We start from the raw sequence: 111,122 nt of genomic DNA, 5'->3' as shown, positions 1-111,122 counted from the left end.
ATACAACGTATATCTAGCACCAGAACAGAATTAAATTAGAAATTGCTAACAGAAAGATATCTGAAGAGTCACCAAACATTTGGAAATTAATGGCTCCTAAATGTGCCATGGGGTAAAGAGGAGGTAACAGTGAAAATCTGAAAATATTTTGAACTGAATGAATATATAAAAATTTGTGGGATGCAGCTAAAGCAGCACGGAATTTTATTAATAATTATCCCAATAAATTCAGCAACTTAGTTGAAATAGAAAAAGTCCTTGAAAGGTACAAACTACCCAAGGTCACTCAAGAAGAAAGAGAAAACCTGAATAGCCCTATTAAACGATTTGTAGCTGACAACCTTCCCACAAAAAAAAGTACAGGCCAGATGGCACAAGTGAATTCTACCAAACATTTATGGAAGACATAGTAACAACTGTACACCAATTCTTCTAGGAATAAACATTTTCCAACTTATTTTACGAGTCAACATTACCCACATACCAAAGCCAGACAAAGACATCACAAGAAAAGAAAATCATAGATCAATAACTTTATGAACATAGATACAAAAATTCTTTTAAAAAATAGCAAATTGAAACTTCTAATCTATAAAAGATGGTAATGCATCGTGCCCAAGTAGGATTTATCCTAGAAATGCAAGGTTGCCGTAGCATTCAAAATCAATGTATTTCATCATATTAACATACTAAAAAAGAAAAACCATATCTTTATAATGTAGAAAAAGCATTTGAAGAAATTCAACACATTCATGATTTAAAACTCTCAATTAATTAGGAATTAAAGGAATCATCCTTAATCTAATAAAGGGCATTTATGGAAGAACATATATCTGACATCATATTTTATGGTGAAATAAAGAGCGGTTTCCTCCTAAGACTGGGAACAAGGCAAAGATGTCTAATCACCACTTGTAGTCAACATTGTCCCAGATGTTTAGCCTGTGCAACAAGGCAATAAAAAGAAAAGACCCCCACCCTCCGCACACCTCATGCTGCCGTCCCAGTGTTACCAAATCAGGTCTGGATGCTTGCTGCTCAGAAATCAATACTCAAGAGAGACAAATGTTGGTAGAAAGGAAAGTTGCTTTTAATCAGAATGCTGGGGAGATGGTGGACTCCCCAAAAACCACCTCCCAAGATTCTGCTCAGCCATGAGAAGTTCTTAAAGGGAAAAGGTAAGTAATCTCAGTTAATCCTTGAGATAGGAGGTCAGAGGCATCGCCATCCCCCACTGCATGCAGGCTTGTCATGCAGGCTTGTTGACTTCTTGTGATCTTTCTTTCAATACTGTCTTGTTCACACAGTTCGTTCGCAAGATTACTGAAGGGGAAGCTAGGGAAGAGATCGGGTCATCTGTTAATTACTTATTCTTCATTTCTACTTCTTTGATCTATGGAAAGAACCAACAGATTAGGCAAGGTATTATATGATCAAAAGATTTGAAAGTGTGCTAGGGTCAGAGATGAGTAGAGCATGGGGGCACCTGGTTTAAGGTTAGTGACAAGATAAAAGGGGCCTCCGGCAGAGAGCTCTTTCCTGCAAAGTGCTTTTTCCTGCCAAAAGCTGCTTACAAATCCCCACTTGTCAGAACATCATTCCATTTTTATTGGATTATGGTCGAAGGTCTGTCTTCTGTAACTTCATGCTGACATAGGGCACCATATCCTTAGAGTGGAAGATGTCGACGTGGGTTCTGTAGTATCTCTTTGCTGACAATTGTAGTTGCTCATTTACATATATGGGCAGAACAAGCTACAATTATTTTGATGCCCACAAAGATATAGATTATTATGAGCAACAGTGTTAATCCCGTTCTCTTAAGGCCAAGTTCTTGAAATTGTGCTAGCCATAGATCTAGTACTTTTTTATAAACAAGAGGCAGGGGATATGGAGGGGCCTTTGTACTTGGCAGGGGGTGGGGGTGGGAGTGGGGGTGGGTGCAGGGTTCTGCTCAGTTCCACCAGTGCGTGCTGAGCACCGGCAGGAGCTAGGTGAAGTTCTGGGCAAGCAGACAGTTAAGGGCCATGGCCTTGCTGGCTCCAAAAGAGGCACAGAGACCTAGACACAGGACGGGAGAATGCATGTGTCAGTGGAGACAGAGATTGGAGTTATGCAGCTGTAAGCCAAGGAACACCAAGGATGGAGAGCCACCACCAGAAGCTGAGAGAAAGGCATGGAAGAGATTCTCCCCGAGAGCCTTCAGAGACTGCATGGCCCTGCTGACATCTTGATTTCAGACTTCTAGCCACCAGAACTGGAAGAATAATTCCTATTATTTTAAGCCACCCAGTTCGTGGTACTTTGTTACTGCAGCCCTGGGAAACGAATATACAGACCTTCAAAAGTGGCCCTGAGACAACTGACTTTTCCATTTGCAAAAAAAAATGAAAGTAGATCACTAATTTATACCATTAAAAAAAAAATTCCAGACAGATTTAAAAATATAAACATGAAAAGCAGAACTTCAGTGTTTTGGAAGAATATCTTTGTAACCTCAGTCTAGAAAAGAATTTCTTAAACAAAGAGCAAAAAGACCTAAGAAAAGATTGTTATATTTGCCTCAAAACTTAAAACTTCTATACAGTATAATATAGCATAAATAAAATTAAAAGATAAGCCACAGTCTAGGAGAAAGTATTTGTAACCTAATGTAGTCAACAAATAAATATACAAGTTATATAAACAAATCCTGGAAATGAAAGAACAGATGATCCAATTAAATACATATATATCTCCAAGCTCATGGTATTGTTGCCTATATTTCAATTATCTGAATGCTGCAGCATATGTTATTTTTCTATCTCTAAAATATAGAGACTCTTTTGAAAAACATAATTATAATACCGGAGAAACTAATAACCCCTGAATATCATGAAATATCTGTGGTCGTAGATACCACAGTCAACAGATGCCACAGCCAATGGTGGATACATAAACCTAGACATGTGATAAAATTGCACAGAACTAAATATACCTACACATAAGTGAGTACAAATAAAACTGAGAAATTCTGAACTAACTGGTGGATTATATCAATAATGTCATTATCCTGGCTGATATTTGTACTATATTTTTACAAGATGTTACCACTGGGGGAAACTGGGTACAGGGTACATGAGGTCTCTCTGTATTACTTCTTACAACTACATCTTACAATCTACCATTTTCTCAATAAAAATTTCAGTTAAAACAGAAAATTACACAGGTATTAAGTATGGGACAACTTATACATTTCATATTCATATTAAAATTATGAAATAAAAACTTTGAGTTATTAAGCAAATATATATATATACTTCCTACTACAATGCTGCATTCCAATAAGCAAACGTATCATGAAAAGTTGCTCTACATAGCATACTTATACATATTCTGCAAAAGAAAAGGCCTCCTTTTTAAACTTTTTTTGACACTAACATCTTCAAAATATTAATAAAGTTATCAAATATTAATTATTTGCTACTCAATGAAATGTCACTTCTAGGCAAAAGATTTCTCATATATATTGGGTCCCCCACCTCAGCCCCAGGTTGTTTCTGCTATGCAATGAGTCCAACAAGAGGGTGAAGGTTTCAGGATGTTGACAGGGGTTTCTTCTTAGTACTGTTTCTCTGCTGTTTACTGAAATTGAGATGCTGGTGAAAGGTTCCATTACACCTGTAGTGTTTCTCCCTAGTGTGTTCTCTGATGTGTTGTGAGGAATGACTCTGATAGAAGGTTTTCCCACATTGGTTACATTCATGGGGTCTCTCCCCTGTATGGGTTCTCTGATGTACTGTGAGGGATGACTTATGGTAGAAAGTTTTTCCACACTCATTACATTTATAAGGCTTCTCTCCTGTGTGTGTTCTCTGATATTCCCTCAGTTTCGACTTCACAGAGAAGGATTTTCCACATTTGTGACATCCCTAGGTTTTCTCTCCTGTGTGAGTCCTCTGGTGATTAATGAAGTTTGGCTTCTGGGAGAAAGTTTTCCCACATTCCTTACATTCATAGGGTTTCTCCCCACTATGTATTCCCTTATGTACTGTGAGAGCTGACCTAGCACTGAAGGCTTTCTGACATTCATTACACTCATAGGGTTTCTCCCCTCTGTGTGTTCGCTGATGTACACGGGGATTTGACTTCTCACAGAAATTTTTTCCACATTCATTACATTCATAGGGTTTCTCCCCTGTGTGTGTTCTCTGATGTACTGTGAGGCCTGACCTATACCCAAAGGTTTTCCCACATTTGGTGCACTCATAGTGTTTCTCCCCTCTGTGTATCCTCTGATGTAGGATGAGAGATGACTTATGGCTGAAGGTTTTCCCACATTCACTACATTCATAGAGTTTTTCTCTTATATCTGTTTTCTGATATGTAGGAAGCTTTGGCTTCTTGTAAAATGCAGTAGCACACTGATTAATTTTATAGACTTCTTTCCCTATATGTGTTTCTTGATGCTGAATGAAATTTGGCTTCTTGCAGAATACTTCCCAATCTTCAAAACAGTTAAAGGTTTCCTCTCCTTTATAAATTCGCTGAAGGAGTGACTTCTTTCTGAAACTATTCACTTTCAATACACTCATAGTATCTCTTCCCCATGATAACTCCATGGTGCTTACTTAAAGTTGACTTCTCACCAACAGACCACCTCCCACAGTCATTCAATTCATAGTGATTCTCCCTTGTATGAGTTCCCTGATGAACAGTGAATGTTGGTCTATCAGAAAAGGCTTTGACATGTTCATTACATCCATAGGGCTTCTCCCATGAGCTTGCTCTCTTATGGGTAATGAAAGTTGCCCCCTCATTGAAGGCTTTCCCACATTCATTATATTCAGAAGAAAGCTTCAGAATTTGAGTATCTTGATGCTGAAATATGTCATTTTGACTAATGGCTTTTCCAGTTCTATCATATTCTAAAGATTTCTCTCTAGAATGAGAATTCCTGTGCTTTGTACAGAGGAGTAATTTCCCATGTGTATTAAACTCATCAAGCTGCCTTACAAAGGAGTGTCTATTACTAATGATTAATTCTGAAAGAGAATCCAAATTCATTCCATATGAGTCATATTTACCAGGTATTTTTCTTGATAAAATAGAGTTTGTATCCAGAGAAAATGTTTTTCCTAATACACTATTTCTCTCTTCAGTCGGTGTTTTGTTGTTGACAAAATCAACTTTCCACCAATGCTGGACTTCCTTTTCCTGGCTCTTCTCCATCAGGTCAACTATGCAGAAGTATAGAAATGAAAATAATTTACCATAGTTTATACATGTTAATATATTTCTTATGAAGAGAAGACATATTCATATGTCTTATTCTAGCCCAGTCATTTGCTATGAAAGTAATCTCAAGGGCATACTGCCTCACTCCTCTAGGTTTGAAAAATAAATAACTTGCAGTAGTGAAAAATGGGGAATCTGGCAACAAAACGCAATAATTTGACACTTCAAAAATGTTTATTGTGGTGATCATTTTGCAATATATACAAATATCAACTCACTACATTGTACACCTGACACTAAAATGTTGTATGCCAATTACACCTCAATTTTTTTAAAATGTGACATTCAAAAATAGATAGAGAATTTGAAATAAACACAAACAATAAATTTAAAATGTTTGAATGACTGCTTAATCTTGGGGTGGGGAACTACACAGGTAATAGAATCAGCCCAACAACTCAACAAATATTAAGTAGAATCACAAGGAAAATTAATAGACAATGATAGTAAGGGGAGATATCAAAGGAACAATTAGACTTGGAACAATTAAATCAGGGCCTAGTCGTTATCGAAGCAAGAGCCTCACTAATATACATGCTTACAACCTCATCCTCCTCTTTTCTATTCCACATAACACCACCAAATTAAATTTCAGAAAGTACTCATTTTCATTAGAGTTAAAAGGAAAACTGTATTGCCTAGGCTATACTTGCATTCTCATGGGGATTCACAATGAATAGTAGTGCCTAAATGAAGTATACATTTAGGCTATTCTTACAACAGGATCAGAGGCACATCTTTATTCATCTAGCATATCATCACCTAAAACTTACAGTCTGGGGACTTCCCTGGTGGCGTAGTGGGTACGAATCTGCCCGCCAATGCAGGGGACAGAAGTTTGAGCCCAGGTCCAGGAAGATCCCACGTGCTGCGGAGCAACTAAGCCCGTGTGCCACAACTACTGACCCTACGCCTTAGAGCCTGCAAGCCACAACTACTGAAGCCTGCGTGCCACAACTACTGAAGCCCACGCGCCTAGAGCCTGTGCTCCGCAACAAGAGAAGCCACCGCAATGAGAAGGCTGTGTGCCGCAACGAAGAGTAGCCCCCACTCACCGCACCGAGAGAAAGCCCGCGTGCAGCAACGAAGACCCAACGCAGCCAAAGATAAATTAAATAAATAAATAAAATTTATTTTAAAAAAAACAAAACTTACAGTCAGAATTTCACTTATACAATTATCCACTGTTATTAGAGTCTAGAGTGCTTCTCCCTATCTCTTTACACTCATCTTCTGATTTGTCTAATAATTATGGAAAGTCTTATGTGAATTTTCTGCCCTTTGCAATTAAAGGCATAAAATAAAAATTCTAAATTCTCAACTATATTCAATGAAAGCTAAAGAAAGAAAGAAACAACAAATAAGGGGGACTTCCCTGGCGGCGCAGCGGTTAAGAATCCACCTGCCAATGCAGGGGACACGGGTTTGATCCCTCGTCCAGGAAGATCCCACGTGCCACGGAGCAGCTAAGCCCGTGCGCCACAACTACTGAGCCTGCACTCTAGAGCCCGTGAGCCACAACTACTGAGCCCACGAGCCACAACTACTGAAGCCTGCATGCCTAGAGCCTGTGCTCTGCAACAAGAGAAGCCCGCGCACCGCAATCAAGAGTAGCCCCTGCTAGCTGAGACTAGAGAAAGCCCACACGAAGCAGCGAAGACCCAACGCAGCCAAAAAAATAAATAAATAAATAATTTAAAAGAAAAGAAACAACAAATAAGGTCTCCAGACTTCTTTCATCCCTTCATTACAGTTGATGCAATACTTCAGAGAACTCAATAAGAAAACTGAAGGATGATATAATGGTGAGGATTTACTTCACTATTGCATTATCCTTCCAAGAAATTCCATCATCTATTTTCTTATATTTTAGTGTATTTTAGCACTATTGGACATAACTGATGAGTAATGTTGGAATAATTGCTAGGGGGATGAAGTAGCAAAACATTTCAAAATACATTAAAATAAGATCACAACAATCCCATATTTCTTAGATTTATAAATGTGACCAAGTCACCCATGTGGAAACTGCAAGATAAAATGAGTTTTATTCCATTTAAAAATATAAGTAAATTTTCTCTTTGTTCATTCAAGTTAAAATTTTATTTTAATTTATAAGAAATTATGAAAGTCATAAAACAACAACCCTTGCAAATAATTAGAACTGCTTCAAAAAGAAATTCAAAAACAAAAATTGGGTGGTGCAGTGGTTAAGAATCTGCCTGCCAATGCAGGGGACACGGGTTCGAGCCCTGGTCTGGGAAGATCCCACATGTCGCGGAGCAGCTGGGCCCGTGAGCCACAATTACTGAGCCTGCGTATCTGGAGCCTGTGCTCCGCAACAAGAGAGGCCGCGATAGTGAGAGGCCCACGCACCGTGATGAAGAGTGGCCCCCACTTGTCACAACTAGAGAAAGCCCTCGCACAGAAACGAAGACCCAGCACAGCCATAAATCAATCAATCAATCAATCAATCAATAAAATTAAAAAAAAAAAAATTGGGTACACTGGATCCCTGATGGTATACCAAGGGTTAATATTCTATTTTGTTTAATATTTGAAGTATATCACTATTCCTTCCTACATTCCAATAATGGAATACAGTCCATTATTTCTTTTTATATTTCATATGTACTTTTCAAACACCATATACCTATATTTGTAAAAAATCCAAATTGACAATATCTGTCTTTTAACAAGAGGGTTTAGTCCTTTTGAATGTATTGTAATTACTAAAATATCTAGGATGGTTTCCTTCATTTCACTTACAGTTTCCACTTATTCTAATTTTTACTTGCTTTTCCCCGCTCTTTCATTGTTCTTTTTTGGTCTGATCTAATATATATATATTTTTTCTTTTCTATTTTCTTCCCTTAAGAAGTTTAGAAGTTATACATTACTTTCTTCTAGCATTTACTCATTAAATTTTACCATTCATATTTAACTCAACAACACGTCTAAAAAATAAAAGGATTTTAGAACACCAGTCTGGTCAACTGATAAATTATTTACATGCTATTGTTTTTCAATATTTTATTTTTGTTGTTTTTATACTCAACAGAATAAACATTGCTACTACAGATCTTCCTTGCCTTACAATGAGGTTACGTCCCCATAAACCTATTGTAACTTGGCAATATCAAAAGTCGAAAATGCATATAATACCCCTAATCTACTGAACATCATAGCTTAGAATAGCCTATCTTAAACGTGCCCAGAACATTTACATTAGCCTAGAGTTGGGCAAAATCATCTAATGCAAAGCCTATTTTATAATAGTGTTGAATATCTCATGCAGTTCACTGAATACTGTACTAACAGTTGTATGGGTACAGGATGGTTGTAAGGTTGTTTACCCTCGTGGTCATGTGGCTGACTGGGAGCTACGGCTCACTGCCGCTACCCAGCATCACAAGAGAGTATCCTACCACACATCGCTGGCCCAGGGAAAAGATCAAAATTCAAAGTACAATTTCCAGTGAATGGGTATTGCTTTTGCACCAGTGAAGTCAAAAAATCATGAGTTGAATCACTGTAATGTGGGGATCATCTGTATTTTTTACAGATAATATTTGTATAAACTTACCCATATCTTTACTTGTTTCCTCCCAGAACTGCTTCTCCTCAAGTTCCCCTGTCTGAGTTAAAGGTACTACCAGGTGTCTAGTGCCTCAGGAAAAAAAACCTTTCAGTTTTTCTCTTGATTATTCTTTTTCTTGTACCCATAATCCAATCTAACAGGAAATCCTGTTTTGGCTACAACTTCAAAATACATCAAGAACCCAATCATGTCACTTTACTTTCTATTTCCAAGCCGGTATAAGGCACCACAATCCCTCACATGGAGAACTGCTAACTGCTCTCCTTGACTTTACTCATCCCTCCTCCCCACCCCCTCTGTCAACATTTCCACTGTAGAGCAGCCAGGGGTATACATGAAGCAAATCAGAACATGTGCTCCTTTGCTCAAAACCTTCCAATGACTCCATCTCAATTAGAATTAAGGAGCTTTCGGGACTTGCCTAGTGGTCCAGTGGTAAAGAATCCGCCTTCCGATGCAGGGGATGCGGGTTCAATCCCTGGTCAGGGAACTAAGATCCCACATGCCGCGGGGCAACATGCCACAACGTGCCCGCGTGCCACAACTACTGAGCTCATGAGCCTGAACTAGAGCCTGCGTGCTGCAAACTACAGAGCCCATGCACTCTGGAACCTGCGTGCCACAACTACAGAGCCCACGCGTCCTGGAGCCTGCAAGCCACAACTAGAGAAGAGAAAACCCGCTGCCACAACTAGAGAGAGGCCTGTGCACAACAACAAAGAGCCCACACACCACAATGAAAGATCCCACGTGCCTCAACAAAGATCCTGCATGCCACAACTACGACCTGATGCAGCAAAAAATAAATTAAATAAATAAATAAATAATAAATAAATCTTAAAAAAAAAAAGAATTAAGGAGCTTTCGATAGCCAGTAAAGCCAAATAACCTGGCACCAACTACCTCTCTGACATCATCTCTAACTCTCTGATCTCTATTCATCCTGGCAAACGCTATCCTGTTCTGCAGACACTAAACACTCCGGCCTCAAGTTCATGGCACAGGGTATACCATCTGGCTGGAATATTCAAAATCCACTGGCCTCCTCCATTCAGATCTGTGTTAATTATAATATTGACCTTAAAGAGGCTCCTTCCTGATCACTTTCATAAACAGCACCACATTTCATTCTCTTTTGCCACTAAAATGCAGTCATTATATTGTTAGCAGTTGCAACCCCAGCACACAGACAAACCTGGCATATGGTAGATGTCAAATTAATACTTAGTGAATTAATACATAATATATGATTAAAAGATGACAAATGAAATTGATGTAGAAAGAATAACAAATATCTAAAATGAGAGAGGCAAGGATTGGATTTTTGGAAGAAAACCCAAAAAGAAACCATTTAGCTCTTATCCGCCAGGGTGATATATGCATCTGAGGCATGAAGGCCAATTATTCTTGGTCACTTCCAAAGTTCTATTAACTCTAAAAAAAATTTCCTAAAAAATCTCAAACATGCCAAAATCTGAACTAACTCCCTGGGATCCAGTTTCTCCCAAGTTACAGTAACGTCTATGCTCACTAACTCACCTGGGTGGCTCTGACTTTGGGAGTCTTCCTCTAACATCCATGGCTCTTCTCCTTGCTCCAATTTGAAAATCACCTCTGGTTTGGTAACACAATACCCTGTGAATGGAAAATGACACAGGACTTGGACCAGGTGCCCTGAGATTCAGGACCTTTAAAGGAGGACAAAGTTAGCCTGCATGAAAGTAAATCCACTGGAACATTTCACTGGGGAAGAGAACACAAGTGTTCTCTGTAGTGCCCGAAAGGGATCACCTTTGACTCCTGAATTTCAAATCTATAAATTATTAATCTCTACAAAGAAACCACCTATATCAGCAGCTAAAAAGGAAACAAATATTGTTTGGAGTTACAAATTATACAATCCCTACCCACTGAGATGAGGTGGCTATAGTTCTCCAGCATCACGTCCCTGTACAGGGTCCTCTGAGCAGGGTCCAGGTGCTGCCACTCCTCCTGGGTGAAGCCCATAGTCACATCCTCAAATGACACTGGCCCCTGAAACAGCACATCTGTGTTCAATCTACAGTGACCAGAACTGGAGAGCATGCAATATGTTGGGGATCTAACACCTGGTCATGTTCACAATTCATAGTTGAAGAGAAAACGCAATGTAGGATCCCTTCTGTCAGTACTATATGTTGTGGGAAAATGAGGAATCATGGTATAAGGACTTGCCAGTGTATTAATTTCTTAATTCATACAAAAAGTATAGGAGTTCCTGCCAGTGTTCCAGGAACTGTCCCAATTTCTGGGAATACAAAGAAAAATAAAAGATTAATCCTGCTCTCAAGGAGTTTATAATCAGGTCAGAAAACATATTTAAACATAAATATCTGCAACAAATTTTATAGAAGCAATGCTAAAAAGTCTCTGAAAGGTAAATGGGTAGTTGCAAAGGGGGAAGAAACGTTAAGTTGTATTTTGTATTATCAGGTTGAGTTTTATTGAGGAGTAAAGTATTAAGTCTTGACACATGAATCACATATTCTTTATAAATATGGGCCAACGACATAAAAAAGGCATGGAAGCATTAAAAAAATACTTGATAAGTTAATGGAACTATACAGTAGGAGAAAAGGGTTTGAGATGTATTAAGATAAAGCCTCACAGACATAATTAAGAGCAAGATTATAAGCAAGATTACAAGTAATTGTGGATATGTCCTCCAGCCTAAGGGTTTCAAAACATTTGATCATTTACCCCTTAATTAAAGTTTGAGCACTCATCCAGCATGGCTATTTATATCTTTATATGTACATGAAATCTCATTCTTATTTTTAAAACACAAATATCTGAACATCGATACGCTAATAATTCCTTCCCACATTCCAATAGCTTTTCTTGGGTACTCCCTGGGGCAGTGTTCTCAAAGTGTGGTCCATAAGTCAACAACATCAGCATCAGCTGGGAACTTGTTAGAAATGCAAAATTCTCGAGCCCCATTCCAGCCCCTATCCAGACACTTGGATAGCCAGTGTCCAAGATGGTCATCACCTCCTCCCCCAGTGCCCTTGTACAATCCTCTCCCACATTAAATAGGGCTGACCTTTGTAACCAATAGAATGTTGCAGAAATAACAGAGTATGACCAATGAGGCCAAGTCACAGACGAACACTGGTGCTTCCACTTTGTTCCTTCATGGATCACTTTCTCTGGGTAAAGCCAGCTGCCATCTCATGAGGACACTCAAGCAGCCCTATGGAGAAGTCTACATGGGGAGGAAATGAGGCCTCCTGCCAAACATCAATACTAATTTGCTAGCCATGTGAGTGAGCCATCACAGAAGCAAATCCTCCAGCCCCATTCAAGCCTTCAGATGGCTGCAGCCTCATGAGACCCCTACATGAGACAATAAATGTTTCTTGTTGCCTTTAAGCTGCTAAATATTGGGGTGCTTTCTTATGCAGCATTAGATTAAGGCATCTACAGAAACAGATACTCTGGGCGTGGGACTTAGCGAACAGTGTTTTAATAAGCCCTCCAGGTATGAGACACCAAAGCTGAAAAACTAGTGATCTAGGGAAGTCAAAAACAAGGACACTAAAGGAATTTGAAGGCTCTGGCGCCTACAGCTACAACAAACATTAAACACAGCCCAACTCCTAGCCAGAGTAACACATATCCTCACACTAAAAATTTATTTACCTTAGTTCTATTACCAGATACAGGTCCAGCTCTCAAAAAACAATTGCAAGACATACCAAAAAGTAATAAAAAACACACGGAGAAGAGACAAAGTAATAATCAGAACCAGACTCAGATACAACACAAATGTTGGAATTATCAGACAGGGAGTTTAAAATAACTATAATTAACATGTTAAAGAGTTGAATGGAAAAAATTAGACAACATTCAACTATAAATGAGTCATATAAGCAGAGAAATAGAAATTCTAGAAAAAAATCAAAAGTAAATGCTCAAAGTCAAAACCACAGTAATAGAAACAAGGAATGCCTCTGATGGACTCATCATACAACAAGCCAAGGAAAGAACCTGTGAACTTGAAAAGAGGTCAACAAAAACTTCACAGACTGAAATGTGAAAAGAAAAAGAATGAAAAAAACAGAACATCCAAGAACTGTGGCACAACATTAAAAGGCATAATATATGCATAATTAGAATACCAGAAGAAGAAGGAACAGAGCAGAAGAAATATCTGAAGTAGTAATAACCAAACATTCCAAAATTAATGACAAATCCAGGAAACTCAGAGAATACCAGGCAAGATAAATGCCCCCAAAACCACATCTCATCCTGTCATACTCAAACTGCAGAAAACCAAATATAAAAGATCTTGAAAAAAGCAAAGAAGCGGTGGGGGTGGTGTTGCGCCCCAGGGGTTGGTGGAATGTGAACCTTACCTACAAAGGAACAACGATAAGAATTACAACCGACTTCTCAGAATCCATGCAAGCAAGGAGAGAATGGAGTGAAATATCTAAAGTGTTGAAGGAAGAAAACCACCAACACAGAATTAATGAAAAGACACACTGAGGCATACATTTATATAATTCTGAATGACAAGGATAAAACTCTTAAGAGCTTCTAGATGAAAGAACAGCTGACTCACAAAGGAAAGAAAAGCATCCTAGCTTCGGACTTCTCCTCTGCAGTGGTGAAAGCAAAAAGACAATGAGATTATGAGAAAAGAATTTCAATCCAGGAATATTATACGTAAATAAATTGTCTTTCATGTGACAGGCCCAAAACCAGATGTGTTCAAATGAGCAGGGCCCTGAGGAATAAATCACCCCTGTAATCTCTGCAGAGAAAACACTAAGGAGGTACTAATGAGCTGCCAAGCAAGTCTCAAGCAAGGGGAAGGAGTGAGAAACAATAGAGCTTGTTACTGAAACATGGTTACAGCTAGATGGATAATATTAACATGATTTTAAATGTATAACATAATATTAAAGAAGACCTCCTAAAACAGAAGAGACTCTCCATAAGAACAGAGCCAGTAATATACTGATAAATTATTAAAATGGAGCCTGGGTGTGGGGAGGAGTAATGGGTGGATTAAAACTTTCGAAGGTCATCTAAGAGGGGCTGGAGGAAGAGGAGTAGCAATCACTACACCATGGAGCAGCAGAAGAGCAACAAAGTAATCTGATATGTTAGTAGATATGGCTCAGTTATAATATTTAGGTGTGGGTTGGTAGCTATGAGAACTGAAAATCAGAAAACGACCAAATTAACAGAGAAGAAAAATGAAACAATGACAAATTTGAATATACCAGAAAAAGTAAAGATTCTAAAGAAGTATAATTAATAGTATAAATTATGATATATATTGCATTATGTTATACTCAAAAATAATATGTAGTAAACTAAGACAGATATATAAAACCAAATATACGAATTATCACAGAAAATGGGAATGGATATATTTCTTATGCAAGACTAACATGCCATATTAGTCTTTAAAAAAAACCCCAAATGTTGCCATTTGTTGTTTACAAAAAATAAACCTAAAACAAAGTGATAAAGAATGGTTAAAAAAAAAGGAATGGACAAAATACTACAAGAAAAAGCAAATAAAAGGGAAGCAAGCATGGTCTTATTTATATCAGATTAAGGAGAATTTGCAGCCTTAAACTTCAATGGGGCAAAGGCAGATACCATGTAATGATAAATGGTAAAAATTAATCAAGGTTTAAGTCAAATCTGTATATATCCAAATAGATAAAAGAAAAACTGCTACAGTTACAAGATAATTTGGTTAAAGAAAACAAACCACAATCACGGTAAGAGGCAATATATCTCTATCAACAAGAAAGGACTATCAAATGGAGTTTGTTAAATTCACGTGCTCAGGTAATTACTAATGATAGTTAAAATTCAGTTATTTAGAAAAATGTCTTTCATAGAATATTTTAAATACATACTATCTCATACTCAGGACAAACCTATAACATAGATACTATTTTTCCCATTTAACAGATAAGAAAATTGAGGCAGAAAGAGGTTACCCAACTTCCCAAGGTCACCTTAAATTGGAACTAGGTCATCTGAAAATAAAGCACCACTTATAATCGTTATGTTATGCTGTGCTTTCAGAGACAATATTGCTAAACCCTACAAATCAGAGGTTTTACAAGCTACTTTGTCTGATTATGACCTATAAAACCAAAATTTTTAAAACTCACTAAAAAGTCATTAACTCATAAAATAAGACATTCTCCAAATTAAAAACTTTAGATCAAAGACAAGTAACCGGGGTCTTCCCTGGTGGCGCAGTGGTTGAGAATCTGCCTGCCAATGCAGGGGACACGGGTTCGAGCCCTGGTCTGGGAAGATCCCACATGCTGGGGAGCAACTAGGCCCGTGAGCCACAACTACTGAGCCTGCGTGTCTGGAGCCTGTGCTCCGCAACAAGAGAGGCCACGATAGTGAGAGGCCCGCGCACCGCGATGAAGAGTGGCCCCCGCTCGCCACAACTAGAGAAAGCCCTTGCACAGAAACAAAGACCCAACACAGCCATAAATAAATAAATTAATTAATTAATAAAAATTAAAAAAAAAAAAAAAAGAAAAGTAACCAACATCCAAATTACTACTGTCCTAGAAAGAAACAAAGGGGGAAATTCATTACATGAAAACTTAAGACCTAAAACTAAAGCCGTCACAGAGAAAAATTGTCTTTATTTTTTAAATAAAGACTGAAAATAATTATGAACTTTATGTTTAGCTAAAAGAAATATGAAAAATAAAAAACAGATCAAAAAAGCATGAAAAAATAAGGATAAAATCTTAAGTGAATAAAATTAAAATAAAGCCAAAATAAATGAAGAAGACTAAATTAAACCCAAAGCTTTTTTTTTCAGTATGTCCCATACATAAAATGGGCAAAATTGGTGGGGGTCGGGGGAAGAAAACTAACATAAAACTTTAAGACAATTTAATTTAGCAAACAATTTTTTTGGTTGTTGTGCTTAAAAATTTTTACAGGAGGGGGAGGAAATATACCAGATATAATGTTTTTAATTCAAAAGGGGAAAAAGGTATGTTCAAAATAAAAACTGTAAAGGGATATTACTTTTTATTACAAAGCTCCTCTAATCAAAAGAAAAATACATCAGTGACAAGAAAAAGTCCCAGAATTGAGTCAAATATATGTACAGTGCCTACTTGTAAAAAAAAAAAATTACACCTCACACTATATAAAAATATGTATTTGAATGAATAAGTATAAAACACAAAACAAAAGACGAGGAAGCACCCAAGTAATAACATATTAAGTCTGTTACAAAAAAGTAGAAAATCTTAGATTGGATTAAAAAGATTGAGCTACATGGTGCTTACAAAGGAGACACCTAAAACAAAACGGCACATAAAAGTTCATTCATTCATTCATTTACTTAGCGACTTTTCAATACTTATTATGCACTTAGACTACAACAGTGAAAAACAATGATGTCCCCCTCCAGTCTTCAGGAGAGTTATATTCATTCAGGAAGGGAAAAACAGACAATAAACAACATAGTAATAATGAAACTGTAGTGTCGGATGAGAAGAAGTGATTTGGAAGAGTGTGTTGGAGAAGTGCCTTAATACACAATACATAGTGTATTAAGGTAAGAGGGATGGGAACACTGGGGGTTAGTGTAGCAATTTTAAGGTGGAAGTTTGTGTAGAGCAAAGCAAAATGTGAGAAACCCTTGGTGTGATTGTGCTTTGCCCTGGGACCAAAAGCACCTGCTCCCAGCTGCGGATAACAAATGACAAACTGGGAAGAAGCAACTACAACTTACATCATGTTCTAAAAAATAATTTCCCTAATATAAAGGAATTAAATCTATAATTTAAAACTTTCCATAAAGAAAATCCAGGCCCTATATAAATTCATTGGTGAATTTTTACAAACCACTAAGTAATAAATAACACCAATCTTCAACAAACACTTCCAGAGAATAGACAATGAGGAAATACTTAACATGTTTCTTTGAGGCCATATACAATTGATACAAAACATGACAAAAACATTATAAAAAAGGAAAATAAAAGTCTCTCTCATGAAGAAAGACAAAAATCCTAAACAACTTACCATGAATACATTCAAAGATGACAGAATATCAAGGCCAAGTGGGAATTTTTCCTGGAAAAATAGGCTGGTTTAACACTTGAAAATCAAAACATTAATAGAATTACATCAATCAGTATGTTAATATCCATCTATTAAAAGAATAAAGGAGAAAACCATACAATCAACTCAATAATTAAATTCAACATCATTGGATGATAAAAACTTTCAGCAAACCAGGAGAATGAAACTTTCCCAAGAACATCTACCAAAAATGTTACAGCAAGTATCATCCTAAATGATAAAATATCGAAAAGCTTCCCTTGAGACTGGAATGAAAACAAGTACGTACTATTCTATTCCATGGTAGCTCCTAGCCACAGCAATAAAGAAAAAGAAATTAAAGTTTTTAAATGGGACAAAAAGTAAGAAATATCCATATAACATAATTGTGTGGAAGGAAACTCCAAAATAATCTACAGATAAAATATTAGAGTTAATAAATGGTAAGGTCACTGAAAACAAGTTCAATATACAAAAATTGAGACTATATATACTAGCAACGTCAAAATAGGGAGAAAATTTTTCAACTACCTAAGAATAAATCTAACAAAAGAAGTAAAAGATGTACACATGGAAATTATCAAACATTCCTGAAAAAAATTAAAGGAGACCTAAGTAAATGAAGAGAAATGCCATGTTCATGAGTTGAAAATTCAAGCCAGTATTAATATAACCTAACTCCCAAATCGATCTATAGATCCAGTGCAATACCAAATTCCAGCAGATTCCCAGGGCAGGGTGTTGACAAGATGATTTTAAAGTTTATACAGAAATACAAAGGACTGGGACTTCCCTGGGGGCGCAGTGGATAAGACTCTGCGCTCCCAATGCCGGGGGCCTGGGTTCAATCCCTGGTCAGGGAACTAGATCCCACATGCACGCCGCAACTAAGAGTTCGCATGCCACAACTAAGGAGCCCATGTGCCACAATTAAGGAGGTGGCGAGCCGCAACTAAGGAGCCCTGGAGCCGCAACTAAGGAGGCTGCCTGCTGCAACTAAGGAGCTCGTGTGCCGCAACTAAGGAGATGGCAAGCCGCAACTAAGGAGCCTGCCTGCCGCAACTAAGACCCAGCGCAACCAGATTAATTAATTAATTAATTTTTTAAAAAAAAGAAATACAAAGGACTTAAAGTAGTTACGGTAAATCTTGAAGAACAAAAGTGGACAACTTATATCCACAGACATGAATACTTTTTATAACGCTAAATAATAAGGCAGGGCAGTACTGGCATAGGGTAGACAAAGAGGCAACTGTAACAGAAATAAGAATCCAAAAAGAGATACACACATATGGTCACCTGATTTCTAACAGACACCACTGCAATTCTGTGGTGAAAGGAAGGTCTTTTCAATAAATGGTACTGTGGGAACTGACTAGCCATAGCTCAAAAAAAGATATATACATGTTTGTGTATATGTATCTAATAATTCAAAATAGATCATAGACATAAATGTGAAAGCTAAAACAATTCAAATTTTTAGACGAGAATATAAGAGAATTCCTTTATGACTTTGGGATGGGCAAAAATGTTTTTCAACAGGACAAAGCACTAACCATTAAAGAAAATATTGATAAACTGGACTTAATTAAAATTCAGAACAAGTCTCAAACTTAAAGAAGATATCTGTAGTACACATATCTGACAAAGGACTCATATCTAGAACATATAAACATCCAAGTTAATACAGCACAGAAAAACTATCAATTTTTTTAACAAACAAAACGAATACATGCTTTAAAGAAAAAGATTTCAAAATGGTTAGAAAACATGAAAAGATCCTCAGCATGATCAGCAATCTGAAAAATGCAAATTAAAACCACAGTGAGACACCACTACACTCACCCACCAAATACTAAAAAAGAAAAAAGAAAAAGAAAACCTCACAAACAATACCAAATGCTAACAAGGCGATGGCACAAGAGAACCTCTCACATACCGCTAGTGGGAGTGTCAAGCAGTACAACTACTTTGTAAAGTCCGTTTGGCTGAATCTATCAAAGTTAAACATATGTATGCGTGCTATGAGCCATCAATTCCACTCCTAGGTTTCTATCCCTCAGATTCAAGTGCACATGTGTACAAAAGCCAGAATTGTAAACAACCCAAATATCCTTTCAGAGCATAATAGATAAACTGGTATATTCATACCATGGGGAAAAAACCAAACTACTACTTCACATGGATGACCTCAAACATAATGTTGAGTAAAAGAAGTCAGACATAACAGGTTATATATTACATGATTCTATTTGAAGTTTAAAATGAGACAAAACTAATATATGATAACAGAAGTCAAAATAATAATTACCTTTGACTGAGTCGGCAAGTACAGTCTTGGAAAGAAAAGAAGCCTTCTGCAGTACAGAAAATGCCCTTTATCTTGAGCTGGGTGATAGCTATCCAGCTGCAGCGCGTATGAAAAATTCATCAAGTTGTACCCCAAGGATTTGTGTGCACTTTATTTCAATTTCAAAAAAAGAAAGAAATATTAACAACTTGAATGTAACAAGATTTGATCACTGACTGGATGTGCAGGTAGCAGGTAAAGGACAGCACTTAGAAATAGATACTGGGTTTTTCACCCGGATGATGGGTTTGCTGGTGATAACATTTGATGGGAAATAAAGGAGAAAGTGGGGGGAGCTGTTAATAACAACTTTCCTTTTGGATTATAGAGTTTGATGGGCCTTTAGAAGAGCTACACAGAGATGTCCAGCAGAGAGCTGGCCATTTGGGTCTAAGGTAGGGGAGAGGTCTGGGCTGGAGAGCCAGAAAGCATCCCAGCAAATGATGCATCCCCAGACAGGAAAAGAGATCACTCAGAAAGACCAGGAGAGTGAGGACAATAGGGGACCAATAATGGAAAACTTGGGAGAAGCAGTAATAAGAGGCAAGAAGAGGAAGAAGACTCCATGGAGAAAACAGAAAAGAAATAATCACAGAGGAAGAGACCTGAAACCAATCAACATTTTCTAGGAGGGACTGAACATGAGTGTCAACAGGATAGAATGCTCAATTAAGGCAAATACTATAGGATCAATGACATTTGTCATAATAAGGTCACTGGTGTCCCTTACCAGACAGATCCAACAAGTGATGCAGTTTGAAACGTAAAAGGGCACTGGGGAAGTGTGTGCCAGAAAATACAACTTTAACCTATCTGCTGCACAATCTATACATAATATTAGAGAAGATTATCTGAAGGTGACATAATCCATTCTTTCTTGCAGATATCCCTGGTTCTATGCCCGGATCAAGCGGGACCATGAGAAAGAGGTCTACAAGACCACGGTGAGCAGCCCCTGGAAACCTCAACTGACTGAGTTCTCCTTTGGCACAAAGTGTCCTGCTTCCCCTGAGGAGCAATTACAGGCAGCTGGCTGCACCCATTTCCCATAGTCACTGAAAGATTATTTACTATGATACCTACAGGAAGATTAGGAAAGGAACATCTTCTTTAGAATTCTTAATGCCTCAAGAGGAATTCACATGATGATTTCTTTAAGGGTCAATGCAAATCATGTAACAAAGAACATCTGCATTTTTGCTATGACTATCAGAAAAATCAGACAAATTTGGTCAACGATAGCACAGAATAGTCTAGTAATAGCATAGAACTTGCATATATCTGCATAGTACTTCATCCTGATACTGATGTGTTCCTGCATATTATCCCTGAAGTTGACTTTCATCTATTTCTATATTTCCATTCTAATCTACTAACCCTAAAAAGTCTCATGTAAGACACTGTAAACAAAGGAGGGAAAAAATAAACAAACCACCTGAGATCTGTTCATTTTCTGTGGATCGAGGAAACGCGTAGAGAAATACAAAGTTGGGCTGGAAGAAGAAAGAATAGAACACAAGAGATCTGATCTGCCTTGCATCTCCTGGATTCTCCCGCCTATAAGCTCCACACACTAGCGGGATAAAATGTCCTCCTGTAGAACATCTTTTGGTCCTGAACTACTTTGGCAGTAGTTTCTCAGTCTTTTAATAGAAACTGGGTTTGACTTAACTATGTCGGAAAATCTGACTATTGGCTAGGTTGCTACGAATGGGATGACCTGGTCATTCATCCTCTTGGGCTCAGTGGTTTTCATCTTTCATCCTAGGCAGAAACAAGTAGTCCAGGAAGCTCTTTCCTTCACTGCTTCCTGTGTCTGTGAAGTCAGGATGGAGGAAGCACCCACGTCTCTCAATGTCATGTGTGATAAAGGGCATAGAGTGAGGCCCCCTCAGGCACTGGAAAGAATAGAGAATCTGAAAGAAGTCAAAGGCTGTTAGGAAGGTCTGAGATAAGTTTTCTTAGTGGTAGGTAGTATTTCTTTCCCCCAGACTACGCTCTCTCGGAAGTATAATTTCCTGGGCAGACTTGCCCCTTGCCTTAGCCCAGCTCCCTCTCCTGAAACCTGGCTCACGCCTCACGTTCTCACAGTCTGACGCGTGGCTTGCGGAGCACAAGGATCACATAGTGCAATCGGCTGTGCAAATCTAGGGTCTGCTCTTTCTTGGCCTTGATTCTCCTCTGTTCTGCAGCCCTGGTGGAAGGTCTCCACTCATATGAGCCATCTTCCAGGTGGGATTCCTCTTTACCTCACAAGATCGGCTTTGTTCCTAGGAATCCGGACCGGAACCTAAGGGACAAAATCATTTTAGTTGGAACCTATATGAGCGCCCCAAATCTTGGAACACCCTGTGCCCCCAAATCTTGGGTGGGTCCTTCAGTAAACTCAAATCAGAACCACTGAAAACACACAGGCTGGACAGTTCATACCAGCCCCAGAACTAACCATTATGAACTATGATCCCAGACCCCCGAAGAGACACCAAGAATCCCAGAAATACAAGTGCCCCATGAGAAAAGAGTCCACGTTATACTTGACAGCGATGTCCTTTGGCTCAGTGCAGGGACGGGCACAACGTTCAGGCAGAATTGTTTTTTAGGGAGGAAGCAGGTGTGGATGTGCCACCTCCGCCGGCTCTGCGGTCTTGAGGCACTCGCTAGCCACTCTGAGTCAGTTTCCGGGCCTAATATAGTGGGAGGGCGAAGACTCCCTGCCGTCCTCACCGAGTGCGCGGCGGCCTCACAACAGTGGCCGCCAACACTACAGCGGCCTCTCTGGGGACCCGCAGACGCCGGTAAGCGCACAAGGACCAGACTCGAACAAGCCACCGCAGCAGCTGCCGCTGGCCGGGATAGGGACCTGAACCCCGCCCCTCCCTCAAGCTCTGCCGCTTTTCGCACCGGCCAAACCCCAACCGCGCTCCAGTGCCCGCCGCACCCCGACTGAGGCTGCGCGCGGGGCGGCGCATGCGCCAGAGCGCCTGTCGACCCCGAAGGTGTTACCCCCGACCGGCCTCGCGGCTGGAGCCCCGCCCCGGAGCTGGGGGTGGGACCTGAGCCACTTTGATCGCAGCCAGGGAGCGGGTGTGAGGCGGTTGCTGAGCTAGCCCAGACGCTGGCGCGGGTGGAAGAGAAGACCAGAGAAGAGACCCGCAGTGCAAACTTTGAAAACAAACCTGGTGGTAGCAGGGCTTCTCCCAGGAAGGCACAGCAGCCCAGTGCTGGTGGTGTTGGCGGTAGTAGTAATCATGATAAACTGTGATGATGCCAGCTTCTCAAAATTACTTGTGAGAAATGGAATATTGCCTGCCATGTCAGTAAACAAAGGATGTCATAGTCATCAACGGTCATAGTCATCAACGATTGCAGCCACCTCCGAGGGTGAGCCGGTGAGCCCTGAGGGAACTTAGGAAGGAAACAAAGAATACCTGCCACCTAGCAGCCATCGGATTGCAGCCACTCCCCACAGTGAGACCTGAGGAAACTCGGGATGAGAAAACACAGGATACTGGCCCCAGATCGCTGAGGTGCGTATCAAAGGAATGGTTTCAGTGAGCCCAGACTCTTGCATCTTCCCATACGTAGAAAAGCGCTAAATTCCTTAACTTGAGATACCTAGTTTTGTTTTTTTTTTTATTAACGGTAATCTTTTGTTCCGACTACCTGCCCTTTGAGGCAAAACTCCTATATATCCTGGCTTCCCCCTTGCCTCCTCAGAGCAGTTTTCTCAGGGTTACTTGAGATGCTGCCTCCACGACTTAAAGTCCTAAGAATGTCAGCCTCATAAAACATAACTCTCAACTTCTAGGTTGTGCATTCTTTTTCAGTTGACACTTGCAATACACAAAATTGTTAGATGAGTAAAAATACAAACTGAAAAAAAACAGGTTATCACACACAGCCTCATCTCCCTTAGATAACATGCACAACTATTTGACGTTTTACACAAATGGGATATTCAAGCCATAACTATTTCAGTAAACGATATAAACATTTTCTTGGTCAATATATTTCCCAGTTCTTCCTTATCGAAAATTTCAAACAAATAGAAAATTTGAAAGATTCAGTGAGCAGACATATCTCATCTAGAGTCAATAGCTGATTTTGCCATATTTGCTTTATCTAGATGTGTCTTTACTTGTGATGAAACTTCAACCCTAAGTGTGTCATCATGTATCTTCTAAGAGTAAGGACATTCTCCTACATAATCACAATACCATTATCACACCTATAAAATTTAACCATAAAAAGCATCTAATATTCAAGTCCATGGACTTCCCTGGTGGCGCAGTGGTTAAGAATCTGCCTGCCAGTGCAAGGGACACGAGCCCTGGTTTGGGAAGATCCCACATACCGCGGAGCAACTAAGTCCGTGCGCCACAACTACTGGAGCCTGTGCACCGCAACTACTGAGCCCACGTGCTGCAACTACTGAGCCCACATGCCACAACTACTGAAGCCCACACACCTAGAGCCCATGCTCCGCAACAAGAGAAGCCACCGCAATGAGAAGCCCGTGCACCACAATGAAGAGTAGCCCCTGTTCGCTGCAACTAGAGAAAGCCTGCGCGCAACAATAAAGACCCAACGCAGCCAAAAAAAAAAAAAAGCATCTAATATCAAGTCCATATTCAAATTTCTCGTCCTGAGAGTGTCTGTTACAGAAGTTTTGTTAAGTTTTTGACACTGTCTTTTTTAATCCAGGATTCAACAAAACCCACATAGTAGTGATGTGAGGAATGTGTAAGTGTAGACATGGCAAGATTCACTTAAGAATCACTAGATAATAAAGTACTAATTTTCCCATTGGAAGAAAGTGTAAAGAGGGCATTCTCAAAAAGCATAAATCTACAAATAGGATAGAGAAATTTTGTTTTAATTCTGCTTCATATTTTCTGAGTATTCCAGACTATTATCTACCATCCAACTGCACAGTGCATCAAAATCAAATTTTATTAAAAACATAATTCTGTTCCAGAGTTATCAATTTTCAGGCATGTTTTACAGCACAAGCATTAACACTACTCCTTAATGAATATTTGGGTTAGTTGGTTAAAAAAAAGATTTGGAATTTTAACAACACTGAATTTTAAAATAGCAGTACAAGTCAGCAGACCCTTTACAAAACTTTCAAGGCATATTCACAACATTTATAGGAGACTGACACAGGATAGCGTTAAATTTTGTGTGTTAAAGGCGACTACATATAGTAATAACAAACACTGCCCTCAATTTGCTGTTCGAGAGTTTTGAAATTCTGTGACTCCCAACCATTTTTTTAAATTTTAAGAAAATTGCACTATTTTAAATGTTGTACATAACATACAACTTTCAAATATTTATTCATATTATTTTAAATTTGCACAATTTACATTCCCATAAAATGTGGCAGCACTGTACTCGACAGGTAACCCTTTGGAGGGCTCAGATATGCATGAATTTCATCCAACATGGTTTGGTTAAACAACACCACTCCCCAATAACACAATTCAAATTTCAGTTCCTACTTTACATTAATTGTGAGAAATACCATAAAGTACTACAAACTTGCCTGCTAGCTCTTCAGTCTACAAACCACTACATTAATAATGGATGCACACCATGATCAGTGACCAATCACATCATTTCTTTCAAAGTCTGTTGGTGACTGGTCACTGCAAATCTGTTATTCGATTCAGGCAGAAACAGCAAGAGTTGTAGTTGCATGGGCTCTTTGTCTCCCGGTGATGAACTGTTGTGGTTACTATGAACTTCAAAACTTCCTGTATGTAATGACTCCATCCAGGCCTCTGCAGAGAGACAACCAAACTCTAGCAAGGCTTCTAGCAGCATAAGGCAGTGTCCCTAGGATGAAATCCCTGACAACCCTGCCACCCCTGCCCCAACACACACACACAATTAAAATGCCTGCCTGAAAAAAACGATGCCAGAATTTACTGTTACTTCCACCATACACCTAATGATAGTCCCCTGTATTTACTAAAAAGGACTTAAAATTATGAATCTTTCCTCTGTATACTTAACTTGCAGTATTATATTACTTTCAGGTGTACAACATAGTGATTCAATATTTTGCAGATTATACTTCATATAATAAAATGTTGGCTGTATTTTCTGTGCTGTAAGTTACATCCTTGTAACTTATTTATTTTGTACCTAGTAGTTTTTACCTCTTAATCCCCTTCACCTATCATGCCCCTCCTCCCACCCCTCTCCCCTCTGGTAACCACTAGTTTGTTCCTCTGTATCTGTGAGTCTGTTTCTGTTTTGTAATATTCATTAGTTTGTTTTATTTTTCAGATTCCACATATAAGTGAAAACATACAATATTTGTCTTTCTGTGACTTATTTAACTAAGCAATGGCTAAATTTTATTCTTTCTATGGCTGAATAGTATTACATTGTATATATATACCATGTCTTCTTTATCCATTCCTCTGTTGATGGATCCTTAGGTTGCTTCCATATCTTGGCTATTGTCAACAATGCTGCAATGAACATTGGTGTGCCTATATCTTTTCGAAATAGTGTTTTCCTTTTCTTGGATATATATCCAGGAATGGAATTGCTGGGTCATGTGGTAGTTCTATTTTTAGTTTTTTAAGGAACCTCCACCATCTTCCTTAGTAGCTGTGCCAATTTACATTCTCACCAACCATGTATTAGGGTTCCCTTTTCTCCACACCCTCACCAACACTTATTATTTCTTGTCTTTTGAATGATGGCCATTCTAACAGGTGTGAGGTGATACCTCATTGTGGTTTTGATTTGCATTTCCCTGATGATTAGTGATTTTGAGCATCTTTTCATGCATCTGTTGTTCAACAGTATGTCTTCTTTGGAAAAATACCTATTCAGTTTCTCTGCCCATCTTTTAATCAGGTTGTTTGTTTTTTTTGATATGGAATTGTCTGAGTATATATTGATATTTTGGATGTTAACCCTTTATGACACATATCATTTGCAAATATCTCCTCCCAATCAGTAGATTGCCCTCTCATTTCGTTGATGGTTTCCTTTGCTGTGCAAAAGCTTTTAAGTTTGATAACGTCCCATTTGTTTATTTTTGCTTTTGTTTCCCTTGCCTGAGGAGACAGATCCAAAAAATATTGCTATGACCTATGTAAAAGAGCATACTGCCTATGTCTTCTTCTGGGAGTTTTATGGTTTCAAGTCTTACATTGGTCTTTAATCCATTTTGAGTTTATTTTTGTATATGGTGTGAGAAAGTGTTCAAATTTCATTCTTTTACATGTAGCTCTCCAATTTTTCCAGCACAATTTATTGAAGAGACTGTATTTTACCCATTGTATATTCTTCCATCCTTTGTCATAGTTTAATTTACAATATGTGTTTGGGTTTATTTATGGGTTTTCTATTCTGTTCCATGGATCTATGTTTCTGATTTTGTGCCAGTACCATACTGTTTTGATTACTGGAGCTTTGTAGTATAGTCTGAAGTCAGGGTGCGTGATACCTCTTGCTTTGTTCTTTTTTTCTCAAGATGGCTTTGGCTATTTGGAGTCTTTTGTGGTTCCATACAAAATTTAGAGTCATTTGTTCAGGTTCTTTGGAAAATGTTATGGGTTTGATTTAATCTGTAGATTGCTTTGGGTAGTATGGATATTTTAACAATAGTAATTCTTCTAATCCATGAACATGGAATATCTTTCCATTTATTTGTATCGTCTTCAATTTCCTTCATCAGTATCTCATAGTTTTCAGAGTATAGGTCTTTCATCTCCTTGGTTAAATTTATTCCTAGGTATTTTAGTCTTTTTGATGTGATTGTAAATGGGATTGTTTTCTTTTTTTTTTTTTAATATTTTTATTTATTTTATTTATTTATTTATTTATGGCTGTGTTGGGTCTTCGTTTCTGTGCGAGAGCTTTCTCTAGTTGCGGCAAGCGGGGGCCACTCTTCATCGCGGTGCACGGGCCTCTCACTATCACGGCCTCTCTTGTTGCGGAGCACAGGCTCCAGACGCACAGGCTCAGTAATTGTGGCTCACAGGCCTAGTCGCTCCGCGGCATGTGGGATCTTCCCAGACCAGGGCTCGAACCCGTGTCCCCTGCATTGGCAGGCAGACTCTCAACCACTGCACCACCAGGGAAGCCCCCGGGATTGTTTTCTTGATTTCTCTTTCTGATATTTGATTATTAGTGTATAGAAATTCAACAAATTTCTGTATATTAATCTTGTATCCTGCAACTTTACTGAATTCATTTATTAGTTCTAACAGTTTTTGGTGGAGACTTTAGGGTTTTCTATATACAGTATCATGTCATCTGTAAATAGAGACAGTTTTACTTCTTCCCTTCCAGTTTGGATGCCTTTTATTTTTTTTCTTATCTGATTGCTGTGGCTAGGACTTCCAATACTATGTCAAATAGAAACGGCAAAAGTGGGCACCCTTGACTTGTTCTTAATATTAGAGAAGGAAAAGCTTTCAGCTTTTCATCATTGAGTATGTTTAGCTGTAGGTTTGTCATAAATGGCCTTTATTATTATGCTGAGGTATGTTCCCTCCATATCAGCTTTGTTGAGAGGTTTTATCATGAATGGATGTTGGATTTTGTCAAATATTTTTTCTGGATCTATTGAGAGGATCATATGATTTTTAGCTTTTGTTAACGTGGTGTATCACATTGATCAACTTGTAGATGTTGAATCATCTTTGCATCCCTGGTATAAATCCCACTTGATCATGATATATGATTCTTTTCATGTATTGTTAAATACAGTTTGCTAATATTTTGTTGAGGATATTTGCATCTATATTCATCAAGGATATTGGCCTGTAATTTTCTTTTTCTGTAGCGTCTTTGTCTGTTTTGGTATCAGATTAATGCTAGCCTCATAGAATGAGTTTGGAAGTGTTTACGCTTCAGTTTTTTGTTTTCTGTTTTTTGTTTTTTTTTGGGCGGGTGGGAATAGTTTGAGAAAGATAGGTATTACTTTTTAAAATTGTTTGGTAGAATTCCCTTGTGAAGCCATCCAGTTCTGGACTTTTGCTTGTTGGGAGTTTTTTGATTACTGATTCAATTTCAGACTAGTAATTAGTCTGTTCAGATTTTCTATTTCTTCCTGATTCAGTCTTGTAATATTGTATGTTTCTAGGAATTTATCCATTTGTTCACTCTGTTGGCATATAATTGTTTGTAGTATTCTCTTATGATTTTTTGTATTTCTGTGATATCAGTTGTAAATTCTGCTCTTTCATTTCTAATTTTATTTGGGCCCTCTCTCTTTTGTTCTTAATAATGAATCTGGTGAAATGTTTATCAATTTTGTTTATCTTTTCAAAATACCAACTCTTAATTTCATTGATCTTTTCTACTGATTTTTGTTTTTCATTTTATTTATTTTCTCTCTGATCTTTATTATTTCCTTCCTTATGCTGACTTTGGGCTTTGTTTGTTCTTCTTTTTCTAATTCCTTTAGATGGTAGGTTGGGTTGTTTGAGACTTTTCATGTTTCTTGAGGTAGAGCTTTATTGCTGTAAACTTCCTTCTTAGTACTGCTTTTGATGAGTCCCATAGGTTTTGGAAAGTTGCGTTTTTATTTTCATTTGTCTTCAGGTATTTTCTGATTTCCTCTTTGGTTTCTTTATTGACCCATTTTTTTTAGTAGCATGTTGTTTAGTCTCCGTGTGTTTGTTTTTCCCATTTTTCTTACTGTAATTGATTTCTACTTTTATATAGTCATGGTTGGAAAAAATGGTTATATAATTTCTACCTTCTTAAATTGGTTGAGGCTTTTGTGTGTGTGTGTGTGTGTTCTAGCATATGATCTATCCTGGAAAACGCTCCATGTGCCCTTGAGGAGAATGTGTATTCTGCTGTTTTGGGGCAGAATGTCCTATAGATATCTATTAAGTCCAACTGATCTAACGTGTCATTTAAGAATACTGTTTCCTCGTTGATTCTCTGTCTGGATGATCTGTCCATTGATGTAAGTGGGGTGTTAAAGTCTCCTACTATTATTGTATTAGTGTCAATTTCTCCCTTTATGTCTGTTAACATTTGCTTTATATATTTAGGTGCTCCTATATTAGGTGCATGTATGTTAATGAGTGTCACAGCTCTTCTTGTATTGATCCCTTTATCATTATATAATGCCCTTCTTTGTCTTTTGTTATAGACCTTGTGTTAAAGTCTACTTTGTCTGATATGAGTATTGCCACCCCAGCTTTCTTATCATTTGCATTTGCAAGAAATATCTTTTTCCATAACTTTACTTTCAGTCTGTGTGCATCTTTAGCTCTGAAAGTAAGTCTCTTATAAGCAGCATATAGATGGGTCTTGTTTTTTTAATCCAATCAGCCACCCTCTTTTTTTTTTTTTTTTTTTGGCTGCACCAGGTCTTTGTTGTGGCATGTGGACTTCTTAGTTGCAGCATGCATGCAGGATCTAGTTCCCTGACCAGGGATCGAACCCCGGCTGCCTGCATTGGGAGCACGGAGTCTTACCCACTGGACCACCAGGGAAGTCCCCACCTCATGTCTTTTTTTTTTTTTTTTTTTTTTTACCTCATGTCTTTTGATTGGAGCTTTAGTCCATTGACATTTAAAGTGATTATTGAGGGAATTCCCTGGTGGTCCAGTAGTTAGGAATCTGCACTTCCACTGCAGGGGGCATTGGTTCGATCGCTGTTCAGGGAACTCAGATCTCACATGCCTCGTGGCACGGCCAAAATAGATAGATAGATAGATAGATAAAGTGATTATTGATAGGTATGTACTTATTGTCATTTTGTTACTTGTTTTCTGGTTGTTTTTGTAGTTCTTCTTTGTTCTTTTCTTCTTCTTCTAGTTCCTTCCCCTGTGGCTTGATGATTTTCTTTAGGGATATGCTTGTGTTCCTTTCCAGTTTTTTTTGTATCTATTGTAGGTTTTTGATTTGTGGTTGCCGTGGGGTTCATATATGTTGAACTATATCTACTTGCTTTTTTTTTTTAAGAATTTTTTTTTAAGATTTAATTTATTTATTTTTGGCTGTTGGGTTTTCTTTGCTGTGTGCAGGCTTTCTCTAGTTGCAGTGAGTGGGGGCTACTCTTCGTTGTGGTTGCACAGGCTTCTCCTTGCAGTGGCTTCTCTTGTTGCGGAGCACAGGCTCTAGGTGTGTGGGCTTCAGTAGTTGCAGCTCTCGGGCTCTAGAGCACAGGCTCAGTAGTTGTGCACATGGGCTTAGTTGCTCCGCGGCATGTGGGATCCTCCCAGACCAGGTATTGAACCCATGTCCCCTGCATTGGCAGGCGGATTCTTATACACTGCACCACTTGGGAAGTCCTATATCTACTTGCTTTTAAACTGATAGTTATTTAAGTTCAAAGACGTTCTAAAAGATCTACATTTTACACCCCTCCCCCAAATTAGTTTTTGGTTTTTTTGTTTTGTTTTGTTTTTGGCTGCACCACACAGCATGTGGGATCTTAGTTCCCTGACTAGGGATCAAACCTGCGCCCCCTGCAGTGGAAGCATGGAGTCTTAACCACTGAACTGCCAGGGAAGTCCCCACATTTGGTTTTGGATGTCATATTTTACATCTTCATGTTTATCCCTTCATGTTTACTGTAGTTACAGTTTTTACAATTTTTGTTTTTTAATCTTCATACTAGTTTATTCATACTAGCTTGATCCTCAATCTTTACTGTATTTTGCCTTTACTAGTGGGATTTATCCTTTCCTATAAATTCTTGTTGTAGCATTTTCTTTTCCATTTAGAGAAGACCCTTTAACATTTCTTTTAGACTTAGTTTAGTACTGATGAACTCTTTTAGTTTTTGCTTATCTGAGAAATTCTCTCTCCTTCAATTCTGAATGACAGTCTTGCTGGGTAGAGTATCCTAGGTTGTAGGTTTTCCCTTTCAGCACTTTAAATATATCATGCCACTCCCTTCTGGCCTGCAAAGTTTCTTCAGAAAAATCAGCTGATAGCCTTGTGGGGGTTCCCTTGTATGTGACTCTTTGTTTTACTCTCACTGTCTTTAGGATTCTCTCTTTAACTTCTGTCATTTCAATTATGATGTCTTGGTGTGGGTCTCTTTGGATTCATCTTGTTTGGGACTCTGTGATTCCTGTACCTGGACATTTTTTCCTTCTTCAGGTTAGGGAAGTTTTCAGCCATAATTTCATCAAATACATTTTCAACCCCTTTCTCTTCTCCTTCTGCGACCCCTATAATGTGAATGTTTGTATTCTTGATGTTGTCCCAGAGGTCTCTTGAAATATTCTCATTTAAAAAAGTTTTTCTGGGCTTCCCTGGTGGCACAGTGGTTGAGAATCTGCCTGCCAATGCAGGGGACACGGGTTCGAGCCCTGGTCTGGGAAGATCCCACATGCCGCGGAGCAACTAGGCCCATGAGCCACAACTACTGAGCCTGCGCGTCTGGAGCCTGTGCTCCGCAACAAGAGAGGCCGCAATAGTGAGAGGCCCGCGCACCGCGATGAAGAGAGGCCCCCGCTTGCCGCAACTAGAGAAAGCCCTCGCACAGAAACGAAAACCCAACACAGCCAAAAAATAAATAAATAATAATTTTAAAAGTTTTTCTTTTTGCTGTTCTGATTTGATTTCCTGTATTCTATCTTCCAGATTGCTTATGCATTATTTTTTATCACTTAATCTCCTGTTAATTCCTTCTAATGTATTTTTGTTTCAGTTATTCTTCAGTTCTCTGACTGGTTCTTTTTCATGTTTCATAGTTCTTTGAATTTCTCACTGTGTTCCTCTATTCTTTTCCCAAGTTGCTTTTGTTTTTTGTGTTTTCTGTTGTGTGTGTGTGTGTGTGTGTGTGTGTTTTATTGTTGTTTTTTGTTTTACTATTGAACTCTTTATCAGGTAAATTATGTTTCATTTTTCCCCCCCTGCGGTTTCCCCCCACCCCATTCATTTGAAATATATTCCTCTGTCTTCTCATTTTGACTTTCTCTATTTGTCTCTATGAAATTAGGTGAAACTGTTACCTATTATGGTCTTGTAGGCATGTCCTTCTGTGGGAGCATCCTTATGCAGTCTGTGTTAGCCCAGTGGCTTTGGTGGGAGCTGGATCTGAAGTGAGCACAGGCCGTATCTTCTCCTGGTGTGTGCTGATGGCAGCTGCTTTGATGGGAGGTATGGCTAGCGTCCAAGGGAATAGAGCTGGAGTCAGATGTGAGCTGGGACTTGTCCCAGGCTCAGTGGTGGTTGTCACCCTATTGGGAAGCGGGACCAAGTCCAAGGGGCTGGAGCAGGAGCCCTAAGGGAGTCAAGTTTCTTCCTGGCATGATGGCAGTCTCTGCCTTGGTTTGGGGTGGTGTTGGGGCTGAGGGGTTGGAACAGCACTTCTGAGCTGGCTTTGCTTCTTCTCCAGTGCACACACACATGCGTGATGGCAATGGCAGGCTCCACCTTGGTCAGAGGTGGGGTCAGGGCCCAAGGGGTTAGAACCCCACCTCTAGGCTGGCTTGCTCTTTCCCTAGTACATTCGCACACGTGCAATTGTGGTGGCAGTCTTTGCGCTGGTCAGAGGTGAGGTTGCGGCCAAGGTGTTGGAATTTCACCTCTGAGCTGGCTCTCCTTTTTTCCCAGTGCATACATGTGTGTTGGCAATAGCAGTCTCCACCTTAATGGGGAATGGTGCCAGTTCAGGCGGGACTGGAGTGGGATCCTGGTGCAGACTGGAGTGTACCCTGGGGTGTCCTGGCAGGCTGGCCAGAGCACCAGTTTTCAATCTGCTGGTCTGGGAGCAAATATGTGTGTGCTCTTCAAGAGTGGAGTCTCAGTTTCTTACAGCCCTCCAGTAAGCCCCAGTGGTCTTCAAACCAACTAAGAGGGCTGTCTTCCTAGTGCCAGACCCCAGGACTGGGATGCTTCATATGGGGTGTGAATTCCTTGCTCCTTAGAAAGGATCCCAAGCCTGTGACATCCCAATCTTCTGGATCACCTGCTAGGGATGTGGATCCTGGGTAGGATGCTTCTCCTCCCTACCAGACTCTGTGTACAACAGCCTTGGTTGTACAAGAGCTGTTCTGCTAGTCTTCAGGTCTCCTTCATGAAGAATTGCTCTATACATAGTTGTATTTTTGATGTGTTGATTGGGCTAGGTGAATTCAAGGTTTTCCTACTCCATCTTGATCCCACCCTGTCTCCAGATCAAACAAATTATTTAAATAGAATCTTAGAGTTGGGTATAACCAATCAACTTTTTAATGTGAAGGCTGATGGTTGGTAGTCTCTATAGTAAAAAGTCACTGTGTCAGAACTGTATAATTGACCCTGAACATAATGGGATTGAACTGTGTGAGTCTAACTTATATGCAGATTTTTTTCAACAGTAATTACTACAGTACTACATAATCAACGTTGTTTGAATCCACAGATGCAGAACTGCATATATAGAGGAACCGTGTATACAGAGGGCCAACTATAAGTTATACATGGATTTTTGACCACATCCCTAACTCTTGCACTGTTCAAAGGTCAACTATACTGCCTTCCTTATTCTCCTCTTATACATGACTTGTGGGGGTGGAGAAATGAAATTGGATAAATCTTAAATTAATATAGGCAAAAAAGTAAATTCAATTATTTTCTTGCACATCACATGTAAATCAGACACCATTATGTAACGATGATTTAAATGACATTAGGGTGATTTTTAAATGTTTAGCTTATTTAAAATTCTTGTTTAGGGTCAATTTTAAGTATGTAGCTTCTTAGCCAGTAAAAAAAAAAATTTTTTTTTTAGTATTTTTTAATGTGCTAGAAAATAGTTTCATGTTTCATGTATTTTCCATTAAATATAATCAATTATTTAATCAATTACCAAAAGTACTTTATTTGTGAACAATGTGAGAGACTGATGATACTAGCTTTGTATAGTTTTACTTTCTGTTTGGAAGGTTTTACAAATTCAAAGTAATAAATATGTTCATTTCTTATTCTTCCCAAAGGTTCAATTTTAAAAAAACTATTTAAAAAAAAAAAAGTATTACTGCTTTAAAATTTCAAAACATACAGTCTGTGCTTATAACATTTTCAAATTTGTCTGTAAGAGCTTGGAGCTTTGAAAAGAAGGAGGGAGAGTGGCTGTGAGGAGAGGAAAGTAAGAGTATTCTTGAGAGAATTCTTATAGTAAAAAGATAGATAAAATTAAGAGAAATAATGGATATTTATTACTTAACTATATAAGAACTTCCTGCTGCTTTAGCACAACCTGGTGGTGATTAATTTTAGGTACAGTAAATGTCAGAAAAATCAATAAAGTTTTCTAGTTACTTTAACTCTACTTGTAGTAATATCATTTTAATTCAGAAATTTAAATATAAACATTCAAAGCCAACTATTTAAAAAAAGAAAGTGGCATTTCCAAAAAAGGAGTTAGCCAAAAGCAATAGCAAAATTACATGATTACAGTAGGCTGAATCTGCACATTAATATCCCTTAAACATCAGAAAGTAAAATAATTACACACATACCCATCATCAATTTATTTCAAAAAATCTAATACTGGTACTCTAATGAACAAAAGTGTAAACATCTCTTTATGACCAACTGCTCAGAAAAGCATAAACACTGCTTTCATTTCCTCAGCATCTTTTCCCTGGCACTATTCTTTAGCTCTTACAGCAATTACTTTGTTGGGTCAATTTAAGATAAGTCTAAAAAGTAAGGTGTTATATGACTGGCCACTGATTATTGATATAAGCGCTTATCCTTTATAACAATAGAATTTGTGTGTATTGTTAAACTGGATGGCATTTGATATATGGCATGCCAGTCTTCAACATGTACTGAAGTTTATTAAGAAAGGTGTGAAATCAGATTATCCTAATATTTAAAGTATTAATGATGACATTCTTTTAGAAACAAAGAAAAACAAATAAAATGATATTATCATAAAATGGTTTTGCTCTAGCTCCTTTCACTGTTTCATACTTTTCTTCCCTACATTAAGATGTAAATATTTAAGAACTTACCAGACACTGAACTTCCCAGTATATTCCGGAAGATAAGATTTGAATGTGTTTGGTATAAAATGATATAGGTAGTTAAATGCTAAAAGAGCTCAGAAAGTAATTGCAAAGATGTGTTTTATACTACACTTGTCCTGCAGGTGTTTACGTAACTCATTTCTCTACCTCACCCATTCTATAATATTCATTACAAACACTGACTCCTATCTGCTCCCTAGGCTCATCTGAAGCACAGAACACAGTAAATTATTTGAGTGATTATTGTCTCCATTATCCTGAGGATGATACAAAATCAGTACCATTCTAGATGCCATAGGAAATTAGGGCTTAATTCTCTCCTGGAAACCTAATTGAGAAAAGCCTGTGATAGACGCTAGCACACGTCCTTTTCTTCCTTAACCCTTACTCCCCAAAATACTCTAGCCTCAGACCCATGGTGCCTATCTACCTAATGGCAGACTTTGTCCTGTATTCCTATCCACAGGGGAAAGTTGTTTGAATACACTCAGCTTCATATATTTAAATCTTAGGCTTCTCTTAAGCTATATTTTTCTTTACAGTCCCTCCCTACCTTTGCTATATTCGGTATGTAAAAAGTCATTTTTTCATGACTTTTAACTTATTTTCTATCCACAAACTACAAAAATCTTCATTTGTTTCTGGAGATCTAGAATACACAATTTTTTGGCATAATATTTTGTATAATATGAATATAAATTTTGAGTTATCTTATTCCTGTGAACTGATGATGACAGTTGAATATTTTGCTCAAAAAGCTGGTGAGGATTTTGAAAACCTTTGCTTGACTCTCCTAAGAGGATAAACAAATGCTAAAGGATGGTAAGGTTTATATGCTAACTGGCAAATTCTTAAGGTTTATTTTACTGAGCCATAGCAAATAATTTAAGAGCATCTCATTCCACACTGTACGGGTCAGTCTTTGCAGGCTATCCATCTCTGTAACAACTAGTCAACTCTGTCACTGTTGCACAAAAGCAGCCATAAACAATAAGAATGAGTATGGCTGTGTTCCAATAAAACATTATTTATGGACACTGAATTTCATATTAATTTTCATGTGCCTTGAAATATTCTTTTTTTTTAACCATTTAAAATTGTAAACACAATTCTTACCTCACAAGCCCATGAAAAGCAGGCAGTGGGCTGGATTTCGCCAACAGGCCAGAGCTGGGTCCCGTACATAGGCTTTTATATGTTACGCAAAATGTTTAAAAATTACAGGCTCTAAATCTAGAGACAGGAGACTTATGTTTTTTTAGATCTCTCATTTTAAAACTTATACCAAATAAGTTCTCTACTTTCTGGATAAATATACTCACATAAGAGAAAAAATAATTCAGAATACAAATTCCTACTTTAAAAAAACAAACAAAAAAAACCCCCCAGAAAGCTGTAAAATGAATGTCTCACCTTAAAACATATAATTAGGAAACACTTAAATTTTTACTCTATGCAATATAAAACAATATGCATAGATATGGTACATAATTTTTTAGTTTTTAATTTAGGAAAAAAGATAATTAGGACAAGATTTATAAATTTCTCTACCCCTTTTATAAAAGTTGCAACTGACACCAGAAATCTCTTGCATGTACAACCATCAACTCTGACTACAATATGAATTATACCTAGGATTTGGAATTTGCCAACATGAGTTCTGGATGCTCTATTAAAAACGAACAATTATATCACAGAACATTATGGCTTCTACAAACTTTGAGACACTTTTGAAAAGGAAACGCCTGCCTCCATAATATAAGGAAACAAGAATATTCTTTCCATAGTCATAGAGTATAAAAAAACTTCACAGTCTGATTTACCTTTATCAAAGGTAAAATGATTCACGGTTACATTTCATGGATTATTTTGATGCTCAGTGGTTCCTAAACACAAAATACATTCCGCATGAACTCTTATCTGTTTGGGTTTTCCAAAGCAAGACACCAATACAAAATGTATTGAATTGGCTGGCAGAAGTCAATGGGCTAAAGAAAAGAAATTAAATATAAATGTTTACCAACTTTTATCCATTTTAATTTTACAACAGCTTTGGGTATTGAGACCTAATTGGTTTCTTGTGTCTATCCATTATGAACATAATTCAATCTTCTATTTTAAGACTTCTCAGGGTCACTATTTTGCTGTGTATTTCACTGAACGTCGTACAAGATCATCTCGTCCAACTTCAACCATCTGTTCTTCCCAAGATTTCATTTCGTTATAATAACGAACTTTATCATCTTTAGCAAGTTGAATATATACCTGAGAAAAAGTGTAATCGTTAAAATGATTTCTTTAGAGGAATCTTTGCAATTAATTTCTGGAATGCTTTCCTATATATACTCTAGAAATTATCTTACTATTCTACATATGTAAGTGGGGATTGGAAACGAATGTTTTCGTGAGATAAAAATTCGATGAAGAAAGGTAAGAGATAAAGATTTTAAATATTAATGAAGTTGTTACAATTTCAGGGCTTGGAGTATGGAAAATGAACAGGGGCAGGGTGTGACCATCACTGGATACAGTGACACTAAGTTATGAGTGACACTCTTTTAAATACCAATTTTATTTGCAGTCAAAAACTACCAGGGGGCTTCCCTGGTGGCGCAGTGGTTAAGAATCCACCTGCCAATGCAGGGGACACGGGTTCCATCCCAGGTCCGGGAAGATCCCACATGCCGCGGAGCAACTAAGCCCATGTGCCACAACTACTGAGCCTGCACTCTAGAACCCACGAGCCACAACTACTGAGCCCATGCGCCACAACTACTGAAGCCCATGCCCTAGAGCCCCTGCTCTGCAACGAGAAGCCACCACAATGAGACACCCACGCACCACAACAGAGAGTAGCCCCCACTCGGCGCAACTAGAGAAAGCCTGCACAGCAACGAAGACCCAACACAGCCAAAAATAAATAAATTAATTTAAAAAAAAAAAAAAAAAAAAAAAACCTAGCACGGACTTCCCTGGTGGTCCAGTGGTTAAGAATCTGCCTTCCAGGGGCTTCCCTGGTGGCGCAGTGGTTAAGAATCCGCCTGCCAATGCAAGGGACACAGGTTCGAGCCCTGGGCTGGGAAGATCCCACATGCCGTGGAGCAACTAAACCCGTGCGCCACAACTACTGAGCCTGTGCTCTAAAGCCCGCGAGCCACAACTACTGAGCCTGTGCACCACACTACTGAAGCCCGCGTGCCTAGAGCCCGTGCTCCGCAGCAAGAGAAGCCACCACAATGAGAAGCCTGTGCACCGCAATGAAGAGTAGCCCCTGCTCGCCGCAACTAGAGAAAGCCCACGAGCAGCAACGAAGACCCAATGCAGCCTAAATTTATGTATGTATGTATGTATGTGTGTATTTATTTACTTATTTATTTATATATAAATAAATAAAAGAATCTGCCTTCCAATGCAGGGGACGTGGGTTCAATCCGTGGTTGGGGAACTAAGATCCCACATGCCTGCCGTGGTGCAACTAAGCCCACGTGCCACAACTAGAGAGAAGCCAGCACGCCACAAGTAGAGAGAAGCCCATGCACTGCAATGAAGAGCCCATGCCGCAACGAAAGATCCCGTGTGCTGCAACGCAGCCAAAAATAATAAATAAATAAATAAATATTTTTTAAAATAAAATAAAATGAAGCCAATTAAAAATAAACCAATAAAATAGAGAAAAGCCAAACTGGTTCCAAGAATATGAAAATAATTTAAAAATACTTTGTGTAATATAAGTATATCACATGAATCAAGCCTTGCTCTAACATGTTCTCATAGATATTCTAACTAGACACTTGAGACTAAAACCATACTACTTACTTGCTTTTGAGAACTAGAGAGATTTTTCCAGCTTTCATTTACAGTTTTCAGCTTTACCTGTAAAACAACATATCTTTAAGTACCAGATATAGGGATTTCAATGATTAAAGAAAAATGTTTTTTTATTATTCATTCCAATAACAAACACTCAGATATCAAGAATCACAAGCAAAGATTCATCAATTCTTAACATCTTTTCTAAGTAAAAATTATTAAACTGTTAAAATGTACAAAAATTAATGGTATGAAGGTATTTAAAAAGGTATCTTTTTAAAATCTGAGATATAATTGACATATAACATTAGTTTCAGGTGTACAATATAATGATTAGGTATCTGTATATATTGCAGAATGATCAGAGTAAGTCTAGTTAACATCCATCACCTTACATGGTTACAAATTTTTGTGTGTGATGAGAACTTTTAGGATCTACTCTCTCAGCAACTTTCAAATGTGCAGTACAGTATTTACTATAGTCACCATATTGTACATTGCCAGGACTTATTTATTTATAACTGGAAGTTTGTACCTTTTGACCTCCCTCACCCATTTTGACCCCCCCCACCCGCCAACTCTAGCAACACCCATCTGTTATCTGTGTCTATGAGCTCTTTTTTTAAGATTCCACATATAAATGAGATTATACGTTGTCTTTCTCTGATTTTTTTTCACTTAGCATAATACTCTCAAGGACCATTCATGTTGTCACAGATGGCAAGACTCCCTTATTTATGATGGCTGAATAATATTTCACTGCATATACACATTTTCTTTATCCATTCATCCATCAATGGACACTTAGATTGCTTCCATGTCTTGGCTACTGTAAATAATACTTCAGTGAACATGGGGGTGTATATATCTTTTTGAGTTAGTGTTTTAGCACAAGGGTTCCCTTTTTACCACATCCTTACCAACACTTGTTATTTCCTGGGTTTTTTTGATAATAGCCATTCTAACAGGTATGAGCTGATATCTCATTGTAGTTCTGATTTACATTTCCCTGTTAGTGATGTTGAGCACCTTTTCAGGTACTTGTTAGCCATCTCTATGTCTTTCTTTGGAAAAATGTCTATTCAGATCCTTTGCCCATTTTTTAATCAGATTTTTTTTTTTTTTTTTTGCTGAGTTGTATGAACTCTTTAAATCATTTGCATATATCTTCTCCCATTTGATAGGATGACTTTTCATTTTGTTGATGGTTCCTTTTCCCGTGCAGATATTTATCTCTTTGGATTCAGAAACATTAATATTCAAGTATAAACTACATTCTGTCATAGACTAACTTCAAAGACTAAGTGTTTTATTTCCTCTCTGTAGCTTAATGTTTTCTTCTAAAATTTGTGCCAACATGTTTAGGTGTAGTCATAGGAAAAATACAACACCAGTTCTTATTCTACTTAGCTGAACTTAACTATGTGACTTGGAAAAAGTCATATTACCTCCCTTAGGCTTGGTTCTTCATCTATAAAATTAAAGGGATGCAGGGATCCCATAGCGGGAGGAGAGGCAGAGAGGAGAGTGAGTACACTTCACACAGCTTGTGCTGTTGCTACCAGAGAGCAAAGACTGAAGGGAAAAATGGGTGGGTGGAGAATAAGGGGCAGAGAAGAGACAGAGGGACAGGAGAAGGAGAATGTGAGGGAAAGAGGGATATGGTTTGAAAAGTACCTGTTTAAAGCTAGGAGAATATCATCAGTGATTTTAAGGAGAAGTAGAGTTAAAACAATGAACTTTACTATTCTGACCAGAACTTTGACTGAATTTTATTTTCCTATTAAGAAAAAATGAGGTACCAGATAGTATCCGAGCCTATGTTTTGAATATTTTAAACTTACCTTTTATAAACACATTTAGTATATTCAGGGACAGTTACTAAATAACTGTTCTCTTAGCTTTGGAAACAATTGCTTTGGGCTTCCCTGGTGGCGCAGTAGTTAAGAATCCACCTGCCAATGCAGAGGACACGGGTTCGAGCCCTGGTCCAGGAAGATCCCACATGCCGCGGAGCAGCTAAGCTCGCGAGCCACAACTACTGAGCCTGCGCTCTAGAGCCCACAAGCCACAACTACTGAAACCCGCACATCTAGAGCCCGTGCTCCACAACAAGAGAAGCCACCGCAACGAGAAGCCCGCGCACCACAACGAAGAGTAGCCCCCGCTCGCTGCAGCTAGAGAAAGCCCGCGCACAGCAACAAAGACCCAACACAGCCAAAAATAAATAAAATAAATAAACTAATTTTTTTTTTTTAATTGCTTTAATGCTCTCAATTCTTTCATAACATATCTTTTTGCTTATATTTAATCCATAGGGACTTCCCTGGTGATGCAGTGGTTAAGAATCCGCCTGCCAATGCAGGAGACACGGGTTTGATCCCTGCTCCGGGAAGATCCCAAATGCCACAGAGCAACTAAGCCCGTGCTCCACAACTACTGAAGCCCACGCGCCTAGAGCCCGTGCTCACAACAAGAGAAGCCACTGCAATGAGAAGCCAGCACACTGCAACAAAGAGTAACCCCCACTCACCACATCTAGAGAAAGCCCATGTGCAGCAACGAAGACCCAACACAGCCAAAAATAAATAATAAAATAAATAAATTCAAAAAATATATTTAATCCATAAAGTTTCACACTCAATGCATTAAACAATAATTTATGAAGTTGCATGAATAATCTTTCACCTAAAAAAATAAATCATGAAAAAAAATTAAAGGGATGGAAAGATATTTACTTTTGTTGCTTCCTAAAACCCCATTAAATGAGCCCTTCCACCATGTGAGGACACAGTGAGAAGGTGCCAGCTATGAACCAGAAAAGGGCCCTCACCATGATGGTGCCTTGATCTTGGATTTCCTAACCTCCAGAACTGTAAGCAATAAATTTCTGTGGTTTATTTATTTTTTTTAAATTAAACTAAAATTTCTTAAGGCATAAAAACCACATGGACAAAGACAACAGGAGAGGGCAGTACCAACACAGCATTTTGGAAGCTGAAAAGCAGGTGGAGAAATGATACCTAAACCCAAAAAAGTAAAAGGCAAATTGATTTACAATGCAGAATTCTCAAGTAGCTCAGAAATTTGGCAGCACCAGACAGGTATAAAATAGAGGTGAAGGTCAGGCTAAAACATGAGGATCGACTGAAAGTCTGTTTAAAAAAGAGGTTAAATCCCCACCATGGACAGATTCTATGATATTCATCCTCTTAAAAGGGTAAAATAGTTACTCTGTGGATACCCAGTACAGTTGGGGCAATGGTAACATGCTGAAAACAGGGAGATTTAGTGAAAATGTATATCCCAGAAAGAAAAGCAAAAAAGGCCAAGAGAAAACAATACAGAAAAGCTAAGAAAACTAGAGGACCAGTTTAGAAGATGCATAAACAAATAATAAGAGTTCCAGAGAGTCAGAACAAAGAAAAAAGAGAAGGGGAGAAAAAAGAAAACAGATCACAGTCAAAAGACCAACAATCAAAACGGCTTTACACTTCTCGAAAGCAATTTAAAAAGCTACCAGAGAAAGGAGCAATATTTTTAAATTTTTCAAAGAACAAGATTTCCTAGAATTCTATGTCAAGTCAAACTATCAAACAAATGTAGACATTTTTAGACATGCAAGAACTCAAAAAATTAACCTCCCATGTACTCTTACTGGGGGAGATGCTGTAATAGAATCAGTAAACCAAGAAAGACAACAGAAGAAGCAAAAGCACCACAAGGATGATGATGAAGATCCAGGATGTCAGCTATGCACTAAGCATAGAAGGCAACAACCAAACTGGAACAAACAGAATATTTAATGGAACTGACAGAATATTTAATGCATCTAATGTACTCTAACGTACTCAAGCTAGTGAATATTGAAGAATTTGGGTAGAATTATGGATAGTACATAAAAAACTAAGCAAATACAAAAACAAGACATAATCAATTTCAGGGAAAGTTTTGCAAGAAAGGAAAAATAATCATAGCAAATGGAACACCTCAGCTATGAATATGGTTTACATTATCATAATAATGTTAAGTACTCAATATTGATCTAAACAAAATTATGATAACTATATTGGGAGGTAGGATGATGGAAATGTGAACAGTGGAATAAGAAAGAGTTAAATGTTCATCAAATAGTGAGAGGTAATGCCTAAAATATATGTAATGCTTAGAATTAAAAAAAAAAATCAGGAAGTAACGATACAGAACATTATTTAGAGATATGGAGGTAAATACCACAAGAATCGACTAAAACAGAATGTATTAACTCTGGAGTAAGGAATACATGGTAAAACTAGTATCTTTCATAACAAGCCTTATTTTGATTCTTTAAACTATGAGGGTGTATTTTTTACATGAATAAAAATGATATAATTGAGTTAATTTTAATTTCCAGGGATAAGGCCCAGCCATGAAGCTTCTGAAGTGATTCCAAGATGCAGTCAGAGTTGAGAACCACTGATTCAGGATTCTCAAGCATATAACCTTCTTATACTAATAAGAAAACTATCAATAAATCCAAGGTAAGTTAGTGACTGAGCAAATTTCAACTAAAAAAATAAATAGGCTTCCTTTTTTAGTAATGCAGGGCCATGGAGACTAAATTTAAAATCCCAAGGGGAGTAAATCAGTAAAAGTATATAGCCAGGAAAAAGTACATCACATATATACATTATTTAATCATATGTTCAACAGGATTTGTAAAATGATCTAAGTAACCCAAAGAGGCAGAGTGGCAAAAAACCTACATCTCAGATTGACAAGAATTAGGAATCTGAACAGACAACTTCTCTTGCCATGGCTTATTATAAAAGGAAAAATAGAATTGTCAATTTGGAGCCTCTAAGAAGGAAATAAACGAAACACTAAGCCACAGCAGGAACAACAAGCTTTTTTTTTTTTTTCTGCACATTCATATGACATTCACATGTGTAATACATTCCTGTGGGCAAAACTAAAATTTTATTAAAGGATATAACATGAAGCCATAGGTTACACTCAAATCCCAGTACAAAATATTACACCTCAACCCTACTTTCCCAGTGACTGTAAAACAGTTAAGAACTGCTGGATAAGAAGTCTCCAGAACTTTAACAACCCTATAAAGCTGAAAATTTTATATGTTTTTTGAATTTTAAAAGTTGACTCTCTCTCTCTATATATATAGGCAACTACATATTCAAATTAATTGTATGTGGTAAGAAAAAGGATTCTTCTTTAAAAGAGATACAAGAAAGAGGGCCTTATTTGTATATAGTATTTGTTTATAGTAATTTACCACTTTTCTTCACTATTTGACATGTGGCACCCCTAAAATTTCCTGTCTAGGTATTTTAAAACTTAGAATAAACAAAAATTTTAAAAATAAACAGTTCTGTTTTACCTGTGATGTACCATCCTTAGCTTCCTGAAAGCGTTCAGCTATAAAAATGTTATAAGCTGAGCGAGGTCTTTTCGGTTTTCCAAGCATTGTTAATTCCTAAGTAATAAAAATGGAAGAGTGAGATAAAGTTTTAACCTCTATGAGACTTAATTTCACCTACAGAAAAACTTTATTCACTACTATGCATTACAGAATGTTCTTTAAAGTGAACATTATGATTCTTATATAAAGTATGTGATTGTTCCCTCTTGGGGTCAGAATTTTTATAGTACTGTTTTGAAAATTCTAATAGATTTGGTGAGTTATTTTTCATACAAAAACATTTCCTTTACATATTATTTTCATGGTCTCCATGAACTGAATAACTGAGCACATATGTACAAAATCTTTTTGTACACCACCATCTCCTTGGCCAAAGCACTACATGTCTCCACCACAACTCAAGAACATTAGAGTATCTGTTTAAAAATCTCTCATTTCATTTCCTTCCCTGCATGTCTCTCAACCTTTAACCCTCAACAGATAATGTTAATTTCAATTCTTTTTACTAGGTATCAAAAGGGGTCAGGGGGATGCATGATCTAATGAAAGATATTGCATCATCTTAACTTATTTAGTTGCTGAATTTGATAGTAATTTGTAAAATGATGGAGCTTTTAATGGCAATTTGGTTACAGTCAATAACAAACCCAACTTTTATTCATAAGTAAAAGTAGGGCTTCTCTGATTTACATGTAGAGGTCACTTTCATGGCCCTGAACCTCTCAGTCAGGAAACTAGGCATTTTACAACTTAACTATGCATTTCCCGTTTTGTTTCTAGAACTACTGCTAGGGATTTCTCTCCTAGGTGCTTCACCTCCAACTTCCTGGTTCCCACACTTCTCACCTACTCTCTAACCAGTTGGAACTGGGAATCTAATGGAAAGAAAAATTCCAACAGAGAGAAAGAATGAAAACACTCAGACTTCAGGTTTCCAGTTCCACATGTAAGGAGACTGGAAGTCACCACTCTATCCTAACAAGTATAAAGCTGAAAAGACTGGAAAATCAACAAATCCTCTTGGATGCACAGAAGAGAGGACACATGGCAAACTGCTGCCCCCAAGACTGAAGAGACAGACACAGACAAGTGAACACAGTGAGTCTAGGCTTACCGGAGCAGAGACTCAGGAATGGAAACCAGTGCCGGGGAGGAAAGTGAACTGCAGTTAACAAACTACTGGAGGCTCCATGCGGACAACTCTGAGAGTTACCCAGTCATAGGAAGGACCTCACATTGTGAGGTTTATCCCCAGGAACTTGACCAGATTCCAACTGTAAATAGCAAGAAAAATCCCCTCTTGCTTTCAGCAGGATGAGAGGAAAAGGAAACACTTTGAAATGCCTGAGCATTTTATTATTCTTAACAAGGCCTGCCCTCAGGGGAAACTAGTTAATCAGAACCTAACCTGCTGGTATACTATCAGAGCCTAACTGACTTCAATGAAAGGAAATACCTGACTACAGCTTATTCTAGCCATCCTGTTCCACCTACAAAGGGGAGAAAAAACTGAGAAATACTTGTGAACTTCACAGTGCCAAGGCATAGGCTCATTAAAAGACCAAGACCTAATCACAGGACTAGAATGCTTCCCTTGTCCCCATGCCTTACCACATTACTAAGGCCTATATACAGCATTTCCTTTTACCCAGCACATCATGTCCACCTATCAAGAAAAAATTTCACGGCATACTAAAAGGCAAAAAACCTAATTTGAAGAGACAAAGCAATCCTCAGAACTAGATATGGCAGGGATGCTGTAATTATCAGACCACAATTTTAAAACAACTGTGATTAATATGCTAAGGATTCTAGACAGCTTGCAAGAACAGATGGGCATTGTAAGCAGAGATGGAAATCATAAGAACCAAAAAGAAGTGCTAGAGGGACTTCCCTGGTGGCGCAGTGGTTAAGAATCCACCTGCCAATGCAGGAGACACGGGTTCGATCCCTGGTCCGGGAAGATCCCAAATGCCGCGGAGCAACTAAGCCCGTGAGCCACAACTACTGAGCCTGCGCTCTAGAGCCCGCATGCCACAACTACTGAAGCCCGCGCACCTAGAGCCTGTGCTCCGCAGCAAGAGAAGCCACTGCAACGAGAAGCCCGCGCACCACAACGAAGAGTAGCCCCCACTCGCCGCAACTAGAGAAAGCCTGCGCACAGCAACGAAGACCCAATGCAGCCAAAAATAAATAAATAAATAAATAAAATAAAATAAGTGCACAATCATTTTTTAAAAAAAAAGAAGTGCTAGAGATAAAAAACACTAACAGAGGGAATTCCCTGGCAGTCCAGTGGTTAGGACTCCGAGCTTCCACTTCAGGGGGCACGAGTTTGATCCCTGGTCAGGGAACAAGCTGCATGGCGCAGCCAAAAAAAACAAAAAGAAATCCTCGAAAACCCAAAAGCAAAGAGAACAAAGACTGAAAAGAAAAGAAAACATAACAGAATATCCAACAACTATGGGACAACTACAATAGGTATAACACACATGTAATGGGAATATGAGGAGAACAGACAAAGGAACAGAAGAAATATTTGACTAGGAAACCCCTTATATCCGCCCAATCCTCGTTTGTGGTCCTCCCCACTCTAAGTACTGGTTTGGGTGCATTAAGTAGACAGGGAGAGCAAAAAAGGGAGAGTAAACCCTAGTTCTCAACCCTCCAAATACCATCCCTATGCAGAGACTGTTATTTCTCACTCTTAGTATCTTTTCTGGCTTCCTTTTACTAATTGGATCAGCAGTCTCAGATTACTATCATTGAAATGAAATTGGGTGAGTCCTCAACCCGAGTGCTAGGAGGGCTTAAGACGTTAGAGTTAGGGAGAGAGATCCTAGCACCTCACATTAAAGGCTAGAATCTACTTTTCCAGAGAAATAGTTTTAACTCTGATGACCCTTGTCTACTGTATATGTACTGGACCAGCAAGTTCTCCACCTCACACCTAATACAGAAAGATGTAGTCTAACTATCAAACAATGGAATTTATATGGATTAATACCTTAAGCTGGAAACCACTAATTTTGAAACACGTGGGGTTTTTAATGAGGAAAAACAGGATTTCATCCTAAAGGCACTTCTTATTTGATAAGATACAATAGGCACTTTTTAAACATTGTTGAGTTAATTAATTCAGTCTATTCAGCAATATTCAGAATCAAATTCACCATTACCTATAGAACAATTCAAATCAGTAGGTTATTCTAGACAAGACCCAGAAGCAAGATTCTTGCTATTCCTGATTTGGCTGTTTCATAACTCTGTTCCTACAACTTTCATGCCAGTCCTAACTATATATCTTAAATTCAGATGCATCCAGAAGTAGCAAAAAGGGTTTCCAAAACAGACTCAAAGGCAAGTGGTCCTAGTGGCAGACGGGAACTATCCTATTTTTTCCTAACTAGAGTACACTTGATGACATTCTACCATATCATCAAAATACGACAAAAACACCTATACTCATAGATATATATATTTCAGTTATTTGCCAAAGGAAAAGAATATTTCAATGATACTCACTCTCTTTTTTATTAACGCTTTCTTTTTTAAACGTTTCTGCATGATTTCTTTTTCCAAAGATACCATTTGACTTGGAGTTAGTTGTTCTTGAATTCTGTTTATCTCTTCTTTGTATGCCTGCCAGTCTGTCCTGTAAGCATCTTCGTATATCTATAAATAGAAAACTCATATAAGAAGTCAATAAACTGTTGTTGACTAATTAAACATAGCACACCTGTCAGGGAGAGACAACTGCATGACTTTAGGTAAAGACAGACTGAACCACCAAGTGAAAAATGTGCTCTTGGATCACATTTATAAGTCACGTATTTTTCATATACATGATTACCGAGGGGACAGTCCAGTAATTAGCCTTCAACTTCAAATTGCTGCCAACCCTTCATCGCCACTCCCATACATCCATATTCTCATCATTTATGTGGATCAGAAGGTATGAAGTTCCTTTGTAGATGATGGATGTTAAAAAAAAAAACTCTGGGTCATCTGGTTCCTTAAAGGACATGACAATTGTTCTTAACTACAGAATAACTGGTCAGCAATGTTGAAAACTTATATGCTTACCTTTTTCTCTGCATCAGGAAGTTCCCTCCATAGCTCAGCGATTTTTTTAATTAGTTCTGAAATTTTTGCATCTATGAAATGAAATAAAGTAAAAATTGATGTCACAATTTTATGTCTCAGGATCAATTTCTAAAGACTTCCAGGAAAGCATAATCCATTAGCTCTAAAATTAAGTATTTTTACAGATACCTCTATACCACACACAACTTAATACAATGATTTAGCTTTTCTCTAACCAACTAATTTAAATACGATAAATAATTTAATATTTTCTAACACTGTTAAAGTCTGTTATCTAATAATTAGGGATTATCACTTACCACCAAAATGGTCCTCAGAAATTGATTACTAGTTTAAGTCATTGCGTAATCAGTGTCTACAAGTTTTTTACTTCACATTTCAATCAAAACATTTTTTTCAAGTCTTTCAGGAATTATCAAGTTCATTAAACCTGACTAAACAACAAAATATAGTCTTGATTCATGTAACACCACCTTGTATATCAATTACAGAAATACCATTTGCTAACAAACTAAATTATACTAAAACCAATTCATTATTCCCCATTGCCTTCCTCATCTTAACTGGAATGACAGGGTAAAAATGATTTAACAAACCACTTGTTAGTTTCAACTCCTACATTTTAGAAGATGTGAGTACTGAAGCATGTCTCTTAAACCAGTTCTTTATAATGTAAGACTATTAACAGCTCATTTGATTTTCACAAGTGCCCTGTGATGTACTGCATGTGAAAAGGCTTTAGAAATCATAAGCAAAGGTCAGCAATTACTAACTTAGTCATTATCTTTACACTGTAACCTAAATAAAGACTCACACCCTTTCTAGGGAGTCAACAAACCTCCTAAGTGGAAATCTTTCAGGAACTCAAGAACTGACTTTCAGTGAAAAAGCTCCTGAAATTAACAGTAATTTGTGTAGAGCTTTAAAGTTTACATAACATGTCCACATAAGTTATTTCATTGCAACTTTATTAATAATTCCCAGTGGCAGAAGCAGGAGCTAAGCAAAAGGTAAAATGATTCATCAATGGTCCTCTGGGCCAATGGCAAAAAGGCCCAAAATTCAGCTTTTTCATCCTCTTCCCTGGGTGCTTTCCACTCTGCATGCTATTTTAAAAATACCTTTCGAGCTTTCCTGGTGGCGCAGTGGTTGAGAATCTGCCTGCCAGTGCAGGAGACACGGGTTCGCGCCCTGGTCTGGAAAGATCCCACATGCCGCAAAGCGACTGGGCCCGTGGGCCACAATTACTGAGCCTGCGCGTCTGGAGCTTGTGCTCCGCAACAAGAGAGGCCGCGATAGTGAGAGGCCCGCGCACTGCGATGAAGAGTGGCCCCCGCTTGCCGCAACTGAAGAAAGCCCTCACACAGACACGAAGACCCAACACAGCCATAAATAAATAAATAAATTAATTAAATATTTAAAAAAAAAAAAACCTTTCGCTAGATGTCAATTACATTTAAAGCATTTTTATTTGGTAAAAAATATGTTATACCTTCTATTTTACAGAACATCAAACAGAATGGTTATGTTTCTGCATTCACTGGATGCTTTGGTAGTGAAAATCAAGTTTCCAATTTAACTGCTTAGTGGCCTCTTTATTACATCAAAGAAGAGTATATAGCCCAAACTCCTCACCTGGGTTCTGAGCTTTAAATATGGGTAGCTGTTCTTTAGAAAATCGAACGTATGAAGTCATAGGCTTCTTTGGATAACCAATGACGTTAGATGAAAACCATCTTGGTACATTCGCAAAACTACATACAAATAAAAAGAAAATAACCAATGTTAAGCATATAAGTGCCCATATTCGTAAGGATCTGAACACAGATGCCAAACAAGATGTCATCAAGATGCTATATATCTGACACCTTCGACAAGAAAGATAATGACATTTAAAATCCTGTCCTATCCAGAGGCAAAAGCTTGCAAAACTTAAGTCTCAAAGCCCTTACCTCCTAGGAAGGGCAGACAGTGGAGGAAAGCGTGTACACTCCAGCTCCTGGGCCCCGCCTCCTTAATGCCTAGATGAAGGCAGGAGACTCTTGGAGCGACTTCGTAGGGGACGCCGAACCGGGTGCTCCAAAGTTAGACAGTAAAAAGGGGCGGGGAGGAGGGGAAAGGTAGCCGGAAGCAAGGCACGGGGTACTGATGCAGTAAGGCCTGGTCTCAAAGCCACCATCCCCGTGGCAAGGTCGAGGTCTGAATCACAGGGCCAACTCGGCCCTGACCTTTTAGGAGGGGCAGAAAGCGGAGAAAAGCGTCTACATTCCAACCCCAGGGTGTCCTGAGCCCTGCCGCCTCCGGAGGCGCAGGCGAGCAGTCCTACCTGAGAGGAGAGCGCAGTCGACTGCCACATCCCGCGCAGAGGTCCGCTCCTGACTTTCCCAGAGCACTCAGCACGCCCCACACGCCCCGGAGAAGCGCCATTGCATCCGCAGACGAAGCACTGACCAGGCCCCAATCTCGTACAGCACCCGGGCACAATAAAACAACCCCAACAAGGACGACCGGAACCCACGAGCTATCCACCAAACCTGCTATCAGGCCCGCCACTCGCAAGGCACTATGGGACGTCGGTTGACATCCGGTTTAGATGGGGGCGGGGCAAGGAAGAAGGCGCAGGCGCTGTAGTGGGTTCCTTGGTCGGCGGGACTACGAAGTAAGAGGAACTCGGGGGCGGAGAAGGGAAACCGCCGCCCGGCTCAGCAGTGCCTTGAGGGGGCACTGCTGAGCAGCCTCTGCCCCCATCCGCAGCCCGCCCTCCGCAGCCTGTTCAGCCGCTGGCCCAGGAGGCTGATGGAGGCACGGCGGTGGCCTCACCCGGACACGGTACTGGCTGGCCTGTGACGACGGGAAGGACTAGTACGTAACAGACAATTTTACCACAGTGTAGCTGTGCCGCCCACGCTTCTCTGAGGTCAGGTTGCTGGGTGCTACGCGCCCAGCAGAGTCCCTCAGTTCAAGCAGGAGCTGGAGCTCAGAGTCCAAAATTACTGCCGAGGAGGGGGATGGGGCATGGTTGCAAACCTTAAAATGCAGATTTCCAGGCCTTGCAGCAGAGCCAGATTCAGTATGTCTGTGTGGGTCCCAGGTTCCTCAAGGTTTAACAAGTTCTAATGCTGGTGGTAATGGGACCACATTAAAGCAATACCGATCCGGACCATCACCTCATCCACTGTGACTACCGCTGACGCAGTCTTCAAGCTTGACATCCAACCCCTGCTTAATTTGTGGGGAGGAGACTTTGGCTAGTTAGTTGTCCAGAAACTAGAGTTCTAGCCTCAGAATTAACGTCTTGATCCGGGAATGTCGCATCCCCTCTGTAAGATTTAATTTCCTCACTGCTGCTGAGGACTCTGGACTAGGTCAGCGTTTTCCCAACCAAAGCCCTGAGAACGTGTGACAAGTATGCCTTGAGATTTTTTCTTTTTTTTATAAATTTATTTATTTACTTTTGGCTGTGTTGAGTCTTCGTTGCTGCATGTGGGCTTTCTCTAGTGGTGAGCGGGGGTTACTCTTCGTTGCGGTGCGCGTGCTTCTCATTGCGGTGGCTTCTCTTGTTGCGAAGCACAGGCCCTAGAGGGCGTGGGCTTCAGTAGTTGTGGCACGCCGGCTCAGTGGTTGTGGCTCACGGCCTCTGGAGAGCAGGCTCAGTAGTTGTGACGCACGGGCTTAGTTGCTCCGCGGCATGTGGGATCTTCCTGGACCAGGGCTCGAACCCTTGTCCCCTGCATTGGCAGGCGGATTCTTAACCACTGTGCCACCAGGGAAGTCCTGCCTTGAGACATTGATAGATGTGCTGTACAACCATTTTCCATGTGGACAATGGCATGAATAAGATTGGGAAGACCTAAACTAAAGCTATGGAAGGGTCCTTCTAGCTCTCACGTTCCATTTATTTCAAAGATAGCCACCTCCTGAAACAGCCTTTCCTCTGTTGGATAGCTTTGTTAGAAAATTCTTACCAGTGTAATATTGAGCTGAGAGTCTGTAGCTTGGAAACATTGGTCCTTCGGTGCCATAAAAGATTAAGCCCACTTCTTCTTTTAAGTGGTAAGCAACTATCACCACTTCCTTTTCACAGACTCTCAGGATTGAAAGGGACCTTCCAGGTCATCTGTTCAAACGTCTCACCCTGTCATGGAAGAAACAGAACTGGGTTTTATTGTTTGTTTTTTTCTGAGTACATACTATGTACAAGGCCCCAAACAAAGATAGACACAGCATTCTCCCCACCTGCAGTGAAAACTAGTGGCAGAGGCAAAGAAAGGAAGAGTTGCAGTACAGTGTCAAGATAGAGGTAAGTATAGGCTAAAATTCCTTATAATTACATTTTAGCTAATTTCTGAAATAATTTTTCTTTATATTTTTCTAGAGTGTTTTTATTCTTTCAGATGTTTGATGTAAAGTTAAACTTCTTCTGGATATTTAAAAAGCTTTTTGTTGTTTTAAAGTGTCATTTTCATAAATCTTGCTATAAAGTTCTTATAAATCTGATCTATAACATTTCTGTTTTCATCAGATTCCAATATTCTTTAAAACTCTTATACATTTCAGTGATAATTTTATTCCAAACTCAGCATTTACACAGAAAATATAATTCTGCCTACTTACTCACACTGTCTTTGAACAAAAAGGCATATGGCTTCATGTATATTTACTTTATAAAACTTGAAGACTTTTCCAGACTTTTCCAGGGTTCTATCCCTTTATTTTGTTTTAAAATTTCATCTGCTCCCAGTGTTTCAGTCCCAACTGACTTCAACTATCAGTTACATCCTCATGGTTCCCTGTTTCATATTGAGTCCAGACCTCTCCTTTTACGCTCACATCTATTGGGTTGGCCAAAAAGTTCGTTAGAGTTTTTCTGTAGCTGTAAAATCTTACGGCAAACCTGAACGAACTTTTTGGCCAACCCCAATATAGAGCCACTGGCATCTTTACCATCATGTTTCACAGATACCTCAGTTTTCCCTGAACAGAATTCACTATCTTTCCCCTATCTTGAACTCCTTCTCTTGGTAAGAGGCACCAGTATCCCGTTGGAATCATGGAAGCCAATAACTTGATGAACTATTATATAATCTCCCTCATTCACACTCCTCACCCATCAACCAACAAATGATAAGTATTGCTGATTCTATTTCATTAGCCCCTCTAGTAAGTATTTCCTCCTCTTCCATCACATTGCTATAGCTTTTGATCAGGCCAGTAGTGTGTTGGTAAATCAGCTCTCCGAAAAGAGAGCCCTAATTTGTAGTGTTTGCTGAGATCTATAGTGTAAATAAATACTTGCATGGCTGATTTCAAACCACCAACTGAATGTCACTGAACCTGAAGTTGGGAAGAGATATACATAGTTGGATTTTCAAGCCAGTACCAGTCAGCTCCTGTATGCCACTGGTTCACAATGGCTCTGCTATCTTTTTCCAAAATCTTACAGTAGTTTTCCTACTTTCTTTCTTTCTTTTTTTTTTTTTTGGCTGCGTTGTGCAACATGTGGGATCTTAGTTCCCGGACCAGGGATTGAACCCATGGCCCCTGCAGTGGAAGCACGGACTCTTAACCACTGGACTGCCAGGGAAGTCCCCAGTTTGCCTACTTTCAGTCTTACTTCCCTCCAAACCATATTTCACACTGTCACCAGGTCAGTCCTTTTAAAAGGCAAATCCCATTCATTCATTTGTTCATGAAGTATGAATGGAGCAGCAACTCTGTGCCAGGCAGGCAATGATCACATTTCTGTACTTGAAACCTTCAATGGCTCATGATTACCCACAAAATCGAGTTTAAATTCTCATATATGGCATACAAGTCCTCCGTGAACTGGCCTTTCTCCTCCCTCTAAAGCTTCATTCCTCACTTCACCTTTGCTTGAAATAGTTTATTATTTAAATATCCATTTCTTGTCTGTTAATAAATACATCGAAGCACTTCAATTTGGCTCTGAGTTTACCATTGCATTTTGTGTGATATGCCAAAGTTATGGAAATTACTGGATAAGCATACAGACTTAGAAGTTAGACAGATCTAAGTTCAAATCCCGTGCTTGTTACTACCTGTGTGACCTTGCTAAATGACAATCTCTCTGTCCCAGAGTTTTCCCCTCTGTGAAATGGGAACAGTGATAGTTGATTCTTAGGATTGTTATGAAGATTAGAGAGTGTGTAAAAAGTTCTTACTACAGTCCCTGGCACAGAGTAAAAGCTCAATAAATAATAGCTATCTTTTTTTTTTTTGGCCGTGCCATGTGGCGTGTGGGATCTAGTTCCCTGACCAGGGATGGAACCTGTGCCTCCTGCGTTGGGAGCACAGAGTCTTAACCACTAGACTGCCAGGGAAGTCCCAACAGTGGTTATCATTATCCTTACATTATTCATAACAATTATTATTAGCTTCTAAATAATTATAGGTGTAGTATGGATTGTATCCAAACAAAAAAGTCATATTTGCATCACAGCCCTGTCTTTTATTTTGTCATTTCCTCTCCCGATTAAATAACATACGAATTATATACCAGCATTGCTCCTCTCTTCCTATTGAACTTTTAACACTTCTTAATTATTAGTGACGTTTTGAGCATAAACACTATGGTAGGTGATGAAAAATTAAAACAACACACACTTAGGTTGGAATTGTTCTTTAATGTTTTCAGAACATCTTTATATAACTGTATTTGATTATATGATTCACGAATTGAAGAAGTAGACAGAGCAAGTATTATCATGATCATGGTTCCCAATTTACAAATGAGAGAAATTAAGTTCAGAAAGCCCACGTCACAATGTTACAACAGTTAATAAGATGTGGAAATGAACACCTGGTTCTTCCAATTCATTGTCTTGTACTTTTCCCATTATATCAGACTATCCCTCAGACTCAGTCAACACATCACATCATTCCAGCCCCAAATATCTTCCTTGGATCTTCTAGACTATGTGAACTCATATTATTTACTTGTGACATATCATATAGCACTCTGGTTGTTAATCTTTTTTTATGTGTACATATTTTTTTCCTCAATAGATGGTAAGCTATACTTGAGGACAAGACTAAGTCTTATGCTTCTTTCTGTCCCCTATAATACTAGCGTAGTACATTGAGCATGACGGATGGAGGGAGGGAGGGAGAGAAAGAGAGAGAGGGAGATTAAAAAATGTAAAAAGATTAGTTTTGCACAAATTATTTATATACAAATTTGGCACCACAGAAAACAGCAACTACCTGTTAGAAGTGTCATTTGCCAATAGAAGGGACAGTTATGTGTGTAGATGGGAACAATGTAAAATTTGGGAACATATATATAAAAGCAATGATCATGGTTTATTGATATTGCACACTAGTAAAGCTGAAAGTAGCACCAATAAATAGCAGCAGCAGCAGTCAGAGACCACGATAATTCCCTGGTGAATAAGAGTTAGATCCATAGTTATCACTTGAAGAAAAAAATATTCCTAAGAGAAAGCAGTCTTGCTTTTGTAATTATAATGGACAAATAATCCAGCTACAATAGGAACAATCACCTAGTAGGTTTAGCATGAGGAATAGACGTAATTCTGAACTCATAAGTAAAATATATTTCTAGAAATAAGGTTATACTGTAAACACCACATCTAAAGACAATGTACTCATCAGCAATTAAATAGCACTGTGATAGGCATTGGAAGTGGTACAAAAAGGATAAGACATCGTTCCTGTTTCAACAAGTTTACACTTTGGGGAAATAAAGTATAAACACACACAAATTATAAAAGTATAACAATTCTTTGCAGCAATATAAGAAAAAATATATAATCTGAATATCTCCTAGCTTATCTTTCCTGTAAATCAAGATTTTAATAAAGTATGTGAAGAAAACTACATGTATAATTTTTTCCTTCAAACCATTTTCATTCACTTAGGGTCTATTATCACCTCACAGCAGTTTGCCTTTTAAAACAGTACACATGCCGCGCAGTGCAGCCAAAACATAAAAAACAAAACAAAACAAAAAATCCCCAACAGTATACAAAAGGATGGAAAGGAGAGAAAAATTCTAAAGAAAGATCTATTGCATGTTAATAGTTCCCAGATATCTAAATTAGTTTATGAATTACTTCTCAATTAGAACAAGGTATGCAACCTTAATTACTAAGAGGGTATCAGTTATTTTTAGCCATTGCTATAGCAGTATTATGCAAAATAAATATAGGTTTTCTATTTTAAAGCTGATTCTATGAGTCAGCAGGAGGAAGGACAAGTAAAAAGGATAACTATAATTTTATGAAAATTATAAAACCCAAATTCATATTGCTGGATATTCCTGAAAGCCAACTTAAAGAGTGGAAGAAATTCAGAATGATTATATTGAGGGAATAATGCTATTAATAAACAAAATAACCTACATTGTCTGCCTTCACATTGTAAACCACCGGATCAATACAAATGGTAATAATTATAATTTATCACTCAGCTACATGGCAAGCATGTTAATATATTTTGCTTCTAATCCTTTCATAAATCCTACAAAGTGGAATTATTTGTATTGTACAGGTATGAAAACTAGTATTCAGAGAGAGATATATAGGAAGGATTATCTTCCTTGTTGCATCTTGTTAAAAATCTCCACCTATGAATCCACAGTTTGCAGCTTTGAAATTATATTTGACTCTATGTAAGCGTAATATAGGCAATTCAGTCATGAGGTTGCAATAGCTTTTGTTTTTTTTTTTTTTTCTGGCTGCACTGTTCGGCTTGCAGGATCTTAGTTCCCAGACCAGGGATCGAACCTGTGCAGCCCTGCAGTGTAAGCGTGGAGTCCTAACCACTGGACTGCCAGGGAATTCCCAGTTTGTTTTTTTTTAATATTCCCTTACATTTTATTGTTTCTTTTCTATCATTGTAAAGACTCCTTCTTGGGACTTCCCCCATGGTCCAGTGGTTAAGAAAGACTCCACGCTACCAATGCAGGGGGCCTGGGTTCGATCCCTGGTCGGGGAACTACATCCCACATGCTGCAACTTAAGAGTTCAAATGCCACAACTGAAAGATCCCACATGCCGCAATGAAGATCCCACATGCTGCAACAAAGACCTGGCGCAGCCAAATAAATAAATAAATATTTTTTAAAAAACAGTTAAAAAAAAAAGACTTTCTTGACTTATCTAACTAATTTGTGGGTTGCTAAAAATAACATCTGAAGTTCCTTTATTTCCTCATTCATTCAGTCATTCAGGCTTGAATTTTTTAAAACTATACACATATGCATGTGTGTGCATGCATAAAAAGTGTGCAAAATAATACACACAAAATTGGGTTTAATGGTGATTATACCTTAGTATTGCAGGAATGAGTAGATGGTACTCAATTTTTACTTTATATAGATCTGTATTGTTTTACATTTTTTCCAAAATACAACGATAATATTTATCATTTTAAATATATAAAAAAAAAAAACTCCATTCCTAGTAGAAGCCAGTACTATGCTAGAAAATGCAATAAGTTCTAAAAATACAAAGGTGACTAAGGCATGATCCATCTGTTTAAATCTGCTGGGAGAGTAGGGAATGGCTTCACAGAGTAGGTGACATTTGAACTGTTTTTTTCAAGTGAGGAAGGGTGGAGGTGCTTTCCAGAAAAGGGAAACAGTATGTGCAAGTCGCAGATATGCATGAGGGCATGGTGTCCTTAAGAAGACAAAATATATGTGAAAAGGAGTAGTATGAGACAAGTCTAAAGAGGTTGGGTGGCATTAGGTTGTGAAGGGCTGTGTGTAAGGGCTAACAAGCTGAGGAGCTTGTTAGCAAAAGATGGACAAATAACTTTGTAGGCAGCTTAAACTCATTTTTAGAAAAACCTCTTTGGTAGGAGCACTGAGAGTGATGGAAGTGAGGAGACTGTAAAGAAGGAGGTAAATTAGGAGGTTATTGCTATGATCCAAGAAAGAGGTTGAGATTCTGAACTAAGATTCTGCCATGGCTCATATGCCAAAGGCATTTCTAAGTACAATCAGCAGGATTTCATTCACAGGTGGAAGCCAAGAATGATTCCGAGGATTCTAGTATGACAAATTATTCCAATTCCAATTCTACACTCTGCTAAATAAATAGCCCCAAACGCATGCTTTTATTACATCATTTTGTTGATTAAAAACTTACACTGATCTGGAACCTAGAAAAATGGTACAGATGAACCTGTTTGCAGGGCAGAAATAGAGACACAGATGTAGAGAACAAACGTATGGACACCAAGGGGGGAAAGTGGCAGGGGGGTGGGGTGGTGGTGTGATGAATTGGGAGATTGGGATTGACATACATATACTAATATTTATAAAATAGGTAACTAATAAGAGCCTGCTGTATAAAAAAAAAAATAGAATTCAAAGAAGAAAAACTTACTGATTTCTTACAAGCCATCAAATCAAAGTTTCACATCTAATTAATCTGCCTTCTCCACCTAATCTTTTCTCTCACTAATTGCACACAGACCAAGGCCATTTTCACTTATTTTTACTTTATTATCTTTGGTTTCTCTTACTTGAATGAATGCCTTCCCCACTTAAATATGCCATTTAAAATCCTAAGTATCATCTGAGGCCCAGTTCATTCATTTATTTATTCAATAAATATTTGAGCTCTTGTGGGCCAGATACTGTGCTAGGTCCCAGGGAGTCAAAAATGATAAACACTAAGGATCTCATGGTTAGTGATACTGATAATACAGCATGGTAAGGGCACTTATAAAGATACACACTGGGGGTAGAGTGATGTCAGCACTATGGCTGAATAAGTTGACCCTTGCTTGTGCCCTGCCCCCAAGAAAAATTTGGCATCTATCCATGGACAGAAGTGCCTTTGTGAGAGCTGTGAGCATCTCTGCCAAGGGATCTGGGAGGAATCTTGCCCACCTGTGCGTTGGGTAATAGACATACAGAACGTGGTCCTGGTCCTGGCTGTGGACCCTGCAATGGCCCATGAACTGGCTCCAGCCCCTCACAGCCACAGCCCAGGAACTCCTGCAAAACACTGTCTTAGACAATCACTTATGGATGAAAGAGCCATTGTGGAAGTCCAGGTTTCCAGCAGAGAACTTCCAGGACAATGTTGAAGCAAAAAAAAAAAACAACAAATACAAGTTTGGACACATCGGAGAAGGTAAAAGAAATAGTTTGACTTTACTGCATCAGCCCTCCCCCAAGACAGCACAGCTTAGGGCCAAGAGAGATCCTCTGAGCCTGTGATATCTCTAACAAGGGAAAGTGAGAGTGTGTGTGTGACCACCTGGCCTCCTGAACTGTGGGGAACACAGAAAGGAGCTCATTTCTCTCTCAGCGCATCCAGAATATTGAATCATGAACTTCAGGACCGGGGAGTGGGAAGAGGCTGGGGTAGAATTCTTGGAGGGCATTAATGGGACACGGCTCACAGTATGTTGTGGACTCCATCAAGAAACCATAGCTGCTGGGGACACATCACCCATGGTCCCCCCAACTGGTCCACGAGCACCCCCAGTTCCTGGCACAACTCGTGCACACGCACATGCCCCCCCCGCCCCCGCACGCCCTCCTCCGTGTCCAGCTCCCTGCGTGCATTTCTGACAACAGTAGTGATGAAACCGAGCGGGGCCCTGTGGGGCTCCCGGGCCCTGAGGCCTCTTTTTGTCCCTCATTTCTTGTAGGCAAGACTCCAGCCTCCGTGACCTTCCGTGAGTTCCAAAGGGCAGATTTGAACAGTTGCTAATCAAGGGAGGAGCAGCCAAGAGACCACCTGAGGCCAGATTAAAGGGACCAGAGAAGCTCCTCAAGATTAGGAGACCACCTGAGACCCTGCACACACCCTAATCTTGTCAGCAAACCCACTCTTGGGAAGTACTGTTATAAAACTCTTCATCAAATCCTCCTGGGTTGGGACACATAGTTTTTCAAGGCAGGAGTCTGCTATGTCCCCCTTTGCCTGGCAAAGTAATAAAGCTACTCTTTTCTACTCCTCCAGAGCTCTCTGCGTTTCTAATAAGAACCTATTCGGCACCGGTGAACAGAGGCTGAGTTTTTGGCAACAATGAGAGCCAGTTTTGGCATATGGCTAGTGAGCACACACAGAAAGCCAGCCAGAATCTGCAGGCCAGAGAAAAACGCCAAACTTGAGCTTTAGCACCACCTTTGGGAAAACAAAAGGGAAGATATCAGCACTGGGAGAGATAGTTAAAGGATTGAAGAGGGCATTTTAGGCACCATGAACAGTTTGACCAAAGTCTGAGATTGAGAAGCACCACTCTCTACTGGAAGTGGAAGAAGTTGGGAGCCAATGGGAACTGCAGGAATTTTGGTGGGAGGCAGAGAGTGGAAAATGAGTCTGGAGACGCAAGCCATATCTGATCACGAGAGTCTTAAGGACTTAGTACTTTATTCTTCTGGTTGATGATTTAAACCAAGGAAATGAACCTGTGAACCATAGGACACATATATAAATCCGATAAAAATGAGCATCACTGATTGAAGTAGAAATGTATGATTCACTTTCATTTCTACTTCATTTTCTTTCCCAGCATCTCCATTTTCTTTCCCAGACTCCTCTGCAAAACCACTATTGAGGCTGTGGGGAAATATTAAACCTTTTTTTTTGGCCATGCCATGCGGGATCTTATTTCCCCCACAGGGATCAAACCCGCACCCCCTGCGGTGGAAGCGCGGAGTCTTAACCACTGGACCTCCAGGGAAGTTCCTAAACATTCTAAATATTTTTAAATGATAACCCACAAGATCAAATTTCAGTTAGATGGAATACTTTGACATTTCTGAGGATGATTAATTTGAGGGCAGTCTGAGGGTAGGGAAAAAGATAGGAGGTTGTAGTAGCACTGCATTCAAAGAATGAAGAGGTTAGGGATATCTGTTTCCAGATAGGTGGTCCTACTGAAAATCAGAACTGGATGAAATATTTCAAAGATCAACTCCGAGTATTTGCAGTCATTCTTCTCCTGGAGTACAGGCTAGAGCTGAGAATTTGGGCTTAGCACAGGCAGCAGGCCACTGCTGGGGCAGACAAACTAACAGAGCTTTCTGTGGTTGCACAGTGCTAGAGTGACAAAACTGGAAACTTAAAGGACCTCAACATGCAACTTGTTTTCTCAAGATATGTACCAGAATCTTAAGCTATATTGGTAAAGAAGCTAAAGAACTAAACTTTTGAAAACATGGTATAATTTTCTGCAGTCTTGTAGCATTGTTAAGACAAAGGCCTGCCAGAGGACAGGGTCCCCAAAGAACACAGTAAGACTGAAGTGGAGAACTGACACTAACGATCTACAGTCCCGCTTTTACCTGGGGCACTTGATTTGGATGGGGTGTAAGGCTGAGAATTCAGGCTTGATCTCTGACAGAGCGGCTATTCATGACAGAAAAAATAGTAGTACTTGTGGTGGTTGCACAGATCAGAGGTGACAAAATGGTGGATTTGAAAGACTTCAAACATATGGTTATTGCCCCCTCAGGATGTTTGCCAAATTCTGCAGCTCTAAGAAGAAAGAAGCTAAAACTGTGAATCAAAAATACTATTTAAAAGCAGAGTGGAATTTCCTGCAGTCTCTCTGGTCTGAGAAAACAAAGACAACCCTAGAGGGCTGTGTGCTATGAACAAGGGTAAACCAGACATAGATTGAAATCTGATGAAACTGCAACCAGCCTCAACTAAGCACAGACCCTAATTGCCTTAAGGTGATCATCTCTGCACACTGTTTGTCTAGCAGAGGAGAGGGTGAGCCCTCTCTTGTGGAAGAGAACATCATCTAGAGACTACAGTTTTTTGTTTTTTTTCATTTTTTTTTTGGCTGCATTGGGTCTTTGTTGCTGCACGCGGGCTTTCTCTAGTTGTGGCAAGTGGGAGCTACTCATTGTGGCGGTGCATGGGCTTCTCATCGCGGTGGCTTCTCTTGTTGCAGAGCACGGGCTCTAGGCGCACGGGCTTCAGTAGTTGCAGCACATGGGCTGAGTAGTTGTGGCTCACGGGCTGTACAGTGCAGGCTCAGTAGTTGTGGCACACGGGCTTATTTGCTCCGTGGCATGTGGGATCTTCCTGGACCAGGGCTTGAACCCGTGTCCCCTGCATTGGCAGGCGGATTCTTAACCACTGCGCCACCAGGGAAGTCCAAGAGACTCTACAGTTTTTATACACAATGTCCAGCTTTCAATAAAAGTGTAAAACCACACACACAGGTGATTCAGTTCCTTGAAGTTAACAAAGGCTTTAAAATAACCGTGATGAAGTACTTCAAAAAATAGAAAAGAAACAGAAAAAATAAACAATTTTGGAACATAATAGAAAACTAAAATATGTTAAAAAAAATCAAATGATAGTTCTAGAACTGAGAAAGACAATCTGAAATTAACTACAGTATCTGAAATTGAGGGGATGGGTTTAAGAGCAGATTGAACATGCAGAAGACAGGATTAGTGAACTGGAAAAAGATGAATACAAAATTTCCAAACAGAAGCACAGAGGAGAAAAGAAAAAGAAAAACACGGAAAATAGGTTAGGAAACAGGTCTAATACATTTTATACTGGAGTCCTAAAGGGGAAAAATAGAATGGGGCAGAGGCAATATTTGATGAAACAAGGGCTGAGATTTTCCAAAACTCATGAAAATGTATCAGCCTACAGATCAAGAAGCTCTGTGAACCTCAAGCAGGATATAGACAAAGAAAATTATACCTTGTAACATAATAGTAAAAGTATTAAAATTTAAAAATAAAAGTATATAATCTTAAAAGTAGAGAAAATAGACACTTTTTAAAGATGCAACAATAAAAAACAGGTGATTTCTCAACAGAATTGTGGAATCCAAAGACAATGGAATGATATCTTTAAAGTGCTGAAAGAAAATAAGCTAACTTCTATTCCCAGAGAAAATATCCTATACAGATGATAGCAAAATAAAAACATTTCAAGAAAAAAAAAAAAGGATTTGTCACCAGAAGACTTGCACTAAAAGAAATACTAAATGAAGTTCTTTAGTCAGAAGGCAAATGCTCTCAGATAGAAACATGAAAATTCAAGAAGCAATGAAGACCACTGGAAAAGTATATATGGAGGTCAGTATACTGGCAATAACATACAAAATAAGAATATTAATGTCTTGTGGAATTTAACATACATGTAGAATCAAACTTCATAATGATAATGCAAAAAGTGGGAAAGGAGTAACAAGGCCCAAATAGTTTAAGGTTCTTACATTACTGGGAAAGTGGTATAAGTAATAATTCACATTAAACTTAATAAGACAGATGGATCTTTTAATTCAGGGTAATCACACATAAAAAAATAAAAGGATGTGGAACTAACAAGTTATTTTTTTAAATAAATTTATTTATTTATTTTTGGCTGCGTTGGATCTTTGTTGCTGTGCACGGGCTTTCTCCAGTTGTGGTGAGTGGGGGGCTACTCTTCGTTGCGGTGCACGGGCTTCTCATTACGGTGCCTTCTCCTTGTTTCCGAGCACGGGCTCTAGGCTCACGAGCTTAGTTGCTCTCTCCCACGTGGGATCTTCCCGGACCAGGGCTCGAACCCATGTCCCCTGCATTGACAGGCGGATTCTTAACCACTGTGCCACCAAGGAAGTTCCCTAACAAGTTATTAGAGGGAAAAAATGGGACTATTATAAAAATTGATTAATCCAAAAGAGGGCAAGAAAGGAGGAAAAAATAAAACATGGTTTAAAAAAAATCAGCACAGGAACTCCCTGGCAATCCAGTGGTTAGGACTCGGCGCTTTCACTGTTGTGGCCCGGGGTTCAATCCCTGGTCAGGGAACTAAGATATCTCAAGCCATACAGCGTGGCCAAGTAAATAAATAAATAAATCAGGAACGTAGTAGGTAGAAACCCAACCAACATCAGTAATTCCATTAAATGCAAAGGACTAAATACTCCAATTAAAATACTAAAATTGTCATATTGGATAAAAACCAAATCAAATAAAACCAAATAATGGTTTTATTAAACTCACTATAATGAGTGCAGGAGACATTTTTAAAAAGACACAGAAAGGTCCAAAGTTAAAGAACAGAGAGAGATATACACTGCAAATACTAGCCAAAGAGAAAGCTATATTAATATTAAAGTAGGCTTTAAGCCAAAAGCATTATTAGAGGTAAATAAAGACATTTCTTAATGAGAAAGGGATCATTCTGCCAGTAAAACATCACGATTTCATGAGTGTATTGTGCGTGTGTGTGTGTGTGTATCCAATAATATGACTTCAAAATCTTTGCAGCAAATATAAACTAATAAATAGACAATTTCACAATCATAAACGGGAAACTTGCACACATCACCCATAATGGCTGTGAGAAAAAGCAAATATTGTGAGCACAATTAACAAACTTGATCGAATTGGCACATATATAAACTCTGTACCTAATAACAGATTCGTATTATATTCAAACACAAATGGACCATTTATCAAAATTTACCACATTCTGGGCCTGAAAGCAAGGTTTAAAAAATAAGGTACCAAGGGATAACTCCAATGAAAAATGTACAAGACCTCTGCACAGCAAACTACAAAACAGTCAGAAATTAAAGACAGCCTAAGTACACTGAGTGATCTATATATTCATGGAAGATTCAGTAAGATGTGATGGTGACCCCAAATTCCTTCTCATGGAGAAGTGGGAGTCTATGTTCCCTTCCCTTGAATTTGAGAGGGTTTGTTATTGCTTCACACAAAAAGTGACACTATGTGACTTCAAAAGCTAGATCATAAAAGGTCATAGGACTTTCTCCTCCTTCTCTTGGTAGACCTGCTCTCCAGATGCTGCCTGTTGGCACTGAGCTGCTATGTTGTGAGAAGTTCAAGCCACACAGAAAGGCTTTTATTTATTTATTTATTTATTTATTATATATTTTTGGCTGCATTGGGTCTTCGTTGCTGTGCACGGGCTTTCTCTAGTTGCAGAGAGCGGGGGCTACTCTGCATTGCAGTGCACAGCCTTCTCATTGCGGTGGCTTCTCTTGTTGCAGAGGACGGGCTCTAGGCACGCGGGCTTAGTAGTTGTGGCTTGTGGGCTCTAGAGCGCAAGCTCAGTAGTTGTGGCGCAGGGGCTTAGTTGCTCCGTGGCATGCGGGATCTTCCCGGACCAGGGATCGAACCCGTGTCCCCTGCATTGGCAGGCAGACTCTTAACCACTGCGCCACCAGGGAAGTCCTAGAAAGGCTTTTAATAAGTGCTCTAGTAGACAGTGCTCATCCAGGTGCCAACATCTCAGAAGCCTCCCAATGATTTCCGCCTCCGGCCATTTGAATCACCTGAGCTGAGGCCCTAAGTACATGGAATAGACAAGCCCTCCCTACTGTGCCCCATTCCAATTCCTGACCCAACAGAATTTATGAGCAAGAACTGTTCTTTTATATCACTTATTTGAGGGTGGTTTGTCATTCAGCAATAGATAACCAGGACAAAAATGCCAACTTTACCAAAACTGCCCTAGAGATCCAATAAAATCCCAATGAAAATCTCAGCAGAAGAAATGGAAAAGCTGATCCTAAAATGCATTTTGAATAACGAGGGATGTGACTAGTCAGAACAATATTGTAAAAGAACAAAGTTGGAAAATCCACACTTCTTGATTTCAAGTTACTATGCAGCTACAGTCATCAATGTAGTGTGGTGTTAGCATAAGGCATATAGGTCATTAGAACAGAATTCAGAGTCCATAAAAAACCTCTAGGGTCAGTTGATTTTCAACAAGGGTACAGAGACCTTTTCAAGGGGAAAGAACAGTCTTTTCAATGAATAGTGCAGGCCTGATTTTTAGAAGGGCTTACCAGGTTGGCCTTCAGCTGGCATCAAGGAATATGGCTTTTAAAGCTTTCCCTATGTGATATAAGGTTCTATCTGCTATGCTAGCCTGACTAGACTTTTTAAATAAACAATGTGATTTCAGTGAACACCTGCTTACCTTCTGGGAGCCTGGAGTTTTGGTGGGCAAAGGGTGCCTACATGGTTTAGCCCCTATTAAAACCCCTGAACTTTGCATTTCAAACAGGCTTCCCTGGGCAGAAACACTGTGCCTGTGTTCCTGCATTTCACTGTTGGAGGGAGAGTGAGCTCTGTGTGGCCCCTTCAGAGAGAGCTTCATGGTTTCCTTCATGATCTCTCTTTTCCCCCTACTGAGGGAGCTGTATATCTTTGCTGTGTCGCTATAATAAATCTTAGCTGTGAGTATGAACATATGCTTAGTCTGGTGAATTCTTCTATTGACACACTGAATCTGTGGGGGGTCACTGGACCACCTAAACCGGTGTATCAGGAGTGCTTACACAAGTGGTGTCACAACTGTTCCCCACAATATGCATATTAAGTTTACAATAAAATCTTACATGCAACTCATAGTGATCTTTTGCACTAAAAAGATTTTAACAAAAGCAAGCAAATGATATGAGGAAGCATAGCTCAGAACTTGTACATGTGCCATCATAATAAAAGCAACTTCCTCCTGGGGTAAGAAAGGCACATCCCTCCCTCTACAACAGTAGAACCTAAGAGAGCGCTAAGTTTTTTAAAAAATGTATCTTATTATACAAAAATGCCTCCAAATGCTAGAACTTTTAGGTGAATATTCCCTCTTCCTATTAGTTCAGTTCATTTACAATTTAAAACCACATTCTTACATATATAACAGGATAATGAGAGCAGAAATTTAAATGTAACATGATACAAATAAGTGATAAAACACTATTAGGTTATCACCAATACACTATTGTGTTACAAATTATTTCTATTACCCAAAACGTCAGCTGTCCACTAATTTTCAGTTATCACTACTACTGAAAAAACTCCTGGTCAAAGTGTATCAATATACAGTTTAGGAGTTTGCAGATGTAAGTGCAAAAAAATTTTTTTTAGAAATGACTAGTTATCTATACAGATGAATTTTTACAAGTGAAATTAGATGAATCTCTGCCTGCTGCCCTGTTTGTACAACACAACTGTCAGAATAGTCAAAGAGAAGCACTGTAAAAAATCAGAACTTTCACAAATAATCTGAATTACATTTTAGGGCTATTAAACTGCAATTAAACTTCTGCTTTAAAGAAAATTTTCGGCAGTCATAGTTTACATTGATAGAGTGCTAGAAGTATACTTTTAAAATTCATGTTTGTTATTTTATTATATTAATAATCACAAAAGATTTAAACTAAAAGATAAGTGCTGTATCTTAACAGACCAAAGTCAACTAAAAAGATAAGTGCTGTATCTTAACAGACCAAAGTCAACAATTTGAATACACTGAAGCTATATGGCCGTGGCTAGAGTATTAATCACATTTTCCATGGCTAGTCCTAATAAAAATGAGTAACAGGACCAATGATTCTACTGCAGAACTCAAATTTTAAAACATTGGACTGGACTGGACTCTGAATCCAGTTCAAATTGACTACCAACAAATAGACAGGATATAAATAGCTTCACCAAGAATCTCTCTTAATCCGAGAGGAAAATTCATTTCCCCAATCTTTCCACCTTAAAAATACAGAACTGTGAGAGAGCAGGATTCTGTGAAACATCAATGACTGGAATCATGTACAAAGAAGATAAACATATCATTGTGATAAAATAATGAGACATGAAAAACTGCATGTGGTATTGTTTTTACCATTAAGTTTAAAAAAAAGTTACTCTTATTTATTTTGGGCTGCATTGGGTCTTCGTTGCTGCGCACGGACTTTCTCTAGTTGTGGCGAGCAGGGACTACTCTTCATTGCGGTGCATGGGCTTCTCATTGTGGTGGCTTCTCTTGTTGCGGAGCACGGGCTCTAGGCGCACAGGCTTCAGTAGTTGTAGCACGTGGGCTCAGTAGTTGTGGCTCGCGGGCTCTAGAGCGCAGGCTCAGTAGTTGTGGTGCACGGGCTTAGCTGCTCCGCGGCATGTGGGATCTTCCCGGACCAGGGCTTGAACCCGTGTCCCCTGCATTGGCAGGCGGATTCTTAACCACTGCACCACCAGGGAAGCCCGAAAAGTTACTCTTCTGAATATTAACTCTTAGGGTTGCCCTGGTGCTCTGTGTTTGTGTTTCTCACCTAATACCTTTTGATCCTTTGAAATTGCTTAATTGACAAAGTAAATTTAAAATTTTCCCTAACAGAGTTCATGGAGGGGTGGGGGTATAACATAAAGCAAAAATGAATAATTGTATATGATTTACATACACATGTGTAAAGCTTGTTCAGGAATTAGAGATAGTTGTGGGGATGAGGGTGAGGTTACCCCTTACAGCCTGTATCATGGATTTATTGTATGTGGCAGTTACGAGCGTTCAGAATCCAAGACTTCAAGAGGTAGGATCGTAAAACTCCAAAAGACTATCCATTTTCCTCAGTCCCAGAAGGTCCTTAAATTAATGGTTGATCTATGGAGGAAGGTCCTTGGCTTCGGATTTACAGTTAGGTAACTGATGTACCCTTTGTTAGAATTAAACAAAACAACAAACCCAAAATACTGATCTGGCTGATCATTATGCCATTGCTGAACTTCTAAGATTTTTAAATTAATTATGAGAACTTGTGCTCACTCCTCAAGAGAGTGGTTGTACAATTCAGATGTAAGCAAAGGCAAACAGAGTTAGAGTGTTAGGCAAGTTTCAAAACTTTAATACAGAAAAAAAAAGACATTTCCAAAAATAAATGCCACACAAAAGTTTTTAAAAAAGTGAAAGATATTCAAGAAACAAAACCCTTTATTATCAAAATATACTAAATACTTAAATCTAATGATGTTGAGTGTTCAAATTCTGGGCCAATGTAGCTTATAATAACATAGTAGTATTCTTCATGATATGGCTGTTTCAAGACATCACTTAATATAGTTACTTTCTAAACCTATATTTTCTTAAACATCCATTTCACAATTCATTTAATTATTTTACATTCATTTATAAGAACACATTTTTTAACAATGGGTTATTTTGTGCTTTAATAATAATGAACCATGGTAAAATACTTAAGTGATTTACATTCTTTGCTAATGACTACACCCATAACAGATTTTTGTACACTTAAACAGCTACTGAAATAATCAGAAGAGCTACAACTCTCCTTAAAAATGACACTCAAGTTTGGTAAGCATGCTAATAATTAGAGACATTTTTTTTCCAAGTTAAAACATTAGAACTTTCTAGCTTTCTTTAAAATCTGCAAAGATAACCTGCTCATTTAAATCATTTTAACTGACAATTTATAAAACAGAGGGAAAGTGTCATTTTAGAATTTTCTGTATAACTTCTATGGTAAAAAATGGATGTCCTCTTTCAAACTGTGATGGCACTAAAATTCTGTTTTAGAAAATCTAGATTTTAAAATGTTAAGAAATACAACGTCAGTTATATCTAGAGGGGCATTTTAATGAATTAACCTAATTATTCTTCAGGTCTATAAAGACTTTTCTTCAATGTAGGTGACACTGTCTTACATTCATCTCAGTACCTTAGAAAATAATTCATTTTAGATGTGATCCAAGACAAATGCCAACATATCCTAAATTCTCTTCAATAACAAGGGACCAGTGTATATCATCCTCTAGATTGACAATTTAGTAAACAGGTATCAATAGAAACCTAAAGCAATAAAATTTATATAATTAATGGTGATTAGTGCCAAATACAACAGACTTCATCCTTACAATTTGGAATTAATTTCCATGCAAAATTTTATATAGAGTATTGATCCTTACTTATAAAGTAATTTTTTATCTTTTTAAGTAATCAAGACAAATATTAGAAAAAGCATTTTATTTAAATGGAAAAAGCTACATTAAGATCTGTAAAAGGTGTCAATATAATATTGCCTATACAGAAAAAAATTCAGATGTGAATAGCAACAAATAAAAGTTACACGTCTTCCTACTTAGCAGTGCAATTAATTCACATTGTAATAAAGTTAAGTCAAGTATAACAAAATCAAAACAAGTGTTTCTCCATAATCAGTATACTGAGAATTACAGTGTAAAGATCATTTCAGGTTTAAGAAATCTGCAATCAATCTACAGAATACCCTAAGACAAGGGAGACGGACAGTTAATTCATTTCATTATCAGCTGTTGGGTTTTTTCAATACTGTTCACAGGAAAAAAGTAACGAGTTGACATACATGTAAATAGAATATATTTAGTCTATACAGTAAAAAAATACAAATTATAAAGTGAGCTAACAAAGAATGAAATCTGTATACAGATTTATATAACTGACATCTTAGACAACACATACAGTATTTTTCATGTAAAAACATCTAGTTTCAGCAAAAAATAATTTGGTTGCTTTTCAGATGCACTGTAGATCTTGTAAGCTGAAGATGCAGATGTCCAAGTATCTTAAAAACCATAATAAATGTCTTTCTCAATGCATACAAAATGATAAATGCTCTCATCACAGTCTCAAGAATATTTTTGGAAGTTTGTTTTGTCTTGCTTCAGAAATACATTTAAAATGGGTAAAAATCAAAGGATTTCATGGTACAATGAAACAGTAAACAGTGCTCGATTTACTGCTAATGTTGAGAAAAACCTAGATTTTACAGTACTCTGGTATATATGAAATTTTTTTTGATTTTACATTGCATATTTCTGAGTCCATTCTCTTGCGTGTCTGTTGTATCTGTAGACATACAAAAGGGATATAGTAAAAACATACAAATTAAATCTTTTAGAAGATCTGTCTATGTAAAACTGTATACCTTTTTTATGCTTAACTGCAATAATCATACATATACCAATTATTGGGTCAATGTGACTTAGGTTCATGCATAAATAAAACAGAAAACATGAGCGATTTTTTAAACTAATGGATCTCTTTACAACCTATATGAAAACGTACCTAAGTTATACACAACGAAATAAAGAAATCAATTTCTAATACAAATCTGTAAATGCCAACCCTGAATGGTCATTATCTGTAAAATGCAAATGAATCAATGGTGCCAGCAAGATGTAGCACCTTGAAAATCAGGTCAGTTTAGGGGTAGTTAAGGATAACTTTTCCTGGGAGAAGGTAAGGAATATGATATTCAGTAATTTCCAATTATCAACTTTTTAAATTTTAAATTTACTACTTAGAATTATAGATAGTTTGATAGTTACTATCAAAAAACATGCATACTATGTAAATGCAGAACAAGTACTATTAAATAGTAAAGGATGAAACAACAAGTGGGAAGGGATGAGATTTTTTGTAAAAGGAGTAATAGAATTTAAAAAGAAAGGTTTACTCCACTGGAAAGATAAACAAACTTAACATAAACACAATAAGCATAACTAAATGTACTTCAATACATTGATAATACTTATGTTTTGGCAGACTACATAGAAATGCACCCAAATAGAAACTAATATAAGCAAACACTTACTTTTCTTTGTCTGATTTATAGATTTGTGCAATATCTGGTACTAAGGGGTCATCTGGATTAGGGTCACAAAGCAGAGAACATATGGACAATAAAACTAGATTTAAAAGAGAACATCATATTAAGTAATGAGCTTTCTACTTTATATGAATTACACATGTGAAAATAATTTTACTGAATAGACAATAAACTTATAAAGAAAAAAACAAAATGAACATATTAAATTACATTTGAGATAAATTTTGGTTGGCAGCAAATATCTTTAATTTTTTAAATTACAAAATTACCATACAGTGTATATAATACAAAATTATTATCACTTTTGCAATTTTAAATTCTATTTGAATTTCTATTTATTTTAAAAATGTGAATCTCCAAAGTAGCTATTAACTTTTAAACTCAAGAGTTCTCTACAAAAATATTTTTTAGGTAACACACATATACCCTGGATGGTACATAGTTGGAAAGATATTAGAATAGCATCCTAACTTTAGATGTTTCTTAGAGATACTTTTTTACTTTAATAAGAAAACTGTCCACTTTTTATTCTACTTTAATGCAGAAAATCTGTGTCCTAAACAGTTCAAGGTAAAACAATCAAATTACAGTTAACAGTTCAAACCGCTTTGGGAGATGGAGCTCATGCACTGTTTTACTTGGGCTTAGAGCTAAAGAAGGAAGATTTGTAAGATTATTTTCAATGAATTTTTTTTATTCCATGTACATTATTTGTAGCAAATGCATTTAAAAATAATAGGCACAGCTATCATTACATAACTTGTATATTTTTAAATATAAATGAAAACTGATAAATTATAGTAGTTGTTTCTTGCATGTTGTATCAAAACACTAATGCAAATAGCTACACTTAAAAAAAAAAACAACTAAGTATCTGAAAAAGAAGGGAACAAGGACACCGGTTCCTCATTTGTCTGCTTCCATGCCACCACTTCTGAGGGGATACGTGGAATCTTTGGAACAACATTCCATCTTCACCTTCCTCTACTATGTTCCTTTATCTTTTCCTACTCTTACAAATCCAAAGGTGAATTTATAAGGAAGGCAGAGTTGATTCTTAAATGACTTGGAAAGGGAGTGCTATGGGCTAACAAAAACTAATATTTCATTCATCTTTTTAATCTTTCATCTGCCCAATGGAATTTCAAGCCTGTATATTAAACCAACTGGGGAAGTTATCTGGGCTCACACCTCCAGAAAGTTTCCAAACTAAACTCATGATAAAAAGCGAAATAAAACATTTAAAATATTAAAAAGTGAAAAATGTACAAATAAAGAAAATATAAGCTACTTTATAAAATAGGCAAGAGGGAAGGTTCCTCATCTCCCCACTCCTGCTGCCAAGAGCCCTGTGCCCTGATTTCACTATTATGCACATAAATCAAATGTTTTCAGATAAGGAAAAAGATAACAATATATAACATTCATTTGAATGCTTACTATGTGCTAGTTGCATAGTAACCATATGTGGTAATACTATTATAATCCCCATTTGACATATGAGGAAACTGAGGCTGTTTGAAACTGTTCTTAAAGGACAGTTTCTAGAAGCTAACAAAACTATTTTTTATAAAAAGCTACCAATGGCAGAAGGTAAGTGTTCAACATCTGGCAGTCTGCGCTCTCTAAGTATTTAGCTGCATATGCTAAATGAATTTCATTTTGTGATCCTATTCCAGGAAAGAGAATATTAATTTGAAAAACCCTATGACACAGTATCTTTCCTATATCTAGTGTGTAACAGTTATATTATGTGAAAGATTTTTAAAAGGACACTAGAATCTACATGAACATTTTATAGGGATATGTCAGATCAGAAAAATTGCCATTCATGAATAACTAACCGATCTGAAGGGCTGTTACTTATCTAATACTTGAAATAATCATGGCTATGGACACTGCTTCCTCTAAACCTTATCAATTTTTAAAACAAGTTATATATTCAGGTAGCATTTATTTAAAAAAATTTTTTTTAATAACCATGGATTCCTCCCCCAAATCCTTCAAGAGAAACAGTTTTCTTAAATTTTATAAAAAGGGAAAACTACCAAGTTACTTTCAGGGGTAGATGGTTCTAACTCAAAACAATAACTCGGGCTCTCTTCTGTTAGAGAAACAAGACAAAATTAAGAGGCTGGCAAAGCAAATAACATTAGCTAATGAAACAAACGGCTTCAGATGCCCTATATACACATCTCATAATTTAGCAAAGAATAATGCTATGCAACTGTGAAAGTTGAGAATCTGCATGGATTATGTATCAGTCCTTACAATGATGCTACTGATTATCTGAAGTTTAGACTAACATGCTATATATACTACATTATTCTAAAGTGTGAAATATGTCTTTCATTTTTTTTGGCCACACCATGCAGCTTGTGGGATCTTAGTTCCCCGACAAGGGATTGAAGCGGCCCTCAGCAATGAAAGCATGGAGTCCTAACTACTGGACTGCCAGGGAATTCCTGTCTTTCATTTTAAATCATTTACTTTATCTGCCAATCTGACATTTCCTCTGAGATGAAGTAAAGGAGATGTAAAGCTTTACTCATCATGTCAATAAATAATTCCATTTAATGAATGGGACATCTGGTCCTAAAATCGTATTTTTACTTCTGTGTGTCTCTCTCTCTGTCCCTGTCTCTTTTTAAAGATAAAGCCCAAACTAAAGGGGTGAAATGTCAACAGTCTTATCCCCAAATTCCTAGTTCTAACATTTTAAATTTCTCTCATTTCATCATTTAGATCTGCCCATCAACCCCCCAAGCAAGAGTAATATAAAAGCTATGAAAGCAAAGCAAAAGCAAAGCAAAAGCAAAGCAGAAGAAAACACAGTAGATTGGTTTTTTTAAACTTTGGTCCCTAAGATATTTCTGCTGTATTTTTCCTGTCTCACTGTTATCAACTGTTGTAAATCTGATAAATGAAATTACCTTTTGATACAGTCAGAGCTGGTGACCATTGTGACCTCAGGATATCAAGACAAATACTTCCATTACTGTTTATGTTTGGATGGTAAATTTTTGTTGTGAAAGCAATCTAAACATAAAACAAAACAAAACAAAACAAAACTGTGACAATCCATGAACTATGAAAGCAAACAGAACCAATTTGCTCTAGGGTAAAATGTCCTCAATTTTATGTGATCTTAGAGGAGAAACGTATTCAACACAAACTGGATGAGCATCTACTTCATGTGCACGTAGCTTTAGCTACTGATAATGTGAAAGCAAAGTCAGTTTCCTGCTCTCCCCAACCCCAAGGAATTGAGGAGTATTTTGGAAAGTGTGATAAATAAGTCTGTAATAGGTGGTATGACTGGTTGAGTAGCACCTGAAGTAATTAACCATGGCTTTCATCAACCCTCAAAGCAATCCTTTTCTTAATTTGATTATCAATTGACACCTGGATCTAGAAATAGGCTGCTGACCTTATTCCAGAGGAAAGTTGAGGGGCCCCAGCTTATTACCTGCCCTAACAAATCCACCAAGAATTCTAATCTTCCATGAGAGTTGTTACATCGTTTCATATGTAATGTTAATTAGGTGTTTTTAAAAATCTAAAGTAATTATTTCCTCAGTGACAGAATTTGTTAATGATTTTCTCCCTCATTGACACCCCCATCATCTGTTGGCTTCCTCTTTAGATCTAAGCTAAATTTAATAAGAATGTGTTTTAATCTTTCCTACACTAAATAAAAGGACTATGTCATATTTACTTTTGTATTCCCCAATGCAACAGAACATGGTAGGTGCTCAATAAATGTTTGTTGAACACTTAAAAACTGAGAAAGAAGGGTCAACCTAGGAAAGATAATCCCCTGAATGGATGAGTCTAACTCTTGACCATAAAAACTTCCCAAACTACACATATCTAATGCAGAGGGAAAGACAGGTAGGAAAGCTAATTTCTAGCCTAACAGATACTGCCTTCTGTTTACAGACATAATATTTGAGTAAGAAAGCATATTTTAGATTCATTGGTTTTACAGAACAGTTTGAACATGCCAACCTACCCACGGTCTTTTCATGAAAATATCTCTGGATAGAGAGTAAAACCCCTGACACAGGAGTCACGTCAATCATAAAAATAAAAATACCTTTGGTGGTTTAAAAGGATAGTCTGTCGGAAAATGTACAGTGAGAAAGAAGACTCCACCTTGATATGCGCTATCAGGCTGAAATTACAAAATAATCACATCAGTGTTTGATTACTATATTTATTATTAGTAACCCAAGATGATTCCCTCCAAATATACCAGTTTGAAAAAAATGCCATCATTTTGTCATAAGTTCAAATCATTTACCCTAAAAACAGGTTTCTCTTTGCAGGCATGAAGGAGAACTTTCCAACAATCATGCCAACATCATAGTTTAAAACAAAACAAAAATAGGACATACACAGTGGAGTGGTGTGACTTGCCCAAACAAATCTGTTTATGAGTATAGACTGTTAAAGATCAGTAAACACACAAGACTGCTGTGAGAAAAGAATAATTTTCTGTAGCAGTAATCAGTATAAAAGAAAAGGGTTGGGGCTAGTGTTTTTCTTCTTAATTATAAAACTTAAGTTCTCATGGTCCTTTAAGGGGCAAGAATAGACATGAACTGAAAGGACCAACTTATGAAAAGAAAAGGCTGAGTGACACTGTTACATAATTTAGAGCTCAAATCTTCACTTAGTAACAGTTTACAAAACAACGTGGGAAATGCAAAAAAGCCCCAAACAAAACTAGATAAATTCAGTTTCATAGAATTATCGAATTAGGAATCAAATTTACAAGAGGAATTTAAGCTTGGCCATATCTCTTTACAGCAATTAGGAAATACTTATAATGTTACAAGCAAGAAAAAAAAAGGATGATTAAAAAAAGGGAAAAGGGGGAAAAAAGTAGCAAAAATACCTTAAATTCTATTTTAATTCATTTATATTTAATTAAAAGCATCATGTATATTAACATTTTGGTAATAATAGCAAGGCTATCATTACTTCCTCCTTAAGTTTCTACATATACATTAGAGGACTGTACCATATAATTATTCTTACTATATACGTAGTTTAATTCTAGTTCATCAAAAATTATAAGGAATGTAGAAAATGTAAGTTAATTACAATCAACAGATATGGTCTTCTCAGATGTTCAAATTATATTATTGAGTGGCACATTTACATTACTACAATAAAGAGGGTATGAGTAACATAACTGTAACCATTTGCTACATGTGATTCACCTGAGAAATATTTGTGATGGGCTATAATTCAAATGGTAAGGGTGAGACTTGATATTATTTTGAAGGTTCTTGGTAAGCCATGAAAATCAAATAACTAGATTCTCATTAAAAGTTGTTAAATATGTTGCACTTCACCCTTTAAAGAACTTACTTAATAAAACAATTTAGTAATTTAAGACACTTGCTCAGGACTCCTGCTCTGAAAATTCAATAACTGTTGTATTTTTTAAAAGTTAAGCATGAGGCAATATGATTAAAAACTCTATGGCTTACTAGATAAAGATCTTTCAAGGGAGGGAGGAGAGAATGATGTTAACGGAAACATGTTACTAATGCAGTCTTTACCCAGAAAGTAGATTTGAGCTGTCAGTGCCCATTCTTATGCAATCAGATTTTTGCCCACAGAAAGAAAAGTCATAACTGCTTCTCACGTGTAGAAAGAAATAATCTTAACAAAGGTAATAAGTATTAAGAGAAGCCAGTCATAGAATAGCAGGTAATTCTGAGTTCAGGACAATGCAACAAAAGAGGCAAATTCATGATGTGGCAACAATAGAGCCATTGCAATATTTTATCCGTTCCTCTCACACACAGGAACAGTGATGAAACTTATTGCAAATTAGTACTTGTTACTTGTAGGAATTCCATTATTGGGTTAATTAGACTTATTTCTAACCTACTAAAATGTTGATGTGAGAGTAATTACGCTTAGTTCTGAACAACTGACTTTCTGTGTTTAAAAAAAGATAAACACGCAGCCTGGTTGCAAATTGTGGGTGATTCATTATTATGCATAATGATCAAGGATTTGGCAAAGTATTGTAAATGTGTTTCTAGCAAGTATTTGCCACCAGGGCTCTAGAAAATCATCATAAATCCTTTACTCATATTTTGCTTTCTGAGTGATTCAGAGTACAAGAAAATTCAACCCTAGCCACAAACATCTGATCAAAGGTGAAATGCCAAGAATGAAGGATGGCTGAGGGGATTAATTTCACACAAATGAATCATACTTACGGGCCCCATAATAGTTGCTTGCCAGTGGAACACTGAAACAAACAAAGGAGTTTTGGAGTCATTAACAAGTGTTCAAACCTGTATTATTAACGGTAGCAAAATCCTAGCAAGAGAGCAAAGCTTACAGTCATCTCCCACAGGTCCAGCCGAACAGTGAGCAGGTGGGTCGCGCTGTAGATCACTCAATTCCTGAAGCAAAGCAAAAATACTTAAGGTTAATTCTTTTCCAGTGAAACAAGCATAATAATCCATGAAGACACAAACTACTCATTTAAAAATCATTTTAGGCAGTTCTATTCACAATATGGACACATAAACTATACTCTGTCACTGATGGGTAGAAGAATATGGAATGAGGTATTAAATTCCTTCATGAGACAGCTCCAAACCCTGAAAAAATTAAATGGATTAAAAAATTTTTTTTCTTTAGCATCCCTAAGACAAACTATTTTTGAGTATCTATTATATGCAGGGTAACTTACGTAAATGCTAGGTGTATAATATATAAAAAACAGATCCTACTTCAACCAGTTTATAATCTAATTTGGGAGAGTGAAGGCTCACAGAGAGAGGGATATTTAAGGAACAACATGAAGGTTAAATGGAAAGAAAGGAGAGCAGTTGGGCCATATTTTAAAGGCTAGCACATTGATTCATATGCTCTTTTCTGCTCTCAAGGAAGCAAAGGAAGGATCATGGAAATGGCACAGCTTTAGTTGGCCAGTCCTAGGCTGGCATTCCAATCCTACCATAACTAGCTCTATGACTTTGGGGAAATAATTTACCTTCAGTTGGGAAGGAAATGATCACCACCAACTATGAAAGGTGTAAATTCAATATAAAAGACTATATATTAGAACTGAAGAACCTAATTTAGTTACAAAGATAAGGGAATGTCTTTGAGAAAGTGACATTTCAGCTGAAATCAAAAGGATGAGTGGGAGTCAGTTTTGAGAGAAATGAGTAACGTGAGGCAGAGTGCCATAAGATGAGGATGAAAGAGTAGGCAGAGGCCAGGCAGAAAACTGAGAACAATATACACCACATTAAGGATTGGGGGTTTTATACCAAGTGCATTGGGAGGGGTTTTAAGAAGTAGCATAATCTGATTTAAAAGATGGCTCTGACTGGTCAATGTATTGAATGGATCACAGATGGGAAAGAGGAGAAGCTACCAGATTAGTTATTACAGGCTATAACAGGGGCTTGGACTGGAGAAGCGGCAGATAAAAAAGAGGATGGATCTGGGATATTGTGAAAGGCCTACTTATAACAGGATTGACGATGAATTACATGTACAGAGGAAGGAGAAAGGTCACAAATATATATGTTGAAGACTAGCAGCAGCTAATATTTACTCGATGTTTTACCATCTTAATAATCCTGAGAGGTAGGTGTTATTATGCTTCCCATTTTACAAATGAAGAATAAAGGTGACACGCTTCACTGTGTGCTCACAGAACTAGTATAGGGTGGAACTGGTATTCAAACCCTGGCAGTGGGACTTCTAGCTTTTCAGCTTCTACAGGTGTAGATACCATTTACTGAGATGTGGGAATATACTAGAAGACACGTTGATTTGGAAAGCAGATACACTGAATCCGTGATCCTTGTGAAATCAAAGGAAAATTTATTCAACATACAGGGCTAGAGCTTAAAAGAGGATTAGACTAGAAATCAGAAAAATCACTGTATATACCTGTTATTTAAAAACTGTGGGAATGCTGTAAACATTTTCATGGGAACACATGTAAACAAATACTGCACTCATCAAATCTAAGATGCCATCAATGGTAAATCACATCCTTATTTTATGTACTAATAATTAAGGAGAAACACTGTCAATTAATTTTAAGACACTAACAATTATAAGACACGTCCAGATTTTAGAAATGTTAAAATGAAAAAGATGTACACCTTAGAATCATTGCAATCAGTTCAGTGTCCTAATAGAGACAAACAAGGAATAGGGAAAGGCTTTCCTAAGAAAGTGATATATGAGCTAAGTAACCGAGCCAAGTGCAAACTCAAGTCTCCTTCCAAGTCTTCTGGTCTTTTCCAGTATACCTCAGTACTTTCTGTTTTTGTTGTTTTTTCCCCCCAGTTCCTGCTGTCCTTCTCTTCCTGACAAGAATTAACTAAACAGAGTTAGCAGCTTCTTTGGTCCCGGTATAGTTAAACAATAAAGAGGAAGATTTCAGTGATAGTGCTTAAAAAGCAAGGCTTTGAAGCTCAAGTCCAGGTGCCATCACTCATCTGCCTCATGATCTTGGACAAAACTTTTTTTTTCCTCCTCTATAAGCCTCAGTTTTCTTTAATGAAAAGTGATATTATGACTTTCATCCACAGTTTCTATGACAAACAAGTAAAATGATACATATGAAGCATACAGCAGTCTCTGGCACATAGTAGGCATTCAAATAAATGTAAAGTTAATACAGGATTCCTAACAACCATCCAGTTCTCTAGTAGCTGAATACAATTATTGAACCAGTTTAAATGACTGGGGGAGGAGCAGTTCCCAAGTCATAGCCCCATTTTATTTATTTATTTATTTTTGGCCTCACCAGGTGGCTTGTGGGGTCTTAGTTCCCCCACCAAGGATCGAACCTGGGCCCCCTGCAGTGGAAGCACAGAGTCCTAACCACTGGATCACCAGGGAATTCCCCATAGCCCCATTTTAGAATGACTGTGCTTTACTTAACTGTTTTCTAATTCGGTCTTTTAGGAGACTGCTTTTGAAAAGATTCATCATGTTGAGTTTTCTAAACATTAGTGTAAATGGGTAAATGGAACTTCTTGGCCCTTATTTTTATTTTTTTAAGTGATAATTTTAAAAAATTTTTATTTATCTTGGCTGTGCTGGCTCTTCATTGTGGCATATGGGCTTGTCTAGTTGTGGCGTGTGGACTTCTCTAGTTGCAGCATGCAGGCTTAGTCGTGGTATGTGGGATCTTAGTTCCCCGACCAGGAATCGAACCCGGGTCCCCTGCATTGGGAGCATGGAGTCTTAAGCACTGGACCACCAGGGAAGTCCCTCTTGGCCCTTACTTTAACTAGAAAACTAGTTAATAAGAAAATGATAGTCTCCTATGAAACAGAAACAGAATCACAGACAGAGAGAACAGATTTGTGGTTGCCAAGGGGGAGGGAGCTGGGGGAGGGGTGCAGTGAGAGGTTGGGGTTAGCAGATGTAAGCTTTTTTTTTTTTTAATTTATTTAATTAATTAATTTATTTTTGGCTGCATTGGGTCTTCGTTGCTGTGCGCAGGCTTTCTCTAGTTGCAGAGAGCGGGGGCTACTCTTCCTTGTGGTGCGCGGGATTCTCATTGCAGTGGCTTCTCTTGTTGCGGAGCATGGGCTCTAGGCGCGCAGGCTTCAGTAGTTGTAGCGTGTGGGCTCAGTAGCTGTGGCTCATGGGCTCTAGAGCGCAGGCTCCGTAGTTGTGGCACACGGGCTTAGTTGCTCCGCGGCATGTGGGATCTTCCCGGACCAGGGCTCGAACCCATGTCCCCTGCATTGGCAGGTGGATTCTTAACCACTGTGCCACCAGGGAAACCCCAGATGTAAGCTTTTATATATAGAATGGATAAACAACAAGGTCCTACTGTATAGCACAGAGAACTATATTCAGGATCCTATGATAAACCATAATGGAAAAGAATATATATATATAAGAATGTGTGTGTAGGGACTTCCCTGGTGGCACAGTGGTTGGGAATCCACCTGCCAGTGCAGGGGACATGGGTTCAATCCCTTGTCGGGGAGGATCCCACATGCCGCGGAGCAACTAAGCCCGTGCGCCACAACTACTGAGCCTGCGCTCTAGAGCCCATGAGCTACAACTGAGCCCACGTGCCGCAGCTACTGAAGCCCACGCGCCTAGAGCCCGTGCTCCGCAACAGGAGAGGCCACCGCAGTGAGAAGCCCACGCACAGCAATGAAGAGTAGCCCCCACTCGCCACAACTAGAGAAAGCCCGCGTGCAGCAATGAAGACCCAACACAGCCATAAATAAATAAATAAATTTATTGAAAAAAAATGTGTGTATATATCTATACGTATATATATGTATAACTGAATCACTTTGTTGTATAGCAGTAATTAACACAACATTGTAAATCAACTACACTTCAATTAAATATAATTTAAGAAAAAGAAAATAATCTCTAATTGTGGTTAAAAAACTAATGATTTGCATGTATATATTTTACGGAGTAATGTATATGTGAGTAAATCATACATAAATACATACAAATTTATTTTGTTTACTAATAAAAAAACCCAAAACCATGTTTTACATGGAATAGCCCTGAATTGTGTTCAAATTTCAAATGTCAGACTGTTCTTTCAAATCCCTTCAAAATAGTATAGAAAAATACTCATTATCATGTTCTTATATTTCTGTGCCCTGATTTTACCTCTTGATAGAAGTTAGACCTAAGGATGAGAAAGATAAAATCTAACAACTGAACTCCTGCAAAGGCCAGGTTCTTTTTTTAAAAATAAATAATTAATTAATTTTATTATTATTATTTTTTTGGCTGCGTGGGTCTTAGCTGCGGTATGCAGGATCTTCGTTGCGGTATGCGAGATCTTTCGTTGTGGCATGCGGGGCTTCTCTCTAGTTTTCGCGTGTGGGTTTTCTCTCTCTAGTTGTGGTGCATGGGCTCCAGAGCATGTGGGCTCTGTAGTTTTGTGGCACACAGGCTCTCAAGTTGAGGCACACGGGCTCAGTAGTTGTGGCGCATGGGCTTAGTTGCCCCACGGCATGTGGGATCTTAGTTCCCCGACCAGGGATCGAACCCATGTTCCCTGCATTGGAAGGGGGATTCCTTTTTTTTTTTTTTTTAATTAATTAATTAATTAATTTTAAATTTTTGGCTGCACTGGGTCTTCGTTGCTGCGCAAGGGCTTTCTCTAGTTGCGGCAAGCGGGGGCTATTCTTTGTTGCGGTGTGCAGGCTTCTCATTGTCGTGGCTTCTCTTGTTGCAGAGCACAGGCTCTAGGAGCGGGGGCTTCAGTAGTTGTGGCACGCGGGCTCAGTAGTTGTGGCTCACGGGCTCTAGAGCGCAGGCTCAGTAGTTGTGGTGCACAGGCTTAGCTGCTCCGCGGCATGCGGGATCTCCCCGGACCTGGGCTCGAACCCATGTCCCCTGTATTGGCAGGCGGATTCTCAACCACTGTGCCACCAGGGAAGCGCGGAAGGTGGATTCTTTACCACTGGACCACCAGGGAAGTCCCAAGGCCAGGTTCTTTTTTTTTTTTTTTTCTGAGGATTACAGTTGCCTTTACTTTGTCATTTATCACTTTCAATACTTTATTACTTGTTTTAGAGTGAACATACATTATATCATATATTATACATTATACATATACATCATAATCAGAATTTAAAAGCTTTGTTTTAATTTTTAAAAGGAAGGCAGGTGGGTAGAAAAAGTGAAGAGCTGGGAGCACAGAGCTGGACCTGCTAGGCTCCGTGCCTGGGCTCTGGGCAGTGAACTCACACAGCCTTTCTCCTTTTCTCAGGACCATGTTCTCTGTGAAGCCAAGGCCAGGTTCTTAAAGTTGTCTATTTAAAGCTCACTTATAGGAAAGAGGCAGCTGATGGTACATCAAACATTCTTAATAGTCACATCAATCATTAAATTACTACTAATACTGACACAAGTGCTTTGGTGAGGAAACTTACGCATCCTAGACTTTTTTAGGAGGGTCTAAATTTCTAATGTTCTTTTTATCAAAATATATGTCTGCTGCTATATTTAAGATGCATAACCAACAAGGACCTACTGTACAGCACAGGGAACTCTGCTCAATGTTATGTGGCAGCCTGCATGGCAGTTTGGTGGAGAAATGGATACATGTATATGTATAGCTGAGTCGCTTTGCTGTGTACCTGAAACTATCACAACACTGATAATCGCCAAACCTCAATATAAAATAAAAAGTAAAAAAAAATATGTCTGGAAATATGCCCTATTACACTGTTTGGAAATATGCAACTGAAACTATGGTGCATATGCACAGACAGAATGACCAACAGAAAACAAAAGGCACAATACACACCCTCCCCTGCCTATGAAAATAGAGACCTTAAATTTGAAAAATGAAAAATTCTGAGTTGTGCTAAGGAGGTGAAAATATAAAACAAACAAAAACTATAACCAAACAAATCAAAACCCCACCTTTTTGCTCTTAGTCTATTCAGAAGCTAATATACTTTTAGACAAACACAAGAAATCAAGGACCACTTATACTTCTCCCTTCTGATTTAGTTTACTCAAAGTTTTTCAGAAATCACCCAATTACCTGATTTATCCTTTCTCTACCATAACTGGCATTCTTATTTATCTACTTCTAGCATCACAGCCACATATGGAGTACTAAAAATAATTTAATGATTCTTATGTTATTTCAAAAGGAAATGCTAGGATCAGTAATCTCTCCTTTGCTCTTCTCTCCACTCTTTAAGAATTAACACTGAATTATACAAGTTGCTCAAGTCCATAGGATCCTCAAAAGATCCAATTTATCCCATGCTGATTAACAGTTAAAGGTCTCAAAGACAAAGCATTTAAAACCATTTTTTTCCACATCTTTATTGGAGTATAATTGCTTTACAATGTTGTGTTAGTTTCTGTTGTACAACAAAGTGAATCAGCTATATGTATGCATATATGCCCATATCCCCTCCCTCTTGAGCCTCCCTCCCACCCTCCCTATCCCACCCCTCTAGGTCATCACAAGGCATCAAACTGATCTCCCTGTGCTCTGCAGCAGCTTCCCGCTAGCATTCCATTCTACATTTGGTAGTGTATGTATGTCAATGCTACTCTCTCTCTTCGTCCCAGGCTTCCCCTTCCCCTTCTGTGTCCTCAAGTCCATTCTCTTTGTCTGCGTCTTTATTCCTGCGCTGCCACTAGGTTCATCAGTACCGTTTTTTTAGATTCCATATATATGCGTTAGCATACGGTATTTGTTTTTCTCTTTCTAAAACCATTCATTTTTAATTAAGTATTGTGTGTGTGTGTTACAAAAGCAAAACAAAGCAAAACAGTGCTTTGTAGGGAAAAACAAGAGAGAGCAATGTATAAATACTCAAACACCCATAAGGCCATTACCCAAACCAAACCACTGTCACCGTATTAGAATACCTCCATCCATGGCTTTGGCGGGAAATAAGCATGTCACTTGCTGTTGGAGGGAGTGTTAGTTGAGATAGAACCTTTTGGAGGGAAATTTGGCAATAATTGTGAAAGTGGAAAATGCATATGATCTCTGATGCAGGAATTTCACCTCCTAGTAATAATCAGCCAAACAGACAAAGATATATATATAAGGATGTTTAGTGAGGCATTTTGTATAATTATGAAAGACTGAGGATAACCTAAAGGCCCATCAATAAAGGAATGGTTCTATGACATAACGATACTATGAGATACTACAGCCACTAAAAAGAATGAGATATGTATATGTTGACATCAAAGAACGTTGTATAAAAATAATATAGTGTTTTTTTTAATTTATTTATTTATTTTTGGCTGTGCTGGGTCGTTTCTGTGCGAGGGCTTTCTCTAGTTGTGGCAAGCGGGGGCCACTCTTCATCGCGATGCGCGGGCCTCTCACTATCGTGGCCTCTCTTGTTGCGGAGCACAGGCTCCAGACGCGCCGGCTCAGTAGTTGTGGCTTACGGGCCTAGTTGCTCCGCGGCATGTGGGATCTTCCCAGACCAGGGCTCGAACCCGTGTCCCCTGCATTAGCAGGCAGATTCTCAACCACTGCGCCACCAGGGAAGCCCAATAATATAGTTTTTGAGTGGAAAATATATGTGGCAGAAGTATGCTCAATAGATCCCATAATACTATACATGCATAGAAAATAAAAGAATACTCACCAAACTATTAACAGTAGTTATATCTGGCAGTGGGCTGTCACTTTTTATTTATGTCTTTTACATTGTTTCAATTTTTTTACAATAATTTTTTTCAACTTTTTAAATAAAAAATAATGGTTTTACTCAGGTTCTTATGCATTTTAAGAGAGATGAAATGATACTGTTTTTTCCCCACTACATATATTATAAGCATCTTCTCTCTTTTTTATTAAAAATTTTTGCAAGACAAGGGAAGACTGAGGAACTGTCACAGATTAGAGGACATATATATATACTAAGGAGACACAACAACTAAATCCAACGTGGGATCCCAGATTGGATCCTTGGACAGCAAAACAACAGTGGAAAAACTAGTAAAATCTAAATTAGGTCTGTAGTTTAGCTTACAGTACTGTATCACTGTTACTTTCCTCATTTTGATAACTGTACAATGGTTATATACATTGTAAAAATTAGGGGAAATTAGGTGAAGGATATATGAGACCTTTCTGTACTATTTTTGCAAATTTTCTGTAAGACTAAAATTATTTCAGAATAAAAAATAATGTAAAACTTTTTTTTACATATTCCAAAACTTAATTCACTATTTTCCTTCCCAAGCTTGCTTCTTTTTCTGTGTTCCCTATATTTATTAATGGGATTATTAGTCTCCTAGTCACCAGGCTTATTTTGACTCCCCTTTCTCTAGTTCATCTTGTCAGAGGAAGAGTATAATATATTCTACCTTAATACCTATTACACTACCTCAAAAATCTATTACAGTTCAACTATAATTGCTTCCCAATACTCTATGAATTACTTGCATAACAATCTTCTAAAAGCACAGCTCGGTTTATTTCATTTTTCTGCTTAGAAAATGTCAGTGGCTCCCCATTGCTTATTTAAGACCAAACTCAGCCAACTCTTTTCATTATCTAGTCCTAACCCTACACTTTCAATTGGGTTCCCCTTCACAAACATGCCCAGTAATTCTCCAAAGAATGCCCCTGGGTTTTCTAAAACACTTTCAGGAGGTCTGTGAGGTCAAAATTAATTTCATAATAAAACTAAGATATTTGCCTTTTTCACTCTCAATTATCTCATGGGTATACAGTGGAGTTTTCCAGTTTAAGAATATTTGATACTGTAACAGATTGAATGCATGAGCAGATGTGAGAATTCAACTGTCATTTATAAGCCTGACTATAATGAGATCTGAACACGTATAAAACAATGACACTCTACTTTTTTTTGTTTTGGAATATACAGTTATCTTTAATAAAAATGTTATTATGTTAATATGCAATGGGTTTATTGTTATTTTTAAATTACTAAATATTTTTAAATTTCTGTTTTAATTTCTCATATGGTAAATATTAATACATATAGCCTATACAAACAAAAGCTCTTTGAGGCACTCAATACTTTTAATATAAGGGGGTCCCGAGACCAAAAAGCTTGAGAACCATCTAGTCAGGTCTAGCCTGCTTACTTGGATGTTCCCTGTACATGGCTAAAGTTTTCTGACCTTCATCATTTTCCTTCTCTGAAAATAACCTTCCTTCTAACTCCCTGTGCCCAAATTTTATCCATTCTCCTCAACAGTGGCTGTCTTCTCAATGACCACTTTAAAAATATGAGTTTTGGAGTCAGACCTGGCCTTGCTACTGACCCTTACTAGCTATGTGACCTTGGGCAACTCACTTAACCTCTTGCTCAAGTGCCTCATATGGGAACATCACTGGAAGAACTATACTGAGAATTAAATGAAAACACATAAGTGAAGTAACTAGCTTAATACCTGGCATGTAAAATAGATGCTCAAAAAATACTAATTTCCTCCTTCCCTTTCCTCTTCTACCAGAATATTATTTTAAAACTAAGATTTTTTTTGCATTTTATTCATGAATTCCTCCACAATACTTAGAACAATGCCTTTCATATAAGGTGCTTGATATTGTTTGAGTTAAACAATACAATTTAAGGAGTAGCTTGATACAACCCCTATGGAGAACAGTACGGAGATTCCTTAAAAAACTAAAAATAGAACTACCATATGATCCAGCAATCCCATTCCTGGGCATATATCCAGAGAAAACCATAATTCAAAAAGAGTCATGTACCACAATGTTCACTGCAGCTCTATTTACAATAGCCAGGACATGGAAGCAACCTAAATGTCCATCAACAGACAAATGGATAAAGAAGATGTGGTATATACATACAATGGAATATTACTCAGCCATAAAAAGGGATGAAATTGTGCCATTTGCAGAGATGTGGATGGACCTAGAGACTGTCATACAGAGTGAAGTAAGTCAGAAAGAGAAAAACAAATATCCTTTATTAATGCACATATGTGGAATCTAGAAAAATGGTACAGGTGAACTTACTTGCAAAACAGAAATAGAGACACAGGTGTAGAGAACAAACATATGAATACCAAGGGGAGAAGGCAGGGTGGGATGGATTGGGAGATTGGGATTGACATATATACACTACTATGTATGAAATAAATAACTAATGAGAACCGACTATATAGCACAGGGAACTCTACTCAGTGCTCTATGGTGACCTAAATGGGAAGGAAATCCAACAAAGAGGGGATATATGTATACGTATAGCTGATTCACTTTGCTGTACAGCAGAAACTAACACAACATTGTAAAGCAACTGTACTCCAATTAAAAAAAAAAAAAAAAGGAATAGCGTGATCAGCAGAGCATAGATATCTCAAATTTCTATTTTTTAGAATTGCAGGGGCTTCCCTGGTAGCGCAGTGGTTGAGAATCTGCCTGCCAATGCTGGGGACACGGGTTCGAACCCTGGTCCGGGAAGATCCCACATGCCGCGGAGCAACTAAGCCCGTGCGCCACAACTACTGAGTCTGTGCTCTAGAACTTGCGAGCCACAACTACTGAGCCCGTGTGCCACAACTACTGAGCCTGCGCACCATAACTAATGAAGCCCATGCACCACAACGAACAGTAGCCCTTGCTCACCGCAACTAGAGAAAGCCCACGCGCAGCAACGAAGACCAATGCAGCCAAAAATAAATAAATAAAATAAATAAATTTATTTTAAAAAATGCAAATGATTAGATTTGGCAATAGAATAAGAATTAATTACTCCCCTATGTAGATATGCGGACTGCATATAATAAAAAAAATCTTAATAACAGGTGTTAAGAGAGAATAGTGCAGGTCACTTAAAAAAGACTGGGGTGGGGCTTCCCTGGTGGCGCAGCGGTTGAGAATCTGCCTGCCAATGCAGGGGACACGGGTTCGAGCCCTGGTCTGGGAAGATCCCACATGCCGCGGAGCAACTGGCCCCGTGAGCCACAACTACTGAGCCTGCGCGTCTGGAACCTGTGCTCCGCAACAAGAGAGGCCGCAATAGTGAGAGGCCCGCGCACCGCGATGAAGAGTGGCCCCCGCTCGCCGCAACTATAGAAAGTCCTCGCACAGAAACGAAGATCCAACACAGCCAAAAATAAATAAATTAATTAATTAATTAATTAATTTAAAAAAAAAAAAAAAAAGACTGGGGTGGCCTTTTAAATAACATATAATAACATCTAGAAATGAACCTCAAAAGAATATTAATCATCAAGGTATCAAAAACACATGCCAGGGCTTCCTTGGTGGCGCAGTGGTTAAGAATCCGCCTGCCAATGCAGGGGACACGTGTTCGAGCCCTGGTCCGGGAAGATCCCACATGCCGCGGAGCAACTAAGCCCGTGCGCCACAACTACTGAGCCTGCGCTCTAGAGCCCGCGAGCCACAACTACTGAAGCCCGCGTGCCTAGAGCCCGTGCTCCGCAACAAGAGAAGCCACCGCAATGAGAAGCCCGTGCACCGCAACGGAGAGTAGCCCCCGCTCGCCGCAACTAGAGAAAGCCCGCGCCCAGCAACGAAGACCCAACACAGCCAAAAATAAATAAATAAAATAAATAAATTTATAAAAAAAACAAAAAACACATGCCACCGCCACAACTATTTTCAATTTACAGAATGTATGATATTCTAGCAAAGTGTCCAAAGCCACACAAAATTCTTGTCTTTTTTGTTGTGGTTCTTCTGATTTAGAAGACCTCAAAACTCTAAATATGCCATCCTTATTGTTTATTTAAGATGCTGCTGACCTACTTTCAGGACATAGCTTTGGGCTGCTTTTCCAAGAGGAGTTAGGGGTTTGTGCTGAGCTGACCTAGTCTCAAAGTTAAGCTGTCTTCCAAACACTGGCAATCCTTGGTGACAGAGCTACGCATACTCAGAGCTGCAGTCTGTGGCATGGACTGAGTTTTTTTTTCTTACTTGTTCCAAGCTCAATTTAACCAGCTGAACTAATTATAGCAGGAGTTTATTAAGCACTTCCACATCCTTTCTAATAGGGATCATGACTGATTTTATACTCTCGTCCCAACTCCAATGTTTTAAACATTTATTTTAATGGTATAAGATTATGATAGTAATAAAAATCCTCACAAGTCACTGGTCAGGCACATTTGTTGATGACTGAACTGGGCATGAAGTTCAAGGAGAACTTGTTTGTGGAAAAAAGTAACTTTATAAGATATATTGGGTTGGCCAAAAAGTTCGTTTGGTTAGTGAATACCTTGTTCAATAAAGTTCTTCATGAAAATGAAAAACGTGCCTTTTATTTTTACTTAAAACTGAATGAACTTTTTGGCCAACCCAATAGTTTAAAAGATATAGGAAAGAGGTCCTCTGGATCCTTAGAAACTTACAAGTTGTTGTGCCTCCAAGAAAATACATATAAGAGTAGCTACGAGCCTCAAGGGTCACCTTCTGAATGTGTTCATTAAAGTTTAGATCACTCAAGGGAGTCCTAGAAAGAAAGTTTCTCCTAGGACAGAAGTGTGATCTAGGAAGGAACTGGTATAAAATATCTTGACTGACACAAACTACTTTCTTTCTTTTTTGTTAAATTAATAAACTACTTTCTAAATAAAAAATAAACTCAAATATGAAACATTAAAAGGTTGTAAGAGCTGGGAAATTCTGAAAAGCCACATGGATTGCCTCAGAGTTTCTTTCTTACTCCACCCCTTTAAAATTGTGGCACACCACAGTATTCAAACACAAATAACCCTCGTTTGTTAAAACGTGGATTGCTGGAGCATAGAAAAAGATCATGTTTTATTTATTTATTTATTTTAATTAATTTATTTATTCATTTATTTTTGGCTGCATTGGGTCTTCATTGCTGGGCGCACGCGGGCTTTCTCTAGTTGCGGAGAGCGGGCGCTACTCTTCGTTGGCGTGCGCGGGCTTCTCATTGCAGTGGCTTCACTTGTTGCGGAGCACGGGCTCTAGGCACGCGGGCTTCAGTAGTTGTGGCACACGGGCTCATTAGCTGTGGTTCGCGGGCTCTATAGCCCAGGCTCAGTAGTTGTGGCGCACGGACTTAGCTGCTCCATGGCATGTGGGATCTTCCCGGACCAGGGCTCGAACCCATGTCCCCTGCATTGGCAGGCGGATTCTTAACCACTGTGCCACCAGGGAAGTCCCAAGATCATGTTTTTTGTTTTTTTTTTTTTTAATAATTTGCCAGTTATTACAAGCAGCACTCAGGGCTGCTGCATTTGCCCCACAGGCCATGTGCGCCAACTCCAAGGTGCGCCATTCACATAGATTTCAATGTTAGTGGTGCTCCCTGGGGCTCTACAAAGCTCCATTACAGAAAGCTGCACATTTTAAAAATGGACAGCATATCCTTTAAACCCAATTTAGGATATTATCACTGTTTTGAATAAACAAATAGCACTTTTGATGTAGAAGCAAAAGTGATGGTGTTTGACATCTGAGTGGTACCATGAGCACTTATTTTAACTTCATCAATGTGCTGAAAATGGAAAGAAAATGGCAAACTTGGAATTCAAAAATTAAAAGTGAACACAGTGACATTCTAGTGGAGGGAAAAGGAAAAATTTTTTCAATAGGTGGTGCTAGGTCAACTGGGTATCCATATAGAAAAAGAAAAAAAAGGGACTTCCCTGGTGGTACAGTGGTTAAGAATTCGCCTGCCAATGCAGGGAACATGGGTTGAGCCCTGGTCTGGGAAGATCCCACATGCTGCGGAGCAACTAAGCCTGTGTGCCACAACTACTGAGCCTGCGCTCTAGAGCCCACGAGCCACAACTACTGAGCCCATGTGCCACAACTACTGAAGCCCACATGCCTAGAGCCTGTGCTCCACAAGAGAAGCCACTGCAATGAGAAGCCCGCGCACGCCAACGAAGAGTAGCCCCCACTCGCCGCAACTAGACAAAGACCCAACGCAGCCAAAAATAAATAAATAAATTTATTAAAAAAAAGAAAAAAGAAAAGAACCTTGACATCCACCACCTCAAACTATACAAAAAAATGAACTCTTTTTTTTGCTCACATCCAGAATATGTTAAAAAAAATATTCCTATAGATCAATTTTTCAAAGACAGACTTGAATAAGCACTTTACAAAAGAGGGTATCCAAATGGCCAACAAGCATATGGGAAGGGGCTCAGCTTCATTAGTCATCAAGGAAATGCAAGTTAAAACCAAAATACTATGTCATTACAACCCCCAAAGGATGGTGAAAATAAAAAAAGAAGAAAAGTACAAATGTTGACAAAGATGTGAAGCTACTGGAACTCTCATATGTCACTGGTGGAAGAGGAAAAATCTGACAGTAATCATTAAAGGTGAACATGACCCAGCAATTCTACTGCCAGTTACATAGAGAGAAATCATATAATGTAAAAGATGACTATCAAATAATGAGACTAGCTATAACTCCATATATGAAAAGAACTCGTTATAGTAAACACGCTGTGTGTATACATGTATTTTGTGTATCTTTCAATTTCATTTCCGGTGGCTTTTTAAATTGAAAATTGAAATACATAGTTTTAACTTCTGTCTTCTCCTTTTAGACAAAATAAGCTTAAAACAAACCAATCTTATACTTAAACATAGACCATGCAATAAATATCATCAATATGGTGAAAGTATGCCCCCAGATAGTCTGTATCAATGAAGCAGTATTCTATTCCAATCTGACACTCATAAAAAAACTAATTAAATTTCAAAATAAAAATACAAGATACAATAATGAAAAGCAGATTACAAGATATTGTCCCTATCTAGATAGTGTCCCTAGACTGGCACTATGAGTCCACAAAAACAGGTACTTAAGGAATTTATATAGCCTTACATGGCTAAGCACCTCTGGTCTAGTTCAGATTTCTATATCGAACTAGACACAAAGAAAAGTACTGAGAGGCCTGAAACTGAATTTTAAATTGGCACAGATGGCATGTTTATAACATCCCCACAATATGCTGAGTGTTCTCCATAAAACCAACCTAGACACAGTCCCTGCCTCTAGGGGACTTAAAATCTAAAAGTAGATGAGGCAGCCTAATTCAAAGAAAGTAAACAAATAAAAGGAAACAAAGAAGGGAATGTAAGAGAAGAGGCCTGCATTAATCTCTCAGCTCCCCGAAGGGTAACAGGCCAATCTGAACAGTGGAGAAGGAAAGCTAACAAGTCAGAGTTTCCTTATTTACCATCATACTTAATATGACACTATGCAGTAAATAGTCTCTAAAAAATTGTGCTGACCAGACTGAAAATGCTTTGTTGTTCTCTAGTTTCAACATTCAGAAAGTCTAAATCTCCATAATAGATGTAATATATACCCCACTGGGTGTGTGTAAAGGATATTAAACAGCCCATGCATAGTGACTGATTTACAGTCCAAAATCTAAATTACTGAATCCAAAGCACATGAAAGCATTATTTCAAAAATCCTGGCTCAACAGGCAATTAATTAACGTGACACAACCATCTTTATATCAAAACTTCTAAAACAAGACAGTGATTCTTACTGGATTGCATTTTTGATGTTGTCTCTAAAGGGATATATGAGCTATAATTGGTTTGTCTGTAAATAAACACTTCATGGGCTTATAATTCAGACTCTGATCTCCTTATCCAATTGACTAGAGCTATTTCAATAGGGAGATGTCAAACAATTCTCAGAAATGTCTCTAAATACAGAACCTCTCTAAACCCTTGAATTAAAAAATCTTTATTTTAAACTGTGAAGATTCTTTCCGGAAGACTTCAAAATGCTGATGACATCCAATTAATTAAGTTATAGGAACCAAATTCACTTCAATAAACTGGTCCTGGCTGCTTCGCTGTCTCTTTGGATCAGGTATCTCTGGCAAAGGCTGTTTATTAAAAATAATGATGATAATGCAGCCAAATTCCACACAAAAGGAAGATGATGAAGAAAGCAATGACACTACTGACTTTGCCACATCAAAGTAAAATTTATTGAATCTGAACTATAAAGAGCACAATTTAGAATAAATGTTTGAGGTCAGGTTAGGGACATTATCTACCCAATGTCTCAGCTCTGAAACCACTTTCCCCCAATGCTCTCTAGAGCAGCCATAATATGACTTTCAATTTCCCAAAATGCTGTCTTGCCTCTAATTTAAAACATGGCTTCCTTTTAAAGGGAAAACTCAATAACCTCCTTTTATATGTAATGTTTCCATCATAGGAATTACATAAATAAAAATATATTTTAGACAAATCCAAGGTATCCCAGTAAAAAATTGTATTTGAATCTACTTTATGAAGTATTATGGTAAAAATGCACTTATTCCAGGAACCCAAACTCTAAACCTTGAGATCACCATGATTCCTTCTTCCCTTCATGCCCCATCGTCTATATGAATCAGTACCAAGTTGTTTAGATTCTCCTTTAGTCCAGATCCTCCCACTGAAAGGGTCCCAGAAGGAGGCCCATCCTATAGAAAAACTGAGGTCCAAAGGGCAGAAGAGTTGGAGAAAAGCCAGAGGAGAGACATTTCAGGATAAGAAGCCAAAGGTTTGAACCGGGGAGACACTATTAAAGAACTGGTCAGTAGACGGAGGAGTCTGAAGAGACTGCCCAGATTACTGAGCCTTAGAGATTTGACTTGAAAGGCCAAGCAGGTGGAGGTACGATGGGTCAGACTAATTCAAAAAGGCCAGGTGGTACAAACACCCACAATTTTCCTCACATACCCCCTTTTCCAAATGCCCTCTCCCACCAGGCTGGCTCAGACCCTCCTGGACCTCACTTGAACAAGTGTAATGCTGTCTTAACTGACCTGTTGTCCTCCTACTTCTCTACCAACACACTGTGGTCAAAATCATCTTCTTGAAGTACCATGTCAAACCCTTTCAATGTTTTTTCATTAGCCTTAATAGAAGATTTATAAATCCTTAAAATGGTTCCCAGGATCTGACTGCTCTCTAGCCCCACACTTTCCCCCAACATTCTCTGCACCAGTCATAGTGACTTTCAATTCCCCAAAATGCTGTCTTACCTGTAGTTTCAAACATTATTTCCTTTTAGATAGAAGACTCCTAATCACCCCCCAACTTTCACTTTCATGTCTCATCTTAAACATCATTTCCTTAGGGCGGCTTTCCTTGAACCCTCCAAAGGGTCCCTGCTATATTCCCATGGCACTCTTGTACTTCCCTTTTCGTGATGTACTACAAATCTATAATTACAAACAGTGAAGAATCTTGTGTTCTATGAGGGCAAGAATGTATACCTAGCAATAGGATTAAGAATGTTTCTTCCTTACTCAAAAATCTTCAATGGCATCCCCCAACTCCTGCATTAAGTACACATTTGTCAGCATGGGTCTTCAAGGCCCTCCACAGTATGAACTTTTATGGTCTACTATTTTCTGAATGCTTCCCAAAAGCACGATTATCTGTTCCTTTCCAAATAAGCCATGTACTTTCCAGTGCCTTCATTTCTGTAGCTTCCTCTATGAACCTAGCTTCCCTGTCTTAAAAAATGCTACCCATTCTTCCAAACCTATATCCAATTCCACCTTTTCCGTAGAATTTTTCCTAATTTCCCCCAAATAAATTTGGCCTCTCCCACCTTTGACTCCCCTCCTGCTCAAATGTTGTATTTTCCTTATGGTACTTTCCTAAGTCTACCTAGTTGTTATGGTACATCTCATATCCTTACTAGTTTAAAATTTCTTAGATAATGTTGGTTATACCTTGCTTTTCCATATATCTCCTTATCACATTTTGTATATGCCTTATATACATAAGGTGCTCCATAAGTGCATTAACTTGAATCTAAAAAACTACTACATGTAAAGCAGTTGTGTAAGGCAGTTGTCTAAATATGTGGATAAAATAATCTTTTAAGTACAAAAGATGCCTTTGAAACAGATGGATGCTAAATGGAATTAGAAAAGCACATTATGTTACCCATACAAAAACAGAAGTACATCTTATTTGCATCTCAAATAAATGCTCTTTAATCAAAAAGTAATATACCTTTAGAGACTCATTCATCTTATATTATACATTAAGATGCCCACATTTATTTCAATTCTGACAATTTAAAATAAATATAATTTTAACTCAAGTTTCATGCAGCAGTACAGCACAGTGTCACTGCTCAATATTTATTTTTGTGACCATTTTTGCTGTTTGCTGGACAAAAGGAAAACAGCAAATAACATTACTTAGGTGTGCTTAAAATTGTAAGTCAGAAAAGACCACAGAAGTTATCTAGTTCAACTCATTATATTTCTAGATAAAGAAAATAAAGACTATGAGTTTCTTGGCCAAAGTCACAAAGCCAAAGCCAGGGCACAGGCTCAGACCATCTGACTTCCACTCCAGCACTCCTCCCACTCCAAAACAATACTCACCTCAAGGCTGTAATAACTAGAGCACATTATTTTCAATCGACATTGGAGCCAACAATACTCCAGTACTGAATGAAGGCCATTTGCACATTTTCAGTCATGCTCAAAAGAAACAAAAGTGTGACAAATGAAGAAATGAAAAGGAATTCTTATTATCTTTTCCCAGGAGCCTTCTTTCTTATAAATGGTTAGAAATGAACACTACTTCATAAGCTTTGAGAGGGTCTGTGTTCAAAGACACTCTGAAAGGTGAGAAAAACATGATAGGAAATTACATACATAATAGAATTTTGACACACGATGGAACATGCAACACAGAACATTTTAAATGCTACATTATCTAAAGTTACTATTTATTTCATAGTAACCAAGAAAGATGGTGCTTCAGGGAAAAAGAAAAAAGGTAGCAGCCTATTTCTCAAAACCCACTTAAAACACAAACCTATCTACCAATATGTACCAAATATTTACCTTCTTACATTTCTATCCCTAATAACTGGCACATAGTAGGTACTTAATAAGTATTTTCATAATAAAGTAATTAATCTCTCTTCGTATCACCCAGCACCATTCTTGAATACTGCAGTTGTACATCAGTGACTATAAAATGCTGCTACTTGTAGTAGAAAACAATGAGCATTGACAGTTTGTATCAAACAGAAACATTCCAAGACTAGAACATTTTACAATGTGTGTGAATCTATATCTGTGTATGTGTGCTTGTATGTATGTATATAGGTTCATTTGTTTTCTCTCTATATACATATGTACACATATATGTATATGACATGTATTTTTGACAATAGTGATTTTACCTAAAGATCTTATGCTATGGGACAGTGATTTTCAAACTTTCCTTACAGCAAGTCATAATAAGAAAAACATTATATACCACAACCTAGTACACATAACACATACATGCACAGGAATACATATACATAACTAAAACAAAGATTTCATGAAACAACACCATTACTATACCCAAAGCACTAATGTTTTCTATTCCATTTTTTAAAATGCAGTTTGTGCCCCCCAAACTGATTTTGTCACCGCTGCTCTGAAAGCTCATAAAAGTGCGAGAAGACACTAAGACATTGGCAAGGTGTAAATGTCTTAGTTTGGCATTCATTCCTTAAACATAGCCTAGGCTCTACAGACACCAAACAGACACTGGCAAAATGAAGACTAGAAATTATTGAACATTGTTCATTGAAAAGCTCTGCTGAACACCGGAAGGACGTTATCATTGTGTAAGTAAAAAATAGAGACCACATTCTGGGCCATAAAACAAGCCTCAAAAATTCTAAAGGAGTCAAATAATAACAGATATTCTGATCACAATGGAATTAAATTAGAAATCAATAACAGAAAGCTCTGTAAAATCCCAATTATTTAGGAAATAAATATTTTTAAATAACTCAAGAATCAAAAAAGAAAACAAAAGGGAAATTAGAAAATATTTTTAACTAAATGAAAATGAAAATACAACACATCAAAACTTGGGGGAAGCGAAAACACCAGCAAGAGTTTTACTAGTTTATGGGACTTCCCTGGTGGCGCAGTGGTTAAGAATCCGCCTGCCAATGCAGGGGACACAGGTTCAAGCCCTGGTCCGGGAAGATACCACATGCCACGGAGCAACTAAGCCCGTGTGCCACAACTACTGAGCCTGTGCTCTAGAGCCCGTGAGCCACAACTACTGAGCCCGTGTGCTGCAACTACTGAAGCCCGCGTGCTCTAGGGTCCGTGTGCCGCAACAAGAGAAGCTACCGCAATAAGAAGCCTGTGCACCGCAATGAAGAGTAACCCCAGCTCGCCGCAACTAGAGAAAGCCCACACACAGCAATGAAGACCCAACTCAGCCAAAAATTAATTAATTAATTAATTTTAAAAAATAGTGTAATCAACATATATTTTTTAAAAAATAAATTAAAAAAAATAAGAGTTTTACTGGTTTAGAGAAGAACAATGAGCCCAGGCCACCGAGTCTGCTGGGTTACCTCTAGAGCAATCCAAACTGCTCACAAAAGGAGGGTGGCCACCTGGAGTGAGAACCATCAGGTTAATTTTACTGCTAATGAATTTTAAGGTGAAGGAACAAACCCCCCACCTCACCCCAGTTAGAAAGGCTTTCCTAAATCTGAAAGAAGACTAAGAATCTAATAAGCAATCTGCTGTCAGTGAAGGAGAAGAGACACGCAAACAGGATAATATGAATAGACAACAGTGGGGGAAACATGCAGAAAGAGGAAAGACAGGAAGCTGCAGAGCATGGTGTGATCCAACGGGCAGTGCTAGATGGAGTTTTTCAGGATGGTTTCCTCCCCATACTACGGACAATTCCTGGAACATAGGAGCCTCTTACTACTGTCTGATGTATGTAACTGAACCTTCACAGATTCATCCCAAGACCAAATTAAATGCAGAAAAAAACCCTCAGCTTCTCAGAGGCCATCTAGACCAAAACAGGCCAGAATCAGAAACTGTTTGGCCTTCATTTGTTCTGAGGTGATCTGCGGACCCCTCCAATCCTGAAACCCTGCAAATCTGGGTTATATTATATATTCCAGTATTTTTTAATCCAGCATACAGGGTTAAGAAGAGAGAGGACAAGTATCTCAATACTTAATTTTTTAATTACACACAGCATCAGTTTACCCACTTTTTAAAAAAGGGGTGGGGGGAGCTAATACATTACAGACAACCATTAACTCAGTTTGATGGAAAGTATTAGGCTGATCATTTTGATTAGCGGTGCTTATTAAATACGTTTCCTACATGTATTTCAGGGAACTAAAATGAATAAAGATGCTATTCTGCTTTGCTGGAAGCGATCCCACATCCTGCTAGGTTTGGTTTTTATAACATGTGCCTGGCTTCCTAAAACAGGCATAAACAGACTTATTAGATCTATGCTATTTATTTCCACAGAGAAGGAACCTCAGAACTTTTAAACTAGGATAGGTTATCTAATCTTTTTACACCTTTGTTGTGATAAAGAAAGAAAAATATATGATCCTGGCGGCAAAAGGAAGATTGAACTTAATTACAAAGATTTAAAAGCAGAAAAATGCATACAGTGGCTTTTTAGAAAAAGAACACTTTCTTCCTTTCATCTCAAGGCAAACCATTTATCTACCAAGAAGCATGAATAGTGTGTTGTTTCTTTTTAAAATTTTTTTAGAAGTCATATCCTTTTTTACTGAAGGAACCTGGAGTCTTAGACTTAATCTTGTAATCTGAAAGTCTTTCTAATATATCTGTGTAATCTGAACTGCTGACTACTATTCAAAGCCATTATAGGAACTAAATAGCTAGATCAATTCGTAAACCATTTTCTCAAATGAAAACCTCACAATGAAATGATACTTTTGACAGAACATTTATGAATTACACCAATTTTTCTAAATCCTTTTGGAGGAGAAACATTTTAAGTGATGGAATAAAGATGAACAAAGTTATATTATTCTTTTACCATGTTAACCGGTTTAGTGCACATTACCTCAGAGCAAAACCGGTCTAGTGCACATTACCTCAGAGCAAAAACTTACAATGCATAATCAACAAGCTGAGTGATGCATCAGTGAAAATGATTAAATATGCCAAGGTCTTAATTATAATACCACATTACATTTGTACAGAATATTCCAGTTTGCAAAACATTTACATCCATAAGCTCATTTGACTCTATGTCCTTCAGTTTAAGTACAATAGATAGAAGATGTGAGTCCACCTGGATATACTGAAATAGTTAAAAGCAGGGACTCTGGAGCCAACTGTCTGGTTTGGACTCTTAGTGCTGCCACTTACAATTACAGAATGTGATTCTGAGTACATTACTCAACATCTTTATGCCTTAGTTTTATCATCTGTAAAATGGGGATAATAATCGTTTCTACCTCTTGGGCCAACTAATGATTAAATCAATTAATATATGTCAAGCACTTAATACAGTATCTAGCACAGAGGAACCATTATATATTATACATGCTGGTTGTACTTATCAGCAGCATCATTGTATGGATAGGGAAACAAGCTGGTAAGTCACAGAGCCAGGAACAGAAACCAGAGCTTCTTCTCCCATTTGATGCTCCATCCACAAAGGGCTGGGGGTTTTTTTCTGTTTGTTTTTTTGAAGTATCCTAAGGTTTTCTAGACTGACATAAAACAGTTTAATGCGGAAGTGTACAAATCAAAAAATTCAACAGTTCAGAATACTTACAAAGTATTTTAATTTATATTTATATATACATTTTAAGTTAAATTGACTATTAAAGATACAAATATTCCATTTTGGCGGCAGAACTATACACTGAGGAATAGTCATCTGTGTTGCTATATTTGCAAAACAAAAATCTAGAGGGAAATATACTAAGATGATAACTGTGTTAGAATTTCCTTTTTTTTTTTTCCCTTTCTGGTTTTTAAGACATTCAGTATTGTGATATAACATTTATAATTAAAAAAAATTATTTCCAGGGACTTCCCTGGTGGCGCAGTGGTTAAGAATCTGCCTGCCAACGCAGGGGACATGGGTTTGAGCCCTGGTCCGGGAAGACCCCACATGCCACGGAGCAACTAAGCCCGTGTGCCACAACTACTGAGCCTGCACTCTAGAGCCTGCGAGCCACGACTACTTAAGCCCATGCGCCTAGAGCCCGTGCTCCACAACAAGAGAAGCCACTACAATGAGAAGGCCGCGCACCCAACAAAGAGTAGCCCCCGCTCCCCGCAACTAGAGAAAGCCCGCGCGCAGCAATGAAGAGCCAATGCAGCCAAAAATAAATAAATTATTAAAAAAAAATGATTTCCAAAAAAAGTTTACCAAGGCATGAAAATAGTATTCATAGAATAAACACTTCAAAATTAATTCTAGAAAATAATAAATGTCCAGCTGAAAAACTGCCCTCTTTTTTCAGACATGTTTTAGGGATCTTTCCTCAGACTTTGTTCAAATTTTTTCCCTTTAGTGATTCAGGTGACTGTGACAACATCTTCCATTGTGTCTAAAAATAGGGCATGGGTGTGTAAATTTATGAGCCAAAATGCAAAACTGGCATTGGATGTCTAAATCAGAGTATTAAATCATTTAGCATACTCTAGCATAAAAATATATTTTGAGCACTCATATCCACGTGCTTTGTATATTCATACAATTTTAATTCAACTATCTTTAATCTTTTCAGATGAAGTGAAGTTATGAACTTCTAAAAACATGCCAAATCACTTCCTAAGAGATTAACCTGGACAAAGCACTCCACTCCAAACCTCAAGCTCCTTCTCTAATAAGGAGAGTAGACTAGAATGTCAGTCAGTGGTTCACAACCTTCTTTCTACCCCAGCGCATCTGAGGGATTCAACATCTCTCCATTTACAGCAGTGGGGACAGTCTGAAAATGTCCCACAGGTGATTCTGATACACTACCTTATAACAGGAGTCCCCAAATCCCAGGCGCGGACCGGATACTGGTCCGTGGCCTGTTAAGAACCGGGCCACACAGCAGGAGGTGAGCAGTGGGCCAGCGAACGAAGCTTCATCTGCCACTCCCCATCGCTCACATTACAGCCTGAACCATCCCCCCCATCGCTCGCATTACCACCCCCCCATGGAAAAATTGTCTTCCACGAAACCGGTCCCTGGTGCCAAAAAGGTTGGGGACCACTGCCTATAAGCTATTCCCCTGCCCTCTACCCCACTCCACTCCTGCAGAGTTCTTTAAGGTTCTGCACAGTTCTAAAGCTTGCCACTGTAGGTATAGGAAAATCACAACCCAATGACCTGGAAGGTACCTGACAGTGTTACTTTAATACATTTTAAAAGAAAGGCCAAAAGTTAATAACGCGTATTCTTTTGTTGAAGCATGCAAGATTCAAAAAGAATCTGTAAACTGATGATATCAAAGACAGCTTTGTAACTTAACTGTTCATATGGCAAACAGCACAGCTCCCCTGGAATTTGCTTCTAGTCAAGGAGGTAGGTAAAGAAAGAGGAAAAGTGGGGAATCAAATAAAATACCTCCTGAAGTTGAAAGAATGGCTGGAAAAGAGATTTTTACAAGTCAACTTTTCTGATAACAGAGAAGAAAACCCAAAGATTGATATACAGAGATGAGATATTATGTGATCCCAAATTTCTTTTTGTTTTTTTTACAGATAACTCTGTTATAAACTAATAATAACTAATAGCTACTAAAAATATGATTTGCATATATGCCATATTATAAATATAAGCCAAATATATTGGCTTAGCATGGTGATTGATAATTGCCCAGTATATTTACAAATAGTGTCAATTTTCTTTGAATGCCTACTTACTGTGGACAAATTCTACGCTATTTAAAAGCTACTGGATGTGCAAAGCCTTGTGAAAAATTCTCACAACTAGGGAAGAAGGAAATGGAATCTTAAGACTTCCTTGGAAAAATGTGTGTTTACCTCAAATGTGAGCCAACATTACATCATCATTAATAAGTACACAAGGCATGGCAAAGATGCTGAGTGTGGCTTCAAAATTAGAATTATCTACATGAAAAAAATGTGTAATTGCATTATCTTCAAATCAGAAAACACATTAATCAATAAATGCTGATGATTAGCTATGTGTATTGTAGTGAGAGGAACCTTAAAAGGCACAAAAAAATAACAGTATTTCACAGATTTAGTATTTGACCTCTCCCCCACCCCCGACAAACTGGCTGGGTCTGAAAGTTGCTGTCCTCTGTACCAGAAGATGACACCAAGGGTAACTGAGAATACAATGTATACATCTCTATCACTGCTCTATCGATTCATGCCTGAAAAAGTTGACACAAATTTTTGGTAGGATTTCTTTTGAAATTCTTTGCAAAACATGCTGTCCATTGTTGGCTTAACTTGCCGAACACACTACCCATTAAAAAAAACAAATTCTCAGTGTTCTCCACATGAACCATAACAGTAAAAACCTAAAACTTGTGTCAGTGAACAGACGAGATAACCCAAAAAGAAATAAAAGTGAACAGAAAGAAAATGCCCCAACCTCAGTTTTGTAAGATGTTCACATTAGAGACGGTAGCAATAAACATTATGCAAGAGAAGATAATTCCCAACACTGAGTTGGGATGGACAAATATTTGTTTAATGAACATACACATTTCTTCCTCATTCTATAGCCATGTGTCAAAGCATCAAACAATTTAATTTGTGGCAGTTTCTGTTGTGTCTCAAACTTTACATATAAGTTTATCACGAGGGTAAAAAAAACCTGCTTGGCTTGACTCACGATGAATCACAGCCAGGAGGTCATCTTGTTGTGTATCAGCAACTATGTTTTCACTACAGCTATGTGACCTAAAGTGGCAGCAGGAGAGGCACCAAAATAGAAGGGGCAGGAGGTTTCTCGGCCCCAAAAGAGCTTTTCCACCCCATTCGGGCATCTGAGCAACAGCCAACCGCAGAGGAGAGAAAGAACAAACCCAACAGCTCCGCGGAGTAAGGCTGCAGGCCCAGGCCCTCCCGGGAGCACGGGGAGGCAAGCACATAAAGAGGACGGGCTTAAGAAACAGCGTGGAGAAAGCAGCATGACAAGGGCCAAAACTAGCCGGGTGTAGGGCAAAATCCAGCAGTGACCGAGCAACCGAGCAGCACAGACTGCAGGAAGGTCTGGAGACCAAGGAGGCTCTCCAGCCCGGGCTCCGGGCTCAGCTCCGGCGCGAGCGCACAGCGGGCCCCCTGCCTCCACGCACCTCCAGCACACGGGACCTGCCGCTGCTCCCACCTCACCTGTCGAGTGCCCGCTGGCCCCGCCGGCGTCTCTGGCCCCCGGTCCCCGCCCCGGCCCATCCTCCCTTCACGTTCCCTCCCGGCGCGTCTCTCGGGGCCACCGCCGGGGTCAGCGTGGGCAGGGGGCCGAAGCCCGCCCCACCGCCCCACCGCCCCAGGCCTGGCCCCGGCACTCACTTTCTGAATCCGCTTCAGCGCCATGGGTCAGGGAGGGCGGCGGGGATACCGGCCGGCTGGGGGCGGCTGCGGGGCTTGGGGGCGTGGGGTCGTCGTGGGCTCGGCTCGCCGAATCCTCGGCTGGCTCAGCCGGGTGGATCCCCGGCTCGCCGCTCTCTGGCTCGCTCCGGGCGCCGGTGCCTGTTCCTAGGGCGCCCGAGCGCGAGTGTGCGCGACTATGCGGGCGGGGACGCCGGCGAGACTCTTTTGTTTCCGCTTTTGCTTCTGGGAAGGAGCCTGCGCCCGCCCCGCCCCGCCGGGCACACTGGGAAGTGTAGTTTCTGCTCCCTGCTCGGCCGCCGCCCCGGGCCGGGCTGGTTACTCACCGCTGACCTCGACCCACAGCCTGGGCTCAGAGCTGCCGGCTCTGGAGTTGGTCCCTGCAATTGGATTTTGATCAAGGTACTGAACCTGGAGTTCCCAATCTGTAAAATGAGGATAACAAATTAGCTCGAAAAACATGTGCCGGATTCGAATATGTGCTACAGCTCGTCTTGTTATTTTTACCTTTACAGATTTCACTGTTCTCAAATATATGAATTGCCTAAATTTCTCACACATGCACAGACTCATTCCAGCTATGACGCCTTACTTACCTCCTTAGTTCCTGTTTCGAAAGGCGCCTCTTCTGTCCTATGCTAATCTCGCATGTCTGCTCCTCCTTGGAACTCCGAATTCTGAGTTTCGTCCTCACTCTTGGCTCCTTCTTTTCCGTTGGCAGTACAATACCTGCTCAATCCACATAGTCTACTCGCACTCCTCACTCCCCCAATTCTTATGAACTTGTGTGCTCATTAAAACTTGCCTTCTGCTTTCAGCAGCAGAATTCGGGTTTCACCAAAGTTGAGCTTGAGCTTCTAATTTCCGAATCCAATTCACTCCTTTTCCTCTGTGATGTTTCTGACCCATTTGACTGCTGGCTACCCTTTCGCTTTTCAAAACGCTCACCGCCTCCCGCTTCCGGAGCACCAGGGTGGTTGGCTCTTCTACTTCTCTGACTTACCCTTTTCTGTTACCAGCTCCTCTTCTCAAGAGTTAGAGTGCCCTGGAGTTCCAATCCCTGATCTCTCACCATCACTATCTTCCTAGAAAGTAGACTTCGTGTCCTCCCATGTCCTGGGAGGTCACCCAGCATGGCTGGAGGAGCTTGGGCTATGTAGATTGACCCCCTATCCTGGAATGGAATCCCAACTCTGACCCCTACCACTGTGTGACCGTGTAGCTACTTAAACTCTCTAAGCCTCAGTTTCCTCATGTCCAAAGCGATAATAGTCTCTAGATATGTTATTGTAAGAATTAACTGATATTAATGTAATGTGCCAAACACAGTACCTAATATGCTGAAAGTCCTGTATAACAATTATTTCCTTATTTGTTTTTATATGATGATGCCTTTAAAATCTGTCTTTCCAACCAAACTGTCACCCCAGTTTCAGCCTTTTATGTCCCAAAGTCTACTGGACATGTGCACCTTCCTCCCCTGTGGCCAGGAATCAGAATGTGTTACCAGGTGAGGGTTGGAGGAAAGCTTTTCAGGAAGTCCAGAACAATAGCTACCATAGCATTCTAAAGGCTTACAAAGAGCAAGGAGCAAAAATCCATTCATGTAACTTAAAAGAAAATGTCTAGGGAAATAGATCGTGAAAGAATGACAGAAATAATTAATGGAATCTGAAACTTAATTTAGAAGCCTGTCATTCCCCCTCCCCGCCCTCCCACCCAAAATAAACATAAAAACTAAAACTGGTCTGGAGCCTGGCTACTCTCTTACTTTCCTTGTCCTGAGGTCTTGCTTCTCTCTGCACGCTGGCCTGCCCTCCTTTTTCCAGCTCCCCCTTAACTCCTCTTGTACAAGGCATGAGCTCCCACCACCCTTAGCCCACTCTTTGACACTCTTCAAGCAACTGCTCCGCTGCTAAATGGCCAAGCCTTTTGGTACTCCCTATTTATCTCCCTAAAAGGAAGAATTCCATTGACACAACTCGTCTTTTTACTCCAGGCTATACATTTTCAGCTAGTGAGCAAAGTATATATAGATTGACTTGGGTTAGTTGGCCACCCATGGTCAAATCAGCTGTGGGAATTTTGAAGTACTTTGGGGCAAAGAGGTTTCTGAAACACACCAGCAAGGTCATATCATCCTGTAGAGAGGTGTATTGGGGCTAGCTTGATGCACCATCTTTGTGCTCCAGAAAGTGGGGCCCTACCCCAAACATTGCTCTTCCTTTTTATAAGGCAAGCATGAGAGTGTCCTTGTAAATAGGGGAGAAATAGTCTGAGCTTGGGCATCAGCTGCTTTGGGGAGTTGCATTCCCAAGCTGATAGCATTTGGATAGTATCATGTAGGAAGTGAGGCCATGCTAAGCTGCTCCCACTATGGGGAAGCACTAGTTGTAGGTAGCTCATTACCAGGAAGCCCAGAAAAAACCTCCAGGGTCATTAAGTGGACAGTCCTGATAGGACAGTCCATCATCACTCCGTAGATTAAAAAAACACACAACTTACACAGAGGCTACAATCAGGGCAATTTCATTCAAAAGGCCAGGACACTGGCATTAATTTCTCCCTCTTCCAGGTTATCCTACATACTGCTAAAAGACGCAGTAGTCAAATCACTCCATTGCTTAAAAACCTCTATTGGTTTGTATCATGCAAATCCAATGCCTCAGCTTACTGCAAAATACCCATCCCAATTTGTCCCTAAATGCCTCCTTTCCGTCTTTAGCTCACACATTATAGTTAATTAATGTCACGTGTCTTTGCACAATGCATTCTCTCTGCATAGAACGACCTCCCACCCTGCACCTGACAAACCCAACTCAAATGATACAGACTTTATGAGAGGGATTGCACTTCTTTCAGAAACTCATATTTAAGGATATGGAGCAGCCATTCTCAGCACTTGGAATACAGAATGGTTGCTGGATGATGTTAATCGGGAAAAAGAATGGTCCAGGGGAAGAAGTTGAATTAAGGAATTAAGACATTTGGAGAAGTCTCTGGAGAGGTTCTCTGACCAAGTAAAAGAGGTGGCTGAAGAGCTTCTTGGGACCAGGTGGAGAGTGCTGAGTCTTTGACAGACTCAAAGCAACCATCTGGGCAGTTTATGAAGACCCTGGAGAAACTGACACACTGATCTGGCCAGAAATTTTCGGAGTAGAGTGAAAAGGAAGGGTTCGATGAAAAGATTCGGGCATTCCTAGTGAGTGTGGCATGATGGAGCAGGGCATGTGTCAGGACTCTGGAGTCTGTAGTGGCTGAACTTGGCCCTGGCTGAGTGAGGAGAGCAGAGTGGCCGCCCTGCTAGGAATACCACCACCAGCTCTGCTCTCTCTGGAACAGAAGTTACCTGTTTCTCAGGTACTGCTGGGAACAGTCGCTGATAACCAGTTTTGCTTCTCTTCCACCTGTTCTCTATGCAAATATGTTTGTCTTTGCAAATATAAGAGCTCCTTTTGGTTTTCTCTTTGTGCCTCTTTGTGGCTGTGCTGTCAAAAGCCTTCGTAGAGGGCCTCCCCACTCAAATGCTCCCAGTTCTTTTGACCTATGGGTGCTTTTTGGGGCTGATGAGAGCTCTCATTTGTCCTGGGACAGTTCTGGGCATATAGGCCACCATGGTCTTAAGATACAGGAGGGCCTTTTCCCCTTTGATTCTATTGTCCCATAACTGTAAAACCAGAATCACCAGGAGGCGAAACCCAGTCAGGAGAGTTGGGACGGCTCAGAACAGGTGTTTGACACACATGTAGTTCAAGCATTCTTCCTTTTAAAGTATTTCCAGAATAGCTGTCTGGCTTGTTGGCTCACAGATTCTAACCTTACCCCCTCCCCCCCTAACTCTGTCCAGCTACAGGCCAGAAGATTCAAGGGGACCATTCCCAGGCTGGGGCCTGTGTTTGAAGCATGAATTTCCTTGTCCCCAAGTAAATCTCCATAGGGTTAGAACCCAGTGTTGAGGTAGCTTCTGCTTGAAACTAGGCCAGAACCATGGTTTAAGAAGGGCACAGAGCAGACAGCCTCAAAGATTGTGAAGCTAACCATAAACTTTTCAGGAGGTACTTCCTTTAAGGGTGTTTTCTGTTACGTGTACCCTTCTAGGACCTACATTTCCTTCAAAAGTGTTTCTGTCTATTTTGTAGCCTATTTTTAAACGGTTAATTAAAACCAATTTCGAGCACTGAACAGCAAGCAGAATGTTTGAACATTTTTTGGTTTCTGTTTGTTTGATGAGGTATGAGAAGGAAACGACTTCTGTAGTTCCAGTCATAATCTATTTTAATAAAGTTTTGAGCAGCCCTGGTGTATTAGGTAGGACTCTTCAGAGAAACAGAACCGATAGGGTATACAGTACATAGATACGTAGGAGGGGATTATTATGAGGATTGGTTTACCTGATTACGGAGGCTGAAATATGCCATATGATGCCTGCAAGCTGGAGAACCAGGAAAGCCAGTGGTGACATTCAGTCCAAGTCCGAAGGTCTGAAAACTAGGGAAGCCTATGATGTAACTTCCAGTCTGAGGCCAAAGGCCTGAGAAAGAGGAGGGAAAGAGGGGGATGCTGGTATAAGTCCTGGAGTCTCAAGGCCCCCAAACCCGGGGCTCCTGTGTCCTCCTATGTCCAAGGGCAGGAGAAAATGGACATCCAAGCTCAAGAAGAGAGGGAGAGAATTTGCCCTTCCTCAGCCTTTTCGTTCTATTTGGGCCCTCAACGGATTGGATGACACCCGCCCACATTGGGGAGGGCGGATCTTCTTTACTTAGTCTAGTGGTCACTGCCACACACACACCCAGCTATCTGGGCCTCCATTAGCCCAGTCAAGTGGACACATAAAATTAACCACATCTGGGTAGCTAGAACTCTTCTTAAACAGAGCAACTGAGTCACCTCATTCTTTAGCACAGTGCCCAGCAGACAAGCCCCTGACAGTCCAGTCTGAGGCAGAGTGGTGTTTCACTGAAGTCCCAGAAGTTTGGACTGGGATTGTGGAAGGTAGGACAAGAAGGGGGTGAGGGCAGATGAGTGGTTGAGGCTCCAGGCCTGGCGCCTCTCACCCCCAAAAGTAATTGGAGCAGTTCAGTATGTATCTGTTTTTCTAAACTGTCTTGAGTGGACTTGGGTAAGTTTCCTCATATAAAAGTTGGTTTAATAACACCTACCTCATACAATGAAATGAGGTAATGCACATGATGCGCTTAGCACAGTGAGGGGATCATGGCGCTTTTCAGAAAAATGTTAGCTGCTATTGTTTGGATTCTACTTTAGAGTTTGTTAGAAGAATGGTTTCTAGTACTTGAAAATCACTGACTTGGCCCTCATTTAGAAAATGTTTTGATAAATTATATAAATATACATGAATTCGTTTGTATAAAATTTTTTTAAAGAAGCAACAATGACAATACAGCAGTCTCCCCTCATGTTTTCTTCTCTAAAATGAAAAAAATATCTCTATAAGAAAATGTCACTAATCAACTTGGTTCAAACTTTTCATGTAAAAAAGATTACATCAGGGACTTCCCTGGTGGTCCAGCGGCTAAGACTCCGCGCTCCCAATGCAGGGGGCCCCAGTTCGATCCCTGGTCAGGGAACTAGATCCCACGTGCTGCAACTAAAAAGATCCTGGGTGCCGCAACTAAGAGCTGGTGCAGTCAAGTAAGTAAGTAAATAAATAAATATTAAAAAAAAAAAAAAGATTAAGGCAGTGATAGTCCTCGAGCAGAAAGCTATATGTAGAGAGAATTTTATTCCCTGATTAGATGTGTTCTATTCTTTTGCAGAGTTCTTCCTTCTCAGATCTCTTTTTTTTTTCTCAATTCCATTTAACCATTTTCTCCTATGCCAGGAAATCTCTTGCTTCTCCACAAGTATTTTCAGAAACTTAGTTCCTTCATTCTTTGATATGACTTGTCATATTAGGCTATGATATAAATATTCTGGATGGAGCCTTTCAACTCCACCCCCATGCTTCATTGCTCTGAGAATTTTTGCTCTATTTTACAACAGTTGCACATTTTCCATTTGATATTACCATGTAATAGTAAAGACTATTCTTTAGAGGCAATAAATGACTACCCCGCTCTGTAAATTCTCTAAGTAATCCAGGACAGTATATGACAATTTACTGAGAAAGAGGGATGTTAGTAATTTTGCTCCCCAGTTTAAACAATATTAAGCATGTTAATGCTTCAAAAGTTGTTGAACAAGTCTACATGATAC

At 38.8% G+C, this 111,122-nt stretch overlaps 3 protein-coding genes and 1 long non-coding RNA gene across 9 annotated transcripts; 1 reads left to right on the top strand and 3 right to left on the bottom strand.

The window, feature by feature from the left end:
- Positions 1 to 3,467: 3,467 nt before the first annotated feature.
- On the bottom strand, positions 3,468 to 19,327 carry LOC133091119 (zinc finger protein 33B-like). The gene is given in 5 exon segments (XM_061190037.1): positions 3,468 to 4,486; positions 4,569 to 5,219; positions 10,418 to 10,513; positions 10,786 to 10,912; positions 19,314 to 19,327. Coding segments are annotated over 4 exon segments (1,758 nt in total). The 5' UTR covers positions 10,886 to 10,912; positions 19,314 to 19,327; the 3' UTR covers positions 3,468 to 3,575.
- Positions 19,328 to 24,928: 5,601 nt separating this feature from the next.
- On the bottom strand, positions 24,929 to 51,274 carry TFAM (transcription factor A, mitochondrial). 4 transcript variants are annotated; one of them, XM_061195987.1, is made up of 7 exons: positions 50,992 to 51,273; positions 50,301 to 50,419; positions 48,645 to 48,715; positions 48,084 to 48,233; positions 44,517 to 44,612; positions 39,143 to 39,199; positions 24,931 to 25,141 (listed from the first exon to the last, which is right to left on the bottom strand). In XM_061195987.1, exons 1-7 carry the CDS (start codon positions 51,090 to 51,092, stop codon positions 25,004 to 25,006), a joined length of 732 nt encoding a protein of 243 aa, XP_061051970.1. In that variant the 5' UTR covers positions 51,093 to 51,273; the 3' UTR covers positions 24,931 to 25,003. The 4 variants fall into 4 exon arrangements, with proteins under 4 accessions (XP_061051989.1, XP_061051970.1, XP_061051979.1 ...); XM_061195996.1 differs by lacking the exon at positions 24,931 to 25,141 and adding an exon at positions 37,102 to 37,591 and having other exon boundaries at positions 50,992 to 51,267; XM_061196006.1 differs by lacking the exon at positions 44,517 to 44,612 and having other exon boundaries at positions 24,929 to 25,141; positions 50,992 to 51,274.
- Positions 51,275 to 51,276: 2 nt separating this feature from the next.
- Positions 51,277 to 60,614, top strand: LOC133080694 (uncharacterized). 2 transcript variants are annotated; one of them, XR_009698601.1, is made up of 3 exons: positions 51,277 to 51,527; positions 52,750 to 52,965; positions 54,177 to 54,527. It is a non-coding gene; the product is annotated as an uncharacterized LOC133080694 (long non-coding RNA). The 2 variants fall into 2 exon arrangements; XR_009698589.1 differs by lacking the exon at positions 54,177 to 54,527 and adding an exon at positions 60,321 to 60,614 and having other exon boundaries at positions 51,278 to 51,527.
- Positions 60,615 to 70,446: 9,832 nt separating this feature from the next.
- On the bottom strand, positions 70,447 to 105,116 carry UBE2D1 (ubiquitin conjugating enzyme E2 D1). 2 transcript variants are annotated; one of them, XM_061196030.1, is made up of 7 exons: positions 104,868 to 105,116; positions 78,421 to 78,484; positions 78,296 to 78,327; positions 76,147 to 76,224; positions 74,981 to 75,086; positions 72,033 to 72,126; positions 70,447 to 71,284 (listed from the first exon to the last, which is right to left on the bottom strand). In XM_061196030.1, the coding sequence occupies exons 1-7, from the start codon at positions 104,889 to 104,891 to the stop codon at positions 71,239 to 71,241; spliced, it is 444 nt and encodes a 147-aa protein (XP_061052013.1). In that variant the 5' UTR covers positions 104,892 to 105,116; the 3' UTR covers positions 70,447 to 71,238. The 2 variants fall into 2 exon arrangements, with proteins under 2 accessions (XP_061052013.1, XP_061052022.1); XM_061196039.1 differs by lacking the exon at positions 76,147 to 76,224.
- Between the last annotated feature and the right edge of the window lie 6,006 nt (positions 105,117 to 111,122).

The sequence above is a fragment of the Eubalaena glacialis genome, chromosome 1 (genome assembly GCF_028564815.1).
Source record: "Eubalaena glacialis isolate mEubGla1 chromosome 1, mEubGla1.1.hap2.+ XY, whole genome shotgun sequence".
In the NCBI taxonomy this organism is placed as follows: Eukaryota; Metazoa; Chordata; class Mammalia; order Artiodactyla; family Balaenidae; genus Eubalaena; species Eubalaena glacialis.
This window is presented reverse-complemented; position numbering and strand designations above follow the sequence as displayed.

Bases quoted from the DNA above. Each gene is read 5' to 3' on its own strand.
- TFAM (XM_061195987.1), bottom strand. From the start codon at position 51,092: ATGGCGCTTCTCCGGGGCGTGTGGGGCGTGCTGAGTGCTCTGGGAAAG. The intron at 48,716-50,300 runs GTGAGGAGTTTG...TTCATTTCATAG, and splicing joins ATTTAAAGCTCAGAACCCAG to ATGCAAAAATTTCAGAACTA. The intron at 48,234-48,644 runs GTAAGCATATAA...TTCTATTTATAG, and splicing joins TTCCTGATGCAGAGAAAAAG to ATATACGAAGATGCTTACAG.
- UBE2D1 (XM_061196030.1), bottom strand. From the start codon at position 104,891: ATGGCGCTGAAGCGGATTCAGAAA. The intron at 78,328-78,420 runs GTAAGCTTTGCT...TGTTTGTTTCAG, and splicing joins TGGACCTGTGGGAGATGACT to TGTTCCACTGGCAAGCAACT. The intron at 75,087-76,146 runs GTATTTTTATTT...TTTTATGTTTAG, and splicing joins ATCCTTTTAAACCACCAAAG to ATTGCTTTCACAACAAAAAT.